Consider the following 141,792-nt stretch of genomic DNA (forward strand, 5'->3'; position numbering starts at 1 on the left):
TATTCTCCATCCCCAAATAATATTGAATTGCAAAGTAAATTATGGGCTATGCGAAAAAAAAAACATGAGGGGGCGCTCAGTTCTTTTTTTTTTCAACCAAAAGTAATTGAGAAAATCAGAACCAGAAACATCAGGTGTGATTGTGGTGGTACACATCACTTTCTTTAGTAAATCACGGTCTTTAGTGCACTCCTTGCAGCGTGTGGCATGCCAATGTAAGGTATAACGTTCCTCAACTCTCCACAAGTGGAAAATGAGGATGATTAAAGACAACTGGCACTGAAGCAGTAATTTCTATGCGAGCTTTATTTTTTTTGTAGATTTATAAGTAGAATTACCAGAAATGCAAACATATCATTTCTGCATTTAAAATAAAAGCTGCTGTATAATATTTTAGCAAAAGACTTCAAGAAACGTATTTTAGCCAAGAAATAAAATGCATTTACCGTGTCTGTACTTTCCGAGTGTGTGATTTTGGGTAAATTGGTGACATTGAAAACTAGGTATGGCGTTCTGGTATATTAATTTTATTGCTTTTTATGGCCATTTAACGCATGAAAAACAATATTAGATAATCTAAGTGTCTAGTGTCGAGTATTTATTTGCTTTCCCTTGAAAAATCCATGCCTTAACCAAAAGACGGCTCTCTTGGATTTTGGTGGCCATTTTGTATTTGGCGGCCATTTTGGATTAGAAATAAGATGTTTTGCAAGCTACTATGTCGATTTAATACCAGTTTTACATGTATCCATATGCAATAAATATTTCTAGATGCTTAACGTTACCAATTGTATTTGTGTAACTGTTTTGATGTGAGTTTTTGTTCAAAAGTAGCGGCCATCTTGGATTTGGCGGCCATTTTGGATTTCGATAGTCGAAAAAAGAGGTTGCCATGGTCGGATTCTCATGGAATTTGATTTGTGCACTAATTGGATGCATATAAACAGATTTAAGATGAGTTGGCTTTGTTACAAATTTTGTCGAACCTCTATAATAAAAAAAATCGTTTGTTTACATCGACTAAAAAGCACCTATAAACAATCGGAGGAAATAACACGAAGGAGTCGATACATAGAAACAAATATTTTCTCTTTCAGTCAAAGTCAAGCAAAAGACGCTATTAATTCTTGAGCCTCTGCTAAAAACAATGCCAGAATAGTATTACCAAAGTCAACCGCTGATCGCGAGTATCTTATCGTGGTGTCATGTTGTGCTTTGTCTAGCCGCTGGTATAACGCGGGCTCACTGGTTATGCGCCGGCTAGGTGCACGTGTGGTCAGGGTTTCCGGGAGGATTTTTGGCGTTAATTCGGATCTGGTGCCGGGATCAGGGTATTCATTTAGTCGCAGAGTGTGTCAAGAAGTAGACGATATGTCTGTAAGTAATGATTTAAACGCGCGCGATTTTTTTTTGGTTCGACTAATTTTTTATCCGTTTCTTCCTAATACTTGAGGGTTCACTTAGCCTTTTAAAGGCTATTTCCATTTGCCTTAGCATTATATTTTTATATTCAGTAACACTTTCTTTTTACCCAGGCAATCAGATTTCTGACAGCAATTTTTAAATGATAATAAAAAGGATAAATTTTCTAACAGTAATATGATGCAATGTACCTTATATGCAATATGTTGCAATTGATGACCTTATCACTGTCATGTCGTTATGTCAGTTCCTACATGCCTTCTCTCCCCACGCAAGACTTGCAATGGTACCCTGCGTTATTAATCAATGAAAATCGATAAATCGATGTCAATCAAGACAAACAGCTGATTAATATTGATTGATATTGGTAATTATATAATAATAATAATAATAATAATAATAATTTATTGATTTCTATATGATGATAAATTGATAGTCACAAGAAGATATTCCTTAATTAAATCAATTTAATTGATTTTTATCGGTTGTCATCGATTGACTACCCTAGCTTAGACATTATTTCAAAACATTCTCCAGGGCCAGCAAAGTGTTCATAAAATGTGAGTTCCTGTATCAAAAAATATGTTTATTGAATGACTGTCGTTGCCTTGTTGATAGTGGAGCCATGGTTTGTTGAACAGGTTTAAGTTTAATGTAACACAACAGAGATCATAGCAGGCCACTTGCTTCACTCATCTTGCCAGGCAAGCTCAGCTCAAATTATACGACCGTTTACTCTGATGCTTGTGTACAGGCTAGACAAATTATAAATGGCATGGATCCACAAAGGTCCATCAAAGGGAAAGGGGTGGGCCAGCGAAGCCTAGAAAAGGACCAGCAACATGTAACATTACAGCTGTTTCAAATTCTATAATCTCTGCTATATAATCAGAGAGGCTTATGTTCTGCTTGATGAAGTGTATAACTTGGCATTCTTATAATCCAACAATAAAATTTAATCGCAGCTCGAGCTCTGCTGACAACTTCACATTTTATTGCCGGCTACTGTTTGTCCGATGTTGAAAATGAATCATAGAGCTAATTTTGCTTTTATTCCTTTTAAATCTACACCTTTTTATAAGCAACTACCTACTTCAATACATTTTGATAGCCCTGCACTCCCCTAATAATTCTCAAATCCAGCAATTCTACCAGGAGCCTTGCAGTGAAACAGAAGCACAAAGTGTAGTTGAATAGGGAAACATTCAAACAAAATGTTGAATGAGTGGGATGAATGAGGTTGAATGAGCAAGCTTTGAACATCTCTAGCACAGAGCCTGAAATGAGCAAAGACCATTATCTAGGGGCTAGGTATGAATAAATGAATGTTTTTTTTTTTACATTGGCCGTAAATTTTAACTGGATTACAGTTATGGTAAGGTTTACTGACAAATTTACTGGTTACAAAACTTTCAACTAGCTTAGTGTTTGGTATCAGTCTCTTGACCCTCGTGATCAGGTAGAAAAAGATCAATAAACAGGGTCCAAGACAAAAGTGTCCATGAAAAATGTCCATGAGAAATTAAAACAAATGATCTGTTTAAATTTTATGTGTTCGCAAGAGACAGATTAGCCCAAGGATCAAGTGATTTTATTTTTTAAATGTTGAAAAGGAAATCCCCAGTATATACTTCAAGGAGTAATAAAAGGGCTAACACTCGGGCTAGAGAGGGCTTTAATATTCTGTGCCCAAAAAGAAAACAAATAAATCATGGTTAGAATCAAAGAGCATTCTTGCTTTAAAATACTAAAAAGAAATACTAAATAAAGAACCAGTGTTCATAATAGTATTCTCATATCCTTATTTCTCTTGCCTTTTAATTCCTAATTCTCTGTGTTCCAAGAGCCTTCTACATGCATGTAGCCATTGTAAGCAACATGAAGTATCTTTCAAACAAAATAAATTCCAATTTTGCAGGTTGAACGAAAGAGCACCGCCAAGGTTGACTTCTTGAAGGGCATTGAGACAGATGTCCAGCAGCAATGGGAGAAGATGAAGATCTTTGAGATTGATGCCCCAGATCCAGGAAGTGATGCTGCGAAGTGAGTTGCCTAATGCTGACCTCAAGAAGGCATACACAATGCCATAAAATCAAAGCTGAAATACTAATCTTGGCCATCAGTTTTCTTTGAATTTAATTCTGTGATAATTTTTTAAATTGTTTGGAGAAGGGGAAATAAAGTAGTCCACAATTTCTGTTGCTTTTGAATTCCCAGGACTCTGTGTTCCTATAACCATCCTACTTCTAGGAATTTAGATTATAGATAACACTGTGCTTTGTTTGTAGGATGATATATATAGTCGTGGAAAAGATGTACAGATGTACAAACAAGCTCAGTAATTTTCAGAACTACTCACATAATCATATATTTTACTTGTTTAACTTGCTTTTACAGGAAGGGAAAGTTCTTTTGCACTTTCCCCTACCCGTACATGAACGGCAAACTCCATTTGGGTCACACATTCACATTGGCCAAGGTTTGTTTTTAACTTATGTATGTAGCTGAAGGTTACCATTGACAGGAGCTTGTTAAATCTGCAATGTCTGTCTAAGGTATTCCAGTTTACTTCGGGTGGGCTGACAGAAACCTCATCCAACAAAAGACAAAAGAATCTAATAGAATCTGTACTATCTAACAGGCCATCGGCTGTAAATTATTAGTCACTTCCTTTAAGGAAATCATTGGATATTGTTATGTTATTGACTAAAAGTAAACTGGTGCTATTGCATACCTGTCAACCTCCGAAAATCTCAAGGCTTGAGATTTTTTGGGGGGAGGGGTGGGGTATATTCATTTTTGGGGGGAGGGGTGGGTTTAACCTTGCAGGCGTTTGCCTTATAGAAAGCGCTGGCAAACAAATCCACTTATAGATCTCACGAGGGTGTTAGATAAATTGTGCTACGCAAGGGAATTGTTGTTTCAAATATTTTAATAGAAAATAGGCAAAATGACGATTTTCTATGGAATAATTTTTCGGAAGCGATAAAAATCGCTTAAAAGTGGGAGATTTGGTGCTCACCGCGGGAGAGCGGGAGAAGGGCTCCAAAATCTTGAGACTCCCGCCTAATGCGGGAGAGTTGACAGGTATGCTATTGCTGCTTTAAGATACAATTTACATTAGAAGACTGAAGAAATCAGCAGCTTCAATCACTTAGAACACCAAGCTCCTTTTTGCACATCCTAGGACCTGCAGCAACCTTAACCGTATAGCATTAATGGGGTCACTTTTGTCATCATTGATTTTATTCTGAGTAAATGATAATATTACTGAGCTTTATCTCCAAGGAGATGTAGTTATGCACTCTGCTTGAGAACGATGAGACTTTTAATTCTTTTCTTTTTCTTTCATATTGCATCATCTTGTCTACCCAGGCTGAGGTAAGTCTACAAATTATCATACACATCAAATCAGTTTTCTTTGTTACTCTAAGTTGGAAAGGGAATTGATTCTCATAAAAGGTTTACTTACTAATCGTAAGCCTACCATCTTTTAAGTATAAGCCACCTACATCTTTTAAAAACAGTATACACGAGGTTGCATTTTTACTTTTGGTGGGGCCAAATACCTAATTTTAAATGTTGAGAAAAATCAGATTTTTTTTATAAACCCCCTCTCTATAAAGTACCCTTTTTCCAATAATCCCTTCTTTGAAGCAAAAAGAGCCTTTACAGTAACATCTGTGTGTTACTATATTTGACTTTTAATAAATCACTGGCTGTTCAAATGTTTCTACTCTACACTGGGAGGAGGGAGTGTCCACGGCAAAACCTAGTGTTTTTGAGGCGGGCCAAAGGTTAAGCTGAAATTACAGTACTCCTTTTGTTAATGCCTGGCTAAACTAGACGACATGTCAAGCGTGACATGTGACATGCCGCCTATTTCAGGCAGGCTTTTATGTTGAGATTTCTTGCCCATATTGAACGGGGGGGGGACTCTTCAGAAAAGTAGACGGGGGGGGGCACCACATCTTTTAGGGTATAAAAGATGCTGCCATCCCTTAGGGGATGTTTAATGTTTTTGTTAACGATTCTGCCATCTCTTAGGGTTCAAAATTCCTTCGACCACACCCAATTTTCTACCTCGTAGGGGTAAGAATTAATTCTGCTGACCTTGCCCAAAGTGCCCTCCCTTAGGATTAAAATTGATCTTAGCGATGATAACCCATCTTTTTTTATCGGAGTCCCCCCTGGATTGAAATTGACATGTTGCACACTTTATAGTTTGCTTCAGGCTTCCAGCGTCTCAAAGGCAAAAACACACTCTACCCTTTTGCATTCCACTGTACGGGAATGCCAATCAAGGTATGAATGTTTTAACAAGGAAAATTAGCTTGGCTTTGTCCTATGTAGAGCGTAGGGTTATGTAGAAGCTTGTTATTTCACTTCAAGACCATTACCTACTAACAGGGTTACTTAGACTCCATTAACTCTATCAGAAAAACTTCCACTTTGATCTTACCCCCAGGTTACATACATATGAAAAACACCTAAAACTGATCCGACAAATTTACAGTATCAACCATAAGGGAATGTGTAAAAGAACTGTCCTATTCGTTAGGCCTTTTGGGATTCTCTCTCTTGGCAGGTCTGTAGCCAGGATTTTGAGTGGGGCTGGGGGGTTGTTTACCCATTTAGTGGACCATTTTCTCTTAGTTAGCTCGTCCTAGCTAGCAGTGGTACTCAATTTGCTTTCATCAGAGTGTCGAGTAGGGAGGTTCTTCCTAACCCCCTACTGGCTACGGGCCTGCCTGGGATGTACTGTATTGTGTGACAGTGTGAACTTTTAAATATTAAAGTGTTAAAACTGTATTAGTTGGATGGATAATTGGTTGCTCTTATTTTTCACAAGGCATGTGCTGAGTGTTAATACTGTATTAGTTAGATAGATAATTGGTTGCTCTTATTTTTTAAGGCATGTGCTGATAAATTAAAGCGAGAAATGGAACAGTTTGGGAACCCGCCACGCTTCCCTGCTGTTGATGAGAACACTCAGGATAAAAAACAGGTAGAGCAGAGGCAGCAGAGACCTGTCTCTTTCCTTGCGTTGTTTGTATGAAGACAACAGATCAATCTCCATCTTGTTATACTGTATTGTATGTATATAAAGATGGCAGGGCATCTTGTGATGTCATGTTTGTTTTGAAGGGGCTTAGGATGGCATATGTAACCCCTCTCTCAAGCATGATTTTAATTTTCCCTGGGGTTTTACTGTGCAGATTGTGCTTTATTCTAGGTCTTGTCCGTGGCTTTTCAAACTCAGATATCTAATGTAGTAGATTTTCACTTAAAGGTCTGCATCTTTAAAGAAACACCATTGAAGTCTTATTAATACAATACTGTTTACAAGGATTTATCCTTGGTTTCATTTTGTTTTTATCTTATTATCTTTACCCCTATGTTTTAGATGAAAAGCAAAGTCCTTGCAAAAACTGGCAATGTTACCTATCAATGGCAAATTATGCAGTCTCTAGGGATTCCCCAAGAAGAGATTCCCAAGTAAGCAAGCAACTTTAATATCACAAGGAACACCTCTGAGCTATAAGTGATGGCCTGCAACTACATGTGTAAAAGACTGTTGCTTCCAAGATGGCAATGGCTTGTCCCACAGGAAGGGCTTTTCTGGCGACCAAAATTAAGAAAGGCCTCTGATCTTGACCTGTGACCACTATGCTCAATACTAAGAGATTATCAAATGTACACCAAACTCCCTGTATGATATATATAGATATTGTAAAGAAATATACTTTCACTAGTTTATCAGGAAATTCTTCCATGTGTGTTGAGCAAATAGGGTGAGTTCTGGAATGTAGGAGTATATCGCAGAATTAACCTAAATCGTTGCATATTTAAACTAAAATATAAAAAAAAGAACCCCACAAAAATGTCCCTGACTGGAGAAGACTTTGTATGTACAGTGGGAGGGGAGGCTTATTCTGGGAGGCCAGTTAACTGGCAGTGACTTTGATTTTTAATTTTTCTTGCTAGATTTGCTGAGACTGACTATTGGCTCAGCTATTTCCCACCACTTGCAAAAGAAGACTTGAAAAGCATGGGTCTCAAGGTAAGCTCATAGGATCCTGAGATTGATTGTGTGATCCTTTACAGATTTTCTTCTCTATCTAACTCTTCACTGCAAAAGATGGATAGCCTACTTGTTCTTTGCATACTCCAGCTCGCTCACCTTCATCCAAACTATCTAATGTGATTCCCAAAAATGCTTGGCAGCTAAACAGCATGACAAGTGTAGTGTGTGGTTTTCTTTGCGTAGACTGATTGGCGGCGTAGCTACATCACCACAGATGTCAACCCCTACTATGACTCATTTGTCAGATGGCATTTCTGGAACCTCAAGGAGCGTGGAAAAGTCAAGTTTGGTAAACGGTAGGTTTTGCCTTAAAGCTGGCCATGTCCGGGTTGACTGTATTTGATTTCAAAGATTCATCTATTATTAATAATGTCTTGAATGCTTGTAGGTACACAATCTTCTCCCCAGCAGATGATCAGCCATGCATGGACCATGACAGACAAAGTGGAGAGGTAATTCTTCCAAGAACATGATTTCTTTCAATTGGGTGGTGGTAAGGGGGAGGGGGAAGTGTCTGGAGATGGCATCATTGGTGTTTGAAGTGGTATGTTTTTTTTCTGATGATGCTTGTGATGATAACAACAATAACAAGGACAATGCTGATGGTGATGGAGACAATGATGACAGCGATGGCGATGGCTATGGTCATGACAATAGTGATGATGGCTGGTTAATCTTTGCTATGTTATCTCTAGGGTGTCGGTCCACAAGAGTACAATGTTATCAAGATGAAGGTGGTTCCACCTTTTAAAGAAAAACTCAGGTATTCGGTTATACCAGAACTATTTCTATCACATGCCAACTTGTAAGCTCAGCTGAGTAAGGGGAAATAGAATAGAAGAGTTGTTTTAAACATACTCTTATTATTTCAAATTTTATTTTAAGTATTTTAATATATTTTAAGTATTTAAAAGTACTTACAGAACATCAACTTAAGCATATAGTTTGAACACGAAAAATTAACTGTTGTATATTTTTCATTATTGCTATTATTATTATGATGATGAATAATGATGATGATGATGATGATAATGATGATGATGTCTGTTCGTCAGTGTTCTAGAAGGCAAGAATGTTTACCTTGTTGCTGCTACACTTAGACCAGAGACTATGTATGGACAAACCAACTGCTGGGTTAGACCTGATATGAAGGTACAGTACTTAGACCAGAGACTGTATGGACAAATCAACTGCTGGGTTAGACCAGATATAAAGGTACAGTACTTTGACCAGAGACTATGTATGGACAAACCAACTGCTGGGCTAGACCAGATGTAAAGGTACAGTACTTAGACCAGAGACTATGTATGAACAAACCAACTGCTGGGCTAGACCAGATATAAAGGTACAGTACTTAGACCAGAGACTATGTATGGACAAACCAACTGCTAGGTTAGACCAGATATAAAGGTACAGTACTTAGACCAGAGACTATATATGGACAAACCAACTGCTAGGTTAGACCAGATATAAAGGTACAGTACTTAGACCAGAGACTATGTATGGACAAACCAACTGCTAGGTTAGACCAGATATAAAGGTACAGTACTTTGACCAGAGACTATGTATGGACAAACCAACTGCTGGGCTAGACCAGATATAAAGGTACAGTACTTAGACCAGAGACTATATATGGACAAACCAACTGCTGGGCTAGACCAGATATGAAGGTAGCCAACTTATGTGAACAAATGTTGTACAGCAATGATATTAGACAACTGCCTTTGCATGCTTGCCTAGTGGTTGGTTGCCAAACCTTTTTTCCCTTATAACCTGTATTTCTATTGACCATGGAATATGAAAAAAATACTGTAGAATACATTAGCAGTATTTTTTAAATTGGAAAAAAATAAATTCAATTTGAATAGAAATTCTCCTAGTAAAACATCAAATCTGTATTATTAATCAAATCATGTGAAACTGCTGTAGAATTTTCATTAGTGAAATCTTTCGTAACTATGGGATTACCGTAAGTGATCGGATAAATGCCCCCTATATGAAGAATTCCTCCTATCCAATGAACGCCCCCTAAGCTTACGAGTTTGTATTAACCGCCCCTCTCCTACAAATGCCCCCCTCTATTGAATGCTCCCTCTGCTTCCGTCCTTCCCATCTTAAAAAGCAAATGACATATGAATCCTGGTAATATAAATCAAATTCAATTGCCTTCTTTCCTGATCTGAGCTTGGCTTCTACTGGGTAAGACCTGCTCAATGCCAAGAAACGTTTGCCACGTACGCTTTAATTTATTTACATGATCCTGACTGAGATTAGAACCCCACTGCACTTGGGTTTGTTATATTGTTAGAGTTTGTAAAGAAAGCCCCTCTCTGATTAGCGCCTCCTTTCTATTGAACGTCCCACCTCCCCCCTGGACCATTGAAATTCAATAAAACACCCCCCTGCATTTATTAGATCATTTACGGAAATCTCAAATATTTAACACATTTTATTAGTAAGATTTTTGTAACATTTTGTTGCAGTATATTGCATTTGAGACAAATGTTCCCAATGATGTGTACATCTGCACTCAGCGAGCTGCGAGGAACATGTCGTATCAGGGATTTACTGCAAAGGAAAGCCATGTGAACATACTTGCAAAGCTAACGGGCCAGGTAATAGTGCATCTATCAAAGGAACTAATGTATTGAATAGGGTTTCTGGGTTTATTCAGCCTTTTTTAGTTGTAAATAGTAATGTTTCTTTGTATGTTTTGTAGGATATCATGGGCATTGCTCTTGAAGCCCCTTTGACATCAAACAAAATTATTTACACACTACCTATGTTGACAATAAAAGAAGACAAAGGTATTTTTTACCATAATAGCTATGCTTATGCTGATCTGCTATTAAGACCTTGCTATTTTTTATGTTTGACTGTACTGAACAGACTGTAGAAACTGTTGACATGCTATTAGTGCCTCCTCCTGAAGATTTGCTATTTGTATGTCTTACTTAACTGTATTAGAAACTGGTATTATGACATCATCAGTACCATTATACGTACAACTGTATTGGGAACTGGTATTATGACATTACCAGTACTATTATACGTACAACTGTATTAGGAACTGGTATTATGACATCACCAGTACTATTATACGTACAACTGTATTAGGAACTGGTATTGTGACATCACCAGGACCATTATATGTACAACTGTATTAGGAACTGGTATTATGACATTACCAGGACCATTATATGTACAACTGCATTAAGAACTGGTATTATGACATCACCAGTACCATTATACGTACAACTGTATTAGGAACTGGTATTATGACATCACCAGTACTATTATACGTACAGCTGTATTAGGAACTGGTATTATGACATCACCAGTACCATTATACGTACAGCTGTATTAGGAACTGGTATTATGACATCACCAGTACCATTATACGTACAACTGTATTAGGAACTGGTATTGTGACATCACCAGTACCATTATACGTACAACTGTATTAGGAACTAGTATTATGACATCACCAGTACCATTATACGTACAACTGTATTAGGAACTGGTATTATGACATCACCAGTACCATTATACGTACAACTGTATTAGGAACTGGTATTATGACATTACCAGGACCATTATATGTACAACTACATTAAGAACTGGTATTATGACATCACCAGTACCATTATACGTACAACTGTATTAGGAACTGGTATTATGACATCACCAGTACCTATATGTACAACTGTATTAGGAACTGGTATTATGACATCACCAGTACCATTATACGTACAGCTGTATTAGGAACTGGTATTATGACATCACCAGGACCATTATACGTACAACTGTATTAGGAACTGGTATTGTGACATCATCAGTACTATTATACGTACAACTGTATTAGGAACTGGTATTATGACATCACCAGTACCATTATACGTACAACTGTATTAGGAACTGGTATTATGACATCACCAGTACCATTATACGTACAACTGTATTAGGAACTGGTATTATGACATCACCAGTACTATTATACGTACAACTGTATTAGGAACTGGTATTATGACATCACCAGTACCATTATACGTACAACTGTATTAAGAACTGGTATTATGACATCACCAGTACCATTATACGTACAACTGTATTAGGAACTGGTATTATGACATCACCAGTACCATTATACGTACAGCTGTATTAGGAACTGGTATTGTGACATCATCAGTACCATTATACGTACAACTGTATTAGGAACTGGTATTATGACATCACCAGTACCATTATACGTACAACTGTATTAGGAACTGGTATTATGACATCATCAGTACTATTATACGTACAGCTGTATTAGGAACTGGTATTATGACATCATCAGTACCATTATACGTACAGCTGTATTAGGAACTGGTATTATGACATCACCAGTACCTATACGTACAACTGTATTAGGAACTGGTATTGTGACATCACCAGTACCATTATATGTACAGCTGTATTAGGAACTGGTATTGTGACATCACCAGGACCATTATATGTACAACTGTATTAGGAACTGGTATTATGACATCACCAGTACCTATACGTACAACTGTATTAGGAACTGGTATTGTGACATCACCAGTACCATTATATGTACAACTGTATTAGGAACTGTTATTGTGACATCATCAGTACCATTATATGTACAACTGTATTAGGAACTGGTATTATGACATCACCAGTACCATTATACGTACAACTGTATTAGGAACTGGTATTATGACATCACCAGTACCATTATACGTACAACTGTATTAGGAACTGGTATTATGACATCACCAGTACCATTATACGTACAACTGTATTAGGAACTGGTATTATGACATCACCAGTACCATTATACGTACAACTGTATTAGGAACTGGTATTATGACATTACCAGGACCATTATATGTACAACTACATTAAGAACTGGTATTATGACATCACCAGTACCATTATACGTACAACTGTATTAGGAACTGGTATTATGACATCACCAGTACCATTATACGTACAACTGTATTAGGAACTGGTATTGTGACATCATCAGTACTATTATACGTACAACTGTATTAGGAACTGGTATTATGACATCACCAGTACCATTATACGTACAACTGTATTAGGAACTGGTATTATGACATCATCAGTACCATTATACGTACAACTGTATTAGGAACTGGTATTATGACATCACCAGTACTATTATACGTACAACTGTATTAGGAACTGGTATTATGACATCACCAGTACCATTATACGTACAACTGTATTAGGAACTGGTATTATGACATCACCAGTACCATTATACGTACAACTGTATTAGGAACTGGTATTATGACATCACCAGTACCATTATACGTACAACTGTATTAGGAACTGGTATTATGACATCACCAGTACCATTATACGTACAACTGTATTAGGAACTGGTATTATGACATCACCAGTACCATTATACGTACAACTGTATTAGGAACTGGTATTATGACATCACCAGTACCATTATACGTACAACTGTATTAGGAACTGGTATTATGACATCATCAGTACCATTATACGTACAACTGTATTAGGAACTGGTATTATGACATCACCAGTACCATTATACGTACAACTGTATTAGGAACTGGTATTATGACATCACCAGTACTATTATACGTACAACTGTATTAGGAACTGGTATTATGACATCACCAGTACCATTATACGTACAACTGTATTAAGAACTGGTATTATGACATCACCAGTACCATTATACGTACAACTGTATTAGGAACTGGTATTATGACATCACCAGTACCATTATACGTACAGCTGTATTAGGAACTGGTATTGTGACATCATCAGTACCATTATACGTACAACTGTATTAGGAACTGGTATTATGACATCACCAGTACCATTATACGTACAACTGTATTAGGAACTGGTATTATGACATCATCAGTACTATTATACGTACAGCTGTATTAGGAACTGGTATTATGACATCATCAGTACCATTATACGTACAGCTGTATTAGGAACTGGTATTATGACATCACCAGTACCTATACGTACAACTGTATTAGGAACTGGTATTGTGACATCACCAGTACCATTATATGTACAGCTGTATTAGGAACTGGTATTGTGACATCACCAGGACCATTATATGTACAACTGTATTAGGAACTGGTATTATGACATCACCAGTACCTATACGTACAACTGTATTAGGAACTGGTATTGTGACATCACCAGTACCATTATATGTACAACTGTATTAGGAACTGTTATTGTGACATCATCAGTACCATTATATGTACAACTGTATTAGGAACTGGTATTATGACATCACCAGTACCATTATACGTACAACTGTATTAGGAACTGGTATTATGACATCACCAGTACCATTATACGTACAACTGTATTAGGAACTGGTATTATGACATCACCAGTACCATTATACGTACAACTGTATTAGGAACTGGTATTATGACATCACCAGTACCATTATACGTACAACTGTATTAGGAACTGGTATTATGACATTACCAGGACCATTATATGTACAACTACATTAAGAACTGGTATTATGACATCACCAGTACCATTATACGTACAACTGTATTAGGAACTGGTATTATGACATCACCAGTACCATTATACGTACAACTGTATTAGGAACTGGTATTGTGACATCATCAGTACTATTATACGTACAACTGTATTAGGAACTGGTATTATGACATCACCAGTACCATTATACGTACAACTGTATTAGGAACTGGTATTATGACATCATCAGTACCATTATACGTACAACTGTATTAGGAACTGGTATTATGACATCACCAGTACTATTATACGTACAACTGTATTAGGAACTGGTATTATGACATCACCAGTACCATTATACGTACAACTGTATTAGGAACTGGTATTATGACATCACCAGTACCATTATACGTACAACTGTATTAGGAACTGGTATTATGACATCACCAGTACCATTATACGTACAACTGTATTAGGAACTGGTATTATGACATCACCAGTACCATTATACGTACAACTGTATTAGGAACTGGTATTATGACATCACCAGTACCATTATACGTACAACTGTATTAGGAACTGGTATTATGACATCACCAGTACCATTATACGTACAACTGTATTAGGAACTGGTATTATGACATCATCAGTACCATTATACGTACAACTGTATTAAGAACTGGTATTATGACATCACCAGTACCATTATACGTACAACTGTATTAGGAACTGGTATTATGACATCACCAGTACCATTATACGTACAACTGTATTAGGAACTGGTATTATGACATCACCAGTACCATTATACGTACAACTGTATTAGGAACTGGTATTATGACATCACCAGTACCATTATACGTACAACTGTATTAGGAACTGGTATTATGACATCACCAGTACCATTATACGTACAACTGTATTAGGAACTGGTATTATGACATCACCAGTACCATTATATGTACAACTACATTAAGAACTGGTATTATGACATCACCAGTACCATTATACGTACAACTGTATTAGGAACTGGTATTATGACATCACCAGTACCATTATACGTACAACTGTATTAGGAACTGGTATTGTGACATCATCAGTACTATTATACGTACAACTGTATTAGGAACTGGTATTATGACATCACCAGTACCATTATACGTACAACTGTATTAGGAACTGGTATTATGACATCATCAGTACCATTATACGTACAACTGTATTAGGAACTGGTATTATGACATCACCAGTACTATTATACGTACAACTGTATTAGGAACTGGTATTATGACATCACCAGTACCATTATACGTACAACTGTATTAAGAACTGGTATTATGACATCACCAGTACCATTATACGTACAACTGTATTAGGAACTGGTATTATGACATCACCAGTACCATTATACGTACAACTGTATTAGGAACTGGTATTATGACATCACCAGTACCATTATACGTACAACTGTATTAGGAACTGGTATTATGACATCACCAGTACTATTATACGTACAACTGTATTAGGAACTGGTATTATGACATCACCAGTACCATTATACGTACAACTGTATTAAGAACTGGTATTATGACATCACCAGTACCATTATACGTACAGCTGTATTAGGAACTGGTATTGTGACATCATCAGTACCATTATACGTACAACTGTATTAGGAACTGGTATTATGACATCACCAGTACCATTATACGTACAACTGTATTAGGAACTGGTATTATGACATCATCAGTACTATTATACGTACAGCTGTATTAGGAACTGGTATTATGACATCATCAGTACCATTATACGTACAGCTGTATTAGGAACTGGTATTATGACATCACCAGTACCTATACGTACAACTGTATTAGGAACTGGTATTATGACATCATCAGTACTATTATACGTACAACTGTATTAGGAACTGGTATTGTGACATCACCAGTACCATTATATGTACAACTGTATTAGGAACTGGTATTGTGACATCATCAGTACCATTATACGTACAACTGTATTAGGAACTGGTATTATGACATCACCAGTACCATTATACGTACAGCTGTATTAGGAACTGGTATTGTGACATCACCAGTACCATTATATGTACAACTGTATTAGGAACTGGTATTGTGACATCATCAGTACCATTATACGTACAACTGTATTAGGAACTGGTATTATGACATCATCAGTACTATTATACGTACAACTGTATTGGGAACTGGTATTGTGACATCACCAGGACCATTATACGTACAACTGTATTGGGAACTGGTATTATGACATCATCAGTACCATTATACGTACAACTGTATTGGGAACTGGTATTGTGACATCATCAGTACCATTATACGTACAACTGTATTAGGAACTGGTATTATGACATCATCAGTACCATTATACGTACAACTGTATTAGGAACTGGTATTATGACATCACCAGTACCATTATACATACAACTGTATTAGGAACTGGTATTATGACATCATCAGTACTATTATACGTACAACTGTATTGGGAACTGGTATTGTGACATCACCAGGACCATTATACGTACAACTGTATTGGGAACTGGTATTATGACATCATCAGTACCATTATACGTACAACTGTATTGGGAACTGGTATTGTGACATCATCAGTACCATTATACGTACAACTGTATTAGGAACTGGTATTATGACATCATCAGTACCATTATACGTACAACTGTATTAGGAACTGGTATTATGACATCACCAGTACCATTATACGTACAACTGTATTAGGAACTGGTATTGTGACATCATCAGTACCATTATACGTACAACTGTATTAGGAACTGGTATTATGACATCATCAGTACCATTATACGTACAACTGTATTAGGAACTGGTATTATGACATCATCAGTACCATTATACGTACAACTGTATTAGGAACTGGTATTATGACATCACCAGTACCATTATACGTACAACTGTATTAGGAACTGGTATTGTGACATCATCAGTACCATTATACGTACAACTGTATTAGGAACTGGTATTATGACATCAACAGTACCATTATACGTACAACTGTATTAAGAACTGGTATTGTGACATTACCAGGACCATTATATGTACAACTACATTAAGAACTGGTATTATGACATCACCAGTACTATTATACGTACAACTGTATTAGGAACTGGTATTATGACATCAACAGTACCATTATACGTACAACTGTATTAAGAACTGGTATTGTGACATTACCAGGACCATTATATGTACAACTACATTAAGAACTGGTATTATGACATCATCAGTACCATTATACGTACAACTGTATTAGGAACTGGTATTGTGACATCACCAGGACCATTATACGTACAACTGTATTAGGAACTGGTATTATGACATCACCAGTACCATTATACGTACAACTGTATTAGGAACTGGTATTATGACATCACCAGTACCTATACGTACAACTGTATTAGGAACTGGTATTATGACATCACCAGTACCATTATATGTACAACTACATTAAGAACTGGTATTATGACATCATCAGTACCATTATACGTACAACTGTATTAGGAACTGGTATTGTGACATCACCAGGACCATTATACGTACAACTGTATTAGGAACTGGTATTATGACATCACCAGTACCATTATACGTACAACTGTATTAGGAACTGGTATTATGACATCACCAGTACCTATACGTACAACTGTATTAGGAACTGGTATTATGACATCACCAGTACCATTATACGTACAGCTGTATTAGGAACTGGTATTATGACATCACCAGTACCATTATACGTACAACTGTATTGGGAACTGGTATTGTGACATCATCAGTACCATTATACGTACAACTGTATTAGGAACTGGTATTATGACATCACCAGTACCATTATACGTACAACTGTATTAGGAACTGGTATTATGACATCACCAGTACCATTATACGTACAACTGTATTAGGAACTGGTATTATGACATCATCAGGACCATTATACGTACAACTGTAATAGGAACTGGTATTATGACATCACCAGTACCATTATACGTACAACTGTATTAGGAACTGGTATTATGACATCATCAGTACTATTATACGTACAGCTGTATTAGGAACTGGTATTATGACATCATCAGTACCATTATACGTACAACTGTATTAGGAACTGGTATTGTGACATCACCAGGACCATTATACGTACAACTGTATTAGGAACTGGTATTATGACATCACCAGTACCATTATACGTACAACTGTATTGGGAACTGGTATTGTGACATCATCAGTACCATTATACGTACAACTGTATTAAGAACTGGTATTATGACATCACCAGTACCATTATACGTACAACTGTATTAGGAACTGGTATTATGACATCACCAGTACCATTATACGTACAACTGTATTAGGAACTGGTATTATGACATCATCAGTACCATTATACGTACAACTGTATTAAGAACTGGTATTATGACATCATCAGTACCATTATACGTACAACTGTATTAAGAACTGGTATTATGACATCACCAGTACCATTATACGTACAACTGTATTAGGAACTGGTATTGTGACATCATCAGTACCATATATACCATAAAGACTCGAAACTGTTGTCACATCAGTGATGCCATAACCATTTATATGTATGACTGTATCAGGAACTGGAATTGTCACGTCAGTGCCATCAGATGCGCCTGACGACTATGCAGCTCTGCGGGACATCCAGAAAAAGCCGGTATGCCCAATAACAACCATGACTTTTTTTAAAATACATAAACATGCAGAATACGAAACATATAAGAATGATGAAAATGATGTATAAATGACAGTAATTCAAGGAATAGTACTGACAAATCCTCTTCCTTGAAAGCCTTTGCTCCCCCATCCCTTATAGAAGGCCAATCACGCTGCCATTTTACCATCCTGCACAAGAACGACTCACTCAAAGCAACTGAGAAACTATCAATCAAATACCATAAGTAACATATCAGACTTCAATTGTGGATGGTTATTTTGACATTTTCTTTCAAAAAAACAGCTGTATTTTCAGTCCAGTAAAACAATAACAAATGAGTGGTTGATTGACATTATTTGATAAGCATAGTCTTGGTTGAGCTTTGGGAAAAAAGGATAAACTGGTTTTACAAACAAATTCTACTCAGTTTATTATTTTTGAAGTTTTATCTATTTATCTTGCATGGCATGGATGATTTGGTTTTGAGCCGCGAGGAGCCAAAAGATGATAAAACTGATATTCCTTTATTCCCTCCAACACTTTTTAGGACTTTCGTAAAAAGTATGGCATTACTGATGAAATGGCGCTCCCTTTCAACCCAATTCCCATAATCAACGTCCCTGGTTATGGAGATCTGTGTGCGGTGAAAGCCTGTGAAGACATGAAAATCAAGAGCCAGAATGACCGCGACCTGTTACTAGAGGCTAAAGAGTTATCCTACAAGAAAGGCTTCTATGAGGGGACCATGATTGTTGGAGAATTTGCTGGACAGAAAGTACAGGAGGTTAAAAAGCTTGTGCAGATGAAGATGCTACAAGCAGTGAGTATAACCATAAAATCTGAAAAAAATAAGATTTTTATATAAAATACATTTCTTGATTAATCATACAGCCAAATATGTTAGCAGACTCAGGAACTAAAAGCTGTCCACAATAGAACTATGTGCTAACAAGAATGAAAAATGTGTTTGATAAGTGTTTGATAAGGATGGAGTAAAAACAGGTTTTGAGGTGTCTGCAAGTGTTTAAAAAAGTGAGTTGACTGTATGCAGTTTCTTTTTGCAGGTTCAAGTAATTTGAGAATTTCAATTCAACTTTCAGATAACATAGTGATGTAATATGCTTTTGTTGATTAAACAAAATAATTTACACTGGCAGGGGAGGGTGTTGAGTCTAAGTAATGACATTTCTTTTTAGGGTGACGCTCGCATCTACATGGAGCCCGAGAAGCTGGTTATCTCGCGGTCTGGTGATGAGTGTGTGGTAGCTCTCTGTGATCAATGGTATTAATATTTAGCATTGTTCCACTAGTCATGAATTGTACACCATTGTTTCTTCTACTATCAAAGAGTTCCTGCACTTTTTATCTTTAGAATATGCACTATGGGTCATTTCATTTCCTAAGGCTTGTGAGGGTCTATAAGTTTTTGTTTACCAAAACAAGGGCCTTAAACAAAAAATGGATTAAATGGGGAAAAATAGAAAAATGCAAAAGTTGTACATATGTACAAAAGTTCATAACTTTACAGAGGTTGATTAACAGCTTCTACAGCTATTATACACAAAAAAATATTGTTCTTTAAAGTTAGATGTAATACTAGAGCTATGTATGAATGTATTTAAACAAAAAAAATGTTGTCGGAATTAGATGAGTAAGTTACTGTAGCAAACTTTTTTTATGTATTTATATACTTATTTTAATTTTTTTTATACTTGATGTTATTTCTGGTGGAAGTGAGATATGTAATGAGTATTCCTGTCACAGGTATCTAGACTACGGGGAGCCGGCTTGGAGAGCACAAGCCACTGAAGCACTATCTCAATGTAACACGTAAGTAAAATAATTGCCACTCAATAGAGAATACAGAAGATTGCTTTATTCATATATGATTTGTATATGGCTAGAATCTTTCCTAAATGTTGCTGTAAGTAAATTGATTCCTACTCAATAGAAAACATAGAGATTTGCTTCAATATAATATGTTGTGTATATTGCTAAAATCTATTCTAAATGTTATCATGGCAAAGTAAATACCACCTCATTGGTAATAGTTCAAGATGGCTTTGTCTTGATATAAGTTTAATGTTGTGTTTCATTATTCACACTCTCCATTAATAGGTTTTCAGAAGAGACACGAAGGAACTTTGTTGCAACCTTGGACTGGCTTCATGAGCATGCCTGCTCTAGGTCTTATGGCCTTGGTAAAGCAAAATTTTAAATGCTGTTTGAAAAAACTTTGTTTAAGATTGACAAATTCTCAAATATTTACTCTTTTATGATTCTAAGAACTGGCTTTCAGTTAAGTGTAACCATTCAACCACTGAAATGTCTGTACTGTATGACTTGCAGGCTGTTATACTTAGGCATCACATGGAACATTATACTTTTTGACAATCCTTTAATAATAAGAAATGACCCCCTTTGGGGGCTTGAAAGGGGGAGAGTGATTGCCCCCCCCCCCTCCTGTTCAAACCCCTTCCTCTCGGCGGCTGACTTGTGTATTCATTCAACCACCAAAATATGTGCTGTTTTAAGTTGCACACTGTTTCCAGGTACTCGTCTCCCCTGGGATGAGCAGTATCTGGTTGAATCTCTGTCTGACTCGACAATCTACAATGCATATTATACCGTGGCACACCTTCTCCAAGGGGGCGTGTTTGATGGCTCCGCTGGCAGTCCAGTTGGTATCATGTATGTATGTCTTAATGAACCTCACCTCTCCCCTTGCTCTGTGGCATTCCCACTGTCATATGTATCTACAGCAGCTACCACCTGTCTGTTAAAGGCAACCCCCCCTTAATCTTTTTGTTTGAGCTGGATGAGAACCCTGTCTTGTTTCATGGGTGCTCAGGGTTCACAAATTGGTCATAAACTCCATCTCACTTCTTTATTGCTGCAAAATAATTCTCAGTTTTAAATTCTAATTTCTCAGTTCTCAAAAGTGTCCTACTAGATGTCCCTGTGGGTCATTCCCCACTTAATGTCAAAGTTTCAATATAGTATATGAAAGTATCCAACTATGCCATATATGTAAAGGTAGTTTAATCTGTATGATTGTTACATTTTTGTCATTTTCAACAATCGCATTATTACAGGCCAGAGCAGATGACGAAAGCAGTGTGGGACTATGTGTTTTTCCATGATGCACCTCTCCCCCAGACAGAGATCTCCAAAGAAGTGTTAAGGTAAGTGATATATTTTCTATATATGGTTTAGGGACATAAGATGGATGGTTGAATAAGGTTAAGGGTGTAGATGGATAAGGGCAGGATGGGGGAGGGGGGGGGGAGTTGGGGTAGGATAGTCAAGGAAAGGTTCAGCAGTAAGGCCAGGATAGACCTAAGAATCACTGTTTTCTCCCAAATGTCCATATTCTAGCTCATATGCCTTTTACTCATTTCATGATTTAGAGAAAGTAAATGTTTAAAAAAATCTCTCATTAATATAAACTAATGTTATTATTATTATACAGTACTACTGTACTTTTATTAATTTCATCGCATTAAGCTTGTAACCGTCACCAATTACTGTCTGTGTCCCATTCACTTGAATTAAAGTTATTACAACTTTGATATTTTTTCAAAATAATATTGAATATAAATAATGTCAGTTATAAAAAAAGGCCAAGCTGAAAATGAGGTCAATCAGAGGGAAAAAGCTTTCAATTTTGGCCATTTCTAAGGCTCATGTATCACTCCTATCCAATAGCCATTTATAGTAGATATAAGTGTCATTTGCATAGCAATTTTCTTTGATCCCCCAAAACTGGGAAAAGTCATGAATTGGTGGATTTGTGTGATTACTGTGGAGTATTTCACACAGTTTACATATCCAGTCTTTAGGCCAAAGCCTCACCTCATATTTGGATCTCCATCTAAAATACTCATTATAAGCTGTATCATTAGAATTGAGGTAGTGAAGGTAATTAGCAAGGGTTTTCGGTCCAGGGAAGTCAAGGACGTCTATATAAGAGCCTGGAATAAGCAATTCCTTGTTATACACTCCAGCTATTAATATTGGTACCATGTTTGTTCTAATCAAAGTATGCCAATATTTCTCTGAAATATAATCCTGGCAATTGTAATTCTCAAAAGCAAGGTAGAATTTGTATTTCGAGTTGAGTTCAGATTTGCACACAGGCTCCCCCTTCGGACAACGGTTTGGTGTCCAGTAAAAGTATGGCCAGGCACAGTCACCAAAGACATGCACTGGAAAATACTTTGCCAGTTTCATAGCAACTTGGAGTCGCAGTTTGGGCCAACAGTTACTTACAAACCAGAGCGCGCCAACAGCCTTATCTTTGGCATAGTTCGTATCTTCTTTATTGATCTCATCCTTTGTCACATAATATCCATAAGGCACGAAAATAGTAGAGTTCCTCTTATAGGAAATGGTGATATCGATCATGTTATCTAAGGCCGCTACATCGTAATTATTACTCATTTTCACCGGATTTTCGTGCTCATACCAAACCCACTTTTGATCTTTCGGCTTGTATTTGAACAACTCGCCCGACGTTACCTCGTGTGGGGTCATTACACCGTGAAATATGACCGCGTCGCTCGCGCGGAAATTCCCCTTGGCAGTCGTAATTCTGCAGTTAGACACAGGGCAAATATTACCGCTAGTATCTTGCACTCCTTCTTCGTTGTCTTTGATTCCAGGCCAGGGGCTTGTAAACCACTGGGTGTACAACAAAATGAGTTTCGTCCTATTGTCTCCGAACTTTGTTGATACTCGTCTGTCGACACGTGTTCTATCGAAAGGAATTCGATCATTCGAAAGTTTTTGCAACAGCGCTCCAAAGAAAGTGCCCACACAGATTGTCGACAGGAATATATAAAAATACCTCTTTTTTCGCATCTCGCATTTCTTCTGTCTATCGCATGGCCATTCAAAAGCTCTCCCAGCCCTTTACTCAGACGAAGCGAATAAGACTTTTTTCGCTCTTTTTTGGCCTTTGCACCGCTATCGGAAAGCTCTACTTGCGAGTTCGTCTTCTATGGCGTGGAATTTGGAATGGAATCGTATCAGTGTTTGTTTGTTTTGATTGTTGTTTTTATCCTGGCAAAACTAGTAACATCTTTTGACCGCCATTTTTTTTTTGCTCACTCTTGTTCGTGTGCGGGAGACTGGGAGAGAGCAGGTGCAATTGACAGGTGAACCGTAAACTCTCGAGTTTAATTATGGGAACGGGTGATCTTGAAAACTTTTAGCTTGAATTCTTTTAAAAAGCAGTTTCCTACTAAACAGAACATATTTACAGTTGAAGCTCTCGTAAGCGACCACCTTGGGAACTGAGAATTGTGGTCGTTAACGGAGCTGGTCTCTTACGAGAGCTTGCTCTCATAAGCGACCACTGGGCGCCAAAAACTTGAACAATAGGTGTTGGTCGCTTACGGGAGCTTAATTAAAGTCGCATTGTCACCAGTTTACTTCCGGTCGATTACGCAACAATCTCCGATGATTTTTAACGGAAAACGCGAAAAATAGTTTAAAATATTGAAAGCAGTGTGTCTATTGCAAGTTTCTTCGAGGACGTTATTGATAATTTAGAGCGGATGGCCTGTTAAATATCTCGGATTCTAATAGATTCTTTTGTCTTTTAACGGTCGAGGTTTCCGTCGGACCTCCGGAAGTGAACTGGTGACAATGCGGCTTTAAAATGGAATCTAAAAGTTATCGTGATAATAACAACGCTGTAATATTTTGGTATTTTTAAAAATTAGGTATTTGACTTATCATGAGAGTGAGTTGTTTTATTTAATAGCAATTACTTCTACGCAAAGTTGCTCGTTATGCTCGTTTATGTCGACGAGGATAGTGGAAAGGGTCGTCAGCCGGCTCTCGTAGCATGCGTCTTGACCATCGGGCAGAATGGCTGGACATTTCCGTATGCCATAAATTAAAAGACAGAAATCACTGGCGCGTTACCTCATTAACTAGCCGGCGGGGGTCCAAATACAGAGAAAACGGCGAAATGGCTTTCAAGGCGCACGACTAAAACTGTCATAACTCACTAACGCTTTCGTTTTGAACAGCCTTTCACGGGAACCATATTAAGCAAGAGTAGATCTTTATACTGATATGCATTATATGTTGTTTGGTTGGAAAAACCATAGTTGGGCTTCTGAATATCGGCCATTTTCTCGTTAAATTTGTATTGGCAAGAAACTTCAGTTAGTGATTCCCGCAAAACGGAGCGGTTCTGAAATGCCTTTCACGGAATTCTGGTAGATAACGTTTGTTGCTTCAAATTGATACTTTTTGCGTAAAAATCGACCGAGAAAACACCCCTATGTCAGAATAAAAACCACAAAAGTTAATGAAAAACGTCAAAAAGTGCTAATTATGCACAGTTAGTTTACAAGTGCAGACCACTCTCCACACTCCCTTGGGATCCGACAGTCAACCATGCGAAGACCGCGCGTGAAATATCAGTCTTAGGTATTTGTCAGGATAATTTATATGAGTCGTGTTTTATTTTTTGATGCATTCGCATCATCACAATATATTTTAGACTTGCCGCTAGACACCTAGTTATTAGGTCGGTAATGTTTGAAGACCTATGGGAGCTCAAATCCCGAAGCAGTCATTAAGCTTAACCAATCACATTCAAACCAAGAAGTCATGAATATTTTATGAGAACTAGGCGCCATTTTTAATGATGTCCAGAAAACAATAGCCATTCTGCCCGATGGGGCGAATATTTAACGAAGTATTGCGAATATTATATCGTTTTAAAGCTGAATAAATTTAGAATACGACCATATATCTACATTTAGTGATTCGTTAATACATCGCGCCGCCAAAAATCCAAGATGGCGTCCATAACACGGGAAAGCGGGGTTTTCGTCGCGGAAACACCAACAAACGCCTACTAGTAGGCTAAGAAGTAATTAGAAGAAATTATAATAACGCTGTGTTTTGTCACCTCAGATTTGAAAACTCCCGGATAAACGAGCATCAGATTAGCTATGGGGATCCTGTGTCTTTAAAGGATTTGTGACACCTTTCGTGTTATGTCTATATTCGACGGAAAACAAACTTACCTTGTAACTCGCGATTCTTTTGAGATAAAAAGAAAATTCTTTTTGGAAATTGTAGTTTATTTGTTACCAAATCAATTCGGAATTTTAAAAAAAATTGGGTCAGATAGTGCTCCTGACCCTTTCCACTATCCTTAAGCTTTTCGTCATGAGAATATCTTCTGCGTCTACGACGATCGCATGGCGTCTTTTGTTAGCCGATTCTAAAGCGTGCAACAAACAAGTGGAAGGCTATTGTAACTGGATGAAGGATAAATCGTGGAGCTGGCAATGGACTAGAGATTTCTTGCATTTACACATTTTCTGGAGACAAAGAAATGGTTGAAATTGAAGTTAGAAAATTATGGAAATCTTTAATAGTTCTCTACTGGAAAGGCAGCTTTTGTGAAACATTACTCCGCTTTATATGTGATTTCAGCATGCTTTGGATATGATGTTTATCAGGTGTTGACTGATGTTGTAAAGCCAAAAATCATTGTGGTCGCTTACTAGAGCTTAAAAATAAAAGAAAATATCAGTTGGTGTTTTGAAATTGTGGTCGTTAACGGAGCTGGTCGCACCGATAAGTTGGTCGCTTACGAGAGCTTAGAATTACAGAGTTTGTGTGACAATTCAATCGGTGATTCGTGATCGTGGTCGATATCGGGGCTGGTCGCTTACGAGAGCTTAGAATTACAGAGTTTGTGTGACAATTCAATCGGTGATTCGTGATCGTGGTCGTTATCGGGGCTGGTCGCTTACGAGAGCTTAGAATTATAGAGTTTGTGTGACAATTCAATCGGTGATTCGTGATCGTGGTCGTTATCGGGGCTGGTCGCTTACGAGAGCTTAGAATTACAGAGTTTGTGTGACAATTCAATCGGTGATTCGTGATCGTGGTCGTTATCGGGGCTGGTCGCTTACGAGAGCTTAGAATTACAGAGTTTGTTTGACAATTCAATCGGTGATTCGTGATCGTGGTCGTTATCGGGGCTGGTCGCTTACGAGAGCTTAGAATTACAGAGTTTGTGTGACAATTCAATCGGTGATTCGTGATCGTGGTCGTTATCGGGGCTGGTCGCTTACGAGAGCTTAGAATTACAGAGTTTGTGTGACAATTCAATCGGTGATTCGTGATCGTGGTCGTTATCGGGGCTGGTCGCTTACGAGAGCTTAGAATTACAGAGTTTGTGTGACAATTCAATCGGTGATTCGTGATCGTGGTCGTTATCGGGGCTGGTCGCTTACGAGAGCTTAGAATTACAGAGTTTGTTTGACAATTCAATCGGTGATTCGTGATCGTGGTCGTTATCGGAGCTGGTCGCTTACGAGAGCTTAGAATTACAGAGTTTGTGTGACAATTCAATCGGTGATTCGTGATCGTGGTCGTTATCGGAGCTGGTCGCTTACGAGAGCTTAGAATTACAGAGTTTGTGTGACGATTCAATCGGTGATTCGTGATCGTGGTCGTTATCGGGGCTGGTCGCTTACGAGGGCTTAGAATTACAGAGTTTGTGTGACAATTCAATCGGTGATTCGTGATCGTGGTCGCTCAGAGAGCTTCGACTGTAGTTTGATTTTATATGTTTGAATTAATTCTCCATTTACTGTATGGTCGCTGGACCATTGAGAGAACCGATTCTCTTATCCCATAAGGTCGTGGGACGCGTTCAATGGCCGGAGTAAAAATAAAGGAAAGGCTGCGTTGTTAATGTAACTGATGTCGGCTATCCCATGCCCGTAGCCCGCACACCCAAACACATAAAATGGTAAATGGTACAGTTATAGTATGTATAGATGGAGTTTATATTTATATAGTATGTATAGATGGAGTATATAGATATAGTATATAGAAGGAGTTTATAGTTGTAGTATATAGATGGAGTGTATAGATATAATATGTATAGATTCCTTTGTACATGTTTTCGCGTGCCTTAAGTATTTCTTGACAATTCTAGTCGTTCCTGTAGACGTGCTATCCACACGAGCAACTTTTACTTGAGTTTTTCGTGCGATGAGCCAGTTATGCCTTAAAACAGCACATTATCACATGGCGAACTCGGTGTTCCAGTTTGTACAATGTGTGTTCACATTAATCATGGTGAATGCTGTGTTCCAATTTGTACAATCCGTGTTAACATTATCACATGGCGAACTCGGTGTTCCAGTTTGTACGATGTTTGTTCACATTATCACATGTCGAACTTTGTGTTCCAGTTTGTACGATGTTTGTTCACATTATCACATGGCGAACTTTGTGTTTCAATTTGTACAATGTGTGTTCACATTAACACATGGCGAACTTTTTGTCCAGTTTGTATAATGTGTGTTCACATGATCCCGCTATCAATTGTGTCCAATTGCGTGTTCGCATTCAGATCACGTGATCACTACATCAAAGAGGACTTGGCGTTAGAGGCGCGGTGCTCTAGTGACGTTGTCTGTGTCCTCGACTCGGGTTTTGGTGGGAAAAGAGCTTTCTTGAAGTCGTGCTTGCCCAGGATGTAAAGGACGGGGTTTGCTAACGAGGTAAAGAAGCGCGGGTAGTAAAAGAACACGTACTCGGCCCAGTGGGGCAGGTTGTAGAGCTGTATGATCTCGTTGAGTCCGTGCATGTAGTAGGGAAGCCAGCAAACAGCAAACACGATGACCATCACAAGGAAGATAATGGCAGACTTCCACTGAGCCTGGATGTTGAAGCTCTTGGATTTCTTCTCCTCGGGAATAAGGAGGCCAGCGGGACGGTTGACCTGAGATGATAGAAAAGCAATGAAGATAATAACAGTAGAAACAGCAAAACAATATTGATGGTGGTACGGGTGATACAAGCAACAACCGCACGACCTTTACATACCACAGTCGCAAGCAAACAACAATAACAAGCAAACAACAATAACAAGCAAATAACAATACCAAGCAAACAACAATACCAAGCACACACTAATAACAAGCAAACAACAATAACAATCAAACAATAACAATCGAACAACAATACCAAAACAAACAACAATACCAAGCAAACAACAATAACAAGCGAACAACAATAACAAACAAACAACAATAACAAGCACACAACAAAAATAATCAAACAACAAAGACAATCAAACAACAAAAACAAACAAACGACAATAACAATCAAACAACAATAACAAGCAAACAACAAACTAAGCACACAACAAAAACAGGCACAATCAAACAACAAAAACAAACAAACAAGCAAACAACAATAACAAGAGGTAGCTGGTAATATGTTCTCACCTTCTTGATCTGTTGCTCGTGGTAACGCACGATCATAAAGATTCGTATGTAAGAGAAGATAAGCAGAACGAAGGGTATGGCGAAGAACAGGGCGAGCGTGACGAGATGGTAGATGGCTTGCGCCTGCGCAGACCTGTCCTCCGCCGCCGCCTTCTGCTCCTCCGTCATGCTCTCGATGTTCTTCGGCCACCACGCGAACTGTATCAGCGCCATGAATAACGAGCAGGCCCAGATCAGCGCGGTACTGATGAGCGCGAAGGACTTGGTGATGATGGTGGTGTAACGGATGGCGTACACGATGGCGGCGTACCGATCAGCGGTGACCACCATTAGGTGAAGCACGGAGGAGATGGACGTGAATCGCCACGTGATGGGCGTGATGGTGCAGACCATGGCATCGTAGGTGCACGAGCACACAAGGTTGAGCGGGATGACGACGGCACCCGTGACCAGGTCAGACACGGCCAGACTGACCAGGAACGCGTTGGTCAGCGTCCTCAGTCGGCGGTTAAGCGCGACAAGGACCATGACCAGCAAATTGGCGATGACTATCAGCACGCTAAGGATGATGGGTAGTGTGTCAACCGCCGTGCTGAACCCGGGTGGAGCCATGTCTTTCATGCCTTCTTCATCTTTGTATCCTTCATCGGTCCAGTTCCAAACCTCGCTAATGTTCCCTTCCATCATGATGCGGCAATCCCTAAGATCCCGGCTACTTAGTGATGTGCTTATCACTAAACCTTACAAAAAGATCGACGATATTGCCCTTTTTTCCCGCCAGAAAGCGTAAAGTTCCCGGATGATCGAGTGCGCACCTAACAACGAATAACTTTTACTTTACTTTTCACTGAGCCCTTCTCGTGTTCAGAATTCACAATCTCTGGTTAATCCGGCGCGCGATCGGTTGAACTCTCTTGTCTAAAGGCGAGCTCTTACCGTTGTCAGAGTACAGCTGTTTTTGGATTTTTTAGCAGGTTCTACTCCAAATCATCAGTTACATTTGATTTCAACATTAGCTTGTTCCTTTTATGACTTCATCTGATCTCCAGTAGATCAAATTATGTCTTCATTTCCTTGCGTATTTATGAGTATTTTATCCCGAGCTATTAGATTACAACGTCTTTCATCAAGCGATGATATTGTTGCTTGGAAAGGTGTTTGGAATGGCTTCTCGCTATGTTCAATTTTTGCGCGAGTCTTCCTGTGTGATAGCTCTATCCGGACTGCTCATAGATGGCGGATATCCCTCGCAGCTATTTACTCAGCCATCTGCGCAAAACAAGATATGATTAAAGCCTGCTACCTTGTACTGTACTTGTTGGGTCGGCGTGATCTCGCCTTTGATCGGTCTGATCAAACCTCTTAGTATAAGCCGGATTTTGAATATATCCAAGAGAAACCAAAGTTCAACTTAGCTGTTGAATACGCTGATTATATTTAAGCCTTATCCTGTAGACAACTCGAGGGAATTAATTAAAGTATCTGTGAAGTGCTTTGACCTCGTTGACTGCAAAGGAAAATACCAAACACTAGAACAAGAAGGGTAACATCAGTTATCAGTTAGGGATGAAAGTAACTCATATAGGTACCTCTGGGAATATCTAGACAGGAATGCGATAGCGCTCTACGGCTTGCAAAACCTCTCTATAATCACGCTACTTCCGCAGTCCAATATCTGATGGATGTTTTTCAGACAGCTGTTCTAAGAATTCACATTCCCTATCGGCAGAAAAATACCGCATATTGACCACTCTATGTTTATGCGATCACATCACAACACACCATCGAAAATGCGTAATTTGTCAATTAGCGTGAAAAACCCCGAGTTCAAACAGCCTTGAGCGTTGCCTTTTTAAGCGAATGATTCGCCCTTTAGCCGGCTATCTTTGCTCTCATTTTCCATATGGAACATGTTGGATTATGCTGGACTATCAGTTGACAGGCCCCTCCTATTCTATTACTGATATTTGCTCTCGAACTTTCCTTTATCTCAGTGCTACTTATTTCTATTTTATTTTTTATTTCTTCAGCGAAATTTCCTTTCCTTTTATTTGTTTTGTGTTTTTTTTTTAGCTTGTGTTCGTGTTTTGTGCACTTTTCTCTCCTGACCGGAGTTTCTCGCCTTGGTGTGATGGGCGCAAATGATAACATGTGACTTCTAGCGCTTTCCAAATGTCTCGTCGAGATTCTTACCTTAGCATACTGTGATTTATGCATTAACTGGTTTAAGAGTATGCTAAGGAGCACCACCAGCTTTTGTTAATTTTTCAGAGAGTATTTCAGAAAAGATAATTCCAACCATGTAAGTGGACATATAAATGGACTTACGTATCATTTTATAGATATATATTTTTTCCTATATTTTTTACCATGGAAATTGTTTTTTTTTCTTACAAAACGGTTATTACTGTAAAAGCCGCATTATTGGTTCCTTATATTCCATGATTACCATTTTTACCCGATTTTGTACTAGCACAGACGAGTACTTTTTCATCTGACAGTAATTCAAAAATGCTAGAATTCCCATTCTTTCATTTCTACTACTTTTTTACTTGCCTCACATTTATCTAGATAAACAGCTTTCCACTTGGTTCACAAAGGACGGAGGATTTAGCATCTTATTCTTGGGAGAATTCACGCAGGTATTATTTTTATTCTCACTAGATTTTTCCAGTGTTTTCTATTTAAAATTTGCCCCTGCTACGAGACATAATCTATTTTGCATTTAATACGCGCCATTATTTACATTTATTTTACATCCCTAGTAGATTCATTCAGGATAGACTATCGTACGGTCCCCCTGCTGCGGAGTGTCAGGCTGACTATACTGTTAGTACATTCCTTTCACAGCCTCAGGCTTCCCAGATAGCAGATCTCCTTGTACGTGTTTCATTGTTTGCTTCAGATGGCATAGCGCGCGTTACAGAATGACAATAGAAGCGTGAAAACACATCCTGGTTCGTTTCCTTATTCGATTATCTCTCTTTCCAGTTCATTTTCTTGTATTTGCCTCTAACGATCACGTTCTAGCGGTTTCTATTCTTTGATTTCCCGTCAAATTAATCTAACCCTAATATGCTTTTTTATCATCGATCTTCAAAAGTTTATGTGCAACTAAACCAAGAATAGACAACAAGCCCTAACGAGTGAGTTCAGTGAGCCCAAACAAGTCAACACTGTTAATAGCCCAGTGAACCCCAAACGAGTTGACACTGTTAATAATTCAGTGAGCCCAAACAAGTCAACACTGTTAATAGTTCAGTGAGCCCCAGACGAGTTGACACTGTTAATAGTTCAGTGAGCCCAAACGAGGCAACGCTGTTAATAGTTCAGTGAGCCCAAACGAGGCAACGCTGTTAATAGTTCAGTGAGTCCAAACGAGGCAACGCTGTTAATAGTTCAGTGAGCCCCAAACGAGTCAGCGCTGTTAATAGTTCAGTGAGCCCCAGACGAGTTGACACTGTTAATAGTTCAGTGAGCCCAAACGAGGCAACGCTGTTAATAGTTCAGTGAGCCCAAACGAGGCAACGCTGTTAATAGTTCAGTGAGTCCAAACGAGTCAACGCTGCTAATAGTTCAGTGAGTCCAAACGAGTCAGCGCTGTTAATAGTTCAGTGAGTCCAAACGAGGCAACGCTGTTAATAGTTCAGTGAGCCCAAACGAGTCAACGCTGTTAATAGTTCAGTTATCCCAAACGAGTCAACGCTGTTAATAGTCTCAGTGAGCCCCAGACGAGTTGACACTGTTAATAGTTCAGTGAGCCCAAACGAGGCAACGCTGTTAATAGTTCAGTGAGTCCAAACGAGTCAACGCTGCTAATAGTTCAGTGAGCCCAAACGAGTCAACGCTGTTAATAGTTCAGTGAGTCCAAACGAGCCAACGCTGTTAATAGTTCAGTGAGCCCCAAACGAGTCAACGCTGTTTATAGTTCAGTGAGCTCAAACGAGCCAACGCTGTTAATAGTTCGGAGGCCCACCAGTCTTTTCACAGGTAGCCTAGGCTCTGTCAATGAGTAATTTGAACCGACCGGCTCATTGACCGTTAATAGAGAGAACATAGATTTTACTGCACGTTTGAGATCTGTACAGATCTGCGTTTGGCTGAGCAAGACTGTATTTGGTCCCTTGACACTTTTGCGACTTCCTTGTTGAGATGTCATCGAGATGCACCGGGTGTGTTGCTTATGGCGCGAGCAAGGCGAAAAGCAAACCAACGAATATCGGAAAGGCGGGAAGCAAACGACAAATATCAGCCGCAATATCGACTAACCGGATCAGTCTGGCAATGAATGTCCAAGCACCAACAGTGTTCGAACGATTTATCTCTAGATTTTAATGTTACTTTAAAATTGTCTGTGTACGGATATTGCTTTTATCACATTTTTGTTAATAAATCCTAGTGTTTGGTGACTAACGAGCCAAGAGGGATTGTTTCATTTTATTTCATTAGTAGAACTGCGGTCTCTTTAGATAGTAGTCTAGCGCATTAGACGCCGTCTTATGATACTGCCGTAGATACTAGCGACATTAAGGATGCTTTCTGCCGTAAGTTACTATAGTGACGATAGTCAAGGTATTAATCCCACATGTCTTATGGAGTACTTTGCCACGTCTGGTCCTTAAGGGTATTTTTAATAACCCTTTCATTCTAATGGGACGATCCAAGTTTGCCTTAAAGAGTCCTAGTGACATTAAGTACGGTTCACGAGCAATACATCTTCTAATTGAGACCGATTAGGAAACACAAAAGACTCTAACTTCGTTTGATTGCGGTAACCCTTTGCAAATAGAGTGAATCTTTTTTTTTTTCCTTGTGAGGCATTCAAACAGTCGCGACATGTTTACTAATAAAGCTGCTAAATCAAAGCGGTTTCCCGACGCTTGAAAGTGTGTCGTTGCTAATGAGTCGTGTGTTTGTAATTGTCGTGTGAGCCTCCTTTACTTATTCTTCCGCCGCCTGTTTGAAAACGCTTATTCGACTCTTACCACCTCGGACTATTCCGCAATAAAGGGAATTGAGTGGAGATGTGATTCGACGGTCGATATCTCTGTCTAAGTTTGAGTTCCTGAGTTTCGAAAACTGTTTGTTCACTTCTCTTACTGTGTCTTGATGTGACGTTTCCAAGGAGTACGCCCATATTCCGTATTTTCTTAGCTTATCAATCACCTTTATTGTGCACTTTAATAAATGAATATCGGTTAAGGGAGGCTATTGCGTAAATTAGAGTTTTACGAGATTTTCAAGCCCAAACGGTGAAGTGTTTTGCATTTTTTTGCTTGTGAATCGTGCTACAAGAGCAATAAAATGAAAGACTTCATAGGTCTTATATTGAGAAAAGTGCATCGTCATATATCAAAATAATCAAACCCAGTCTTATATTGAGAAAATCCTATTCTAATCCGTTAAAGCGGAGGTTTCTCGAATTTCATGGTGACTGATAGATTCTGCGATATAAGAACGACCTTCCCGCGCTTTGACAGCTAGCTTTAAATTGAATAATGGTTTCCTTTTATGAGGGAGTGAAACGAGGACGTGTCAGCTTTGGTTTCCGTGAACCCTCTGTTAGAATACAGTCCTCTTCTTGGTGGGCGTGGACATGGAGAGACCCCGGATGAGAAACCCCGAATGAGAACGACTGAAAGGGACTTGACGAAGAGATATGAGCGATTGAACAGGCTTCACAAAGAGATGTATGCAATCGAACATACTCAAACTGTTCAATGTTTAGCATAACAAAGGGCCTAGCCTCTTTTGCCTCAGCAGCCTCATGGTTGCCTGCGGGGGGATAATGTGTAGTGGAAATCGAGGTCTCGCCATGACAACAATTAGATAGAGCACCTAGCTTTTAAAGAAATATCATCAATTTGCTTCTTCCTGGATGCATTATGGTTGATTGCGTGTTTGTTGGCTGAGATCGGTTCACTGCTGCCTTCAAGTGAGCCCACGCTATTGGCATTTTATCCTTAACAAGGAGGAGCGTTTCTGTGTTTTTGTACCTTTCGATGTTTTCATGTCTTTTGATGGAATTTGAGGTGGTCGAAGCTGTACCTTTCAGTATTTTCGTGTCCTTTGAATAAATTCTACGAACCTTATAGCCTTTTTTCGACAGTAGGATCTTGATCTGGGTTTTAATTAATATATATATATATATATATATATATATATATATATTAATAAATATATATATATATATATTTATTTATTTCTCTCTTTTATCCATCCGAACTTGTTTTTTTTTTTTACTTCTCCGCAAAATAAAAAAACAAAATGCCAAAAAGTTGCTTATAGTGGCGCAAGTCCTGTAAGAATCTACTCGAAGTATAAAAAACTTTCGTTAGCGGTTCATCCGACTGTTGAATCAGTGTGAAACAACAACAGTTATTTCTTACCTTCAATGACTTCTGCATATTTCTTATCATTAAAGGATTCGCGTCATTTCTTTCCTTCAAAGACTTCTACTTATTTTTTATCATCAAATGTTTCCTCGAAGCGAAAGTTGTTTGAAATATTTAGCGAAGGTTGTATGGAAGATTCGCATCCATTGAAACGGCGAGGGTGTTTAATACCCTGCAATACGTTTAACCGCTTTGACGTAGCTTGTTGTCCTAAGTATGGGAAACAAGTAGTACGGGTTAACCTAATGGAGGCCCTCGAGCACGCTCATAATACGAACGCTCGAACATCATGTCACGCCTCTAAAACCTATTAAACTTATCGCTTTAAAAAAACAGGCTTTCCACAAATCTTCCTATGCGTTTTCGCAACAAGCTCAGTCCCTGCGACCATTTTTCTTTGCTCTTTAAGAAGCAAGTACAGGGCGCGCATGGAGAAACTAGAGAAATCGAATAAAAAATCGAAACACCTTTGAAAACCGCAAGCTTACATTTGCCAGCTAGACTTCTTCTAATAACGATACGCAGATACTAATGTTTTCCTTTCTTATCGACACTGACTTTTTTGGATTCTATTTTCAGAAAAAAAGTTAAATGAAATATTAGTTAAATGAAAAAGTTGAAATTTTAATATGAGAAAATTAAATGCTTTGTGTTTCGTTTAAGACCGTCTAGTGCACATCTATCTCAATTACTTTTTTCCTTTCTTTCGTTTGAAAGCATTAATTTGATCGACCGCTAAAAAAATCTGCCATTATCTTTAATAGAATTCCCGGGATGACGGAAATTACTAGCCGCGAAATAGAAAAATAGGAAAGGAAAGCGGAATGCAGAAGTCACTAAGGAAATATCGTTTAAAAAATCATGTGTGAAACCAATGTTTAGCGGGGAACAAAGTGGAAGAAAGTAAACCCTTACCTAGTAATGAAGCGATTGTCAGGAAAAAACACTCTTCGCGTTTAGGAACAGACACCTTTGAACGGCATGGGGAGGCCACCCGTAAACTGCAAGGAAAAGACAAGCAGAAGTAGAAATCGGCAGGAGCTGCTCGAGTGACGGCTGACAAGGTTCTTTAATCCCTGATTCGAGAGCTACTTAGTTCAGACGTTTTGTACGTCGATTATCCCACTTCCACCTCCTCGTGCGAGGCTTTTATCTCCTGCCGTAAGGTCTCACGAGGATCATGGAGTCGCGTGTTATCACATGCTGAGGGCTCAAAGTGGAGTTTTACAATATGCTTCAAGACGTTTTAGATAAAACTTGATCTTATAGCGTTGAATCGACCGTTACGCTTTTATAGCGTCTCGAAGTCTAGGACTACTAATGATTTTTTGTCTTGTGTCTCGATTCTTTGTATTGGGCTCTGAGGACTAGAGTGAACGCCTATTTGCCGCTTACTTGTCAAGTAATAACTGCTGTTACATAGCTAACATACCTAACCTAGCTATCTGTAACCTAACTATAACCTTTCTCGCTACTGTAGGATTAGATTTTGAGAAATCATCAAAGTGGACATCTATAATAGCGCTTTCCTCCAAAACATATTTAGCTTTTGCCTTGCCAATTCTTTTTACATAATCTAGCTATAAGGGTTGCGCTGTAGAGTTCCCTACGATGTCTATCGTCTAAGTATTTCTTTCTTCTAGCTTTTCTGTCACATGCCGATCTTGTTTTTCTATGACCAATCACATGTCTTATACTCTACCTTGCCCGTGCTTACGCGCACCTTAGACCCCCTGCAGAAGTTTTCACAAACGTCGATCTAGCAGTCAACTCCAGGAGCATTCCAAAAAATTGCTTGGGGGGGGGGGAGGGGATCATAGGTGCCATATGGAAAAAGGTGCAGTCATGGGTCTCATATGAAAAAAGGTGCAGTCATGGGTGTCATATGAAACAGGTGTAGTCATGGGTTTCATATGGAAAAAGGTGCAGTCATGGGTGTCATATGAAAAAGGTGCAGTCATGGGTGTCATATGAAAAAGGTGTAGTCATGGGTGTCATATGAAAAAGGTGTAGTCATGAGTGTCATATGGAAAAAGGTAGTCATGGGTGTCATGGAAAAAGGTGTAGTCATGGGTGTCATATGAAAAAGGTGCAGTCATGGGTGTCATATGGAAAAAGGAGCAGTCATGGTGTCATATGAAAAAGGTGTAGTCATGGGTGTCATATGGAAAAAGGTGTAGTCATGGGTGTCATATGAAAAAGGTGCAGTCATGGGTGTCATATGGAAAAAGGTGCAGTCATGGGTGTCATATGGAAAAAGGTGTAGTCATGGGTGTCATATGGAAAAAGGTGTAGTCATGGGTGTCATATGAAAAAGGAGCAGTCATGGGTGTCATATGAAAAAGGTGCAGTCATGGGTGTCATATGAAAAAGGAGCAGTCATGGGTGTCATATGAAAAAGGTGCAGTCATGGGTGTCATATGGAAAAAGGTGTAGTCATGGGTGTCATATGGAAAAAGGTGTAGTCATGGGTGTCATATGAAAAAGGTGCAGTCATGGATGTCATATGGAAAAAGGTGTAGTCATGGGTGTCATATGAAAAAGGTGCAGTCATGGGTGTCATATGAAAAAGGTGTAGTCATGGGTGTCATATGGAAAAAGTGCAGTCATGGGTGTCATATGGAAAAAGGTGTAGTCATGGGTGTCATATGAAAAAGGTGCAGTCATGGGTGTCATATGAAAAAGGTGCAGTCATGGATGTCATATGAAAAAGGTGTAGTCATGGGTGTCATATGGAAAAAGGTGTAGTCATGGGTGTCATATGAAAAAGGTGCAGTCATGGATGTCATATGGAAAAAGGTGCAGTCATGGGTGTCATATGAAAAAGGTGCAGTCATGGATGTCATATGGAAAAGGTGCAGTCATGGGTGTCATATGGAAAAAGGTGAAGTCATGGGTGTCATATGAAAAAGGTGCAGTCATGGGTGTCATATGAAAAAGGTGAAGTCATGGGTGTCATATGGAAAAAGGTGTAGTCATGGGTGTCATATGAAAAAGGTGCAGTCATGGGTGTCATATGAAAAAGGTGCAGTCATGGGTGTCATATGAAAAAGGTGCAGTCATGGGTGTCATATGAAAAAGGTGCAGTCATGGGTGTCATATGAAAAAGGTGAAGTCATGGGTGTCATATGAAAAAGGTGCAGTCATGGATGTCATACGAAAAAGGAGCAGTCATGGGTGTCATATGAAAAAGGTGCAGTCATGGGTGTCATATGAAAAAGGTGAAGTCATGGGTGTCATATGAAAAAGGTGCAGTCATGGATGTCATATGAAAAAGGAGCAGTCATGGGTGTCATATGAAAAAGGTGCAGTCATGGGTGTCATATGAAAAAGGTGCAGTCATGGGTGTCATATGAAAAAGGTGCAGTCATGGGTGTCATATGAAAAAGGTGCAGTCATAGGTGTCATATGAAAAAGGTGCAGTCATGGGTGTCATATGAAAAAGGTGCAGTCATGGGTGTCATATGAAAAAGGTGCAGTCATGGGTGTCATATGGAAAAGGTGCAGTCATGGATGTCATATGAAAAAGGTGCAGTCATGGATGTCATATGAAAAAGGTGCAGTCATGGATGTCATATGGAAAAAGGTGCAGTCATGGGTGTCATATGAAAAAGGTGCAGTCATGGGTGTCATATGAAAAAGGTGTAGTCATGGGTGTCATATGGAAAAAGGAGCAGTCATGGGTGTCATATGAAAAAGGTGCAGTCATGGGTGTCATATGGAAAAAGGTGCAGTCATGGGTGTCATATGGAAAAAGGTGCAGTCATGGGTGTCATATGAAAAAGGTGCAGTCATGGATGTCATATGAAAAAGGTGCAGTCATGGATGTCATATGGAAAAAGGTGTAGTCATGGGTGTCATATGGAAAAAGGTGCAGTCATGGGTGTCATATGAAACAGGTGCAGTCATGGGTGTAATATGAAACAGGTGCAGTCATGGATGTCATATGAAAAAGGTGCAGTCATGGGTGTCATATGAAACAGGTGCAGTCATGGGCGTCATATGGGAATGTCCTAGGTGTCATATCGAAAAAGGACGATATCCTTCAATAGGAAATGGCCAAGAGGCACCCTCCCCTCTCCCCCCCCCCCCCCCCCCCCCCCCCCCCCCATCTTGTAAAAGCTTGCAAAGGAAACGCTTACGGGATGTTGAACGATTAGACCTCGTTAAGTGCGCCATTGTTATTTGTTATTAAGTATTAAGGTACAGATTATTGTTGTCCAATTCATTTTTGTTTTATTTCTTTTAGACTATCAACTTTAGATGCCAGTTTTGAATTTTTACTCTATTATTTTTTCCTTTTTAATTTTCTTTAACAAGTTTTCTTCTAGCCGCGAGCCACCACAGATGTTGTTTTTCTCGTTGTCTTCTCACGAGATAGTTTGTCTCCCTCGCCTATTTCACTGGTTTAATTTAAGCGCATTCCAGTAGCATCATATATCACAAGACCCCGCTATTAGACTATTGCAAAAAGAGTTGTTGCGTTTGTAATTATACTGGTTTAACTTGAGCATCAACCTTTCGCTGATTGTGGGTTGTGTTTTGTGGTCTGTCGAGTACTCTAGTTTCTGATCCTTGTTAGACAATACTTCCACAATGTCTCGCATGCTTTATGTCGTATTTGCTTTAATCTTTATCTTTAAGCTTTAATCTTTATCTTTGCCTGTTGTGTATGTGTTTTCTTCGCGTACTTACAAGCCTCCAGTGTTGTCCTGTCGTCCATCGATGTTCACTACACTTGCTTCTGTCTCGTTTTGTACTCGCTGAGACACAGTAAATGTCAACCCGTCATAGACCAATCAGAGCACGCGATTCACTCGAAAAACTCCCGCTGTTCATTGCCCCTCTCATTTCGACAATTCTATTCAGTCATTTCAAAATTAACTGACAGCTGTCATTTCGTGTAGTTGTCTGGATTATCTTAATTTGCGTTGCATTTTCAAATGGAGATTATAGAAAATTCTTTCTTATAACATATCGCATTGGATTTTCTTCTACGAAAAGGTGTTAATTGGGCGGAATAGCCGCCCGCTTGCCTATCCCTTTTTCTATTATTTCCAGTAGACTTCGATTAACCAACGTGAAAGCTCGAGAAAACGATTTTCTCACCACGAAGCATACTAAATCTCTTTTCCTAGAATAATGTATGGTAAAACCATATGTTTGAATCTTAAGAATACATTTTCCGATCTTTTCGACTAAACGCCTCAAGATATTTAAGCCGTTAACTCCATACTCCCGCATTTTGCGGTTACACTATAACAAACTGAGTTGAGTGTTAACAGATGCAAATTAAGAAGGAAATATGCAGTCCAAATTCGCTGCTTTTTTCTTTTAGCCATAAGTAAAAAATGTTAAAACTCGAAAAAGTAATGCAGGTAGAAGTAGTAGTTTATTTGCGACGTTATGGAGTCTTTAAAAGTCACACCTTTTTAATGAGCACATGTTTAGCGAATTTAACCTTTTGGATGATATTTTAAGCCTTTTAAATGATATTTTTAGCCATTTAAATCTATTTTTACATTACATACCTAAATATATCTGATAATATTTGAATATAAACTAATATATAAACTAAATATAAGCATAATGTACGGTAATGTTAGGTAAGAATCGATAGAAATATCCAGGATACTTTATTTTTATTTCATTTCTTATTGTATTTAACTCCACTCGGATTTTTTCAGAATATTGAAATTGATGATATCAGAATATTCTTTAATATGCTTTATGCTTGCAAAGTATTTATCTACAGCAGCATCGCTGGTCTTATTTATTATTGTTACTACTCGAAGTGTGTCCTGAGCGGGAGTCTGGGTGACTGGCTTGTGTTTGTAAAGGAAATGTAAAGTCGATCTCACTAGTTTGTATAGATAGCCACACCGCTACGAAATTATCGCAAACGTCAATACTCACTCGACTCGAGTCCGTGCAGGCGCCCCTCTGTCTATAAGAGCTAAGAGATCAACGAGGCAAATGAAAAGGGAGTGAAAAACTCTCTTTCGTAGACAGAGTACTTTTTTATTCCCTATAAAGTACATACCGGAAATCGAAGTTTCGTTTTTGTTCTTCAGTAATAATCCAAGTGATATAGTAATTTTAAATAAAAACGTTTGTTTTTAGGATTTTGCGCGGTGTACCTAAGAAAGCCCAGCTGTGTGATCTTTTACAGAAGACTTCCGTCTCACTTTAAATTATCTGCGATCGGCTAAAACGTGATTTTGTAAGACGATCGTGTTTTGATAATCAAAAAGTAAATTGTAATCTCCATATCTACCTGCTCTTAACTACAATATAGCCATATAGCTTCTGTGTTTACTTGCACGACCACACCCTCGCCGGATCACTCGCTCGATCATTTACTCGCCGGATTACTAACTCGTTCGATCATTTACTCGCTGGATCACTCACTCGTTCGATCATTTACTCGCTGGATCACTCACTCGCTCGATCATTTACTCGCCGGATCACTCACTCGCTCGATCATTTACTTGCCGGATCACTCACTCGCTCGATCATTTACTCGCTGGATCACTCACTCGCTCGATCATTCACTCGCCGGATCACTCACTCACTCGATCATTCACTCGCCGGATCACTCACTCGCTCGATCATTTACTCGCTGGATCACTCACTCGCTCTATCATTTACTCGCTGGATCACTCACTCGCTCGATCATTTACTCGCCGGATCACTCACTCGCTCGATCATTTACTCGCTAGATCACTAACTCGCTCGATCATTTACTCGCCGGATCACTAACTCGCTCGATCATTTACTCGCCGGATCACTCACTCGCTCGATCATTTACTCACTGGATCACTCACTCACTCGATCATTCACTCGCCGGATCACTCACTCGCTCGATCATTTACTCGCTGGATCACTCACTCGCTCGATCATTTACTCGCTGGATCACTCACTCGCTCGATCATTTACTCGCCGGATCACTCACTCGCTCGATCATTTACTCGCTAGATCACTAACTCGCTCGATCATTTACTCGCCGGATCACTAACTCGCTCGATCATTTACTCGCCGGATCACTCACTCGCTCGATCATTTACTCACTGGATCACTCACTCGCTCGATCATTTACTCGCTGGATCACTAACTCGCTTGATCATTTACTCGCTGGATCACTCATTCGCTCGATCATTTACACGCTGGATCACTCACTCGCTCGATCATTTACTCGCTGGATCACTCACTCGCTCGATCATTTACTCGCTGGATCACTCACTCGCTCGATCATTTACTCGCTGGATCAATTACTCGCTCGATCATTCACTCGCTGGATCACTCACTCGCTCGATCATTCACTCGCTGGATCACTCACTCGCTCGATCATTTACTCGCTGGATCACTCACTCGCTCGATCATTCACTCAGCGGATCACTCACTCGCTCGATCATTTACTCGCTGGATCACTCACTCGCTCGATCATTTACTCGCTGGATCACTCACTCGCTCGATCATTTACTCGCCGGATCACTCACTCGCTCGATCATTTACTCGCTTAAAAGTACCTTATCGTCCATGTCTTATCATCCTTGCCGTCGCTGTTCTGTTTTTGTATGTTACTAAATGTGATATATTATGTTTCAGCAAACTTCGCCAGGAGTTCCAGTACTGGTACCCGGTCGATCTTCGTGTGTCCGGGAAAGACCTGGTGCCCAATCACCTGACCTACTATCTGTATAATCACTGTGCTATTTGGCCCAACGAGAAAAGCAAGTGAGTTCCACTAAGCTCCTCTCCCCTCCCCTGACAAACAAGAAAAAACAAGTGAGTTCCACTAAGCTTCCCTCCCCTCCCTGATTTCCTAACACCGCCGATAACTCTCCTAACACGAACTAGCTCCATGTTCTTGGGGATTTATCATTTTTGTTTTTCTCGGCTGCGTGCCCGTCGTTTGATTTCCGCTATTATTTTACTCCATCTCCTATATTCCAAAATTTTTTGGCGCCTTTTATTAATAATTTTTGTGAAAAGCATTTTTTTTTTCCAAATGCGGTCAATCTCATTTGAAACCAATCTGTTGCTATTATTTTTAGTGTCGGGTCTGATTAACAACGCTACAGCAGTGTAATCTAAATTTATTTCCAGCGTTTCCAGTGATGTATAAGGGAATTATCAAATGTTTCGGCCTAATATAATCTTTCTACTTTTCCTCACAACAGCTCAAAAAAGTAATGACAAAGATGTGTTATTTTATGATAGAGAATATTTCTCATTTTGAGTACGATTAACGGAGCAAATGATCACAATACGAAGGAAAAGATCATTATATGAACTCCTGATGCCTTTACTGCTAGTTGATATTCTTGGAAGAATTTACAGTTTGGTCAGATGTTGAATTAAAGTGATTAGATAAGTTTTAAGACGGCGTTATGATGCCTTGTTTCTCATTTTTATCTCCAGGTGCTATTTTTAATTTCGAATTCAAATAATATCCCAACAGCGCGGTTAATATACTTCTTGCCTTGATTCTTATCTGTTCGCCTGACGAAAACAATCAATATCAAAAAAGTCTGCCAGCAGGAGAGGGGGACTAAACTCTACTCGACATTCATATGTGATTGATGGGGTTACCCTCAGAATCGGTTGTTTTAATTTATTTTTAATTTCATTTTTTTTAAGTTTAGAATTTGTCAGTAAAATCTGTCAGATTCCTTATGCTTTAACCCGCCTTATTATCAGTTCCAATGAAAAAAAGATGATTTAGGTGCAGTTAACCAGAAGATATCACGTCTTTACTACTCGATCTAGAAAAAGGATCATTCCAGCTTCATAGATGAGTATTAAACCGTTGCTCAGATGGACAACTGCTTGTCCGTCACAACAAACAACCTTACTGAGCGTCAATTGAATTCTTAAAATTCATATTTTTACTCTTTTTTTTAGTTTCTCTACTCTAGGTTTTCTCTTTCTACCCCAACTTATACAAATAAAATTTAGACCCTCTGACTTGATGGATCCGACCTTGCCGGTCAGATACACCCGTGTTCGCTGTAACTAGGCTACTTGCGCATGTGATAAAAATGATTAACACATTCTTACCCTAGAAGGTCCAGTGCGCCGCTTGCAGCTATTTGTTCTGTGATATGCTTCCAACGTAATATACCTTTTTTAATAAATAAGCGAGTTCAGATGATGGTCTGTTGAGTCTATCACCGCTATTGTCCTCACTTGTCTTTTAGCATATGAATAGAACCATTTAATGGCGGCAAGTGGGTATAGGTTCATGAGAAGTCTGCGTTAGTTAATTGTGATATTAATATAGTCCGTGTAATGAGAAAGGCACAGTGTCTCCTAGGGAAGGAAATCGCAGAGATAAAGAACTTTAATTGCACCCTCTTAAATCATAGAAGTCTGAGAGTTGAATACGCGTGACTTAATCAGACATCAAGTATCGTACGCAACTCGATTAATCTGATCGGAAACTCGTTTCTCCGATATATCTTGTGTTTCTTATAGGTGGCTTTGTAGCGGTGCGTGTTCACTTCGAGAAGATGCCGGCTTAATACGGAGGATGGTTGGCCACCAATTAATAAACTGAGAGAAAATAAAACAAGTCATATCCCTATAATACCCAACATGCTATGCGTCTTCCATAGAAGTTTGTTTTGCACTTGTGTCACGTTCACCGTAATTTCGAGATGAAAAGTCATCAACGTTAGTTTTAATTGTTTATTAAAAAGAGGAATTAGTCTTCAACTGTGTACAGTTAATGTAATGTGAATTCTAGAAGGTTCCCGTTGCGACACTTCCTATCATGAATGCGTGGGTTTAAAATCGAAAATCGAAAAGAGAATAGCGAAATTGTGTTTTTTTGTAAGGGTGCAATACTAGACATTTCATGCAATCATTACAACATTCATAATATCTCGACCACAGTACCCCCTTGCCGATTGAAGCGTCTATAAACACCTCTGATGCTGTTCCCCCCCTTACCGATAAAGCAGATAAACAACTCTGATTCTACGTCATCCCACTACCGATAGAAGCATAAATAAACAATACTGATTCGCCGTTTTGCTCCTTGCCGATAAAGCATAGATAAACATCTCTCATTCGCCGTGTACGTCATATTTTTAGATGGCCAAAAGGAGTTCGCGCCAATGGACATCTACTGCTCAACTCAGAAAAGGTATTTTAAAGCCGCATTGTCACCAGTTTGCTTCCGGTCGATTACGTAACAATCTCCAATGATTTTTAACGAAAAGCGCGAAAAATATTTCAAAATATTGAAAGAAGTGTGTCTATTGGAAGTTTCTTTGAGGATGTGTTTGATAATTAAGAGCGGATGGCCTGTTAAATATCTCAGATTCTAATAGATTCTTTTGTCTTTTAACGGCTGAGGTTTCCGTCAAACCTGGTGACAATGCAGCTTCAATGATCCAGTTCCCCTCTTGGTCCATGATGGCTTGCTAGACCTTTAGTGTAGCGTCATTTTACTTCATCGGGCTTTACTTTAGCTGGGGAGGTGTTAGGAGGTGTCTTTTTTAATGGCAACCAGTTAGAGGCGTACGGAGATGGAATAGGTGTTAGGGGGACGGGAAAGTTGCTTTGGGGCCATGTAAGGGGCAGTCACATTCAGCTGTTTATCTGACCTGCTTACCTTGCAAGATGCATATGAAGGATAGATAGCTCAGCTCCACCAACGGCCCCACCTAGGGTCAAATACTTGATAGAACGAAAGTGAAAAGGCCGGCGAGTATAACTGAGTGGTACAAGTACAACGGATTTCAATTAACATTGCTGTTGTTGGTAGATGTCCAAGTCGACTGGCAACTTCCTGACCCTTCGCCAGGCGATTAACAAGTTCTCCGCTGATGGTGAGTTTAGTTTTATAAACAAGCACCTCCATGTCCGTACCCGTGCGTACATTTATTTCCATACCCCCACCTTCCGTTTAGACCCTCAGCTTGTAGGTATATTTCCCCATGCTTTATCGTCTTGTATTTATGGCCCCTCTCCCCACCTCTCTAAGTCCCGTCGTCTTGTAGGTATGGCCCCTCTCCCCACCCCTCTAAGTTCCGTTGTCTTGTAGGTATGGCCCCTCTCCCCACCCCTCTAAGTTCCCTCGTCTTGTAGGTATGGCCCCTCTCCCCACCCCTCTAAGTTCCCTCGTCTTGTAGGTATGGCCCCTCTCCCCACCCCTCTAAGTTCCGTCGTCTTGTAGGTATGGCCCCTCTCCCCACCCCTCTAAGTTCCGTCGTCTTGTAGGTATGGCCCCTCTCCCCACCCCTCTAAGTTTCCTTGTCTTGTAGGTATGGCCCCTCTCCCCACCCCTCTAAGTTCTGTTGTCTTGTAGGTATGGGCCCTCTCCCCACCCCTCTAAGTTTCCTCGTCTTGTAGGTATGGCCCCTCTCCCCACCCCTCTAAGTTCCCTCGTCTTGTAGGTATGGCCCCTCTCCCCACCCCTCTAAGTTCCGTCGTCTTGTATGTATGGCCCCTCTCCCCACCCCTCTAAGTTCCGTCGTCTTGTAGCTATGGCCCCTCTCCCCACCCCTCTAAGTTCCGTTGTCTTGTAGGTATGGCCCCTCTCCCCACCCCTCTAAGTTCCCTCGTCTTGTAGGTATGGCCCCTCTCCCCACCCCTCTAAGTTTCCTCGTCTTGTAGGTATGGCCCCTCTCCCCACCCCTCTAAGTTCCCTCGTCTTGTAGGTATGGCCCCTCTCCCCACCCCTCTAAGTTCTGTTGTCTTGTAGGTATAAGCCCTCTCCCCACCCCTCTAAGTTTCCTCGTCTTGTAGGTATGGTCCCTCTCCTCACCCCCACTAAGTTCCGTCATCTTGTAGGTATGGCCCCTCTCCCCACCCCTCTAAGTTCCGTTGTCTTGTAGGTATGGCCCCTCTCCCCACCCCTCTAAGTTCCGTTGTCTTGTAGGTATGGCCCCTCTCCCCACCCCTCTAAGTTCCGTTGTCTTGTAGGTATGGCCCCTCTCCCCACCCCTCTAAGTTCCGTCGTCTTGTAGGTATGGCCCCTCTCCCCACCCCTCTAAGTTCCGTCGTCTTGTAGGTATGGCCCCTCTCCCCACCCCTCTAAGTTCCGTCGTCTTGTAGGTATGGCCCCTCTCCCCACCCCTCTAAGTTCCCTCGTCTTGTAGGTATGGTCCCTCTCCCCACCCCTCTAAGTTTCCTCGTCTTGTAGGTATGGCCCCTCTCCCCACCCCTCTAAGTTCCCTCGTCTTGTAGGTATGGCCCCTCTCCCCACCCCTCTAAGTTCTGTTGTCTTGTAGGTATGGGCCCTCTCCCCACCCCTCTAAGTTGCCTCGTCTTGTAGGTATGGTCCCTCTCCTCACCCCCACTAAGTTCCGTCGTCTTGTAGGTATGGCCCCTCTCCCCACCCCTCTAAGTTCCGTTGTCTTGTAGGTATGGGCCCTCTCCCCACCCCTCTAAGTTCCCTCGTCTTGTAGGTGTGGTCCCTCTCCCCAACCCCTCTAAGTTCCGTCGTCTTGTAGAAATGGCCGCTCTTCCCAACCCCTCTGAGTTACCTCCCTCTCGTAGGTATGCGGCTGGCACTTGCAGACGCCGGTGACACTCTTGAAGATGCGAACTTCGTGGAGAAAATGGCGGATGCTGGGATTCTCAGACTGTACACCTTCCACGAATGGATAAGGGTAGGACTCGCGAATGGATAAGGGTAGGACTCGCGAATGGATAAGGGTAGGACTCACGAGTGGATAAGGATAGATCTCACGATAGGATAAGGGTAGGACTCACGAATGGATAACGGTAGGACTCACGAATGGATAAGGGTAGGACTCACGAATGGATAAGGGTAGGACTCACGAATGGATAATGGTAGGGCTCACGAATGGATAAGGGTAGGACTCGCGAATGGATAAGGGTAGGACTCGCGGATGGATAAGGGTAGGACTCACGAATGGATAAGGGTAGGACTCACGAATCGATAAGGGTAGGACTCACGAATGGATAAGGGTAGGACTCACGAATCGATAAGGGTAGATCTCACGATAGGATAAGGGTAGGACTCGCGAATGGATAAGGGTAGGGCTCACGAATGGAAAAGGGTAGGACTCACGAGTGGATAAGGATAGATCTCACGATAGGATAAGGGTAGGACTCACGAATGGATAATGGTAGGGCTCACGAATGGATAAGGGTAGGACTCGCGAATGGATAAGGGTAGGACTCGCGGATGGATAAGGGTAGGACTCACGAATGGATAAGGGTAGGACTCACGAATCGATAAGGGTAGGACTCGCGAATGGATAAGGGTAGGACTCACGAGTGGATAAGGATAGATCTCACGATAGGATAAGGGTAGGACTCGCGAATGGATAAGGGTAGGACTCGCGAATGGATAAGGGTAGGACTCACGAGTGGATAAGGGTAGGACTCACGAATGGATAATGGTAGGGCTCACGAATGGATAAGGGTAGGACTCGCGAATGGATAAGGGTAGGACTCGCGGATGGATAAGGGTAGGACTCACGAATGGATAAGGGTAGGACTCACGAATCGATAAGGGTAGGACTCACGAATGGATAAGGATAGATCTCACGATAGGATAAGGGTAGGACTCGCGAATGGATAAGGGTAGGACTCGCGAATGGATAAGGGTAGGACTCACGAGTGGATAAGGATAGATCTCACGATAGGATAAGGGTAGGACTCACGAATGGATAAGGGTAGGACTCACGAATGGATAATGGTAGGGCTCACGAATGGATAAGGGTAGGACTCGCGAATGGATAAGGGTAGGACTCACGAATGGATAATGGTAGGGCTCACGAATGGATAAGGGTAGGACTCGCGAATGGATAAGGGTAGGACTCGCGGATGGATAAGGGTAGGACTCACGAATGGATAAGGGTAGGACTCACGAATCGATAAGGGTAGGACTCGCGAATGGATAAGGGTAGGACTCACGAGTGGATAAGGATAGATCTCACGATAGGATAAGGGTAGGACTCGCGAATGGATAAGGGTAGGGCTCACGAATGGAAAAGGGTAGGACTCACGAGTGGATAAGGATAGATCTCACGATAGGATAAGGGTAGGACTCACGAATGGATAATGGTAGGGCTCACGAATGGATAAGGGTAGGACTCGCGAATGGATAAGGGTAGGACTCACGGATGGATAAGGGTAGGACTCACGAATGGATAAGGGTAGGACTCACGAATCGACAAGGGTAGGACTCGCGAATGGATAAGGGTAGGACTCACGAGTGGATAAGGATAGATCTCACGATAGGATAAGGGTAGGACTCGCGAATGGATAAGGGTAGGACTCGCGAATGGATAAGGGTAGGACTCACGAGTGGATAAGGGTAGGACTCACGAATGGATAATGGTAGGGCTCACGAATGGATAAGGGTAGGACTCGCGAATGGATAAGGGTAGGACTCGCGGATGGATAAGGGTAGGACTCACGAATGGATAAGGGTAGGACTCACGAATCGATAAGGGTAGGACTCACGAATGGATAAGGATAGATCTCACGATAGGATAAGGGTAGGACTCGCGAATGGATAAGGGTAGGACTCGCGAATGGATAAGGGTAGGACTCACGAATGGATAATGGTAGGGCTCACGAATGGATAAGGGTAGGACTCGCGAATGGATAAGGGTAGGACTGGCGGATGGATAAGGGTAGGACTCACGATAAGGGTAGGACTCACGAATCGATAAGGGTAGGACTCACGAATGGATAAGGATAGATCTCACGATAGGATAAGGGTAGGACTCGCGAATGGATAAGGGTAGGACTCGCGAATGGATAAGGGTAGGACTCACGAATGGATAATGGTAGGGCTCACGAATGGATAAGGGTAGGACTCGCGAATGGATAAGGGTAGGACTGGCGGATGGATAAGGGTAGGACTCACGAATGGATAAGGGTAGGACTTACGAATCGATAAGGGTAGGACTCGCGAATGGATAAGGGTAGGACTCGCGGATGGATAAGGGTAGGACTCACGAATGGATAAGGTAGGGCTTACGAGTGGATAAGGATAGATCTCACGATAGGATAAGGGTAGGACTCACGAATGGATAAGGGTAGGACTCACGAATGGATAATGGTAGGGCTCACGAATGGATAAGGGTAGGACTCGCGAATGGATAAGGGTAGGACTCGCGGATGGATAAGGGTAGGACTCACGAATGGATAAGGGTAGGACTCACGAATGGATAAGGGTAGGACTCGCGAATGGATAAGGGTAGGACTCGCGAATGGATAAGGTAGGGCTTAAGGTAGGATTTATTAAATTCACAACTGAGATTAAAATCTCGTTTGCATAGGGTTTCATAGCCTACAAAACTATACGTTTCGCTAGTCGGCTTGACGGATTTTAATGTGATAATGTTTTTATTTGGCTTTGCAGGAAATGATCGCCTCCAAAGACCAGCTGCGGACAGGACCAAAGACTTCATATGAGGATAGGGTGTTCGAAAGGTCTGCCCCGTCCCATTTACCCGTCCCAACTCTTGTGACCCCACCCTACCCCCCCCTACCAAGTGCGCCTCTGTCTTAATAAGCTCTGCTCATATTTCTCTCTATGCTGCTCAACTCAAGAACCGCGCCATATGTATACCATGTGTAAACATGACTAAATACTCAGACACCGGAATGTTGAAACTAGAATACTTTTAGTTGTATGAGCAAAACGAGCGATATAATTCGGATAGTTTTTTCTGTGTGAGATAAAAGTATTCGCGTGTCTTGCGTGTGTTCCACGGAGCTACCTAGGCTCAAGTGATTTGAATCCCTCCGCAGTGAGATCAATCAGGCGATTCGTCAGACAGAGTTAAACTACGAGCAGATGACGTACCGTGACGCGGTCAAGACAGGCTTCTACGAGCTCCAAGCGTCACGTGACAAGTACCGAGAGATGTGCCTCAACGGAATGCACCGCGACCTAGTGTTCCGGTTTATAGAGGTAATGGCATAGACCCTGTCCTGAATGGCGTGGACCCCGTGTTAATAGAAGTAATGATATAGACTTTGCCCTAAGCGGCGAGGACCGCGTGCTCAGGTTTATAGTAGTAATGACATAGACCCTGAATGGCGAGGACCGCGTGTTAATAGAAGTAATGATATAGAACATGCCCTGAATGGCGTGGACCCCGTGTTAATAGAAGTAATGATATATACCCTGCCCTGAATGGCGTGGACCTCGTGTTAATAGAAGTAATGCCCTGCCCTGAATGGCGAGGACCGCATGTTAATAGAAGTAATGACATATACCCTGCCCTGAATGGCGTGGACCGCGTGTTAATAGAAGTAATGACATAGACCCTGACCTGAATGGCGTGGACCCCGTGTTAATAGAAGTAACGCCCTGCCCTGAATGGCGAAGACCGCGTGTTCACGTTTATATAGGTAATAGAACCACGTAGGTATAGACCACGACCTCTTGTTCAGCTTTTTCTGTAGAGATATGATAACATGCGCCTTGCGATGGTATGATTTCCTATTACCCCCCCCCACCCCTTCGCTCTTCATTGTCTTCTTGCTGTCATAGGTACATCCCCCCCACCCCTTCGCTCTTCTTGCTGTCATAGGTACATCCCCCCCACCCCTTCGCTCTTCATTGTCTTCTTGCTGTCATAGGTACATCCCCCCCACCCCTTCGCTCTTCATTCTCTTCATGCTGTCATAGGTACATCCCCCCACCCCTTCGCTCTTCATTCTCTTCATGCCGTCATAGGTACATCCCCCCCACCCCTTCGCTCTTCATTCTCTTCTTGCTGTCATAGGTACATCCCCCCCACCCCTTCGCTCTTCATTGTCTTCTTGCTGTCATAGGTACAGACCCTTCTGCTTTCACCGATCTGTCCCCATCTTTGTGAGGACATTTGGAAAGTCATCGGAAAGGTGGGAGTTTTCTCATATTTTAATTGACTTTGATTTTTGTGTATCTTCGAGTCTACGTAAAGAACTTTAGACAAACCATTAGACAAACTATAACACGGCCCCTGTAAGACAGGAGTCTTCCGTCTAATTATAGTAGTTACTCTGCATTTTATTCAACTAAATCATGGGCTGAAAAAGTGTGTTTTCCAATGGTGATGGACAGCACTTTTTTGGGGATCAAATTGGTTACAAGGAATCAGAATAAATAAAGTGCAGTCATTGAAAAAAAAAAATTGATGGTACCGCAGTCAACACAATCAGATACAACCCCTGATATGATTGTTGTCATTTTGCTGGGCAATAATTCCTTTTGTTTATTGGTTGAAAAAGAGCGGCAGCATTCTGAATGCTGATTGGCCCGTAGCTGGTGACGTAGATGAGACTTTACTCAAGTCTGCTGTGTACCTGACGAGCAGCACTCACGAGTTCCGCCTTCGCATCAAGAACCTTCTCGCGCCCAAGGGCAAAAAGGTACGACTGTCACGCAATACACAAAAAACCGTCACACAACACGCAATACATGCCATCTTATGTCACGCAGTACATAACAAACCGTCACACAATACATGCTATCTAATGTCACGCAATACACAAGAAACCGTCACACAACACACAATAAATGCTATCAAATGTCAAGCAAGAAGTATGGCCCTCGATCAAACCATGTGACTCAGAGTATAGTTCTGCCGACCGAGAGCATAAACAATGAAATAGTGTATCCAGATGGCCAGTGTTAGTAGTACAGTTAGTACTACAAATAGTCCGTTGTATTTTATCAGAACAATAAACGTATTAATATTTGTTGATTTATCACTAGATACAGCACTGTTAGCATTGCGGCGGGCGCGATATATACCATATAACTAATGTTATATTTTTGATACTCGAGTGGTATGGTATATTTTTCAATATTTTAATCGTTCACTTCTTTTTGCGATATTGGATTCTTTTGTACGAATTTAAGTAAACATCTTGGCTCGGTATAAAGATGGTGTTTATTTATTTTATTAGCAAAAGGACGCACCGCCTCCCGCTAAACCCACCCTTGGTCTGGTATACGTCGCCAGTTCGTTCCCTCCTTGGCAACACGTCACCTTGACAACACTCAAGCAGCTTTACCATAGCAACGGTGGGGCGTTTCCTGATAACCGCATCATTATGAATTCTCTGAAAGACGCTGCCGAGGTCAAGAAGTACACGAAGAAACTGATGCCCTTCGTGCAGTATGTCAGGGTAAGTGCGTCACGCTCTTCACCGTGACAATTTAACCAATCAGGGCTCAGTATGTCAGGGTGCGTGCGTCACGCCCTTCACCGTGATGGTTTAACCAATCGGGGTTCAGTTGGTCAGGGTAAGCTTGCACTTGTGTTATGTGACATAAAAAGGTTTAGCCAATCAGGGAATAGCGCGCTGTAAAGCTAGCTTAGTAGTATTAAAGTCTTTTGGTACCTACTACTGCCCCCTCCCCCCAGGGAAACCAGTTTGCCACTTCCAATAAAGTTTAGGTTCCGCTATACTCTCCCTGTGTGGCTTTCGATGACTTAATCGTGGTGTGATTGGGCTGTGGAAATTCAGAGCTTATTTCAGAGAGAAAAGTGGACTTGCTATATTCATGTTTGTCGTGTTTTGTTCAGTGTGCTCTGAAGGTTTAAAGCTTATTTCAGAGAGAGAAAAGTGGACTTGCTGTATTTATGTTTGTCGTGTTTTGTTCATTGTGCTCTGAAGGTTTAAAGCTTGTTTTAGAGAGAGAAAAGTGGACTTGCTATATTTATATTTGTAGTGTTTTGTTCAGTCTGCTCTGAAGGTTTAAAGCTTTTTTTAGAGAGAGAAAAGTGGACTTGCTATATTTATATTTGTAGTGTTTTGTTCAGTGTGCTCTGAAGGTTTAAAGCTTGTTTTAGAGAGAGAAAAGTGGACTTGCTATATTTATATTTGTAGTGTTTTGTTCAGTGTGCTCTGAAGGTTTAAAGCTTGTTTTAGAGAGAGAAAAGTGGACTTGCTACATTTGTATGTGACGTGTTTTGTTTGTAGAGTAATGTGGAGCGGGACGGACCATCTGCGATGGACACGACGGTACCGTTCAACGAGCTGGAAGTTCTGAGGGAGAATGAAGGTTATCTCAAGAAAGCACTCGATGTAAGCATCGCAACGAAACACTCCACTAATAGAACAGAAAGCCTGTCACACAACGCACTCTAAGGGAGTAAAAGCCTGTCCGACAACGCACTCTAAGGGGGTCAAAACGCCTGTCAGACAACACACTCAAAGGGAGTCAAAACGCCTGTCAGACAACACACTCAAAGGGAGTCAAAACGCCTGTCACACAACACACTCAAAGGGAGTCAAAACGCCTGTCACACAACACACTCAAAGGGAGTCAAAACGCCTGTCAGACAACACACTCAAAGGGAGTCAAAACGCCTGTCAGACAACACACTCAAAGGGAGTCAAAACGCCTGTCACACAACACACTCAAAGGGAGTCAAAACGCCTGTCACACAACACACTCAAAGGGAGTCAAAACGCCTGTCCGACAACACACTCAAAGGGAGTCAAAAAGCCTGCCACACTATGCAATAAAAGGGACGCAAACAAACCGAACTGTCACACAACGAACTCAAGGGGAGACAACAAAAGCTGTCATTCACTTCACTAATGGTTGAAAAAGCTTGTCACAGAACGCACGAAAATGGAGACAATGCACAGAATTAAAATGGAGCCATATTTAAACCGTTTGATTTCCCGATAAGTCTCTTGGCATGGCACTCGTTCCCTAATATTAGCTTGATGTTCTTGCCGCTTGAATGTTGATACTGCGGTTATTTATAAACCAACAATCAACCTGTCATTTGATGTTGCGTTTATTTAATTGAATTTTTGTGGTTGTTTATTAGCTGGTTCACTTGGAGATTAAGCCATCGAGCGAGGGAGATGCAAAGGTCCAGGAAGAATGTGCACCAGGCAAACCCTTCACGGTGTTCTCAGCGCAGTCGATGGTGAGTGACACAAACACAAGACCGTACAGCGCACCCACCGTGAGTATTCCATGGTGGCGTGACCATAACATGTCCACGGCGTGACAGTCCCTTGTCCACGTGACCAACAATACAAAGCGTGGTCTTGTGACCACAGCGTGACTGTTCAGTGACGACACCGTCACGCCTGACCAGACTGTTACCATTACAGTGACTAGACAGTGTTTGTGTCGTGATTAGACAGTGTCCGTTGCGTGACCAGAAAGTGATCTTTGCGTGACCAGAAAATGACCGTTGCGTTACCAGAAAGTGACAATGCTATCACCTTAGCTTGATCTTACCTCGACTTTTCTCTCCTTAGGTCAATGGTCACGTGACTCAAAGCAAAGCCCCTATACCTGCCGACAAGCCGACCGTGCCCTCCCCGGTGTGTCGGTTTGTAAACGTGCAGTTAGTGGGCGTGTCCCCAGCCTGTGGGTCCCGGGGACAGTGCGCTACCGTGCTGTTGGAGAATCCCCGGGGCGAGTTCATTCTCTCACGTGATCAGCTTCTGCACCAGGTACGTATGGTTGAAGGTTTTGAACAATTGTTAGTAACCAGTAGTATGGAAAGCATTTCTACGTATGGGCATAGGTTTTTCTGTATACTATTAAGAAGGGGCTTGTAGGATATTGAGTTTCACGCAGCCTGTTTCAGATCATGTGTATTCTGTCTAAGGATTAATAGTGTTGATAGCATAATGAGTCTCGCACCCTTTGTTCCAGGTCAAGTGTGTATTCGGCCTTAGTGTTGATAGCATAATGAGTCTCGCACCCTTTGTTCCAGGTCAAGTGTGTATTCGGCCTTAGTGTTGATAGCATAATGAGTCTCGCACCCTTTTTTCCAGGTCAAGTGTGTATTCGGCCTTAGTGTTGATAACATATTGAGTCTCGCACCATTTGTTCCAGGTCAAGTGTGTATTCGGCCTTAGGGTTGATAACATATTGAGTCTCGCACCATTTGTTCCAGGTCAAGTGTGTATTCGGCCTTAGTGTTGATAGCATAATGAGTCTCGCATCCTTTGTTCCCAGGTCAAGTGTGTATTCGGCCTTAGGGACAGGAAGCTTGTCTTGTGCGAATCGTCCAAGTGCGACTCAGGTACTCGAGTTATTTCTGGCTCCAATGTACTGTTTGATTGACTTGGTTGTGAGTGCATTGTTAATTGTGTAAAGATTGAGTTGTCTTAAGTGACGGCTGATTTATTTGTTTTTCGGGTTTTTGCAGATCTTGGCGTGCTTGATGTCACCAAACTGCATGGCAAGACCATATACGCATGCGTTAAGAAATAGCTCAACCAGGCCTTTTCCTCTGACCTGGAGTGAACTGGCTAGCCGCGTGTTTTCACCATCGCCGCCCGTTTCCTCGTCGCCCGTGTCTGTCCATATGTATTCCTAGAGGTCATCGGTCGTTATGGTTACCTAGGTTCCAATGGGGTCGTTCTAGCACTTTCGTGTTTATTTGCACTGCTTTGAGGCAATTGACGAGCAAGAACCTGTAGCAAGATGCTTTAACAGCACATAAGCACAACCAATACAGTAGAGCTAGTATACGAGTCACTTAAAATAAGGCATCCATATATCCCTTCGACCTCCTGACTCGGCTCTAGCAAATAGTCACATACAAGAAAGAATTCATGTATTTTATGGTGTCGATAAAATAATAATATAAAATAATAAGGCTTTGGTTATATTTGTAGTCTACCCGCGGACCTAAGCGTTATCCATTTTCTCGCCACCGTGTGACAATCAATCACCAGCCAAATCATGTCAAAACACGGTACAGCAAATCACGCAAGATGTTAGCGAAAATGACACAGTTTGCAAGGTTATGTTTTTATCATATTGTATAGTATACTGAAACGAGCCTCCTACGCAGGCATCTCTATTTGCAAGACAACACAAGAAAACAGCAAGACAGCAAAGCACGCCGACCGAACCCGAAAGAGCGCGCGCGGAACGGGGAGGGACGGGCGGAAAATGTCTCGCCACAGGAACCCCGCTAGCAAAAAGCTGTTTAGCTGTTTTTAGCGAATGAAAAAGCGGTTTAGACGCCTGCGGAGGAGGCTATACTGAAACAATTCCTTTGCAGGAGTTTTGTTAAATAGTATTTTCCTCGCGCCTTGATTGGCTCAGTTTCGTGAGCAATTTGAGGAGACCGTAGTCTCGCACGTGACCCTACGCACGTGACCCTACGCACTGTAAGTGAGACTGGCAGTGGATTATGGGATGGCGTCCGGGCGCGAATGGGGCTTAGTCTGGTGACACACCATGTCAATTATCGAACTTTGTTGTTCTGATATTTCTTTTCCTTTCTGAATTTAGTTTTCTTTTTTTGAAGGCAACCACATCGGCATCACTACTTGTACCCATGCGAAGGACCGGGGTTTGCTTTTCTCGGAATTTCTTTTCAGTTTTCTTAGCTGTTTCCTCAGGATCTTCGGAATCTTCTGTTTGTTCCTGGTCTTCTTTGACTGTATCACTGCAAGAAAACCACAAAAAGATAATAAGCAAGGCATCACACACAATCAAAATATTCAGTGGTGTCATCATAGGGGGTGGAGTGGAAAGAAACCAGCCTCAGGAAAAATCAGTGGCTTGGGTCCTCAAAACATCTGAAGTTTTGGGGGATTTCACAGACCAGGAATGGGTTTCTTTTGGTTGTTAGTTTTTCAGGTCTATTTCTGGAGAATAATCAGATGACATGTACACAACAATGATCACAGTGCATATAGGCATAACTGTTTTTTTTTCTTAGAGTTATTTAGGACTTGTCGACTTGTCTGCAAATTTATATTGGTATGTGGACTGGTACAAAAAAGTCCGGCTACCTAGATCAATTGTGGGTGAATCCTCGAAAGGCTTTCGCGTTACGGGGGCCGTGGAGTTTAAGACCGTAGTCTAAGCAAGTCAGTTGTGTAATATTGCCAACAGCCACACCCGCCACAATTGCAAATAAATCTGCTTTGATACCTAGTCCTTTATGGGAGATTGTGGCTCTGACTTAAAAGTCTATAAGCGGTTTCTCCTTTCTATAAGAGACTATAGGTTCATTAAAGATTCTAGCCGTATGAGGCTGAGATCCGTGATAAGTTGCCAGTTTTTTATAAGAATCTTCAGAAGATTCTGTTTAGCCGGGTGGAACCTCATGACAAAATTTTTTTAGATTCGTTTATTAGATGCCATGTTTGCCTCAAAACGCATTTTGCCTGTCCGTGAATTCAACACTCGCCGTTATGTATGTTGTGAAATCGCGTAACCGTATCTAGAATAAGTTGCGGATTTCGGCTTAGAAGGTGGCAAGTGAGGAATTTGTTCTCAACGGACCTAGGCCATCTTCCTAGACACACCCTTCTTATAACTAAGAGGGTGGCAAGAGGAGAGAATGCGTGTACTGAAAAGTTTCAGTAAGCTATGGACATCAAAGATATTTAAATCAATGAATCTTTCGCCCTTTTATAGACTTCTGATGAAGTAAATAAAGTGCGTAGTGTCTTTGAGATTACACTTTTGCTTGAGCGTCATATGCCGCAGAAATGGATCTACGGAGGACGATATACGCTAGACGTGGTTTATGAGGTGACAAAAACCTTAGGTGACATATATGTCTTTGTGGTGGGATTTGTCGTTCTTTAATGTTTCACATCTATAGGAGCGTTGCTCGACCTGACATAAGCGCTTTCTTTGTGCATGTAAAGTTTCTTAGAGTTATTTAGGACATATCTGCAGTGCAGCTCACTCCTGTTTTAATAGATTTCTTAAAATCAAACAGGAAGATTTGAGGCTGCCGAGAATCGCCACTGTAACTCGTAGAATTCAAAGTGCACTTTGGCTAAATCTGGCTTTTTCTGAGAGAGGGCTCGCTCATCTCGTCTAAGGTGCCTTTCGATGTCATCGTTTGATGAAAAATCGGCGGGCGGTTATAGCGTTTACAAGACCGGTTTCGGACTCTTAATGAAGAGACCTTCGTCAGTTGTTTTTCGCTAGGTTGCTAATGAGGACTTCGTAAAGTATGCTCGATTAGCGGATTGAGACATGAAGTCACGGGCCCGTTTATATATCAGAGGTCGGACGAATCTTTAATTGAAGTGACTAGTCGGTGATTGGCTATCTAGCGTTTTACACTATTTCGATCCGCGTCATTTTAAGGTAGGCTATGTTTTGAAAACAAAAGGCCTATTGTCGGTGACACGGTCGCGTTGTAGCGCTATTGTTAAACCATAGGTTTCTTTTGGTTGTTAGTTTTTCAGGTCTATTTCTGGAGAATAATCAGATGACATGTACACAACAATGATCACAGTGCATATAGGCATAACTGTTTTTTTTTTTCCAAAAACACCTTTTACCACTGTTAGTTTTTTTTTTTTTTTTTAATGTTACCTCTGAGGAGTTGTCTGTGGAGGCTCTATGACTCGTACTGTCGTCCAGGAGCCGTAAGGTGAGGGTTTGGCTACTGTAGGCTCTTTGCTTGATGCTTCACCTTCTAAATCCTGCGTAGACATAATTACTATGAGTGTCCAGCAACTAATTCAGTTACCCTGGACCTATCACAAATTGGTCATCTAAATTTAGTAAAACAATATAATTGACATGTGTTGTTGATATATGTACGTTACCTGACTTTTAGATACTGCATCTTTTTTTCCCCCACTTGAATCATTGCTAGAAAAAAAATGCACATTATATCTGTGTACTATACTAAAACCATATGATATTACATCTGCATGAGTTTATAATACTAAACTCAAGGAATTGTTATGACTTACCTTTCTTCTGGCTGTAAGCAATTTGGCACTTCCCACTGGGAAGCTGAAAAAAAGCTAGGTAACAATAATACTTTATAGTACACCATCTTTGCCCACCCCTATCCTGGCTACAAGAGGCTCCAAGCTTCACTTGTTTGCTCAGTTATTATTTGTTCGTTCTGCAACGAGTGAAGCTTGTTTCCTCTGGTATCCGGAGTATCCGCCTGCCCCTAGCTTAGCGTTAAGCTCTACTTGCACCTACATCCAGCTATCTGTCAGCGTGACAGATACAGTACATTCTGCCTGTGAACTGTAGTAGTAATAATATCCTGCAGTGACACATAACCTGTGTTTGTGAAGTGTTGTGACACATACCTTGTGTCTGTGAATTGTAGTAGTAATAATATCCTGCAGTGACACATAACCTGTGTTTTTGAAGTGTTGTGACACATACCTTGTGTCTGTGAATTGTAGTAGTAATAATATCCTGCAGTGACAAATAACCTGTGTTTTGTGAAGTGTTGTGACACATACCTTGTGTCTGTGAATTGTAGTAGTAATAATATCCTGCAGTGACACATAACCTGTGTTTGTGAAGTGTTGTGACACATACCTTGTGTCTGTGAATTGTAGTAGTAATAATATCCTGCAGTGACACATAACCTGTGTTTGTGAAGTGATGTGACACATACCTTGTGTCTGTGAATTGTAGTAGTAATAATACCCTGCAGTGACACATAACCTGTGTTTTTGAAGTGTTGTGACACATACCTTGTGTCTGTGAATTGTAGTAGTAATAATATCCTGCAGTGACACATAACCTGTGTTTTTGAAGTGTTGTGACACATACCTTGTGTCTGTGAATTGTAGTAGTAATAATATCCCTCAGGTGACTGACTGACAGCCCAGGAGTGGGTGCAATGCACCACTGGCTGAGATCCATTGTATACTATTGAACAGCCTAGGCATAAAAATACTACCATTTACAAATGAATGTCTACTTACAAAAAGTATCTTCATCATAACATGATTATAATACCCAAACAAACACAACTCACTAGAACTACTAGAAGATGCTGGGGGGCCATGAGATGCTGGGGGGTCATGAGATGCTGGGGGGTCATGAGATGCTGGGGGGTCATGAGATGCTGGGGGGCCATGAGATGCTGGTTCCCTATTGACGGCACCCCTGACGTCAAACTGAGGCCGTTTCTCAGATTGATGATCAGGTTTTGCCTTCGATGGTTTCTCCTCCTCTGTATCTTCTATTCCAAGATCTTTCTTATAGGCTGCAAGTGCTGCCTGGGTGAGAAAATAGCAATTGTGATATGTATTCAACTATGCAGTACTACAGCATGATATTGTTACTACTGCTATCATATTAAACAGAAAATAATTTGGCTATAAACAAGACAGTGGCTGCACAGCCTGGGACATACAAATGAAAATGTCTGTCATGTAGGTTGGGGTTTCAGTACTCTAGACTCCATATGCCTGACACATGCAAGATAATTTTCAAAATACACGAAAAGCTCATCTTTGAGAACAACAATTTACTAGTACTACAATAAACACCTAGACAAAGTTGTAAAAAGCTAGCCAATTAGTATGCTAGGATTGCATTTTACAATTTACATGAGCTTTAAAGGTGTGGAATAGTTCCATCACGTTCTGATGCATGCTGTCCATCCTCTATATTTCCCTGTCCTAACCATAAGAGCCTATATGTGAAATGAACTCACAGCTTCTATGGCGGCCATATCATGCTGGAATTCTTGATCCTTCTTGAGAGATTGTATTCCTTTCTTGCGGACCTATAGTGAACATGAAGCACCTTATCTATAACAGTTACCAAGAAGCCACATGTGAATTTGACAAAGATTGTGATATAGTAATTTAGAGTACATAAGACAAGAGTAATACTTACAGCTGTGATCTTGAGTTGGACATTTTCTTGATGCTTTTTCCCTCTTTCATGAAATTCAACACTCTGGAATATTCAGAACATGAATAACAGAAAAATAATCATTCTTAATAAGTGAAATGAAGCGCAATAAGAAGAAAACGTCAGAGCAATTTCTAAAGTAGACGGTTTCCCTTACTGGTTTATTGTCCGTTATCCAACATTTGCAGAAATCACAAAATTTCTTGGGCTGTGATTTCCAGTATTCAGCCCTACAATAATACGGAAATACCACCATATCAACATTTACATTTAAGATCATTGAATTTATTGAGAAAATCTACTCACATGTTGAATTGAGCTGTTTCAAAATGGCGCTGGTATTATCCTCGACCCAGTCTCCTACTTACCATAGGGCTCCCAATCTCTTATTTCGTTTCCTCAAAATACCATATGCATGTTGTTAGCGAAATTAATTATTTTGCAATAATTGCATTAATTTGAAAAATGTTTATTTCAGAAATATCGCAATTTCAACCTCTCTAAAAAAGTGCTTAATTAAGTTTCTTCTGCAAACTGAACGAATGTATTCAAGAGAGCATAAGTACAATAAAACCCGCGTGAAAGAACCTAGTGATCTAAAACCTATAGGCTCATATGATGGGTTACTCTAAAAATGAAACAAATTAAGGGGCTTTAAAATATAAATTTGCTAAACATTTTGCTGGTCCATTAAGATAAGGTTACAGATACAACATTCATATAGTAGGATATCTCTATAGCAAAATGACTAAGTATTCAGTGACAATCCGGTATTATGAATCCTACTACTGATTGTAAGTAACTTGGAAAAAAAAATAAGAACCTAATCTAAGAACCTATTTTGCCTCAATTGTTAGTAAGTAGCCCAAAAGTATAAGAACCTGTTTTGCCAAACTTGAAAAAAAATTTACACGCGCGTTTTTACTGTATCATACATAATCAAAAAGCAAAACAAAAAGAGAGTCAGACAACTTGAGATATTTTTTTTGTAATTATTCCATGTTTAAAGATGTTCACAAGCCTGCAACGACACGCCCTCAGTCCAAACCAGGGCCGTAGCAAGGGGGTGGGGCACAGGGCCGTAGCAAGGGGGTGGGGCACAGGGCCGTAGCAAGGGGGTGGGGCACAGGGCCGTAGGAAGGGGGTGGGGCACAGGGCCGTAGCAAGGGGGTGGGGCACAGGGCCGTAGCAAGGGGGTGGGGCACAGGGCCGTAGCAAGGGGGTGGGGCACAGGGCCGTAGCAAGGGGGTGGGGCACAGGGCCGTAGCAAGGGGGTGGGGCACAGGGCCGTAGCAAGGGGGTGGGGCACAGGGCCGTAGCAAGGGGGTGGGGCACTACTTATACCGAAATGGCCAGTAAGGGAATGGTTGTGCCCCCAATACTTTTTGTATGTTATGGTACCCCCCGTATGGTGCCACTCTCCCCCCCCCCCCCCCCCCCGATATTTCGAGGCCTGCTACAGCTCTGCAAACAGCAACTCGCTTGCTGAGCAAACAGCGCCACCTAGTTTTATCTGTCAGGTAGTCTACGCTTGACACTATTCACTGTTAGCACAACCTGACAACTACAAGATATTGTTGTGCGCCTGTTTCGCCGCACATCTGCTGTGTAAATGTGGCTTATTTATACACCTTCCCGACTTTTGAGTGACATCCTTTGATTGACAAAACACCTCTCCATGCACCTGTGAATACAGAGCTTGCGGTGGAACATTTAAGAAATCGTGAACTGTGCGGTGACTCATTCGGTGACTCATTTGAAGATGAAGTCGTTGCTACTGCTAGCCGTTCTAGGCTGCGCCCTGTCTGTCACTGCGTCCGAGTACGTTCGCGGGTGCTACTACACCAACTGGTCCCAGTACAGACCTAAGGGGGGCACCTTCTGGCCCGAGGATATCGACCCATTCCTGTGCACACATATCCTTTTCTCGTTTGCAAAAGTCAATCAGACCACACACAAGCTAGACATCTACGAGGAAAATGACCATGAGCTTTACCAGCGAATCAACGCGTTGAAGAAGATCAACCCGAAACTCAAGACCCAGATAGCCGTGGGGGGCTGGGTTCATGAAGAGAAGAACAGTCCTTTCTCAAAGATGGTCGCGACGAAAGAAAAGCGTTCGATCTTCGTCAAATCTTGCATAGATGTCCTGAGGAAGTTTGGGTTTGACGGACTGGATCTGGACTGGGAATACCCCGGAATGCGCGGAGGATCTCCTAAGAGCGACAAGGGAAGATTCACTTTACTTTGCCGTGAGCTGAGAGAGGCGTTTGAGGCTGAGGCGAAGGCATCAGGCAAAGAGCGCATGCTCTTGACAGCAGCAGTTGCTGCGGGACTCTGGACCATCAAGGGCGCCTATGATATCGCCGATATCGCTGAACCGCTGGACTGGATTAATCTAATGACGTATGACCTCCACGGCACGTGGGAATACAAGACCGGACACCACACTGCCATGGGTCCGGACGGGGACAAGTTGACGCTGCCATTCGCAATTTGGTACTGGATGAACAATAGAGACACATGGGAAAAACCTGGAATCAGGAAGGGAATGCCGGCTAACAAGATCGTGCTTGGCCTGGCCACTTATGGGCGTGCATTCGGTCTGTCGAGCCCTGCAACAAACGGACTGGACTCCGCCCGAGATTACCAATACACGCCCAAGGGCAAGTACACCGTCGCCGAGGGATTCCTCGCCTACTACGAGATCTGCAAGAGGGGACTCACCGTAGTCCACAAGAACAAAGCCAACGCACCGTATGGTTACAAGGGCAAGGACTGGATCGGCTTTGACGACCCAAATAGTCTCGTTTACAAGATCGACAACGTGGTGAAGAAGAACCAGCTACGTGGTGTCATGTTCTGGGCCATCGATCTGGACGACTTTAGCGGTGAGCACTGCGGACAAGGAAAATACCCTCTGATTAGCGCAGTCAAGAATTACCTGACCGACGGGGTACAGCCCACTTTCCCACCAGCCACCGCCCCTCCACAGACCCTCCCACCTGCTACAGACCCCCCCAGCGCTACTACAGCCGCACCCATCCCTCCGTCACCAGGCACCACCCAGGACCCCCCACCCGTCACCACAGCCGCCCCACGCCCACCAACTACTGCCCCGGGGGGAGGGGGCACAAGTGGGAATTGCGTCGCTACTGGAGCATGGGCTGGCCATGCTAAGATGGATGCGTGGTGTGCGAGCAACTGCGCCCTTGGGAATTGCCCGTCGACGCACTGCAAGTGTCATTGAATCCTTGTGCAAAAAAAATGTGCAAGGAATAGCCCAATAATGTGTATGTAGAACAGGCGTTAATATACAATAAAATGTCTTTTATTTACTAAATGATGTATCGAATTTGTTATTTTAGCGTTGTATCAGATTTTTAAACTTAAAATACATTCCCTCCGCTATCCACACAATTTCCATTTTTATGCATTACATTATTTAACTCTTTTAAATTACAGTGTTGTGTTGTGTAAACAGCTTGAAGTTCTCTGGTCATACGATAATTCCTGAATAAGTTTGGGTGGAAATTCTCGATATAAACAGGTCTAAGACCATAGAAAAAGCAAAAACGGACTCCCAAATATGATATGTAATGTCCAGTTTTCAAAATAAAATTGTTTGATATGGTAACAGTTCATAAACGCTTTGACATTTGAATACTCTCGCTTCACTGACAGAAGAGCAAAATGTTGTTAGCCGGCTGCCGGCTCACATCTGGGCTTATTCTTGTAGAAAATTTCTTTTTCATGTTATTTTGGGGCACAATATAATGGTAATTTCCGAGTTTCCCGCGTTTACGCGCGTCCAAACTTTGAAAATATTCACATTATCTTATATTGCTTACTTTGTGATTTAAAAAGTCAACCGGAGATTGTGTCCGGTATTTTCCATCAACTTAACACCCACTTAGCATGATATGCGTCTTACCATCCCAGGGGGTATTTTAGTTGATTTTCTTTTTTCTTTTTTTAAGAGCACTAGAAAGTGAAATAATTAGCCAATAAAGAGCCATCGTTTTTTCAAAGCCAAAAACATAATGCATTTTCTCTTGTTTGATAAGATCTTGTTTGATTAATCGTTATTTATGTGCACGTTCATAAAATAAAACACATCCGCTAAGAAAGGACCCCTCAAACGGTTCCTATATATCCAAGTTAGTTATGGTCTGTTCAAACGATAAAATGCGTCAATTTAGTTTACAAAGGGGATACTTTGCAAAAGAAACCTTTCATCTTCGCAATTATCCAATATTCTTAGCCAAAAGTCTGGCCTGAGCTTCCAAATCCATCTGTGCACATTGTCAAAGCATTTTCTGTCAAGACGTCTCCAGGGACGACTTGCTACCGCAACAGATGCGCACAGCTGTCAGAAAACTCTACGATCTTGTGCAAACAAACGATTCCTCTAAACGCCAGTTACTCTTCCCTTCTGTTCAAACATACGACCTCCCCAAACGCCAAAAACGCCCACCTTGTGCAAAGACACAATCCCTCGAAACGCCAGTAACATTTCCCTTCTGTGCAAACACACGATCCCCTTAAAGAGTGCCATGCACATCTATTCACCAGCCTTTACCTCCCAACACTAGCTTGATCATGGCACGAGTTTTGGCTATCTTGATACTTTGCTTCGTCCCTTTCGCCCTGTCAGAATATGTGAGGGTGTGCTACTACACCAACTGGTCCCAGTACAGACCCAAGGGGGGCACCTTCTGGCCTGAGGATATCGACCCTCATCTCTGCACCCATGTCATCCATTCGTTTTCCAAGGTCAACTTAACTACCCATGTGATGGAAAAATACGAAAAGAACGACTTTGACTTGTATAAGAGGATCAACGCCCTGAAGAAGATCAACCCAAAACTCAAGACCCAGATAGCCGTGGGGGGCTGGACGCACGAAGAGAAAAACAGCCCCTTCTCCAAAATGGTCGCGACGAAAGAGAAGCGTGCGATCTTCATCAAGTCGGCCATAGAAACTCTGAGAACGCACGGCTTTGACGGATTGGATTTGGACTGGGAATACCCCGGAATGCGCGGAGGATCTCCTAAGAGCGACAAGGGAAGATTCACTCTTTTGTGCCAGGAGTTGAGAGATGCGTTCGAGGCTGAGGCGAAGGCAACCGGGAAGGAGCGCCTTCTTCTGACAGCCGCCGTGGCGGCGGGACTCTGGACGATCAAGGACGCCTATGACATAGAGGGGATTTCTAAACCACTAGACTGGATAAACGTCATGACATACGACCTCCACGGCACGTGGGAACCCAAGACCGGACACCACACGGCCATGGGCCCTGACGGAGACAAGCTCACGCTGCCATTCGCCATTTGGTACTGGATGAACAATAGGGACACCTGGGAAAAGCCAGGAATCAGGAACGGAATGCCGGCTAACAAGATCGTGCTCGGATTGGGAACGTACGGTCGAGCGTTCGGTCTTGAAAGCGCAGGAAACAATGGACTTGATGCGGCCCGGAACTACGCCTATACACCCGAGGGAAAGTACACCGGTGCCAAGGGATTCCTAGCTTACTTTGAGATCTGCAAGATGGGTCTAACGGTGGTGGAGAATAACAAGGCAAAGGCTCCTTATGGCTACAAAGGGCAAGACTGGGTCGGATTCGACAACCCTAAGAGTCTGATTTACAAGATCGACAACGTGGTGAAGAAGAACCAGCTACGTGGTGTCATGTTCTGGGCCATCGATCTGGACGACTTTAGCGGTGAGCACTGCGGACAAGGAAAATACCCACTGATGAGCGCAGTCAAGAATTACCTGACAAACGGGGTACGGCCCACTTTCCCACCAGCCACCGCCCCTCCACAGACCCTCCCCCCTGCTACAGACCCCCCCAGCGCTACTACGGTAGCCCCCACCACTGGGGGCGGTGGGGGTGGTGGATCCGGAGGATGCAAGGCTACGGGCGCTTGGGCAGGGGACGCGAACATGGACCAATGGTGTAAGGACAATTGTGCTGTTGGGTACTGCCCCACCAGCATGTGTGTCTGCTAGAGAACCCAGGGGGTCCCTCATCCGGATCCCCAGGGGGTCCCTCATCCTGATCCCCAGGGGGTACCCTTCTAACCATATGAGCCAAGAGCCTAATTACTGATAAGCACAGCCAGCTGATGAAGAAAAATGAGGCCCTTTTTTGGGACCAGAAAAAGTGATTAAGAATTGAAATTAAAATCATCAACTATAAACCAGTATACGTTGTAGTTGCTCTAAATATATCTAGGATGTTCTATTTTACTTTGCTTTATTACACCAATCCATCATCACCCCTCCCCCCACCTCTTGTGTAGAGATGAGCAAGAGTAGACGAATTATACCCCTTTTAGAAATATACAACAACATACAACGCATTTAAATAACTTCGGGTATGATAGTGCGACACTTGAGAATATACGAGCGAGCTTGTAACAGTTTAAGCGTCAGAGAGTATATAATCGCGCTTTAAACACGTTGAGCGTCATTTGAGTAGCTTGAGATAAACCACACAGAAGATGATGGTAATAAAGCCAGCTACGATAGCGGCGAGGGTCCAGATCTTGGCGCACTTGGAGAAAGTTGTCGCCCTCTCGTAATCCCGTCTTTTGCAGCTGAGGATCACCTAAAGTAAAGAGTGGCTTGAGTAACACATACACGCTTGAGTAACACATACACGCTCAGTAACACATACACGCTTGAGTAACACATACACGCTTGAGTAACACATACACGCTTGAGTAACACATACACGCTTGAGTAACACATATACGCTTGAGTAACACATACACGCTTGAGTAACACATACACGCTTGAGTAAAACATACACGCTCGAGTAACACATACACGCTTGAGTAACACATACACGCTTGAGTAACACATACACGCTTGAGTAACACATACACGCTAGTAACACATACACGCTTGAGTAAAACATACACGCTTGAGTAACACATACACGCTTGAGTAACACATACACGCTTGAGTAACACATACACGCTTGAGTAACACATACACGCTTGAGTATCACTTACACGCTTGAGTAACACATACACGCTTGAGTAACACATACACGCTTGCGTAACACATACACGCTTGAGTAACACATACAGGCTTGAGTAACACTTAGACGCTTAGTAACACATACACGCTTAGTAACACATACACGCTTAGTAACACATACACGCTTGCGCAACACTTACACGCTTAGTAACACATACACGCTTAGTAACACATACTCGTTTAGTAACACATACACGCTTAGTAACACATACACGCTTAGTAACACATACACGCTTGCGTAACACATACACGCTTGGGTGCATTATACCTTGATGCTGAATGTGACCGCCACCACGCCTAACACAGGGCAGCAGATCATGGTGGACAAGATGGCGGGACCGAAGTAATCATCCGGCTCATTCATGGTGAACCCACGGCTCGGGTGATTCTACACATGGAATGCATAACGAGTAACATTTAAGGTGATGGTAATACGAAACGCATCAGGATAGCTTTAAAGCTTCAGGTAAGCCCAGAACACAGCGCGTTACAAAGCACAAGGCAGCCCTTTTATCAAGCCAATGAACGTGTCAAGCATTTTATCGCTGTCCTTTGTCTTTCAAGTTACCGTGTTACCAATAGTTACTGTCGATGAGGTCATATCGTTCTCGACAGCCAGGGCCATGTGGCTTGTTTTGCCAGCTCTCATTGGTCCAACCACCTGGTATTTGACGTACACTCCTGGGTCTGATTGACAGCTATGCGATCCCATGATGCTCCAATCCGTGTTCCGAGAGTCGAGAGTACTGTACAGCAACGAAGACTCTCCTAAAGAGTAACCACAGGGTTACCGTCAGCTTTACCAAAAGCAAGCCAGGAGAAACCACAGGGCTACCCTCAGCCTTACCATACAGGGCTAACGTCATGCTGACGGGTGGCGCATTGTAGGTTTAAGGGGGAATTTCACTATTATTTACATCGAGTAAAGTATATTTTAAAAGTACAACCATTACTAAACAAAATAGTCAACTCGGGAGAGGAAATATAGCTTTACAATGCATTACGGGTAGGGATAACTCTTTTTGACGCCAAGTGTCTTCCTAATCACCGGTGAAAAAGGAGATTTTGTTTTTAATGGTGACATGGCGATGAAGCGTTGCCTTGAGGACTTCATGCTGATTGTCGAAGTGGAATACTTGAAAACCGATTGATTACCGCAGGTTTACCGGTCTCAAAACTTTACCATGTTTGGCACTTTTTAGTGTTATGTCAATTGTGAGATGCTTCCTTATAATTATCTACAAGTTTGACAAGGATTTGATTAAACAACACATTTTAGAGAGTAAGATAAAATGATATTCACTCGATTATATTTGGTTTAGGAAATAGATATTTGCTCCTGATGGGGGGATATAATACAAGATTATAAAATGAAATACATTAACTGAAATACGAACGAGTAATTAATGAGGGATTTCTACGCCTAATTGAAATTCTACTGCGTCCATTTAAAAGTTGACATCAAAATCTTTAGATTTGGCAGATTCTACGAAGCATGCATTAGAGGGTGGCTTTTTCAGGTTATTTGTAAACTAAAGTCATCTCTTTATCTTCTTGCTCAACAGTTAAATCCGCAAGTTTCATTAAAGTCTCCGTATACTTACCATTGGAGCTTGTTTCCCGATAAAGGGATCTACAAAAATAAGGGTATTAATAGCAAATTAAATGCTTGTGTTGTAGATTTGTAAATTTGTAAATTTGTATTTTAGCTGACATCTAAAAAGCTCGGCTAGTATTGGCTCCTCAGTCCATGAGATCTATATTAACAGATCACGTTTACAGTAAGAAACATAGAATTTGAAAATCTATGTATTATCTTCTTTTCGAATTGAAAAAAAAAACTAGCATTATTCGGCAAATTACCCCAAGTAATGCTTCGCTTTTGTGTTGTTAAAACATTTTATTTTTGAACGACGTTTCGACCGAAACATAAATGATTGTAAAACGTTGGGGCAAATCTCCCATGTTAAGAATAGTTTTAGAATTGTACGAGAAAGCACTTTTAAGGGTTTCCGTTCTTGCGGTTTGTGGAATATTTTTGCGTTAACACGGTTTGCCTTTAGTAAGTCTGAATAAAACACTTGAAATCGACTTTAAAATAGAATCTGAAATCGAATTTAAATACTTACTGGTGTTTTGCGTTTTCCAGCGGGTGAACTTCCATTGCGCAACCCTTTTGCTGCTTGTGTATGCTCGCGTAGACCCTTGATGATAAAGCCCTTGTGCTAAGACGAGTTTCTCCCTGCGATTGATTATGTGTCTAATTCTATTACCCGTATCTTGGTGATCGATGTTATTGGTGATATCGAGTTTGTGTGAACTGGCCACTTATCGTAAGCTTTAACACTCCTCCCCTCTTAAATACACAGAAATAATCGCGAATAATCTAGTATGCGTAGAGAACTTTACAGCATTCACAACTATTATCTGAAATTAAGATTAATACCCGCCCCCCATGTAATAAAAAAGACAGGCAGTAAAATATATGATGTTTGAAATCGCTTTAATTAAAATTTATTATTTTTAGCGCAGGTGTCTGGGAGAGCTTGATACAATAAAGAGATAATAGAATTAGCAAAAAATAGTATTCATTCAATCTGTGACACCATGAGCTCGTCGGAAAGGCATCGCGGGAGTTGTAGAGAAAATGGGGAAGCCAGTTGGAGTTAATCACAAGGAAATGCTCATAAGACACGCAATCAAAAACTAAACCAACTAAATAAAGGGTAAGAAGTATGACATAACTATATAATGTCGCTATATCTTCATCTCTAATGCCTCTGTCATGGCGGACTCATTTCGCGCGAATTATTTTTTGCGCATCACGTACATCTATCCTGTTTGCGCCCCCTCCCCCGTTACTAGGGTACAAATAACAATTTTTAGCAAATACAAGATTGATTTTTTAATTGAAGCGCACCATACATTGGGGAACAGCACAGTGTTCCCGATTTCCTGTTCTCGATTTATACATAACGGTAGATTTATACATTTAACCGCGCGTTTAAGTAAAAACACACACACACACAAATGCGCTCGGAATGGTGGGGAGGACCCCCCTTGCCCTCACCGTCTGCCGCCCCTACATGGGCTTTTTACACTGCTGTTTTTTTGTCGGTGCATGACTGGCCGGGTAATTTTTGGGCGGAGGTTTGTACGTCCACTCATCCCTAGCTACGTGCCTGGGACACAAGAAAAACTTTTGATTAATATCTGAGGCAAAGCGGGTGTGTTGACAGGAATCTCGATTCTACGAGGAATTTCATTAAGGATAGTCGGGTACCTGTGTTTCATTGTTAGACGCGGTAAAATATTCATGAGCAGGTTAAGCAAAACTAGTTTGCATGCAGAAATACTAGAAATACAGTTGAAGAATGTCCGCCTCCTAGATAATTGCTCAAATATACCCCGATTCTAAACGCAAACGAAACTTTGAATCAATTTTGGACATTCGCACCAGGTTCCCTCTGCTGCTAAGGGCGAGGAACGCCTGCATAATACGAGACGCCGCTGTCCCGTTGTAAAAGGTGGTGGCCAGATCGAACAGACCATCGCCATGTCTAACGAGCTACGCCTGCCATTCTGCGGTAAGTTTTAGATTCAATAGATTAAACAGCACTAGCTAGTGGATTTTCGTGTGTAGGCTGTTATTTTTGCTCAAAATGCGACCAATATGGCAACGATTTGTGAACAATAACATTATATTTTTATTTAAAAAATATGCACAGATCCTGTTTCAAAACAATCTCTGTTTTACTCCAGAATAACTTATACTTGATGGAAATTAATACAGAGAGAATTTAAATAAACAAGGAAAAGTAATCGTTTAAACGTTTCGATCGAATGCAAAAACACATGTTTGTCTCGTGTTTTACGCGCGATGAGAGCTGATGCTTATGTCTGCTTTAAATTCAGTTTCCATTTTAAGTTGAATATTTTAACTTTATTGTGAGATTTTTCGGGTAAATTTTACTGAGTTATAATTGGAATTTGTGCTTGATTCCAAAAGGAATATATTTTCTTAAAATGGAGATATGGAGATCCTGATAAACAAATCCACATGACGCCAAAGTACTGCATGAATAATATTTGTGACATTCGCTGTCCCAGCACAGGCTTACCAACCTCACAGTCAGTCTCCAGTCAATCCCAGTAACTAGCTCGAATATTTTCACGATTGATCACCTCCTGTAATTGTCCTATAATTGTCTTATATCCTGGAATAAAGGTCACAATAAACTCTCATTGCTGTGTGATGTGTATTTATTCAGAATAACCGGTATTTCTAACGTTTGAGCAGTTGAGGGCTCCGCGTTACTATATAGAAGTAAAGGCAGGCAGGCTTCGGAGACATGCGATCAGATCAAGCGGCCAGAATTTGGAGTACGAGTAAAATCTTGAAAATCAACCACCACAGTGCGGTTGAATATAAATATTTCCATGTCCCCAGCAATTTTCGGCCTCCCAAACAAAGTCTTTCTACCAGTAAAGGCTAAGTTTTTACACATATTGGCAACCCAGAGACAATAGAGGAATCCGTGGATGCAACATTCGAATTCAATTTGACAGCGTGGCTTGAATAAACCAATCAGCGCGTCGCTTTACCGACAGCATGCATCTGGTGACAATTAGCGTTGCATCCACGGATTCCTCTATCGTCTCTGGGTTGCCGATATGTGTAAAAACTTAGCCTTTTCTGGTAGAAAGAGTTTGTTTGGGAGGACGAAAATCGCTGGGGACATGGAGATATTTATATTCTACCGCACTGTGGTGGTTGATTTTCGAGATTTTACTCGTACTCCAAATTCTGGCCGCTTGATCTGATCGCATGTCTCTGAAGCCTGCCTGCCTTTACTTCTTTTCATAGGTATCTAGTAACGCGGAGCCCTCAACTGCTCAAACGCTAGAAATACCGGTTAGTCTGAATAAATACACATCACAAAGCAATGAGAGTTTATTGTGACCTTTATTCTAGGATATAAGACAATTATAGAACAATTACAGGAGGTGATCAATCGTGAAAATATTCGAGCTAGTTACTGGGATTGACTGTAGACTGACTGTGAGGTTGGTAAGCCTGTGGTCCCAGATTGTACATTCTGTTATTTAAGTGTTCCCATCTCTCACCAAACCATAGTCGCTATTATGCTGTTTTATCTAAGCTGTTGAAATGCTTATGGCAATAAGAGAGATGCTATAGGTCATTATATATGCATATTTTTTGATTTCTCTAGAGGTTGAATGGGTGTGATAGTCTGTCATAGTACAGTCACCAGGCTGAACATCCTTATAAAATAAGGTTCTTATGAAACAAAAAGAGTGTATGTAAAAATTTTGGCCCCTCGTTTAAGTCAATAATTTTTCAACCAAACACTGAAGTTTCTTAATTTGATATTGGCCAATAAGTAAATTATTTCATTCTAAGAATTTTAAATTATCAGACTTTGAAATAATTTATAGCTTGTAGGTAGTTGGTGTAGCATTGAATCACAGATCATTGCGGAATTGGGAAAAAATGTTAAACACCCCCTAAAGGATAGCAGTTGGTCCAATTTTTTTACCTTAAATAAAAGATAGGATAATCACCCCTGTCTACTTTGCTGGAGAGTCCCCCCCCCCCCCCCCCCCCCCCCCCCCGGGCATTTCAAACAAAAATGGTTAAAGCACACAGTAACTAGCATTAGATGAGATTGGCACTAAATAAAGACAATACCGCTTTCACTGATCAAAATTAGCTTGGCCATTCTTCAATTATCAATGTTGAAACAACACAATTTCACACTATTAGTGCATTTTTCCTATCAAGTATTAGCAAATTGTATGTGTTTGACATGGTTATCTATTAGACAAACACTACCTCAGATAGTATATTTTATTACATTGTATTTTTATCTTACTTTTCTTTTTTTGCAGGTCTCATTGCCTTTTTACTTGTTGCTTGTACTAAAGGTAGGGTTTTTAAATGCACCCTTTTTTTCCTCAGGGCAAACACTGTATGTTTTGTTTCGTTGAAACACCTGAAAAAAAACCTGGGTTTTTAAAAGTGGGTTACTAATGCTGGTTAAAATTTGGGGTGTTTCAAAACCCTTGGACATTTCCCTGTATTTGTTATTTTTTTTTGTTTTCATTAAAAATATTGTAGAAATATAAAGATACTGCAAATGTGGAAAGTCTCAGATTTATTTCTCCTTCCCTGCCCAAGATTAAACCACTGTCTTGGGGTGCGTGGGTTGCACAGATGGCAGGGCACCACTCTCTGTAGTGCCTTAGCCTCACACCACCGCGTTCTAGACTGGTTTCCAGGTGCAAGCGTGAAAAAAGCTTGCCGTTTCTCTAGTTCATTCTTACAGGTGATTCAGGTTTCATCAGTTTTCCCCCCCTCTCCTCCCCCTTCACAAAAAAACAACAATTTCGACCCTAAGCTATGTTATGTTCAGACATAAGTCTATTCTCCCATCTCGACTTTGACATTGCACATTTCAGCACCCCACCATCAAGTAGAGTACCTACTTAAATTAATTTTTTCATTTATTTTCATTGCTACACATCTTATGACTGTAACTATTATTTGTCTTTAATTGTAGGTGCTGATGTTTGTAACAATGACACTGTGGCGACAAACCAAATAACACTGAACATTGGAGAGTTGGGCAAAGTTATTAGAAGCCCTGGAGAAGGGATTCCGCAGCACTATCGTGCAACGTGTGGTTGGCAAGTTACAGGCCCTGCGCACTCAGTCATATATATACGAGTGTTCCAATTCAAATGGTCTGTGTACACAAGTGGGGATGATTGTGATAAAGAAAATTTTAAAGTATTTGACGGATCTGATACCAGTGCACCTCTCATTGTTAATTACTGCAAAAATAAGCTACCTCCAAAATCTGTAATTTCTTTGTATTCCACTGGCCCAAGCCTACGAGTCCAGCTAAAGACTTCTGAAAATCCTGTCAATACGTCATTTATTTTCATTGTTGAGGCTCTCAAGGCTGATGGTGAGTACCCTTTTACCAAAGTGTCAAGTTGGGAAGGACCATGAGGGATCACGAGGCGGTAGACTCAAGTAGGGCGGAGTCCTGAAGGGGCTGAGTCAAGTAGGGCGGAGTTGTGAAGGGGTGGAGTCAAGTAGGCGGAGTTGTGAAGGGGTGGAGTCAAGTAGGGTGGAGTCCTGAAGGGGCTGAGTCAAGTAGGGCGGAGTTGTGAAGGGGTGGAGTCAAGTAGGGCGGAGGCGTGAAGGGGTGGAGTCAAGTAGGGCGGAGGTGTGAAGGGGTGAAGTCAAGTAGGGTGGAATCGTGATGGGGTGGAGTCAAGTAGGGTGGAGTCGTGAAGGGGTGCAATCAAGTAGGGTGGAGTCATTAAGGGGTGGAGTCAAGTAGGGTGGAGTTGTGAAGGGGTGGAGTCAAGTAGGGTGGAATCGTGAAGGGGTGGAGTCAAGTAGGGTGGAATTGTGAAGGGGTGGAGTCAAGTAGGGTGGAGTTGTGAAGGGGTGGAGTCAAGTAGGGTGGAATCGTGAAGGGGTGAAGTCAAGTAGGGTGGAGTCATATGGGGGCTGGTCCAAGTGTGCTAGAGATATGTACAAGACATAGATTCACCTACAGATCGGCCAAACCTGCCAACTGGAAAAGCCAGCTTTCTGTTGGTGGTGATTTATTGTTGCAGTTAGCCAATATATTCCAAATGAAATATGTTTCAGATTGTGGGAAACAGGAAAACTTTATCTTTAATCAACTACTGCCTTACCCTTCAAATATATTTCATTTACTGAAGTTGAGCAGGCTTCGTTGGCAGGCTCTTTGTAATCTCAAGTATGTTATGTTTTTGTAATCTCAAGTATGTTATGTTTGAGTCTCTAGAGGGGACCACTGTCTCTATTTCGGGGGGGAGCCAGGCCTCTTAGCATGCTACCCCCCCCCCACCAGATCATTCACTCTTGATACAGGCCTCTTAGCATGCTACCCCCCCCCCCCCCCCCACCAGATCATTCACTCTTGATACAGGCCTCTTAGCATGCTACCCCCCCCCCCCACCAGATCATTCAATCTTGATACAGGCCTCTTAGCATGCTACCCCCCCCCCCCACCAGATCATTCACTCTTGATACAGGCCTCTTAGCATGCTACCCCCCCCCCCCCCACCAGATCATTCACTCTTGATAAAGGCCTCTTAGCTACCGCATCCCCCCCCCCACCAGATCATTCACTCTTGAAACAGGCCTCTTAGCATGCTACCCCCCCCCCCCCCCCACCAGATCATTCACTCTTGATAAAGGCCTCTTAGCATGCTACCCCCCCCCCCCCCCCACCAGATCATTCACTCTTGATACAGTACAGCGTTCTTTATTTATTTTCAGTCTGCAAAAATAATGATATTCGGAACCTACCAGAAGCCAGTAGAACTCTTGCCAACTTTTCCAGTCCTTACTTCTCTCAGCTTAAAAACTACCCTCGCAACTCACACTGCAGCTGGAAATTAACAGCACCAGCAGGGAATCTGATCAAATTGACATTCAAGGAGGTCAAGGTTCGCTGCGACAGTGGTGTCAATGTCTACGATGATGCTATTGGGTCGGATGAGAACATGGTAGTGTCCCTCTGTCGCTATAATAGCCTGGAGCAGCGCACATTCTACTCCACAGGTCAAACCCTGTTTGTCACTTTCAAGAGTAGCGATAGCTTTGACACTGATGAGGGGTTCTTAGCATTCTATCAAGCGATCAGTCCAGGTCAGTACCCAGCATTCTATCAAGCGATCAGTCCAGGTCAGTACCCAGCATTCTATCAAGCCATAAGTCCAGGTCAGTACCCAGCATTCTATCAAGCGATCAGTCCAGGTCAGTACCCAGCATTCTATCAAGCGATAAGTCCAGGTCAGTACCCAGCATTCTATCAAGCGATCAGTCCAGGTCAGTACCCAGCGTTCTATCAAGCGATCAGTCCAGGTCAGTACCCAGCATTCTATCAAGCGATCAGTCCAGGTCAGTACCCAGCATTCTATCAAGCGATCAGTCCAGGTCAGTACCCAGCATTCTATCAAGCGATCAGTCCAGGTAAGTACCCAGCATTCTATCAAGCGATCAGTCCAGGTCAGTACCCAGCATTCTATCAAGCGATAAGTCCAGGTAAGTACCCAGCATTCTATCAAGCGACGAGTCCAGGTCAGTACCCAGCATTCTATCAAACCATAAGTCCAGGTCAGTACCCAGCATTCTATCAAACCATAAGTCCAGGTCAGTACCCAGCATTCTATCAAGCGATTAGTCCAGGTCAGTACCCAATATTCTATCAAACCATAAGTCCAGGTCAGTACCCAGCATTCTATCAAGCGACGAGTCCAGGTAAGTACCCAGCATTCTATCAAGCGACGAGTCCAGGTCAGTACCCAGCATTCTATCAAGCGATTAGTCCAGGTCAGTACCCAGCATTCTATCAAACCATAAGTCCAGGTCAGTACCCAGCATTCTATCAAGCGATAAGTCCAGGTCAGTACCCAGCATTCTATCAAACCATAAGTCCAGGTCAGTACCCAGCATTCTATCAAACCATAAGTCCAGGTCAGTACCCAGCATTCTATCAAGCGACGAGTCCAGGTCAGTACCCAGCATTCTATCAAACCATAAGTCCAGGTCAGTACCCAGCATTCTATCAAGGGATAAGTCCAGGTCAGTACCCAGCATTCTATCAAGCGATCAGTCCAGGTCAGTACCCAGCATTCTATCAAGCGATAAGTCCAGGTCAGTACCCAGCATTCTATCAAGCGATCAGTCCAGGTCAGTACCCAGCATTCTATCAAGGGATAAGTCCAGGTCAGTACCCAGCATTCTATCAAGGGATAAGTCCAGGTCAGTACCCAGCATTCTATCAAGTGACGAGTCCAGGTAAGTACCCAGCATTCTATCAAGCGATCAGTCCAGGTCAGTACCCAGCATTCTATCAAACCATAAGTCCAGGTCAGTACCCAGCATTCTATCAAGCGACGAGTCCAGGTCAGTACCCATCATTCTATCAAGCGACGAGTCCAGGTCAGTACCCAGCATTCTATCAAGCGATAAGTCCAGGTTAGTACCCAGCATTCTATCAAACCATAAGTCCAGGTGAGTACCCAACATTCTATCAAGCGACAAGTCCAGGTCAGTACTCAGCATTTTATCAAGCGATAAGTCCAGGTCAGTACCCAGCATTCTATCAAGCGATAAGTCCAGGTCAGTCTCTAGTATTCTATCAAGCGATAAGTCCAGGTCAGTCTCTAGTATTCTATCAAGCGATAAGTCCAGGTCAGTCTCTAGCATTTGCCTAATGGTTTACCCAATTTTGTATTTCCAGAGGGACTTCTATTAAGTGGTTTATATTTTTTATGGTATGATATGGACCGTAAGAGAGCACTGACATGAGAGAGTACCTACCTTTGGCATTCATTCATCGTTTGATATATTTGAATTATTTTCATTTCAGGCGTATCTTGTTCATCAAGTAACTCTGAAGACTCTAATAAGAACATAATCCTTGCTTCAAAAAGTGGAACCATCACATCTCCTGGCTTCCCCTCATCTATCCCTAATAGCCCTCTTGAGTGCATTTGGAAGGTGTCTGCCCCAGCTGGTCAGGTGATCCGCTTTGATATGGATTCTGTTGATATTGACTATTTAAAAACATGTCCAACAAAACTACAAGTGGTTACCGGGGGTTATGGGAATCTCTATGACTTGGAAGAGCTAAGGTGTCAGAAAGTGCCATCATTTGTGACTTCGTCAGATGGGAGGAATGCATGGGTCCGGTACGAGCAGGATGCAGATGTGACCAAAGAGCCGCGACCAGCAGGATTCAGTGTGAGCTACACGTCATTGCCTCTCAGTGAGTACAGTATTCCATCTGCTGTAACAGAGTATTGACTACTGCCACTCCAACACCAACTTTCATCAACTTTCAACTCTCGTTTTCATGCTGTATTCAATGTGAATGAGGGTGAAAGAATCATTTGCATTCAATAGCATTAGATATGGGAACTTACAGTTTTAAATGTTAAAACATTTGCCTTAAAGCTAAATACCTGCTTTAAACAAAGGCCAGCATTACAATAACATTAGAATTACTGTTTTTTAGTTAGTATGTGTCAGTGTCTATATCAAAGAATGTATGGAAATTATGCAGTTTATTATCTATTTTCTTCTTATTTGGTTTCTACTACAATAACAGATGTTTCTTCACAGCTAAGTCTGGCAGCTGTGGAAATGACAGCACAATTGAGCTCCAAGGAGAGGGTGCATCATTTCGTAGTCCCAACTATCCTGAAAGAAGCCCTTCTAACATGAGATGTCGCTGGAAGATCATTGCACCAGATGGCATGATTATCCAGTTGAGGTTTCGCTCATCCTGGAAGTCCAAATGCAACAACGAATGGTTTAAAATCTATGATGGCGACTCTACCTCTAGCCCTGAGCTTAAAAAGGTCTGCTATATAGGACGGCTGAAACTCTACTCTACAAGTAATAAAATGTTAGTAGAACAACTTACTCGTGAGGACACCAAGGTCCATGGCTTTGTTGCTACCTTCACTGCAGTCAGAGCAGCACCAAAGTCATATGCCTGTCCTAGCATTCCGAAGCCAGGAGAGATGAAGGGTAAGATAGCAAGCCCAGAGTGGCCCCTCCCATACCCCAATCTTAGTCACTGTCGGATAAGTATAGAGGTTCCATTTGGCCATCAAGTAAAGCTGACCTTCACTGCATTTAGTCTTGAGGACAGTCAAGGATGCAAAAAGGATTCTGTTAGGGTAAGTTTGGAAACATTTTTTTTCCTATAACCGTAATTGCTCATTTTAGCTCTTAGTTTAAAAAAATCGCCCTAATTCTTGTGTCCACTCTGTAGAGAACCTTGAAAATTTCTCTTTCATATAATCTGGTGTTAAGTCATTTCAGTGATTTAGGCTAAGTTCAAAGTCGTATTATCCAAGAGCCGTATTTAATGCAATTGCATGCAAATGAAGATGGAACAATTGACTCGATTCATTTGCATGCATTTGCATTGAATACGGCTCATGGATAATACAACGTTTGAACTTAGCCTTAAACACCATGAGGCATTTCATTCGTTTTACTCCGGGAAGAAATGGGATGCCCTAATGCAGGGCTTTAAGCTAATTTTAGTTCCTCTCTTTTTATTGAACAACGAAACACATACTGGACTATTTGTTGGAGAAGTTAGTGTTTAATTTCCTTCATGTTTAATTCCTTGAATTAAATTAGTTTTTATGATTAGGGCTGAAGTAAAAAAAAATTAAAATAAGCGCTACCCGTTCCAGTAAGTGCCCTACATACTTTGATATGAGAGAATTTGTTAAGCGTATGACCTCTCTATGTATGTCTTTCTTCAGGTAGAAGGGCGGGATAAAAACTTCTACTGGACCACGCTTGGTTTCCTATGCGGAAATCGTACCACTCCTTTCTCTCTCAAGTCAACCGATAATGAGATGATAGTCTGGTTTTCGTCTGACCTGACGGGACGGTCTGCAGGCTTTGAGGCTGAATATGAAGCAGTGCGTGATAGTAAGTACCACAAAAAGTACTCCTACCTTAATATTCAGGTCACTATATCTTATGCCCCAAATTAACCCCCAAACAAGCAACTTCCAAAATGCGCCCCAGCGACGAACAAGAGACAAATAATTTATTAGAATCCACCTATTTAACAGGCCATCCGCTATAAATTATAAGTCACATCCTCAAAAAAACTAACAATAGGCACACTGCTTTTACGATTTAAAATATTTTTTTGCGTTTTTCATCAAAGATTGTTACGTAATCAACCGGGAGTAAACTAGTGTCAATGCTGCTTTGACCCTTTGAAATCAACTAAAAAAGTTTTATCATTTTTGTAGCCTCATTTGGTAACTGCACTGAACAGGGAAAGGACAACATTATCCCAGTCACCTCCACTGAGGCAGGATCTATTAGCTCCCCTCGCTTCCCTTTGCCCTTCCCCACCAACATGAGGTGTACATGGGTGATCAGAGCCCCACCCGGAAAACACCTGCGACTCGCATTCAGTGACTTTGAACTTGGATTCTGCAAAGATAACAGTGTAAGTAAGCTTGCAATAACAAGCACACCACCTGAATGCCATCCCTCAGTATACAGTACCTATAAGACAGGTTATAAGTACACTTATTACTTATTTACCCCGATTTATCCTGGATTTGTGCGAGGTATTGTTTCTCTCTTCCAGTCCCACTTTTGATTCACTAGCAGCTTACTATCAATTCACACTACTAACACCCAGCCTCACGTCTATGAACTTGGCCACCACTAACACCCAGCCTCACGTCTATGAACTTGACCACTGCTAACCCGCAGCCTCACGTCTATGCATTTGACCACTGCTAACCCGCAGCCTCATGTCTATGCATTTGACCACCGCTAACACCCAGACTCACGTCTATGAACTTGACCACCGCTAACACCCAGCCTCACGTCTATGAACTTGACCACCGCTAACACCTAGCTTCACGTCTATGAACTTGACCACCGCTAACACCCAGCCTCACGTCTATGAACTTGACCACCGCTAACACCTAGCTTCACGTCTATGAACTTGACCACCGCTAACCAGCAGCCTCACGTCTATGAACTTGACCACCGCTAACACCCAGCCTCACGTCTATGAACTTGACCACCGCTAACACCTAGCTTCACGTCTATGAACTTGACCACCGCTAACACCCAGCCTCACGTCTATGAACTTGACCACCGCTAACACCCAGCCTCACGTCTATGAACTTGACCACCTCTAACACCCAGCCTCACGTCTATGAACTTGACCACCACTAACCCGCAGCCTCACGTCTATGAACTTGACCACTGCTAACACCCAGCCTCACGTCTATGAACTTGACCACTGCTAACACCCAGCCTCACGTCTATGAACTTGACCACCGCTAACACCCAGCCTCACGTCTATGCAATTGACCACCACTAACACCCAGCCTCACGTCCATGCATTTGACCACCGCTAACCCCCAGCCTCACGTCTATGAACTTGACCACCGCTAACACTCAGACTCACGTCTATGAACTTGACCACCGCTAACACTCAGACTCACGTCTATGAACTTGACCACCGCTAACACCCAGCCTCACGTCTATGAACTTGACCACCGCTAACACCCAGCCTCACGTCTATAAACTTGACCACCTCTAACACCCAGCCTCACGTCTATGAACTTGACCACCGCTAACACCAAGCCTCACGTCCATGCATTTGACCACCGCTAACCCCCAGCCTCACGTCTATGAACTTGACCACCGCTAACACTCAGACTCACGTCTATGAACTTGACCACCGCTAACACTCAGACTCACGTCTATGAACATGACCACCGCTAACACCCAGCCTCACGTCTATGAACTTGACCACCGCTAACACCCAGCCTCACGTCTATAAACTTGACCACCTCTAACACCCAGCCTCACGTCTATGAACTTGACCACCGCTAACACCAAGCCTCACGTCCATGCATTTGACCACCGCTAACCCCCAGCCTCACGTCTATGAACTTGACCACCGCTAACACTCAGACTCACGTCTATGAACTTGACCACCGCTAACACTCAGACTCACGTCTATGAACTTGACCACCGCTAACACCCAGCCTCACGTCTATGAACTTGACCACCACTAACCCGCAGCCTCACGTCTATGAACTTGACCACTGCTAACACCCAGCCTCACGTCTATGAACTTGACCACTGCTAACACCCAGCCTCACGTCTATGAACTTGACCACCGCTAACACCCAGCCTCACGTCTATGCAATTGACCACCACTAACACCCAGCCTCACGTCCATGCATTTGACCACCGCTAACCCCCAGCCTCACGTCTATGAACTTGACCACCGCTAACACTCAGACTCACGTCTATGAACTTGACCACCGCTAACACTCAGACTCACGTCTATGAACTTGACCACCGCTAACACCCAGCCTCACGTCTATGAACTTGACCACCGCTAACACCCAGCCTCACGTCTATAAACTTGACCACCTCTAACACCCAGCCTCACGTCTATGAACTTGACCACCGCTAACACCAAGCCTCACGTCCATGCATTTGACCACCGCTAACCCCCAGCCTCACGTCTATGAACTTGACCACCGCTAACACTCAGACTCACGTCTATGAACTTGACCACCGCTAACACTCAGACTCACGTCTATGAACATGACCACCGCTAACACCCAGCCTCACGTCTATGAACTTGACCACCGCTAACACCCAGCCTCACGTCTATAAACTTGACCACCTCTAACACCCAGCCTCACGTCTATGAACTTGACCACCGCTAACACCAAGCCTCACGTCCATGCATTTGACCACCGCTAACCCCCAGCCTCACGTCTATGAACTTGACCACCGCTAACACTCAGACTCACGTCTATGAACTTGACCACCGCTAACACTCAGACTCACGTCTATGAACTTGACCACCGCTAACACCCAGCCTCACGTCTATGAACTTGACCACCGCTAACACCCAGCCTCACGTCTATGAACTTGACCACCGCTAACACCCAGCCTCACGTCTATGAACTTGACCACCGCTAACCCACAGCCTCACGTCTATGAACTTGACCACTGCTAACACACAGCCACACGTCTATGAACTTGACCACCACTAACCCGCAGCCTCACGTCTATGAACTTGACCACCGCTAACCCCCAGCCTCACGTCACATTGTTTCTAACTTTGATTGATAAGTTTGATAAATCTGAGGCCGGCCATGTGCCATTGTGTCTTGTTTTGATTGTTAGTATGTCTTAGTCGCAATGGTGTTCACTTGCCACGCTCGTGCACTGAGAAAACTGTAGCGCGCCTCGTTAAAGCATGGTTTCAAGCCACAGCCTGGTGATAATGGTTGTTTTCTGTTTGATAATGGTTGTTTTCTGTTTGATAATGGTTGTTTACTGTTTGATAATGGTTGTTTTCTGTTTGATAATGGTTGTTTTCTGTTTGATAATGGTTGTTTTCTGCAGGTGGTGATCCGTGACGGGGACTCGAATGGAAGGCTGTTGGGGGAATTCTGCAGTAGAGACCAACCTCCGGTCTTCTTCTCCACTTCTCGTGATCTTTGGGTCAACTTCCAGTCGAGTCCTGGATCCAACCCTTTCAGAGGCTTTAAGGCACATTACGAAGTAGTATCTAAATGTAAGTACATTAACTTTACTTATACTGCAAAAATGGAACTAGTCATTCACCAAGTTTTTTTTTTTTTACACAACAAGACCTAACAGTGAACACCAGTGTTAAAAGTACAAAGATCTGACAAGGGAAGGTTTGGCCAGACAATCAAAATGTTAGTTATCTGACCAGGAAGAGGCACATCTTCATGGACATTGTTTCAGTCTTTTGCGCTAAATAGCGTTTTCTGGTATAATGTCTTTGCGCTATTATGATGTTTTTTTTTGTATAATCTATTTAGTTCCCTCACGCTAAGAAAGCGTTTTGGAATAGATATTTAACTCGATTAGTGCCTATGACTTACTCCAAACATCTTTTCTCGTATAGTACCTTTGACTGCATCGTGTAACGACGCACAACGTGTTACCAAGATTAAGGGCGAGACGGGCACGTTAGCCAGTTACGAGTACCCTCTGCATTACCAGAACAACGTTGAGTGTGTTTGGATCTTAACCTCTGGAAGCAGCAAGGTTATCAAGTAAGAATCTGAGGGTTATCACGTAAGACAATATAAAGGCCATCTTTTGAGAGAATGTCGTCCCGACACATTACAACACATGACAACAAACATAACAAGCTCAACACTACAACTTTCGCGTCAGCGGGTTCTCTACAAAATCTCGAGATCTCAGTTACCGAGAACAAGAATACCGCTCATTCCCATACTGCTCCCTGCTCCCAGACCGGACTACGCTTATGCATGCTTGAAGATCCAGCGTACTTTGCGGGCGCTCCCATAACCTTTGGGAGCGCCCGCAGTGTACGCTGGATCTTCGAGAATGACGCTTATGCTGTATGTACTTTTCCAGGTTGACATTTGACACGTTTGACCTGGAGTCGAGCGCTAGCTGTACCGCTGATTATGTTGAAGTTCGTGATGGCAACTTTGTTGGTGACGTCATCGGTAGATACTGCGGCCAGGGGGGGCCTGGGACCGTGACATCCAGTGAATCCTCCATGTACATCAAGTTCCATAGCAACGGCAACGTCACGGCGACGGGTTTCATGGCTACATACACCAGCGCTTGTGAGTTTGCGAACATACTGAATTATGTCAGTGCACTTACCCAGTAAAATGAGCCAGAGCAAAAAGAGCGGGATTCTAACCGGTTCCAACTGGTAAAACTGCGGTGTCCAGCCTTTGCAGGAGACACTAAAGATCGTAGGGAGGGGGGGGGGGGGGCTTTATTTTCTTTTCTCTTCCACCCTATTCATGTGGATGTTTTTTTTTACAGGGTCCACCCGAACAATTGTATTGATTGCTGTATTCAGCTGTGCGGGAGTAATTGGCTTAATAGCCGTGCTTGTTGCGTGTTTGAAATACAAGCCGTGCTCATCTACTGATTCAGACGAGACTGGTGCAGATGTTCCTCTCAACGACAAGGAGTGAAGGCCTTCTTGCTATCACAAGCCATTCCATCTGACGACAAGGGGTGACCTTGCTAGCACAGTACATTCCACACAAAAGTTTCGGGTATTGAATTCGCCAATCAAAATAGAAAATCTTACGCGCTGCGTGTAGTGGAAACGATGTGAAGTCCCCTCGCGATTTCGTAATTTCCATTTTTAATTTATTCAGTGAATTAGCTTATTAACAATTCTTGGTTCATCTAATTGCAATTAATACCCTTAGAAATTAGGCAGCGGATGAAAAAGAGTGGTTTTCATTAACCCGTTGAACAAAGTGTAATAGGGAGGAATGAGACTCGTACCCAGTCGTTATTTGCTGTTGCGGGGACATCCACAGGAACCCTGAAGAGGAGACGGAATTCCGACCACGAAACTGCATCCTGACCGTTATGCACCGTGCGCTTATCCAACCTCTCCAAAATGCATTGCGCGGCGTCTGGGTACGAGACGGGCAGGAAACGCGAGATAATGGAATTAGATGGCAAAAAGTGTAATACGCTAATGTGTAGTTCGCGGGTTAATGAAAATCACTCTTAGCTTACTCAGGCACTCAATTCTGTGGGCCACGGATCTCAAATGCAAACCAAGACTGTTTTTCTAATTTATAAAAGACATTTATTTACGTTTGGGGTCTGAAATGTGGAAAGCCCATTTAATGGCCCGGCCCGGGACTTTGTTCAATGCAACTGATCTATTGGGACTTGTAAAAGACACAAACCAAAACCAGCGGCGTAGCCATGATTTTTAACATGGGGGGGGGGGGCGAAAGGGACTTTCAAGGCGGTTTTGTCATTATTTTAGATTGTCTTATACACTTACTGCATTTTTGGCTGCTAAAGGGGGCCGAGCCCCCTAGGCCACCCCCTGGCTACGCCCCTGAAAACAACAAGTTTGGGTTTTCAATTTATTACTATCACGTCTAATTTGATCAGGTGTTATATAGGTGACTACAATTAATATATTACAAGAAAACTTTTTACAAAGAGCGTATAATAGATCTCTGATCAAATCTTAGATAGCAGTTTTTTTGCACTATTTCACAAGAGAAAAATCGCTGGTGTGAAATAAAGAATAAAAAAAATACATTATTGTCTTTAAAAACTGTAGTACCTGTAGGAGAGTTCGGGTGCCAGAAAGAAGAGAAATGTTTATAACGTATACACTTTAGATTTCTCTTTCCTCCAGCTCTCCTTTACTCAGCCTTCTGCCTCTATTAAACCCTGGTCCCCTTACTTGAGGATAAACATAAGATGAAACCTAAACACAAAACCAGCGACTTACTCTTATGATAATTAAATTCTCTGTTATGTATCCCAGACTACTCCCTCGTTATTGCAATTTACAAAATTGACAGTTAGCTTCAGTTATCCGTAATCACAATGGGTATAGTAAGAAACCTGGTACCAGCACCCACACATGTTCAGTATTATGAGAATTCATGTTTTACAATCTCCAATGTGACTCCTTTTTGTGAAAAAAGTGAACTTGGTATTCATCCGTGGTATGGCTAATCAATGGTTGAGGGGATCTAAGGGGGAAGCACAATATAACAAGTACCATAACACCAACTCTGGTTTTAGTGGTGGTTACATAGTGCCAACCGGTTCAAAGGGGGCAACCTATAGTAAGTGCTAGCTTCAGCATGACCTGGGCCCAGGCCTCCTCTGTAATAAGCTTGAGTCAATAAGGAGTCCTGAGCACGAGAGAGGGCCTGGGCCCAAGTACTTGACTAGAGAGGGACTGGGCCCAAGTACTGAACTAGAGAGGGCCTGGGCCCAAGTACTGGACTAGAACAGTCTAAATTCAATACGCTGCCACAAAGTAAATTCTAAATTCAAGGTTCACACACTCCTGATCAAGAAGTCCTTAACCTCTAGGCGTTTTTTTTTCCCTGGCAGCCTTCTAGGTCCCACCGCCCAGCAGGGGATCCTGTGCCAATCACGCACCAGCTCAGAGGAAAAATCTCTTTTCCTGTGAATCAAGGACTGCATATTGAATACAAACTAAATTAACAGTCACTATAGCTACTCTAGACTCTACTGACAGTAATCATGGCTACTCTGGACTCTACTGACAGTAATCATGGCTACTCTGGACTTTATTGACAGTAATCATGGCTACTCTGGACTTTATTGACAGTTACCAAAACTACTCTATGTTATTTTGAATTTGAGAAGACAACCCACATAAATAGACAAATCAAAGTAAGCTTTTCAGTAATAGTCCATAAGAAAAAAACATGCAAATCTTCTGTAATATATATTCTTGCCTCTTTAAATCTTGCTTTGTTTATTGGAATTTTGATGTTATTCTATTTTATTTTGTGAATTACCATTATATTATTTTCAATCAAATTTAATACCCAAGAACAAAATTGGTATTAGATCAGGCACTCCCCGTAAACACAACACGAAACATCACATGAAAAAATGACAAGAAAAGATCACACGACAGGGAGCCCATCTCTCTACTCTCCACAGGAGAGAAATGAGTCGTTCAAGTCTTGAACATAACAACTTAGGAAAATTACTCTTTCAAGACTATGATGCAAAATGGTCACACAAATGTGAAACATACACCCATGCGACACATACACCACAAACATCACATGTTCATAATAACATCACATCTCATGGTACCACAATAACTACAACACGAACAACACATCACATCAAGAGACTGTGAAGTTAAAACGAATACGATGAGAAACCAAAATTTGACATGGACATGAATGATAAAGAAAATATGCAAAAAATCATAATAACAGGACCCCCTAAAATAACTTCTCCCCAACACAAATATGTACCCACCCCCTATCCCCTGCTTAAAGCATCATGGGATATCATGTGTACAGTCAATGATGCGCAAAGCATCATCGGATATCATACATGCAGTCCATGGTGTGCAAAGCATCATCGGATATCATACATGCAGTCCATGGTGTGCAAAGCATCATCGGATATCATACATGCAGTCCATTGTGTGCAAAGCATCATCGGATATCATACATGCAAACCATGGTGTGCAAAGCATCATGAGATATCATACATGCAGTCCATGGTGTGCAAAGCATCATGGTATCCCTATCTGCTGACAGCCAAGTCCTCAGGCTTATCACTGAGAAGCTGTGGGCTCTTATTTCTCAACTCGCTCAGCTCATCTGCTGGGGAGTCTCTAGCCAGGGAGTCCGCCTCATCGTCTGTCAAATCGTGACTGCCGATGTGCTCAAAGCTGTTATCGGTGTCCGTGTGGTCACTGGGTTCCCTTGGCGAAAGAGGTGTAAGCTGTGCACTAGGTGTGGCCATGGGGGTTCGCTCCTGCTTCAGCTTGTCATTCTCCTTAGTGAGTGACCGTATGAGACCAAGTAGCTCAGTAGTGTTCATTTGCATTGTGTGAATCGTGCCCTCAAGACTGGAAATAGTACTGCGAGCGCAGGTGAGCTGTTCTGACACCTCTTGTAAGTGCTTGCTCAGCACCTTGTTCTCCTGCTCAAGCTTCTTGGCTCGCTGGTGCTCAAATTCTTCCACGGAAGCTAGGCTAAGGTCCTCCTCTCTCAGCACATTGTACTCGATGACATAGGACTCGAGCTCCTTGCAGATATCCATATCAAGGACTTGTGCTACCAGAGAGTCCATGTGTGCAAACGCATATGGGGGCACATGGGTCTTGATGTAGTCGACAGCACACTCAAAACCGTCACACTCCATGATGCCCTCCTTACAACGACTCAAGAGCAACAACATCACCTGCCAAGCACAAAAATTATCATTAACAATAACAGAAAACATCACACTCTTTGATGCCCTTCTTATAGCAGCTCAACAACAACACCTTCCATGTCACCATCATTTACAATAACATCAGAAAACATCACACTCTGTGATGCCCTCCTTACAACAGCTCAACAACAACACCTTCCATGTCACCATCATCTTCATCATTATTTACAAAAACACTAAAAAATATCACACCCGATGATGCCCTCCTTACAGAGGCTCAACAACATCAACATCAACATCACCTGCCAAGTCATCATCATGAACAATAACACCAATAACCACAACTAAACCATTAGTAGCGGCACCATCGTCACCAGCAAAAGCATTCAACAAGTAGGACATCATTAATTTAACAAATGACAACTAACAAACATGTTTTAATCTTACCTTGAAACAGACAGTGATTCCTTGTAAGAAGATCATATCTGCAAGTGAATATAATATAAATCATTGGGCAAATCATCCATCAGACAAATCAAGCAAAATGTGTTTTAAACTTCCTCAAGGATTGTTTTTCAAAAGCTATGCTTTTAAGTACAATGCTGTGTTTTCAATGTAAACAATAACAAACAAGTGGCTGTTTACCCTATGACGACGAGAAAATCAACCCATATGATTGTGAAAACGTTTCTATTACATTTGAGCATGACTTGGATAAATGGACAAATAGGCGGATTGACTTACCCATAACCCTGACAACAAAGCCAACAGGGAACTGTGAAGCAAACAGTGTCAGGAACCAGGCCGCTGCGTAAAGGGTGGGAGTTATGTCCAGCTCTTCCAGAAACTCATAGAGTGGTGTGTGATAGTCATGAAGCAGCCGAGAGAGCACATAAAACTGGATCTGCAGACAATGGAGAATTGTGAGGAAATGGTTCAATGAAGGGAGACATGTAAGGAAATGGTTCAATGAAGGGAGACATGTAAGGAAATGGTTCAATGAAGGGAGACATGTAAGAAAATGGTTCAATGAAGGGAGAAATGAAAGAAGTGCTTCAGTGAAGAGAGACATGCAAAGAAATGGTTCAGAGAAGGGAGACATGCAAAGGAATGGTTCAATAAAAGGAAGAAACATAAAGAAATGACTCAATGGAAGGGAGAAATGAAAGAAATGGTTCAGCGAAGGGAGACATGCAAAGGAATGGTTCAATGAAAGGAAGAAACATAAAGAAATGACTCAATGGAAGGGAGAAATGAAAGAAATGGTTCAGTGAAGAGAGACATGCAAAGGAATGGTTCAATAAAAGAAAGAAACATAAAGAAATGACTCAATGGAAGAGAGAAATGAAAGTGGTTCAGTGAAGAGAGACATGCAAAGAAATGGTTCAATGAAAGAAAGAAACAAAAAAAATGTTCAATGGAGGAATAAAACGTAAAGAAATGGTTCAGTGAAGGAAGAAACATAAAAAAGGTTAAATGGAAAGGAGAAACGTAAAGAAATGGTTCAGTGAAGGAAGAAACATAAAGAAAGTGTTAAATGGAAGGGATAAACGTAAAGAAAAGGTTCAATGAAAGGGAGAAACGTAAAGAAATGGTTAAATGAAAGAGAGAAATGAAAGAAATGGTCAAATGGAAGGAAGAAACGTAAAGAAACAGTTAAATGGGGGGGAGAAACGTAAAGAAATGGTTAAATGGAAGGGGAAACTGTAAAGAAATGGTTAATTGGAAGAGAAAAAAGTAAAGAAATGGTTAAATGAAAGGGAGAAACATAAAGAAATGGTTCAATGGAAGGGAGACTTGTAAAGAAATAGTTAAATGAAAGGGAAAAACGTGAAGAAATGGTTAAATGGAAGGAAGACTTGTAAAAAAAAGGGAAATGGAAGGGAGACTTGGAATGGTTCAGAAAGGCAAAAGACAGAAATGGTTATGACTTATACATCGTACCTGCAGCTCTGTCATGTCTGACTTGTACAGCTTCCTCAGGTCGAGAGCAAACAGAAGGTGCCGCATGACATCAAATGCCTTCGCCTCCTCCATGTGCATGAGCAGTATACCAGCCACAAAGCTGAGTCCTTGACAGTAGCCCACATCAGTATCAAGCACGGAGTAGGCCTTCAACAGATTGAACAGCGACAGCTGGCCTGGGCCAAACTGAGAAGTGAAGTATGGGTGGCGAGGGAAGGTCCGTCCTGTTCAGATGATAACACGGTAGGAACACACCTAACTTATATAAGCACAGCTGCATGTAATCAACATTCTGTAGCAAGGGATAATATTTAAAAAAAATTGGATAAAAAGGCCTGTATCTAGCAAAGGACTAATACAACAACAACAACAACAACAACAACTATAATTAGACTAGAATGAAATGTGCATAAAAGCCTAGTTCACATACAAACTGTAACTGACAAATGATTCTAACTAACAAACTGCAGCTAGTGGTAAAAAACAAGCCTTTTTTAAGACAAGTTGTTATAAAGGCTTGTCTAATATCTCAACTACAAAGAGGCAAACAAAATAAGTTCACAAACCTACAAGTATTATACTTGTAAGTTATTAAACATGTTACTAACAGATGTGAAAACTTGTTTTATATTCAGTAAGTTCATTGAAGTAGCTACTCACCAAGGTCGATAAAAATGGAGTGCTGGTGGTTGCACGAACCGTCCCGCATCTCCTCATAGGATCCTGCCTTCCAGAAAGCATCTTTACTGGCTGGAGAACGGACACTGTACTGCTTAGCAAGGAACTCCCAGATCTCACCTCTCTTGTCTTTTGGCACCCCTAAAACATAACAATGTTGATAAAGCAAACATAAAAACACACTGCATTCACATCAAAACATGTTTTGCTAATTCATGAATCCAAACTGTTCTGTTAATGTTGTATATGTACAGTTTGAAGATAAAACACTTTTACAATGACAGCCATCGTTGATGTTTAAAGAATGTTTCACCTACCAGCTTTCACAGCATCCCTGAGAACACACATCTCGACCTGGACATCCCATGGGCGTGACAACAGCTGGTCCCACTTGGCAGCTGCTGTCTGGTGGCAGACAGACCCCTCATCATAAGAAAGCTTCAGTCTCTTCAGCAGTTTAGACCTCTGGAAATCTAGTGAATGACAAATAGAGTTGGTTGGGTGGACCCACATGGAATACAATGAGTAATGACTAATCTCTCAAACACACACCATCCAGTGTTTGGTTCTCTCTCTCCATTCTGTTCAGAAGAATCTGCTCCATAATGGCTTTCCGCCAAAGCGCCCTCAATTCCTGACTAGAACGTTTTCTTCCTGTCACATCAGACCATGTCAACTCACCTAGACAGCCACAAAAAAAGTAGATATTACCAAGTAAAACAGAATTTGAATTAATTTTATTACTTTCTGTGGCACTTACTTTGAGGTGAGATGGAATTCCTCTTTGAAGGAGTAACAACACTATGGAATATGTTCTGAAAAGAAAACAAAACCATCACATGGTACAATGTTTAAAGGGTCTTTTTTTATCATAGTGCATTTGGAATCCCTGATGAAACACGAAGCCCAAGTTTTTTTAAATGGCTTCTCAAAGTATTCACCAATTTTGCCCTAATTGGAAAAATCGGCATGAACGGACTCAAAACTGCTTACAAACTATTGAGCAAACAATGCCGAGAAGTTTGTGTCCAATCACAACCTGTTTTTTCTCATGGGAAATACAATTAGTACATTTTGTTATTTGTTTTGCGACGCAAGATAATTCATTCTGCAAGAGAAGCTTAAGCTATGGCCAAAGGTTTTGCGGCAAACCATTTTCGTTCTCCCAAATGCGGAGAGGACGAAAAGACATTGGTTAGAGCCAGCATCCCAAAGTCTACAATGTACAGGTTAGCAAAGTCTACAATGTACAGGTTAGCAAAGTCTACAATGTACAGGTTAGCAAAGTCTACAATGTACAGGTTAGCAAAGTCTACAATCTTCTAGGGCCAGAAAGTTAACTTTCTAAGAAGGAAGAAGCGGTCAATAGTTTGGAGTCAGATTGTTATAAAGAAGACCAAGGTTTCAGTTCAATTTTACACTCGGCATCATTTTCAAATTGTGAGGTTAACATAATTGTAAATGAAAAAAGTAGGACTACCTATTGTTTCCTAGGCTTGATTTGGTTTCCTTGATTTAACCAATCACCCAATTGTATGATTAAAATTAAGATAAATAACGTTGTCATTGATGATATTGTTCTATATGGGTCACATGCATGGATCTTGATATCCAATAACCCAGATGAACATTACTAGTGGTTTGGATCACATATCCAAATCACTAGTGATGCTCATCTGGGTTTTCATTGGGTATCAAGACATGTGACCCATATCCTCTCCACTCATTGGCTAATGCACACATGAATAATTAATGAGTTTGAGAAATATCAAAAAAAGCAACATTTTGTCTACTATTTGGGGCATTGGCAACTGCATACTTTTCGTCTGTGCAGATCAAATGTTCATGGATGCACTTTACCTGTCTGTAAGAGTGTCGCCGGCTAAGTCTCTTATGCACGTGATTATGTGGCTTTGTGGGTGTGGCTGGTGGCGATGATGAGTTGCCGCTAAGTGCTTCATCTGGCAGGCTCTCGGTCGATCTGTTTCGCGAAAACTTGGTTTGTACAGTGAGGCTCTCGCTAGATTTATTTCTGGGTAACCTGGCTTGTGCTAGGGATTGTGCCTGGAGCATTCTCTGCTGATGTACAGGCATTGAGTCAAGCACTCGCTGTGGGATGACAGCCTCTCCAATAGGTGTCAAGGAGGGTGTGGGACTGGTGGTTATTGTGTCTAGGGTGTGGCTACGTCTCCTGGTTGCTGGCGATGGCTTGGTTTCGTCAGACTGTAGAGCAAGCAAATGAAGATAGTTATGTCAATTAATGTACTTGAAAAAAGTGATAGAAACAAAAAGCCCAAACTGTCGTGCTCTTGTACCAGAAGAATTAATACAATACACCAAAAACTGGAATTCGACTCTTTAATAAGACAGACACTGCCCTGGAGAAGTCTTATTAAAGACAAAAATTTGGCAGAGTCGAATTCCAGTTTTTAAAAAAAGTGATAAATGGACAAAACTACTCTTAACATACTCAACCTGCACATTTAAGTATTGTTTACAATTTCAAAAAATGAGTTTCTTTTTATCAAGCTAACATTTAAAAGATGATGCAAAGCAATGACACAATTAATTTTGTTTTTTCACACTTATGGTAACTTGAGCCTTAGCCATGTTGAGATGTTTCTAGTTAATAGGGAATTTAATAACATGTCAAACACACAGGAATTGGTTCAAACAAACATTCTGATCACTAAGAGATCAAAGCAGATGTGAACTATCTACATCTGTCACAAATAAAGAAACTTACACTTGATCTCTCATCATCAAAACTCTCTTGCTTTATGGCAGACCTGGAGCGGCCCTAAAGACCATACACAAAGTTGGCCCCATAATTCAATGAAACAACTACACAGGGGCATGTCTAGAGATAAATGCAGGGCGGAGGATTACTTCAATGACCACGGATCAATTAAGCTCAAATTTTCATCCTTAGATCTGATAATAGGTCAGTAGATCCATCTATAAAATTTTTGTATCCAAACACACACATAAAATTAATGAATGGGTCAAGAGGAGTTGAACTTATCTGGTCATATGAGCAGGGTAGGGTCCGGACCCCTTTGACCCCCCCCCCCCCCCCCCCCTGGACACATGCCTGGTACAAAAACGACCGGCACACTTGCTGGATTGGTTATTTCTAGGATCTTTTTATTTAACCATTATATAAAATGACAAAAGCAGTTTGTAGGAAGTACTCTCTGGTACAAAAAAAATATTAATGTAAAACTTCAATACATACCCTTTTGCTACGGAAGTTCTCAAGAGATGAAGTCAAAGATTTCTTTGCTTTTTGTAATATACCAGTTCTCACACTATCCTTTGCTTGAATCTGAAGGAAAACAAACATGTACCCTGAGTATTTATTCTAACCTATTCAGTGGCAAGAACTTAAGGGGCCCTTGTCAACCCAGGAAAGTACGAAGTATGAAAAAGCATCCATTTCCATCAGCTGATTTGAGACAGCTATTTTTTATAACAAATTGGCAGATAGTGTATAAAAAATTTTTCTTAGATCAATATTTCAAAATCTCTAAAATCTAATTTTGAATGAACATAATAACAAAGGTGTGGCACTTTAAGATAATTACCTGTGTAGATGGTATATGTGAATGAGAGCGCTGGCGCTTCTCGTATAGTGACCGCAGGACACCCATTATAACATCAACATCTTCACTGAGCTCTGTTATTTCTGTGCCATGAGTTTCAGCCTAAATTAAAAAAAACCCACATCTAAGTACAAGTAACCTATAAACAAAAATAATTAATCGCCTTTAATTTGTCCTGACCCTCAGTTGAAAGAAACAAGTCAATCAATGTCAAGCCTCAGGGATGGGGGCGGGGTGAGGGGGGGATGGGGGGTTAGGGTCAATCTAAGACAGAATTTTCCACCCTGGGGTAGAAACACTTTATTTCAAATACTGACCTCTGAACTGCTTTGCTTTGATAGGTGCATAGGCAGACAGACAGAGACAGAAACATACTGAATGAGCTTGGGTAAAATAAGAAAGGGTACATACTTTGTACTTGTCTGTGAACTGATTCATCTCCATGTCAGAGAGAGTAGTCAGGTGCTTCTTAAGAGTCTCATGTTGCTGTTGGACTTGGAGATCTGGGCATGAAAACAAAGTTTAGTGTACAGATCTGGACAGGACAATGTATTTACTGGTATACACTGACTATTACTGACTAGTTATCTCTTGTATAATTTAGTTAACTCATAATATTAACAATTATACCATTCCCATTGAGGTGGATAGTAGCAATTTTGTTTTCGGAAACACTTGCTTGAAACACAATGGCTGTTACACTTGCCAGTTTACTTGATTTTGGGGCACAGGAAAATATCCACCTCCTAGGAGGTGTATATTGCATTTCATCCCAAGGTTTCCCAAACAATCAAATCGCTTGTTCTTGCAAGGTTCCCGGGTTTTATATACTAAAATCTTTTATTTTGATTCATAGATGATTACAAGCAACAACCACTCACTTTCAAGCTGTGTACAGAGCTGGTGCAGATGATGCAATGGACACAGTTCACAGACTTTAGTGGAACCCGCTGCCTGCCAGGCCGCATGGAAAGCCTCCTTTAGCGACCGCATCACACTGTCAACCTGGTTATCACAGGTGCAACAGTTTATGTCAATGTGACGATACATTAATGAATAAATAGTAGAGAGTAGGGTTAGGACATATTTCTTACCAATGATTCAGATTCTCCTTTAAAAACAAAGCAGACATATTGAGAGGAACACTGCTCACGGCATATGAACCCAAAGTGGTCTGCATTCTTTGTTCCCTAGGATATTAAGCCAAAAAATAGCATTGTTATAATTATAGTTATTTTGCCATGTTATAATAATGTCTGGTCACAATCATGTATAGAAATGTGTACACAAAACTTTACCTAGTAAAATGTCAACTAATCATCAAACAAGCTAAGGAAGCACTTAAAGCCTGTAAAACATGCAGGACAAAATCAAATACTGACCTGCTGGCAAAATGAGATTTCCCTTAGCTTCTTCTCAAGGAGTAACCCGCTGCTAGAGGTACTTATCACCGAGACATGCTGTGAGGTGATCCGAAGCAGAACACTCCTGTTGGCGGCAGGAGTATTGTAGGCTTTATTAGCATTCCTGGTATGATCACTATCACATCTCTCCTTGGTAGGAAGTGCAAACAACTTCTTATCCCCATCACTAGCAGAGCGAGGACGCTGAACATCTGAGGGTTGTAAGGGTTCATCATCTTTATCTGCTGTATTTGTAATTTTCTCCTCATCTACAGTGGTGACTCTTACAGTATTTTTGTGAGCTGCTTTGTAAAGTTCAGGTGGTGGTTGTCTTTTTGGAACACTGCTACTCATTGTTCTGGATAATGGTGGTCGTTTTGGGTTATTTAATTCTTCCTCCAGTTCTTTCCTACGGTTCAAGTTTCTAAATTTGCTGACTGAGTCATCTATCAGGGTAGGCGGAGCCTGGCGATGGGAAACGTTTACTCTACCAATATAACACAGAGGGTAGCTGACCATAATGTGCTCTTCGCTTGGGACACTGTTGACAGGCTGGTTTCCTGAATAGTTTGCAGATATTTTCCTCTTTGGCTTGTTGTTTGCTGGGTCGCAAGCCATGTCACAGTTTTCCCTCAAACAATGGATAAATCCTGGAACCTAAAAACACAACAATAACTCTTACAACAACAACAAAAACAAAAAAAATAATCCTAGCACTAAACACAACAATAACATATCACCCTAGAAACAACTGGTCAGTAGTTTTGTTAATTCTTTTCTATAGCTGATGCTAAGTCAACTTGAAAATAGAATAAATTATAAATGGTCAATTAATTAATCTGATAAGAATTTGAATCATCCCATAACAAACTCAAATGTAAATAAATAGGCGGCTATACATTACTTAAAGATAGAACTACAATTTGCAACTAGTTTGGTGAGACAAGACTAATGATGATAAATATCAATATTTGTAAGGGATTGTATACTAGGAATGGCATACTTTCAAGATAATGGTTGGTTTTATGAGAATGAGATGCAGAAGATTCTATTTCAGGTAAACCATTATCCTTGGTGTGAAAAAAAATGGGACACATATGTACAAGGCTTCCAGGGCTGTATTGTTGAATAGGAAAAACAAGAAGCTAGATACATTTATTAAGAACTTCTCTAATAAGTGATCCCCAGAAAGCCCAGCTGAGCAGGTCATTGTTTTTTCTATATATCTTTTGCTGGTTTTAAATTGTTAGTTGGGTTTGAGTGAAAGCAAATCGTAAAAGTAAGCTCCTTTGAAAAATCATTATACCTGATCATTTTAGGAGTTAACCATAATTAATTAAAATTGTACAACTGATTGTTTACCAGGAAAGCTCAACTCAAATAAAGATGCAAATAAAGTTGTATTTCTTTCTCTGAGAGGGGGCTCTGTTTAACAACAAAAGGTGCTTTAGCAATGGAAATCAATATGGTTTATTTCAAGATTTGTTATGGAGCAAACCAACACAATGACTAACGATTTGCATAAATTAAACTAAAAAATATGATGAAGATAGGTCCATAATTTTGTAAAAAAGACACTTTAATGTTCCTCATTTGTAAAACATATATTTAATCAGGCCTGCTTCGAGATCTGCTACTTACGATCTCAGGAAACACTGTCAAAGGAAAGATTACATCTATTTATAACACAACAAAGTCAAATTAATTCTTTAGTGTCAAATTTAGACATGTTCCTTCCTAAAGAAAATAATACATCATCCTAAAAGCTTTTTCACGTTGCCTTTATCTACAGTAAACTGGCTAAACGAAGTCGCAACTAGACTTCGGTCGTTTTTTGGCTTCCTCAATGACAATTCTTCAAAGAGACCAGCGAGAAACATTAGATGGAATATACTTAGGTTTTATATTGTTTTGCCCGACGGCTATTTATTACAGCTGCCAAGAGAAGGACCAAAACTTAAAATAAAAGGATTTTAATACCACTTTGATAATAAAATTCGGAAATGTAAAAATTGAAGGGTTATTTGCAAAACATCTAGAAGAAATGAAAAAGATTACATATACGGGTAAGATCGGAGGTTTTTTTTAAAGATATCAACATGTCAAAATGACAATAATAAAATTATTTAGCATAGACTTGTTTCAGTAAGATTTCAGCTTAGAATAAGCCATACTCACCGAGTTCGGATCGGCCGCCTCAAATGCATAGCAAAAGCATGAGCAGGAGTTTTCGTTAGATTTCACAAGATACGCAAAACATTTTTTGTCGTACGACCTCGCACACCGTGTTATGTTCTGAACGCCATGTTGAAATGCTGCACTGCCATTTTCGTCCGTGTTTACCGCGGTGACAGTGGCCGCCTCGACGCACAAGTACACACTTTGGCGCTCTTTCCTTCGCCTTATCTCGGATATAACCCATGGTAGCATATGCTGAGTGTATCTTCTGTCCACGACGGCAAAGCCAAGGTAGACAAAATGAAATCTTTGAGCTTTAATTGGAAGATCTCCGCCATTTATAATACCACTCTGACTTTCTACAAGTTTAGCAGCTTCGATTTCTTCAGTTGCAGTGGTCATTGAGCGATGTCTGGCTTCCATTGGCTCACTCTCTTCAAAACTCCCGAGCCCACTGTCCAGGGACAAGTTCTTGGAGTTTTTCGAGGTGGTTTTCATGGGTAACCTTTCCTCCTGCACCTCCATGTGTGTCACACGAGGCCCCAGCAAGAGCGCTTATCTCACCTCGACCCAATCTCCCACCTATATCCTCCTCCTATTGTAATTTTTCACTCTGTATTCTCGTATTTCTTGTCTGTCCCAGTCTGAAATTATCCCATAAGCGCCAGCCGCGTAGAGATCTTATTTGGTTCTAGACAAAAGTACATTAGAGTTAGTGCTTTTTTATGTATCTTGCGATAAAAAGGCCACCCCTTGTTTTGGTCGTCCTGTGGTGGTGGTCTTGGCCCTCCTCCAAGGTCAATGTTTTCGAAAACATGTTCCAGGGTCACGTAACAGCCATTAGCAAAATCAAAAGTTGGCAGGTTTGTAAAGTGAGCCATGCAAATCTCTAAGGTTTTTATTATGTTTACGGGCTTTCAATTTCGTTATGGAGGTGATACCCTTTTAATGTGCACACTTTGTTATTTTGACGTTCACTACACTAATTGAAATGGAACGCAAAAAGGACAGGAAAAATACTTATAATTAAAAGTGAACAATCTGTTAAAGATTCCAGATTATGGTTGCAAATGTTACAAGTGTAGTATTATTGAGAATCATAATTGTTTGTTCAATAAAGCTCCTGTTCAAAGAGCAGAAAGATAGAAAGATAGCCGAACAGTCTACTAAAATGCCATGATAAATGACAATTCACTTGATAACGTTTTTGAAATAAAGGTGTGTACCGACCGAATCTCCAAGGTGAAATATTTTCGGTTTGTCTTTGGAACCCTAACAAAAAGCAAAATCAAAACATAAGTATTCGAAGGATTCTAGGAGATCATCAAAATATAATCAAGTCAAAAAGCGGCAGACAATTTTTTTTTCTCTTTTTCATCACAACTACAATTATCACTTTTATACTTGGTGTGAAAAACATCGAAAAAAATCATTTTTACCTAATAAATACAATATCGATGAAGCTTCTGGATAAAAGCAAATGCACAATGTGATGATGTAAGAAGACAAGATATTTATTTTACAACCATACTCACCGCACGAATAGCAATCCGTAGCCAATAGAATTCTGTATCTTTACATGAAGAGCGTTGGAGTTGCGACCTCGTATTTCAGCACAACAAGTACTGTGATTTTATATTATGCACCAGGGTTTATATCAGGTCGGGAAATCCCCGTATGCACATGCTGCGCGTGACGATGTCACGGTGTAACACAATCTCCATGTTTTGGTTTAGTACTGCCTTTGAGGTAGGCATACATGTTTTTAAAGAAAATGCAGTTTATTCTTGGAAGAATCCCTACCAAAGCTGCACCTCCTGTAAGGTGAGTGTAAAGTGTAGACATAGGAGTAGCTTTTGCGGTTGATGTGTTAATAAGAACCTTTGATCGCGTGATGTTTTATAGTAGACGACAACAAGCTGTGCAGTGCATGAGACATGAACCCCAGGATTTCCCTTCATATTTATCCAGTTGTGGAAATTGCCTAGTACTATGGGCTGAAAATGCTACATCATTTGTAAACATAGAACACGCATCAATTGCCTTTTAACAAAGACGGATTTTGTTCTTCCTTCGCCCGTACTAGCATGGCAATTGCAGATAATTTATTGATGTACTGTTTGTATTTACATGTGGAGTAAAAATTATAGGAAAGACGAAAGTGTGGATATTTGAAGGGGTGTCTCAAATAACCTGGTTGGCCAATAGCAGAGCGTCCCTCTAGACCAGTTAGCCGTCACGTCACGTGACCAAGCTTTTCGGTTTGAGCAAGATGTCGGCTCGTCCTCTCTGTTGTAGTCTTTTGGTCATGTTTACATGAAAATTCCTGGGTTAGTCTGCTACTTCCTGACGTTTTTTAGTCGTCAATACTTTACTTCAATATAGGACTGATCGAGTAAGTCCAGTTTTCCATCCTGAAAGATTGTTAAGGTGAGTTAAAGCGAGACTTTTCCGCCACAGAGTTGAACGAAGACTGAGTCTTAGCTCTCTCTGGTTGGAAATAGTCATCGTTTACAGCTCAACAAGACGCAGCAATAATGTATTTGATGTATTTTTATTAAGTTTGATGAAACTGAATTTTATACAGATCGCTATTATCGTTTTTATGTCAAATGGCATGTCATTTGGCGTGAACTTTTTAGGTGAAATAAGATAATATATATTTTGTTCTTGGGCTGAACAACTTGTCTGTAATAGCTTCTATCATTTTCTTTTTTTGTGTGTTGTTCAGTGCCTCATATGTAAAAGAAGAAAACTCTGTGAACATAGGATATGTTTCTAAATTGTTCTATACTGGTGCCAAAATAGGGTAATTGAATTAGCAAAACATTTTCGAAAACTTACTTTACCACAGCCGGTATTTATAGAACAATTTGCTTTTGAAAAAGACATCCCGAGTTTTGTTAGTTGTTGTAGTGCTACATATCAGTTGGAACCTGAACTAGTCACGATTGCCCACATCTTATTTGAAATGCATTCCTAAAAATATACAATAATGTTTTCTGTTTAGAAAATACGTGTTGATATAAACGCTTGCACGCTTTCAGCATTATTCTTCGACTATTGTGATACTGGAGCAGTTTTAATTATCTTATTGTTATACTAGTCCAGAAATTTTAGACTGTATTAAAAATAATCTGCCCTTAGGACTAAAGAAAAAAATGTTGTTGCTATGCAATGGTAGCAATTTAAGAAGCTAGAAGAAATGCTTTTCTTCAAGTGATGACCACACTACCTGCAAGGATTGTGGTTTGGCCACTTGCATTTGAAAATATAGTTTCATTGAAAATCAGATAATCTGCAAAGTGTTTGTTCTGCAGAGTTGATTTAGGAGTTATATCCTGTTTGTTTATTTGTATATTCTTCCAATAGACTTCCTAATTCCCTCATCAATAAGGTGAACTCACTTGACTATACAGTGCTTATGATTAAACTGTGCTTTTATCTTGCAGTATGGGACAGACTTTATCAGAGCCGGTTACCACTAAGGAGACGTCATCATGCAGCAACAAGAGCTACAAACTTGCATCATCCTGTATGCAAGGCTGGCGCATAAACATGGAGGATGCACACACAGAGATCTTATCTCTCAAGGAAGACAAAAATACCGCATTTCTTGGTGTATATGATGGGCACGGTGGTGAGTGATCAGCAACTATGACATGACCGTCACAAATAACCTTATCAAGACCTTTAGTTGCCGAAAATAATTAATCCATTGTTTATTTTTTTTTTCGTTTTTTTTTTTTTCATTAGTTTCTTTCTTACTGAGGTTTGCTTGAGTTGGCATAACAAATAAAAATACCAAATACTCGATAGTTTCTGATCTTACAGAAGCTCTTCTGAATACTCAATAACATCTCTTTCTCCAGGGGCCCGTGTAGCACAGTATGTTGGGCAGAATCTACAAAAGAAAATAGCCTCCCAGCCGGCGTGGGGTATGTTGTTATGATGATTGATGATGATAATAATAAAATAACTAGAAGTTAGTAATAGAAGAGAAAAGGCTGCGGCAGTGATATACAGTTGCTTCAGTGTTGTTCCAATGCTACATGGTATACATGCAGCCATCTAAGCTTGAAAGTAGAAAGTAGCTAAATAAGTTTACCTTTAGGCGTTTGTTTTTTGTTTTTTGTTTTGCTATCAAGATTCGAATAGCTGGCGCAATCTTAGATTTTATTTGGGATTGTTGAACAAAGATGGCGGCAGCTTATCATAACAATGAACATAAGGTAGGCTAATTGTTAGAGGGTTTGGCAATATATTAGTATTTATTATTTTTACGAGATAGGAATTTAAATGTAGGAATTTGATTTTTTTTTTTGTCATATCCATTTCCTCCTCGTCCTATTTGGTCAGTTTTAAAAACAACAAAACAGTCTGGAGTTATATGAACAAAACCATTTAATAATCTGTTTTGATTGTTTTACAGTTTTTCTGTCAAGGTGTTTTTTCACCTTTTAGCATCACTTCGGTTTGCTTAAACTTGTTGCATGCTCTTCAGCAATTAGGCGTTGGGTCATTGTTTTGAACTGATAAGTTTTCCCAAACACCCTTTAGTCCATAGCCAAGTGAGCTAGAGTATTAAGGCATTCAGTTAGGATGCTCGTTGTTCGCTATGCTTGTTTAGTGCCCAATTTTGTCGAGATCTCCTAAGACTGCGGAAGATGTGACCATGGCACGTGTGCTGGTATGAATGGTACGCTAAATAGTCATAGGCTCATAAGTCGGCAAAATCAGCCTGAAACTGTTATTAAATTCTCCTTCAACACTCTTGGAAAGCTATGGTAACTCGTCCCAAGTAACTGGCGAATGAACATTTTTCTGATCTTACCAAATTTTGCTCTAAAAATCTTTCTTGTGCACTCCTCTTGCTGACTTATTGTCAAAACATGGCACAATGTTCAATTGTTCGTCTGTCAAAATTTGTAAACCTGAAGTTTAGTTCTAGTCTCTCGCTGCCTCATTTTTCAAATTGAGGCTGTAGGACACAAACCCAAACCAAAATCCAACCAGATAACCACATATATTCTGCCGCGGATGCTCGTGAATGGAAAAGGAATAGAGTTTTAAAAAACGATGTTCAGATAAGTGTGCTGCTCCTGCGTCACAGTAATAATGTGACGATAGGAATAGCAAGAGAAATAATAAAATTGATAAAAATAATGTAAATCTATTTCTTTCAATTAATCTATTTTATGTTTGTTTTTTTCCGTTCCAGCGAAGGGCAACGTCATTGAAGCTCTCAAGAAGGGTTTTCTCTCCTGTGATACAGATATGTTAAAAGGTGAATAATTGTACTATTTTCTATCTTGTGATCTAAGCCGGCATTACATCAACTCTTTCAACTTATCTTTTCATGGGATGGTGATCCTAATAACAATCAATAGCTTACTGCTCTGGCTGGTCTTTACTTCACTGTTCCTCAGTGCACCTTGAAATACCGTCTGAGAAGAGTAACAGCCCTTCAGCTTTGTTAGAACTGGTGCTGATTCCCTTCTGTATTTGCTTATTATTTTTATCAGATGAACAGATGAAAGATGAAGTAGCTGGCACAACGGCAGTAGTTGTTGTTATAAAGAACAATAAATTATATTGTGTAAGTTAATTTTTGTGTTGGTTTGTCTGTCTCTCTGAACTGTCTGTCTGCCTTTGTTGTCTGCATGTTCTGTCTGTCCCTTACCCTAGCCGTCTGTTTGTCTCACCATCTGTCTGTTGTTCTGTCTGTCCCTTACCCTAGCCATCTGTTTGTCTCACCTTCAGTCTGTTGTTCTGTCTGTCCCTTACCCTAGCCGTCTGTTTGTCTCACCTTCAGTCTGTTGTTCTGTCTGTCCCTTACCCTAGCCGTCTGTTTGTCTCACCATCTGTCTGTTGTTCTGTCTGTCCCTTACCCTAGCCGTCTGTTTGTCTCACCTTCAGTCTGTTGTTCTGTCTGTCCCTTACCCTAGCCGTCTGTTTGTCTCACCATCTGTCTGTTGTTCTGTCTGTCCCTTACCCTAGCCGTCTGTTTGTCTCACCATCTGTCTGTTGTTCTGTCTGTCCCTTACCCTAGCCGTCTGTTTGTCTCACCATCTCTCTGTTGTTCTGTCTGTCCCTTACCCTAGCCGTCTGTTTGTCTCACCTTCAGTCTGTTGTTCTGTCTGTCCCTTACCCTAGCCGTCTGTTTGTCTCACCATCTGTCTGTTGTTCTGTCTGTCCCTTACCCTAGCCGTCTGTTTGTCTCACCATCTGTCTGTTGTTCTGTCTGTCCCTTACCCTAGCCGTCTGTTTGTCTCACCTTCAGTCTGTTGTTCTGTCTGTCCCTTACCCTAGCCGTCTGTTTGTCTCACCATCTGTCTGTTGTTCTGTCTGTCCCTTACCCTAGCCGTCTGTTTGTCTCACCATCTGTCTGTTGTTCTGTCTGTCCCTTACCCTAGCCGTCTGTTTGTCTCACCATCTGTCTGTTGTTCTGTCTGTCCCTTACCCTAGCCGTCTGTTTGTCTCACCATCTGTCTGTTGTTCTGTCTGTCCCTTACCCTAGCCGTCTGTTTGTCTCACCATCTGTCTGTTGTTCTGTCTGTCCCTTACCCTAGCCGTCTGTTTGTCTCACCATCTGTCTGTTGTTCTGTCTGTCCCTTACCCTAGCTGTCTGTTTGTCTCACCATCTGTCTGTTGTTCTGTCTGTCCCTTACCCTAGCCGTCTGTTTGTCTCACCTTCAGTCTGTTGTTCTGTCTGTCCCTTACCCTAGCCGTCTGTTTGTCTCACCATCTGTCTGTTGTTCTGTCTGTCCCTTACCCTAGCCGTCTGTTTGTCTCACCATCTGTCTGTTGTTCTGTCTGTCCCTTACCCTAGCCGTCTGTTTGTCTCACCTTCAGTCTGTTGTTCTGTCTGTCCCTTACCCTAGCCGTCTGTTTGTCTCACCATCTGTCTGTTGTTCTGTCTGTCCCTTACCCTAGCCGTCTGTTTGTCTCACCATCTGTCTGTTGTTCTGTCTGTCCCTTACCCTAGCCGTCTGTTTGTCTCACCTTCAGTCTGTTGTTCTGTCTGTCCCTTACCCTAGCCGTCTGTTTGTCTCACCATCTGTCTGTTGTTCTGTCTGTCCCTTACCCTAGCCGTCTGTTTGTCTCACCATCTGTCTGTTGTTCTGTCTGTCACTTACCCTAGCCATCTGTTTGTCTCACCTTCAGTCTGTTGTTCTGTCTGTCCCTTACCCTAGCCGTCTGTTTGTCTCACCATCTGTCTGTTGTTCTGTCTGTCCCTTACCCTAGCCGTCTGTTTGTCTCACCTTCAGTCTGTTGTTCTGTCTGTCCCTTACCCTAGCCGTCTGTTTGTCTCACCTTCAGTCTGTTGTCCTGTCTGTCCCTTACCCTAGCCATCTGTTTGTCTCACCATCTGTCTGTTGTTCTGTCTGTCCCTTACCCTAGCCGTCTGTTTGTCTCACCATCTGTCTGTTGTTCTGTCTGTCCCTTACCCTAGCCGTCTGTTTGTCTCACCTTCAGTCTGTTGTTCTGTCTGTCCCTTACCCTAGCCGTCTGTTTGTCTCACCATCTGTCTGTTGTTCTGTGTGTCCCTTACCCTAGCCGTCTGTTTGTCTCACCATCTGTCTGTTGTTCTGTGTGTCCCTTACCCTAGCCGTCTGTTTGTCTCACCATCTGTCTGTTGTTCTGTCTGTCCCTTACCCTAGCCGTCTGTTTGTCTCACCATCTGTCTGTTGTTCTGTCTGTCCCTTACCCTAGCCGTCTGTTTGTCTCACCTTCAGTCTGTTGTTCTGTCTGTCCCTTACCCTAGCCATCTGTTTGTCTCACCTTCAGTCTGTTGTTCTGTCTGTCCCTTACCCTAGCCGTCTGTTTGTCTCACCATCTGTCTGTTGTTCTGTCTGTCCCTTACCCTAGCCGTCTGTTTGTCTCACCTTCAGTCTGTTGTTCTGTCTGTCCCTTACCCTAGTCGTCTGTTTGTCTCACCTTCAGTCTGTTGTTCTGTCTGTCCCTTACCCTAGCCGCCTGTTTGTCTCACCATCTGTCTGTTGTTCTGTCTGTCCCTTACCCTAGCCATCTGTTTGTCTCACCATCTGTCTGTTGTTCTGTCTGTCCCTTACCCTAGCCGTCTGTTTGTCTCACCATCTGTCTGTTGTTCTGTCTGTCCCTTACCCTAGCCGTCTGTTTGTCTCACCATCTGTCTGTTGTTCTGTCTGTCCCTTACCCTAGCCGTCTGTTTGTCTCACCATCTGTCTGTTGTTCTGTCTGTCCCTTACCCTAGCCATCTGTTTGTCTCACCTTCAGTCTGTTGTCCTGTCTGTCCCTTACCCTAGCCGTCTGTTTGTCTCACCATCTGTCTGTTGTTCTGTCTGTCCCTTACCCTAGCCGTCTGTTTGTCTCACCATCTGTCTGTTGTTCTGTCTGTCCCTTACCCTAGCCGTCTGTTTGTCTCACCATCTGTCTGTTGTTCTGTCTGTCCCTTACCCTAGCCATCTGTTTGTCTCACCATCTGTCTGTTGTTCTGTCTGTCCCTTACCCTAGCCGTCTGTTTATCTCACCATCTGTCTGTTGTTCTGTCTGTCCCTTACCCTAGCCGTCTGTTTGTCTCACCATCTGTCTGTTGTTCTGTCTGTCCCTTACCCTAGCCGTCTGTTTGTCTCACCATCTGTCTGTTGTTCTGTCTGTCCCTTACCCTAGCCATCTGTTTGTCTCACCTTCAGTCTGTTGTCCTGTCTGTCCCTTACCCTAGCCGTCTGTTTGTCTCACCATCTGTCTGTTGTTCTGTCTGTCCCTTACCCTAGCCGTCTGTTTGTCTCACCATCTGTCTGTTGTTCTGTCTGTCCCTTACCCTAGCCGTCTGTTTGTCTCACCTTCTGTCTGTTGTTCTGTCTGTCCCTTACCCTAGCCGTCTGTTTGTCTCACCATCTGTCTGTTGTTCTGTCTGTCCCTTACCCTAGCCGTCTGTTTGTCTCACCATCTGTCTGTTGTTCTGTCTGTCCCTTACCCTAGCCGTCTGTTTGTCTCACCATCTGTCTGTTGTTCTGTCTGTCCCTTACCCTAGCCATCTGTTTGTCTCACCATCTGTCTGTTGTTCTGTCTGTCCCTTACCCTAGCCGTCTGTTTATCTCACCATCTGTCTGTTGTTCTGTCTGTCCCTTACCCTAGCCGTCTGTTTGTCTCACCATCTGTCTGTTGTTCTGTCTGTCCCTTACCCTAGCCGTCTGTTTGTCTCACCATCTGTCTGTTGTTCTGTCTGTCCCTTACCCTAGCCATCTGTTTGTCTCACCTTCAGTCTGTTGTCCTGTCTGTCCCTTACCCTAGCCGTCTGTTTGTCTCACCATCTGTCTGTTGTTCTGTCTGTCCCTTACCCTAGCCGTCTGTTTGTCTCACCATCTGTCTGTTGTTCTGTCTGTCCCTTACCCTAGCCGTCTGTTTGTCTCACCTTCTGTCTGTTGTTCTGTCTGTCCCTTACCCTAGCCGTCTGTTTGTCTCACCTTCAGTCTGTTGTTCTGTCCGTCCCTTACCCTAGCCGTCTGTTTGTCTCACCTTCAGTCTGTTGTTCTGTCTGTCCCTTACCCTAGCCGTCTGTTTGTCTCACCATCTGTCTGTTGTTCTGTCTGTCCCTTACCCTAGCCGTCTGTTTGTCTCACCATCTGTCTGTTGTTCTGTCTGTCCCTTACCCTAGCCGTCTGTTTGTCTCACCATCTGTCTGTTGTTCTGTCTGTCCCTTACCCTAGCTGTCTGTTTGTCTCACCTTCAGTCTGTTGTTCTGTCTGTCCCTTACCCTAGCCGTCTGTTTGTCTCACCATCTGTCTGTTGTTCTGTCTGTCCCTTACCCTAGCCGTCTGTTTGTCTCACCTTCAGTCTGTTGTTCTGTCTGTCCCTTACCCTAGCCGTCTGTTTGTCTCACCATCTGTCTGTTGTTCTGTCTGTCCCTTACCCTAGCCGTCTGTTTGTCTCACCTTCAGTCTGTTGTTCTGTCTGTCCCTTACCCTAGCCGTCTGTTTGTCTCACCATCTGTCTGTTGTTCTGTCTGTCCCTTACCCTAGCCGTCTGTTTGTCTCACCATCTGTCTGTTGTTCTGTCTGTCCCTTACCCTAGCCGTCTGTTTGTCTCACCATCTGTCTGTTGTTCTGTCTGTCCCTTACCCTAGCCGTCTGTTTGTCTCACCTTCAGTCTGTTGTTCTGTCTGTCCCTTACCCTAGCCGTCTGTTTGTCTCACCTTCAGTCTGTTGTTCTGTCTGTCCCTTACCCTAGCCGTCTGTTTGTCTCACCTTCAGTCTGTTGTTCTGTCTGTCCCTTACCCTAGCCGTCTGTTTGTCTCACCATCTGTCTGTTGTTCTGTCTGTCCCTTACCCTAGCCGTCTGTTTGTCTCACCTTCAGTCTGTTGTTCTGTCTGTCCCTTACCCTAGCCGTCTGTTTGTCTCACCTTCAGTCTGTTGTTCTGTCTGTCCCTTACCCTAGCCGTCTGTTTGTCTCACCTTCAGTCTGTTGTTCTGTCTGTCCCTTACCCTAGCCGTCTGTTTGTCTCACCATCTGTCTGTTGTTCTGTCTGTCCCTTACCCTAGCCATCTGTTTGTCTCACCATCTGTCTGTTGTCCTGTCTGTCCCTTACCCTAGCCGTCTGTTTGTCTCACCTTCAGTCTGTTGTTCTGTCTGTCCCTTACCCTAGCTGTCTGTTTGTCTCACCTTCAGTCTGTTGTTCTGTCTGTCCCTTACCCTAGCCGTCTGTTTGTCTCACCTTCAGTCTGTTGTTCTGTCTGTCCCTTACCCTAGCCGTCTGTTTGTCTCACCTTCAGTCTGTTGTTCTGTCTGTCCTTTACCCTAGCCGTCTGTTTGTCTCACCATCTGTCTGTTGTTCTGTCTGTCCCTTACCCTAGCCATCTGTTTGTCTCACCATCTGTCTGTTGTTCTGTCTGTCCCTTACCCTAGCCGTCTGTTTGTCTCACCATCTGTCTGTTGTTCTGTCTGTCCCTTACCCTAGCCGTCTGTTTGTCTCACCTTCAGTCTGTTGTTCTGTCTGTCCCTTACCCTAGCTGTCTGTTTGTCTCACCTTCAGTCTGTTGTTCTGTCTGTCCCTTACCCTAGCCGTCTGTTTGTCTCACCATCTGTCTGTTGTTCTGTCTGTCCCTTACCCTAGCCGTCTGTTTGTCTCACCTTCAGTCTGTTGTTCTGTCTGTCCCTTACCCTAGCCGTCTGTTTGTCTCACCTTCAGTCTGTTGTTCTGTCTGTCCCTTACCCTAGCCGTCTGTTTGTCTCACCATCTGTCTGTTGTTCTGTCTGTCCCTTACCCTAGCCGTCTGTTTGTCTCACCATCTGTCTGTTGTTCTGTCTGTCCCTTACCCTAGCCGTCTGTTTGTCTCACCTTCAGTCTGTTGTTCTGTCTGTCCCTTACCCTAGCTGTCTGTTTGTCTCACCATCTGTCTGTTGTTCTGTCTGTCCCTTACCCTAGCCGTCTGTTTGTCTCACCTTCAGTCTGTTGTTCTGTCCGTCCCTTACCCTAGCCGTCTGTTTGTCTCACCTTCAGTCTGTTGTTCTGTCTGTCCCTTACCCTAGCCGTCTGTTTGTCTCACCATCTGTCTGTTGTTCTGTGTGTCCCTTACCCTAGCCGTCTGTTTGTCTCACCATCTGTCTGTTGTTCTGTCTGTCCCTTACCCTAGCCGTCTGTTTGTCTCACCATCTGTCTGTTGTTCTGTCTGTCCCTTACCCTAGCCGTCTGTTTGTCTCACCATCTGTCTGTTGTTCTGTCTGTCCCTTACCCTAGCCGTCTGTTTGTCTCACCATCTGTCTGTTGTTCTGTCTGTCCCTTACCCTAGCCGTCTGTTTGTCTCACCTTCAGTCTGTTGTTCTGTCTGTCCCTTACCCTAGCCGTCTGTTTGTCTCACCTTCAGTCTGTTGTTCTGTCTGTCCCTTACCCTAGCCGTCTGTTTGTCTCACCATCTGTCTGTTGTTCTGTCTGTCCCTTACCCTAGCCGTCTGTTTGTCTCACCATCTGTCTGTTGTTCTGTCTGTCCCTTACCCTAGCCGTCTGTTTGTCTCACCATCTGTCTGTTGTTCTGTCTGTCCCTTACCCTAGCCGTCTGTTTGTCTCACCATCTGTCTGTTGTTCTGTCTGTCCCTTACCCTAGCCGTCTGTTTGTCTCACCTTCAGTCTGTTGTTCTGTCTGTCCCTTACCCTAGCCGTCTGTTTGTCTCACCTTCAGTCTGTTGTTCTGTCTGTCCCTTACCCTAGCCGTCTGTTTGTCTCACCATCTGTCTGTTGTTCTGTCTGTCCCTTACCCTAGCCGTCTGTTTGTCTCACCATCTGTCTGTTGTTCTGTCTGTCCCTTACCCTAGCCGTCTGTTTGTCTCACCTTCAGTCTGTTGTTCTGTCTGTCCCTTACCCTAGCTGTCTGTTTGTCTCACCATCTGTCTGTTGTTCTGTCTGTCCCTTACCCTAGCCGTCTGTTTGTCTCACCTTCAGTCTGTTGTTCTGTCTGTCCCTTACCCTAGCCGTCTGTTTGTCTCACCTTCAGTCTGTTGTTCTGTCTGTCCCTTACCCTAGCCGTCTGTTTGTCTCACCTTCAGTCTGTTGTTCTGTCTGTCCCTTACCCTAGCCATCTGTTTGTCTCACCATCTGTCTGTTGTTCTGTCTGTCCCTTACCCTAGCCGTCTGTTTGTCTCACCATCTGTCTGTTGTTCTGTCTGTCCCTTACCCTAGCCGTCTGTTTGTCTCACCTTCAGTCTGTTGTTCTGTCTGTCCCTTACCCTAGCCGTCTGTTTGTCTCACCATCTGTCTGTTGTTCTGTCTGTCCCTTACCCTAGCCGTCTGTTTGTCTCACCTTCAGTCTGTTGTTCTGTCTGTCCCTTACCCTAGCCGTCTGTTTGTCTCACCTTCAGTCTGTTGTTCTGTCTGTCTCACCATATGGGCAATTTCTTCATAGGCAAATGTTGGAGACTCAAGAGCTATAGCCTGTAAGAAAGGACTTGTAGAACAGTTATCCTTTGACCATAAACCAAGTAATGAAGGTGAGGAAAGAGAATCAATCAATTATAGATATCTATTTTTTGATTTCACAGTATGAGCAGTTTTTTTGTTACAGACGTTACATTTGGAACACATTTTTCAATTTTCGTCTTGTCATATCTTCATTGCATGTTTTTTTTTTAAGTTTAGGCTATATCAACTTTAGATACCCATGTTAAAAAAAAGTAAACCTATATTCTCTGATTTTTAAATTTTAGTTTTTTAGCGTTACAGACGTTACATCAGAAAAACTGCTTTTGTCAAAAACTTTTTTAAATTGAACACAGAAAAGCCATAAGCTTGCCAATATAACCATTAACTCACTATGCTACTGCATGATTAGAGCTGAAGGTAACATATACTTCATCCTGTTTGTAGAGGAAACAAGAAGAATTATTGCTGCTGGTGGATGGGTGGAGTTTAACAGAGTAAATGGTAAATGCTTTTTTTCATATATTTGATGCTTTCACCAGTCCCTGCTTCTGATCTCCCTCTGTAACATTTATTATAATAAATCATATTCAAATGTTCCTAGGCACCTAATTCTGAGAATGATTGCCTCTTTAAAATGATTTCAGGAAACTTAGCCCTTTCAAGAGCTCTTGGAGATTTTTGTTTCAAGAAGAATGACAAAAAGCCCCCAGAGGAACAAATAGTTACAGGTAGTATGGGTATTTATTCAACATGCATGCCTGGGGAAATGATACAAAGAGTTAATCCATCGTAAACAACACCAGCTTTGTCAAATCTTTGTACACTACCTTGTTACATTAAATACAAGAGAGAGAAAAAAGTATCCAGCATGATGTGAGAATAGCAAACCATTGCTAGGCACAAACCATCATTGGGCTAATGCCATCCATAGGCTCAAACCATTGCTGGCTCAAGCTATTGCTAGTCTAAAACCATTGCTGGCTCAAACTATTGCTCGTCTAAAACCATTGCTGGCTCAAACTATTGCTCGTCTAAAACCATTGCTGGCTCAAACCGTTGCTTGTCTTTTCAGCAATGCCAGATGTAATTGTCAAAGACCTCACCCCAGATCATGAGTTCCTGGTTTTAGCATGTGATGGTGAGTTAATAATGTAACAGTGAGTTATTTATGACCATTTGATTTTAGCATGTGATTGTTAGTTATGTGTGACCATTTCACAACTCACATGTCACAGGTGCTTTTCCAGGATTGGCAGAGGGGGTGCGCAGTCAAAAGAAATTACCCACTTTTTGGGTTACATCCTGTGCACACATCCTGTGTACCCCCTGTGTCGCGCCTGTGTACCCCCTGTGTCGCGCCTGTGTACCCCCTGTGTCGCGCCTGTGTACCCCCTGTATACCCCCTGTGTCGCGCCTGTGTACCCCCTGTGTCGCGCCTGTGTACCCCCTGTGTCGCGCCTGTATACCCCCTGTGTCGCGCCTGTATACCCCCTGTGTAGCGCCTGTGTACCCCCTGTGTCGCGCCTGTGTACCCCCTGTGTCGCGCCTGTGTACCCCCTGTGTCGCGCCTGTATACCCCCTGTGTCGCGCCTGTGTACCCCCTGTGTCGCGCCTGTGTACCCCCTGTGTCGCGCCTGTATACCCCCTGTGTCGCGCCTGTGTCGCGCCTGTGTACCCCCTGTATACCCCCTGTGTACCCCCTGTGTCGCGCCTGTATACCCCCTGTGTCGCGCCTGTGTCGCGCCTGTGTACCCCCTGTGTCGCGCCTGTGTACCCCCTGTGTCGCGCCTGTGTACCCCCTGTGTCGCGCCTGTGTACCCCCTGTGTCGTGCCTGTGTACCCCCTGTGTCGCGCCTGTGTACCCCCTGTGTTGCGCCTGTGTCATTATCATCAGTTTGAGTGCTGCATTTTCTTTCTATGAAAGAAAGATATTCCAATCAGCTACTTTGGGCTCACATAGAACATTCTCATTGAATAATATACAGTAAGAGATTTGTTATAGATTCATAGCTTATCATGTTGTCTGCCTTTCAGGAATATGGGATGTGTTGTCCAATCAGGAAGTAGTAGACTTCATCAGATCACGCTTAGCACAGCGAATGGAGCTTGAACAGGTTGGTATGGCAAATGATAATATCAATGCCTTGTGCTAGGGTGCTGTGTGGTAATTCGGCTTGTTCCCAGGATTTATGTTAACACTGTGCTGCAGACCTGCTTATAATGCAATTGATGAAATAATGTAACAGTCATGTTAGGATGTCTCTGATATCATATCTGTCGGTGATATCACACATTAACCTTGCATGTACATGTTGTGGTTTGAAATGTGGCATGGTTTGAATTTTTTTCAAACTGGTTTGAATTTTTCAAACTAGCTCATTTTTGGATACCTAGCATTCTAAAAGGGATTTTATTTTTGGGGAGTCATTAATAAAACAGGGGCTTGGATTTTTTGGGGGTTGGGAGGTGTAACTAAAAGAACTAGATAAAAGATTATGCAAATATCCCCTTTTCAAACCAGTTTCAACAATTTCAAACCAAGAAGCATTTCAAACCACAACATACATATCCATCCAACTAATGTTTCCATCTTTTTGTTTATACATGCCCCACCATTGGTTCCAACTTCGTTCCATCCAAATTATAAAAAGTGGCATTCCGCGTATAAGACGCACCCTAATTTTGAAGGTCATTTTGGGGTGAAAAAAGAGCAGCTTATGCGTGGGTAAATACGGTACCCTCAAAAGTAAAAGTATTTCAAGTCTCCTTAAGAACACTCTATAAATATTTATCCCCTTAGAGCTCCTCCCATTGTCCTTATACTCCATTAATATATTCACCTCATGCTTAGATCTGTGAGGAGCTGTTAACCCGTTGCTTGGCGCCAGACTGTCAGATGGGCGGTCTTGGCTGTGATAACATGACCGTCATCATCCTAACCTTCCTCAATGGTGGGACTTACGAAGAGCTGTGTGATCGATGTTTACAGCCAAGTGATGCACGGCAACAAAACGGGAACCAGAGTGGGGGGTTTTACTCATAAATTACTGTTTCCTATAAGAGTTTTAGGCTTCTTTCAGTCCCCTCCACATCTGCTGTGACCGCAAATAATAATGAAGTCGCAAGTAGCCCTTGCGTGGTATAGCCAATAATAGAAAATGTGGAGGAGACTGGGTTGTATGGTTGTTTCCTTGTATTTGAACTTTTTTTAAATTCCTGTGTTTAGTCTTTCTTGGAGACCCAGGCCAAAGACGGATTTTTGAGCATTGTGTCGAGTGGCCTGTAGATAGATTTGTTTTATTTCATCCTTGCTTTAAAAAAAATTATCATGCATTATCCCGTATGGTGGCGACTTGCACTAAGATACCATGTAACCATCTGAACGGTAAGCTCATGCTAAAATAAACACAGAAAAAATGATTTTAGCCGTCACATTAGAGAGTGGCGAAAAAATTACAGCTTCCAATGAAAATAAGCCCTTTCTAGCATAAAAACTTCTAGCTGATTCGTAAGCGCTGAATAAGATTTTATTTTGTTGTTATTTTGCCGCCAGAAGTCTAGAAGATTACCACCCAAAAACTCCATGATTTCTTAGTGCAGATCGCCCATTCATGGCCTTACTCTCAGCTTTTTTTACTGAGCACCTCCCGACCCAGGTTGTGCTAATTCTTGGAATTCCCTGATGTCTTCAGCAGCTATGGACAGATTTAGTAGTATTTTTCAATTCTTCTTGTTTTGACCATTAGTATACCAGGAAGCAAGTGGTGAGGTCATAGCCAGCTATGTTTGAAGAAATTTTACTGCAGACAATGATTACACCAAGAATTTCCAATCCATACAGTGGTACCTCTCACGGCCATACTCGCTAAAACAAGTCCACTAAATGGAGGTTGGCTGCTAGGCCCAAAGGCAGACTTTTATGAAAAGCAAATTTTCGGACTTTGTGTTGTGGCTGCTGAAAAGGGTTGTTTGCTTTATAGAGGTACCACTGAATAACAATTTCACAAAACTTTATTTAAAACATATCATGGTTAGGGACACATACCTGAATAATGGGGAAAAAAAGATTTGTATCTTTGTCTGAAGGTATGCTGACTATCCCTTACGGCTATACACACAGGCTCCCCTTCCCGGGTGCATTGCAATGTCTTTCTAATCATTGCAATAATCCACATTTCGAGACATCTTTGCGACCTTCGTATAGCACTTTGAATATACAAATATACATGTAACCAGCCACTTAAACGTAAAGAACGCGGCCAAATTTGCTGCCATAGCAATGCATCGTGGGAAGGGGGACATGACCCCGGTATGTTACTGGGTTAGTACGTTTCCCTAACTGAAAGCCTATATGAAGTACTGTCCTTGGGGTCACGTGGTAATATCGCCTTTCCATGGCCCATGACAGGTTTGCACCAAAGGAATGTAAAATAGTCATAATGTCAGTGGACTTTTTACTGCGTCTATCTCTGTCCTTGTTTTGTATGTGTGTGGATATTTGTGTATATATAGTAGTGACAAATATAGAATGAAAGGACAAGACGTGGAAACAAGTAGCAAGTAAAACACGAAGTTCGCATACCATGGCCGCCATCTTGGATAACGTGATCCGTAGGGGGAGGGGGAGAAAAAATGCGCGGTGAAGGGGGAGGGGGAGAGTGGCTTATTAGATTTTTTTCGACTCTCAGACGGGGCCCTATTCGGGGGGAGGTGCTTATTGATGCAAAGAATTCGCAGTCCATCAGTTATATGAAAAATCACTAGTATCGATTTCGAGGCGACGGCAAAGGGAACGCGTTGATGTACAAACTCGCAATGGCAAAGTACCTACCTGCGAGAGTCTCAAGATTTTGGACCCCTTCTCCCGCAAAATACGAACTCGCAAAAACAAAATACAAACTAGCAAAAGCAAAGTACGAACCCGCTAAAGCAAAATACGAACTCGTGACTGTTGTTTGCAAAACATGGAAATCCGAAACCGAATAGCGGCTTCCGTATTGCCGCTCATCTATGAGTCACGCGGCGGGGAGCGTTGTGTGACTTCGACACGAGCGGTTACTAAGGCTAAAGATATACCAACCAGGCATTCTTTGAGGCGACAAAACCTCGTGCAACCTGTTTGACTACAGCGAAAAATCCTCACAAACTAAGTGGTGTGATTTATTGTCGTAATTGATTGAAGCCCTATGCAACCAACGCCTGCATTGTTGGCCAAAGTAGCCCACTGGCCTGGCAAACATTTCCTTTGTATTCAGGGCGATGCAGGACAATGTTGGCGTCGATTACATGGGGCTTAGACGTTTCTTTAGATCGTCGCAAACCAGGGGACGTATTGTATATACATCTTTTTAGCAGAATTTCTTACGTTTTGTCAATGACGTACCATTGTCTATTGGTTCCTAAGGTATTTCCTCGTCCTATACATATACTACTTTAGTCTGTTAGTTGTCCGGAGTCCGTAAGACTGCGCTCAATGTTAAGTACACGTTACTGTTAGCTGTTACTGTTAGCGAGAAATCTCGGTAAGTACGTCATATATACGGAAGGAGTATAGCACCCTGCCTACCATAGGCCTCAGATTCGTGGCAGTAGAGAGACATTCCAGACGATGGTAGAACGGTAAGTTGCTGGATAGCATGGCTACAGAACAAGGTCTCTTGAGGCTCTCGTTCACGGCCTTCCCGAATGTTATACGCTTCTGTTATCACAAGCCGAACGACTGCTAATCTATTTACCCGAATGTACCTCGATCGTTATCGGCATGTGGTCGGAGTTAGCTATTGCTGTACAGCCAATTAACGGAGCATTCCGAACATTCTCCGGCGGCGCACCCAAGCCGCAAATAAACATCGGTCAAGTATCGTGTGGCCGATTGACGTCAATGCGGTCATTCGAAACGTTTCGGCGCATTCCGATCGAACTCGTAATGCTTTCGCCGCATCGAACCGAAGCCGAAAATGTCTCGGCGTGGCGTTTTTCACGTGTTATTTCTCTTCGGTATGTCGATCACAATAACGAAAATATGTAAACATTTGGACGCTTCTGTCAACAAAATAAAGCTACTTTGTGTCTTTCACATGTAATTATCGATGCGGCAGGGATGACGAAACAAGTTTCCAATCTCTCCTTTTCATACTCTACTTCAAAACAAAATAGCCCTGCCAAGCTAATTGTCGTACTAGTTATATACCTATTTTATTTATCTGTTCCATCCTACTGTCGATACTGTAAGGATTAAGATGTGCGATGTAAGCTCCTAGCGATAAATGTGAGTTCGCTGCGCGTTTAGTTTCCCTCCGTTAACACTCCCTGACGGCGCATCTATCTCGCTCCAGGGATGACTTACACCCTGTCTGCTAAAAACAACTCTCGTCGTGCGTTTTTGCTCTTTGTTGATCTTGGGTCGGTGCTCTCTTGTTATGTATGGTTTTGGCTTGTTCTTGTTCCGTGGTAGAGGATGCCCAAAACACCCTTCAGAAATGTAAGAATCATAGAACCAATCGAAACCACATCTCTTATATAAACATATCCAAATTTTGCGATTATCTTTTGCCAGTGTATCGCCTTTTTATCTTCTGGTTTCAGATAATACACGATCCGATTTTAATCATACACCTACCACCCGTAAGAGATCTCGAACCTACATGAGCAAGCAAGGAAAGATATATGGAGATGTATATTTCTTGGAACTTTATCCGTATCTCGCAGCGGAAGCAGATCTCGGAAGACCAAGAAGGCCCGCATGTAAACAAGGATAATGAGTCAGCGTTAATAAGCTTGTGTCCTCTGTACTACTATAAGGAGAAAATGAGTCAGCATCGCTTAGCTTGTGCTCTATTTATTCCTAGTTTTTCGACTCTCTGGTAGAGTGCTCGATCTAGCGCGATTACAGGATGATCTAAGCATCACCCGTCACTTCCTGTCGTAACAGGCAACCGGTATCATCCGGAACAACGACCGGAAGTGGCTTACGACCGGAAATGGGCTTGAGCGTGGATATCCTGCGGAGCTCTCGCTAGCACGCTAACATCTCGACGGGATGCGCGGGTATTTTGCGGTATTTTGCGGTCTGCCGCACTTCGCTTCCTTAGTGATCGGGCACGCACTCTCTTGGGTTACTAGAAGGTAACAGTTGCGGCAGAATTGTGTTCCGCTATTGTTGGCTTGTCGAGGCTTGGTAGAGATATATTCCTATGTCCCTTCTGCATATGATGAGGTCTATAAATGTCAAGAGAGTATTACCTGTCCCAACAATGTGTTACAATGTAAAATGAATTTTAAATAGGGTGACCATCAAATAAATGCCAGACCTACACAACCATTTTATGATTGAAATAAATACGCAACTACGCTTTTGATTTATTCGGTAATAATACAATGTGGTGTTTCTTTGTAGACGACCTTCAATGGTCAACTCATCTTGAATGGTTTCCCGCATGGTTAGCCAAAACAACAAACGAAACTATTTTTGTCTCAAGCGTTAAAAGATAATGCTATTCATAGCTCATGAACAAACCTACCCATTCTTTGGAAATCTGTCTGCATCCCAATTATTAATTACAATATAGTATAATCTTCGATAATTCTAACCGGTGCTTAGTGTCTGCAGGTGACCTTTTGTAATCTCTTTACCAATCTAAACTCTACTTATTTTAAGAGGATCTATTTAGACGTCGAGTCCACCCACGAACACAATCCGATACACTTCGACAGCTCGGGCTTTGATCTGTCGGCTCTCCGATAGCAGGCGCCGCACCTTCGCTGATAAGTCAGTCAAGCGATTGAAATCCGATGAACACCGATCAGTTTCGCCCTGCAGGGTTCGCTGCTCGGCCATGACCGGAATTCTTGTAACGGCAAGGGTCAAGAGATTATCACTGAAAAGTGATCGCCATTTTCTAAATACTTCCGAGCGATGAAAATAAACTACCCAGCCGTGTGTGTGGAAATTTATGGAAGTCAGCGCATGAACAATTTAATTGTTCGAAACTTGTTTTCTGTTTTTTTTTTTGTTTAACCACAAGCATCACCTAGAGTCTAGAACATAGAAGTCCTCCGATACTCGCAAATGCTTTGCATTCACGAGTTAAAATATAAAAAAAATTGTTCTGAAATATTAATAGAAAGAAGATAATAGAAAAGAAGATGTTTACTGTTAAAAAGCCTGAAGGCGTTATCTACCGTAGCAATTGAGTCAGTGTAATATTACCCCTGATTCCGGAGCAATCACCAAAGTATTTGACAATATCCCAGACATCTCAACTAAAAGTGCCTTGTGGAGCAACGCTCTGTCACTGACAAATAAATAATTCCTGTTTTACTATCAATATTTTTATTTTACTGGTAAACGCCCTATTTACGCTAGAGTTTGCTTAGTCCGCGAGAGTTGCCAAATATTTGTCTCTGAGGACTATATATGCCATCGCCCAAGGGTAAAAGATGCTCTTTTACTGTTTTATAAAAGCCAAAATGTTGGTTGGTGGGATTCTACAACAAACCAAACTTTTTTTTCAATAGCAATACAATGGATTTTGTTTTCATCCCATTGTATAGTTGCTTGGCATAAACGTCCGATATTTTCTAATCCAATAGCCGTACTGTCAGGTTGGAATAAATGTTTCAATAGCCTGTTCGTAGCAAGTTTGTCTTAAATAAATACTCCCTATACACATGTATATGTAGCTTACGCTAGTAATACATGTGTATAGGGAGTATTTATTTAAGACAAACTTGCTACGAACAGGCTATTGAAACATTTATTCCAACCTGACAGTACGGCTATTGGATTAGAAAATATCGGACGTTTATGCCAAGCAACTATACAATGGGATGAAAACAAAATCCATCTACATCGTCCCTCTACTGTCGATGTAGACAAAAAAGTTTTCCAGTGTTTTTTTCTTCTTTTTTTAGATCCGGGTTTATAAACAACATACTATTTGCTGGCTCTTAGACGCGATTGTTTACGATTTTTTGTGTTTCAGCGGTTTTAGTGCAGTTGTTTTTGTCGTATGCTAATTAGCATGTGACCTTAGCTAAAGCCGAAAATAGATCGAAGCCGATAATAATACGAAGATTAACGATCACCGCCCGATTACTCCCGATATGGGCATGTTTGCTCGGTAAGAACAATAGACAATCGTTCGGGGACAAAGTTAAACAAATGGCATAAAGATTCGAAAAGTTTTCAAATTATCCATTGTTTATTAATGCTTTAACCACCTAGAAATGCGTTAAGAGTGCAAAACAGTGACCAAATTGCTATAATTGAATGCGTGCGATGACTCTACGAAGTCCATCGGAATTCAGCCGAACGTTCCAGGCCGGAAATCGCTGTCACCGACATATCATCTCGGATTTCAATCGGCTGTTCATAATTTTCTCGGGAAAATCAACAGAGCTGAACAGTTGATCACTCATCAAATAGCCATCTACATATCAATAAAGACTGGCCAATCAGATCAGAACAATCTGACCTTTGGGGTCATTGACGTCACTAATAGCAAATAATCGATTCTGATTGGCTATTGGGAGTTAAGTATCAGGGTCTGCGCCGTGTCAAATAAACAATAGCATTTTATCACATCCACCCCAATTGGCCATATTTGGGCAACGGTTGCTCATTACCAGTTTGCTCGAAGAGATATAAGCTCAGTGGAGCGATGTCCTAGGTTAGTCGATCAAGCGAGTAGACTCAGAAAGAATCGAAAAATATACCCAAATCAGTCAAATAAGCGTGGGACGCTTTGAATTCTATCGCTTAAGGATTATTTAATTGGATGTAAGGATATGGCGTTAGCTGTTCCAGTAATACAGAACGCGCGCGCCGTGTTAGAAGACGAACTCGGGTGTAGTACAAGCCATGATAACCAACCGCTCACTTCTACTGTCCTAACTATGACTAGAGCGGCTACTACAGCTTCTACAAACTTACTAAATGTCCCCGGAACAGAAGAGTGGCAACAGGTGAGACTCATTTATTATTTACGATAAATCACGCATTCCGATACGGACGCTTTGCGTATTATAACTCTTGTTTACTCGTTCATATTGTAACGCGTCTAAAGAGTCTAGTATTTTTTGTCTCAGCATTTGTCTCTTACTGTCCACAGCTGTGGCTTCAAATGAATGATGAAGTGTTTTTAGTATTTCTTTATTAGATGTTAGATAAGTTCACCAAGGTTTACAAAGAAAAATAACGATGTGGGTTTAGCCCGCTACATTTTCACACATTTATTGATAGACTCAATGGATAGAAATTGTTTGGAACGCTTTTACTCTTGACACGGTTTTATCAATTAAAGTTATGTCTCTCTTTAGTAAAAGTTTCTTGAGATTAGAGGGATAACATATTGCAGTGCTTGGGATTTCGCGCTCAAATGCTTACGTGGTAGTTTTCACAATGGCGACTGATCAGTCTCTTGTTATTGTAATGTTGACTCGATGTTGTACTATCTGCTAATGTTCGATTCTCTGTGATTTCAGACGAGATGGGAGATGGATAAATACCTCTGTTGTGCTCAACCTTCGCCTATCATGCCAGCGATCGCAAATTTGAGAAAAAGAAAATTCAGACGCGAAAGTGCCAACGTTGTCAACGATTTTTTCACTTTTGACGACGATGACGACTCTGCTTCGGCATTATTCTCCGATAAGGACTTGGTGTCCGATAAAGTATTTATAACTGACAATTCTACAAGCTATCCTATGACTTTTGTCAGTGAATCGTCGACAGTGTCCTTCGTTAACCGGACATTAAATCCGAACGTTGTGTCAGTGAGTGTGCCACAGCTCAAAGTTATCCCTCCTCCAAGCGACTACACAGTTATATTCCCTCCTACTCCGCCGAATTCGAATCCTGGGTCACCGGAACAAACGGCGCAAATTCTCCTCTCTCACCCGCTTGGTCCACCTCCACCGTACAGACCTCAAGCTATCCCGTTAGGTAGTAACCGACGAAACTCGCCTGAGCTTGCGAGACGAAGAATACATCACTGCGACCATCCAGGATGCAAGAAGGTATACACTAAGTCATCGCATTTGAAGGCTCACATTCGAACACATACCGGAGAAAAGCCATATAAGTGCAACTGGGAGGGTTGCGAATGGAGGTTTGCTCGATCTGACGAGCTAACCAGACATTTCAGGAAACATACTGGGGCCAAACCATTCAAATGTCAGCACTGTGATCGCGCCTTCGCCAGATCTGATCATTTAGCACTGCACATGAAGAGACACCAGCCACAGCACTAAAATGGCTTTCAACGACAAACTCTCTTCAACTGCGAAATGGCCTCCTGAACAGTGAGCTGGGTTTTAAATGCATTGTAATTTTTTTTATTGCCGCTCTTAGATGGGGTACCGTGCACTTTCTAAGTGTTGTGTTGGCTTGTGTTGTTTACAGAATGTGACACTGAGGACAAATGGACGTATATTTGTCAGAAGGAAAAGTAACTTCGAATTATTGCGTTAAATGAACTTGTATTTATTCCGGGCTACGGAAAAAAATCAATTTTCATGAGAATTTAATCGCCGGGACTTGGCGTGTTTGTTGTGACCCTGAGCGAAAGACCCTTTTGCTCTATTGGTTTTCTAAAAAAATGGAGAGACATTGTTAGATGCGTTGTAAATAGTTGTTCAAGTTAATAAATAGAACAAAATAGGATTCAGTTTTTGAAAAAAAATATACAAGAAAAGGACAAAAAGAAAAGATGTATTTTATGTTATGGTAAGCTAGATCCTTTATTGAATGATATTTAAAAGACACTATTTTATTTGTAAAATAGGTTTATGAAAAAAATTAAAGAACAAACCGTTTTCAATAAGGTGGAATGTGTTCGTTTTGCAATAGCACGAAGCCCTCGATTACCCTAGCCCATGGTGAGTGGATTATTTCATCAACTCCCACGTAAAAAGAAGTAAACAAGCGGCCTCTTGAACACTGCTAACAATCATCTTTCACTTGAACATTATAAGTAGGGGGTTGTAGGGCAATGGCACGAAATACTTGCACAAAAATTAAAACAGGACGTTTCTCTTGGCTAAAGGTTTATTGTGATTCACTCTTGGCAAATGATGCAAGTTTTTCTGTTTATGTCAAAATGTTCGTGCCAGCATTGAGATTTAACTTTACAAACGAGGGTAACGTTACCTAAAAGCAATTATTGAATTAGTGGTTTCAATAGTTGACCCCATCCCAAACGTCATTGTCAAAGTCGAAACTATCCAAGATCGTGATAATAGCCATACATTCTTCACCAGTATTTATTAAGACAGCATGATGCAATTCTCTACAACGTAAGGTAGTTGTTAATAGATCATTTCATTCTAAACTGACGTATCTTTTTTATCGAACCTTCCACTGGATGGACCTTTTTCAAGCCAATAAATAAAACTTATGAGAACAGAATTGTCAAAGTCGCGCCGTGTCGTGACTGCTGTAAGAGATTTCTGTCAGTAGAATTTGTTATTTGTGAAGCATCCTTAACCAGTATCCTATCGTGTGAAAGAAACATTTTAAAAAAATTAGGACAACATACCCAAATAAAAAATAAAACTAAAATCTCTCGTAAAAACAATTCTTTGCATGTGGTCCGGAGTGTGAAATGAAGCTAGGATGGTAAAAAGCAGCACGTAGCAGACACTTAAAAACAATATAATCACCACAGGAATCGTCTGTAGCTCCAACTGACTTTTATACACTTTATTCATATTGAATATTCTATTTAATAATGATATAGTGCTAATAAACAACATATGCGAATACCATAGCATGATAATATAATAGAGCACACGCTCATTTGATCATGCTGGCGGCACAGATAAGATTATTTGATAAATGAACTGATACCGCGAAAAATAGATCAGCGTGTACATGCTCTGTTCAGTTTTTAGCCAAATTTTCATCATTGTTAAGTAACTGTGTTTGGCAAAGTACTCTAAAACGAATTAAATATTGGCCGTGATTTCATACAGGCAATGTTATTTTTGATTGGTAATGTATCGACCCCGTGTGTCAGTCATGGCAGTCATACGTATTATCGTAACGGTTACAATGGCAGTCATACGTATTATCGTAACGGTTACAATGGCAGTCATACGTATTATCGTAACGGTTACAATGACAGTCATACGTATTATCGTAACGGTTACAATGGCAGTCATACGTATTATCGTAACGGTTTACTCATTGTCCGTCATGACAGTCATACGTGTTATGGCAACGGTAACAGCTTAACTTATTGAACAGCACTTGTTTACTGTGGTCGCTCTCGTTTGGATGTTTATGGTTACAGAGAAACTAGTTTCCCGGAAACTCTCATCAGCGGAATAAAATAAATCACCGTCGTCGTTACCCTACAAAAACAGCTCAAGCTGAAACCGAGACATTTCCGTCACAGCTGTTTGGCCGATTTACACTCGACTTGCTTCCGACACGTTTCACTGACGCAATTTCCGAAACATTTGTTGCCGCGATACACTTTAACACTCCGCTTCTACTTACAGAGTGAAACATTACGAACTTTGTCCGAGTGATTCGTCATTTCCGGACTTCAAGTTTCGAATGGTCACGAGCAAGCAACGGGTAATTGCGAGTGAGTTGGCGTGCTATCTCCCACGGCTAGGCTGATACGGGACTCAACTACTTCAAGTTGAAAAAACGTTTTTTTTTTTACCTTTCTAGTCTCGTGATCTCGTTAGGAGGGAAGCGTGACCGACAAAAAGGACGGCTGCGCGGGAGACTAATACCTACCCCGTGCCATATTGCATTTTTAGAAGCATTCAAGTCCCCCCCCTCCATATTTAATCGTGCGCGCGAACAGTCCCCGACGCGCTAAACTGCGAATCATCGTGACAAATAGAAATACTTTCCCCGATGCATAACCATTCGCTAATTCACGCTTCCTCTTCACGCTTCACGCTTCCCACTTCCTCTTTCTCTTAAAAAAATATATAATTGATAGAAAAATGAAAAAAAAAATCTATAAACGAGTATAACAGAAAAATACCCCCAGAGTCTGCGCTTAATCTTGGGTTAGATTCTCCGAAAATTCTTTGTTATTATTTTAAAATTTTATAGAATTTTAAAATTTTATAGATAAAAACATACTAGTAAACAAAATTTCGGGGCGAGAAAGCAATCCGACAACTCGCCCCGACATTTGGTTTACTAGTATAACGATAACTATACTATTAAATGAAATTACGGGGCGTAAAGCAAAAACGACAACTCGCCCCGAGATTTGGTTTACTAGTACTAAGTAATGATAATACCTATAAATTACGGGGCGTAAAGCAAAAACGACAACTCGCCCCGAGATTTGGTTTACTAGTACTAAGTAATGATAATACCTATAAATTACGGGGCGTAAAGCAAAAACGACAACTCGCCCCGAGATTTGGTTTACTAGTAGTAAGTAATCATAATACCTATAAATTACGGGGCGTAAAGCAAAAACGACAACTCGCCCCGAGATTTGGTTTACTAGTAGTAAGTAATTATAATACCGAGAAATTACGGGGCGTAAAGCAAAAACGACAACTCGCCCCGAGATTTGGTTTACTAGTAGTAAGTAATTATAATACTTATAAATTACGGGGCGTAAAGCAAAAACGACAACTCGCCCCGAGATTTGGTTTACTAGTAGTAAGTAGTTATAATACTTATAAATTACTGGGCGTAAAGCAAAAACGACAACTCGCCCCGAGATTTGGTTTACTAGTACCAAGAAATTACTGGGCATAAAGCAAAAATGACAACCCGCCCCGAGATTTGGTTTACTAGTAGTAAGTAATCATAATACCTATAAATTACGGGGCGTAAAGCAAAAACGACAACACGCCCCGAGATTTGGCTCCTGTCTGGGCCTCCCTTCCTGAGTACCTTGCAGAGCTTATCGAAACAGTGCAACGAAAAGCTATTCGAATAATCTACCCTTGCCTTAGCTATGAATCAGGGCTCAAAGTAGCAAAAATGGACTCACTTACAGTCCGCAGAGCAGAACTGTGCCGTCGATTCATGGCCAAAGCAAGATGCACTGAGCCTATAAAATATATAATACAATCTGGGACTGAGGTCGCCCATGGTTATTCGCTAAGGGGGGGTTGCAGCCGTGTGGATAAATCAGTTGGTGTAACTGAAAGGTATAATAACTTTATCACAATTCGTTTCCAGTAGTTATGCTAGTATATATTTATACATTGTTAAGTGTAGTGTGCATCGGCCGACATACTGTAATTTAGCTTATGCTACAAATTATGAATAAACTATTATTATTATTATTATTATTATTACTAGTAATAAGAAAACAGAAAATTCTGCAAGTTATCGGCAGAAAGCAAAGTGTTTCTATTAATGGCGAAGTGGAGAAGGGGGGATAGAGCAAATCAAATTATAAGCTGACCATCTCCTGTCATTTAACTTTTTGTATGAAGAAGCAGGCCCGTACCCAGGATTTTTCTTGGGGGGGAGGGAGGGAGAGAGTTTTCTGATAAAAATCTAACCACCTCCGAAAGAACAAAAAGGGACTTTTTTATGCCTTTGCAGTATCTACACGGGACGTTTATTGCCAGATTTGGCTAATACCAGAGTGATCTAGCTTATAATTTTGAGTTTTGTCTACAAATAGCACGACTACTGAGAACCAAAAGTAGACTTCCGGCTGTTATAGGGGGATGCGTTCGCACCCCCTGCAACCCCCCCCCCCCCCCCACCACCACCACCACCACCCCCCTGGATACGGTTCTGGGTCCGTAGAAACATTTTAAAAAGAAGCCCCGATCCCAGCACTTGTCGCATGCCTGGGTGTGTGTCGGCGACGAGATCAGCTCAAAGAGAAGGTGAACTGTCAATCAATCATGTCTCATACCAACATCATATCATTGGCCGTAACTAGGCAAGTTTTCGAACAATGGAATCAAGCGTTGTTTCACTCCCTTCTTATTTTATATAGAACCTAAATACGAAGTTAGGTTCGGAGAGGGCTCGGACCTAAAGAGGCTATGGTTACACAGTACCGTTCAATTGTTTCGAGTGAAAACAACGATCCCTAGGGTTTTTAGACAAGAGAAATAGAAATGGAACGAGAGGAAACTAAAAAGGGTTTCGCTAACTCAAAAGACAGGAGACCTTTCGGATTATAAGGTTAGAAATATTTTATTAGCCGAGTTCATTATTCAACATAAATTGGGGATTCATTTTTGTTTATTTTATAGAGAAATCGCTGACAAAGTATCCTAATTCCCGTGAATAAACCAAACCTCGGGGCGTGTTGTCGTTTTTCCTTTACACACTGTAATTTCTTGGTACTAGTAAACCAAATCTCGGGGCAAGTTATCGTTTTTGCTTTACGCCCCATTATTTCTCGGTATTATAATTACTTATTACTAGTAAACCAAATCTCGGGGCGAGTTGTCGTTTTTGCTTTACGCCCCGTAATTTTTACGGTATTATAATTACTTATTACTAGTAAACCAAATTTAGAGGCGAGTTGTCGTTTTTGCTTTACGCCCCGTAATTTATAAGTATTATAAATACTTACTACTAGTAAACCAAATCTCGGGGCGTGTTGTCGTTTTTGCTTTACGCCCCGTAATTTATAAGTATTATAATTACTTAGTACTAGTAAACCAAATCTCGGGGCGTGTTGTCGTTTTTGCTTTACGCCCCGTAATTTCTCGGTATTATGATTACTTACTACTAGTAAACCAAATCTCGGGGCGTGTTGTCGTTTTTGCTTTACGCCCCGTAATTTATAGGTATTATGATTACTTACTACTAGTAAACCAAATCTCGGGGCGTGTTGTCGTTTTTGCTTTACGCCCCGTAATTTATAGGTATTATGATTACTTACTACTAGTAAACCAAATCTCGGGGCGGGTTGTCGTTTTTGCTTTACGCCCCGTAATTTATAGGTATTATGATTACTTACTACTAGTAAACCAAATCTCGGGACGAGTTGTCGTTTTTGCTTTACGCCCCGTAATTTATAGGTATTATGATTACTTACTACTAGTAAACCAAATCTCGGGGCGAGTTGTCGTTTTTGCTTTACGCCCCGTAATTTATAGGTATTATGATTACTTACTACTAGTAAACCAAATCTCGGGGCGAGTTGTCGTTTTTGCTTTACGCCCAGTAATTTATAAGTATCATAATAACTTACTACTAGTAAACCAAATCTCGGGGCGTGTTGTCGTTTTTGCTTTACGCCCCGTAATTTATAAGTATCATAATAACTTACTACTAGTAAACCAAATCTCGGGGCGTGTTGTCGTTTTTGCTTTACGCCCCGTAATTTATAAGTATCATAATAACTTACTACTAGTAAACCAAATCTCGGGGCGTGTTGTCGTTTTTGCTTTACGCCCCGTAATTTATAAGTATCATAATAACTTACTACTAGTAAACCAAATCTCGGGGCGTGTTGTCGTTTTTGCTTTACGCCCCGTAATTTATAAGTATCATAATAACTTACTACTAGTAAACCAAATCTCGGAGCGAGTTGTCGTTTTTGCTTTACGCCCCGTAATTTCTCGGTATTATAATTACTTAGTACTAGTAAACCAAATCTCGGGGCGAGTTGTCGTTTTTGCTTTACGCCCCGTAATTTCTCGGTATTATAATTACTTAGTACTAGTAAACCAAATTTTGGGGCGAGTTGTCGTTTTTGCTTTACGCCCCGTAATTTCCCGGTATTATAATTACTTACTAGTAAACCAAATCTCGGGGCGAGTTGTCGTTTTTGCTTTACGCCCCGTAATTTATAAGTATCATAATAACTTACTACTAGTAAACCAAATCTCGGGGCGAGTTGTCGTTTTTGCTTAACGCCCAGTAATTTCATTTAATAGTATAGTTATTGTTATACTAGTAAACCAAATGTCGGGGCGAGTTGTCGGATTGCTTTCTCGCCCCGAAATTTTGTTTACTAGTATGTTTTTATCTATAAAATTTTAAAATTCTATAAAATTTTAAAATAATACCACTAAACTTTCTCGCCTTCAATTTCATTTACTAGTACTAGTAAGTTAATTTGCTAAGTTAGCTAATATATGAATTCCCATAACTCTTTGAGGGCGGGTATTCTGCTCCGTATAATCTAGAAAGACTACAGACCAGTTGTAGAAAAACTAGATGGTCTGCTTAGGCGTGGTGTAGACAAACAGAGTAGCTGCGCTGTTTCGAGCGTTAGCCCTTCGTCTGTTCGTCGGAGATTTGTCTGCACTTGACAAATCATAAATACTTTATAAGGATTTGTAAAATCCACTAGGGAGTGGATCATAACAAAGTCTGAACCATTTGCAACCAGACCAAAAACGACAAACATAAAGAGTTACATGTGTGAAATCAGGTAAGGATAAGAGTGGACCAAAACAAGTCCTGGAACCCCGACAAATTGTTAACCTCTAATGCAACCAAAGAAAACGGTCCAAAGTCCTAACAAAAATAATAACAAAAAAACTAACCTCATTTGCGTGAGATGACTTCATGGACAAGAAGTAAACAGCTAACAACAAAAACAAAGTACTTTTCTTATCCTATTACTACCCAGTCAAACACTTTAGCTAAAAGGTATTGCATTACATAAGGTCATAACGACTGTTAAGGAGGGGGGGGGGGGGGGGGTGGGCGTTAAGGAGACTACTTTTTGTCATCTGGAAAAAAAAACTAAAGTATCATAGGCAAGCCTCTCTACCAGAGAGCCACGAACCGGTGACGACGACCAGTCGTTTGGTTGCCAAGCATATGTTGCCCAAGGTACAATTATGTACAATATACTGAAAAAATGAAGGCGGATAAATATAATCAGACAAAGTTATTGGTGTAATGGCTGCTACACAGGGTAATAGACATATCTTCCGGTATGTCCATGATGGCTAGGGAAATTAGTCATGGTATTTGAAGATTCCTTAATAAGAAATTACCCCCTTTATGCAGCCAAGGGGGGAGGCGCGCACCCTGCGCACCCCCCCCCCCCCCCGTGTACCCGCCTGACTAGCTGTCACACCAGATTAGAAAGAATCTTCTTGTTGCGGGAATTAGTGTATCTACCAAAGATACCAGTCAATTATTGTGGTTTGCATTGAACAAGGGGAGCCTATGTAGCGCTCATATAGGTGGCCGTGTCCCCAATTTGAACAAATGACCATAAGGGGCATGACTGTGCTCCTGAGTAAGTACGCAGCTGCTTTGTCTCCTATTATCTTTGTTCTACAAAGGAGTTCTTTTGTCTCTATTCTTCTCGTTTTTTGTGTCGAGGTGCGGATATTGTTCATTTGCCCAATCAAATTGCAGCTTGTAAGAGTTGCGTACTGACCCGTGCTCCTCCATTCTTAGTATCCTGTCTTGCCTGTTACGGCCTGTAATATGTCTACCAGCAGTGGTTGCTTGGCAACTGACCAAGGGGAGAGGATAATTTATTGGGCAGGTTTTTTTTTACTCTTCAACGGCCCACAGGGTACCCAACAATTCTAGCATGTTTAGATCCCTGCTCTTCAGAGAACCACAGGGTACCCAACAATTCTAGCATAATGAGATCAAAGAAAAATTACTTCTTTCAATATACAATTCAAATATCACCCATATTCTAAAAAGTAAATTAAATATCTTATCAACCTCACTCTCAAGCTTTTGATTGTAAAGAATATGATATCAATTGAAACAAGGTGGCATTTATCCTACTGTGTACATTCTGCAAGACCAAATCTTATCAACTAGAACATCTAGGCTATAGGCACAGCTATAGTGGTATGCCAAGAGTGAGCTGAGAATATCTACTCAAGCAACTGTATACAAAGAAATGCTATGTAATATATGGTCAGAGTGTTAACTAAAGCATATTTAAGTATAAAAGGACCAGCCAACAAGTACTTGGTAGTGGTTTTCATTAACCTGTGAAATAAAGTGATAGTCAAAGCGTAATAGTCAGAAAAACACAAGAGAACCATGGAATTGGATCACAATAAAGCGTAATAGACTAAAGTGTAGCTCACAGGTTAATAAAAATCACTTTAAACAAAGGGTGAAATATTCTTACTATCACTTCGTTGTTTTCAGTTCTTAATTCCTTTTTATTTAGATATGATCCTTCAATAATTGATATTTTCTTAGCTGTGGATAAGTAATACATAAATCACTGGAACTAAATAAAAAGTGAAAATCACTACCATAACCTGTCAAAGCACTTCCATTTGCACAATCAGCTATGAACTACATTGGGGAACAGTCTAGCAGGAATTACAAAATGTGCCACTTAGGCAGTCTAGATGCTGATCTTCCCATCAAACAGCGTCTAAACTAGGCCTTTCATTTCTATAACACTTGCTACAGCGTAATCCATTTACATGATTAGAAAACCTGGTATTGAAAGCCCTTTAACCCCAATGTACATGGACTGCGCCTCTCAAATACAGCCCAGACAAAACAGCTTCTTTTCTTAAAGATCTTGCTATTTTTTTTCAGGAAAACAAATATTGAATAAACACTTCAAAATACATTCTAACAAGTTAAGCAACAACCTGAAATTGCTTTAAAAGGAGCAATTCAAAGTTGAATTTTCATGTTGTCTTGCAGGTTTTGCAAGACATGGCCCATTAGTTACACATTACTCCTGCAAATCCCTGAAATACAGCCTTCATTTACCCTTCATTTCCCTGACAAATACTCTTTAGTATGTGAAGCTTTAAAAACAATTAATTAGCTATATTTGTATGCACATTTTTGGGAAAAACCCTAGCCTTTACAGTGGAGAAATTAATATGTGCCTGGTCACCATAACTATAAGAATGAAATTGCTGTAAATACCCACCTAGGCTTCTTAGCTTTTTGGTCCCACAGGGGTCTTAACTAGGTCTTATTAGAAGCTGGAGACTTATTTTATAGTTACTAATGAGAGCTAATTTATAAAACAGTAGCAAGTGAATACCAGTAAGACTTTCAGTGGTTTTAGCATTCATGACTAGAAAGGATTTGGTTGCATGGCTGTAAATGTCAGGCTTGTAATCACCCATGTGCTTGTGGCTTAGGAAACAGGGCAATTAATTGAAACTAGGTGCTTTAGAAACAAGCATTTTCTTTAATGTTTGGTGATAAAATGAGCATTTGCTATAGTTAAAAGCTTGGTGATTAATCCATGTTCTAAGTAAATGGGTAGTCTCCCCTGTAACCGTTCATGATTAGTCACGCTAGTCGGCACTAGAACAGCTGCAAGAGAGACTAGTAAAAGGCCTGTCAGTGTGAGGTTCAGGGATGTAAGAAGAGCCACAGTGTCTCCCTGCAACCTTATTAATGTGCAGTAATGGTAACTAAATAGAAAGAACACCTCCCAACTTTATGCATAAAAGGCTGATTTTAAACTCATCCACGGCAATTGAATAATTCTGGATAAAAATAATAGAAAATCAGACAAAAGTATTTAGCCCTTTGAGAGTGGAGAGGCATTCTTTGCATTATTATAGGTGCTATTAATTGGCATACTAAGTAGGGTAAAAAAGCTGAATATTACAATTCCCCTCTGCAAGCCCACGGGTGCCACACCCTTATGAGGGCACCCGTGTTATTGTCACACTTTTACAGTACCCCCCCTGTACAAAGCCACACCCGTAGCCATCAGGGACTCGTGCTATATACAGTGGAAATAGTTTTCCCTATTTAAAACAAAAATTAAAGTTGCACAGCATAAAGAGGGCTCATTGCTTAAGGTAAGCTGTATTGTCAGCTGTCTTGAGATAACTCCATATGTTAGTGCACCAGGCACCTGAGGCAGGGCCGGCTGGTGCTGTGCCCCAAGCAGAGTGTCCTGGGTGCATCACACCCTCAGCAACTATGAGCTGCAGCATTCCTCAGGATTATTCAGTGACGCTTCATGTGTAGTGACAAGTGATCAGAGCGTGAGAAACAGCGATCACAGTGCACACACTTAAAAGGCTTTGCACCCGTGTGTTTGCGATAGTGTCTAGTGAGTTCATCTGACCGAGCGAATCTCCAACTGCACCCCTCCCATGAGCACTTGTATGGCTTTTCTCCGGTATGTGTTCTTCTGTGTGCTTTGAGGTGCGAGCTCTTTGTGTAGACCTTAGTACAGCCTTCATAGTCGCACTTATGGATTCTCCTTCTTTTCATGCCATCAGACTTCAATCTGAAAAACCATAAAAAAATGTCACCTTCCCAGAAGTAAAATCAATAGTTCATACATCCCAAAATGAAAACTTTGAACCATAAGATATGTAGCTTAAATTTCATAGTTGGATACTCCTTCTTTTTATGACATCGGACAAAACCATAAAAGATGTCACCTTCCCAGAAGTTAAATCAATAGTTCTTACACCCCAAAATGCCAAAGGATGAAAAGTGTGAACCAATAGATAGCTTAAATTCTATTACTTATAGATTTCTACATTTCATTTTTCAAGTCTCATGTTCAACAGAACAAAGAACTAAACCATTTTCAAATACATAGATATGCATTTTTCTTATTTATCATTACTTAACGTCTACAAAGTCTAGATAAAAAAGAAGTCTGGAAAAAATGATAGACCACCCAAATATCAACCAGGCTTTAGACCTCTAATCTAGGCAAACTTTTCTAGGCCACACAAATCCATGGCATGAATTGCCCAATAGACAATAAAAACTTACTCTGAGGACCGTCGAGCATCTTTAACCATTGTGGGACTATCACCACTGCAAAATATGTAAAAAATGTATGTTAACCCATTGACTCCTGGCTATTTTTGAGCTGAATTTACAAAAAACAGACTGAAAACAGATACCTCCCCCCCTATTCTGAGTTTTATACAGCCCGTCAAAGTCAAACACAGCTGCACCTAGTCTGCAGTATCAAAGCTTTCCAACAGTGCTTTGCAGCCCCACTTTTAATCCCTCTTCGTTGTGCTGAAGCCAGCACAAGTTGATGGTTGCTTGTATTTTTCATAAAAAAAAAGCTATAAGCATATTAGAAGAGTGTCTCAGGACATCATGAAGTCTATTGGGGCATAATTAAGTGCTTTGCTTATGGATATTTGCAAGCAAAGGTGGATTCATGATGATTTTTTCTTGTTTGGCTCTGCCTGGATGAGAAAATAATTTTCTGATGAACCACCACAGCTCTCCTAAATGCTGTCTTTTCTGTGACCAAATTGATTCCAAAATTGTTTACACTGCTATTCTGGGTCTGTATGACCTGGAATTGATTTGTTTGGCTTCGGGGTGAAAAGACTTATAAAAATCCATCTGACTTTGGGGAGAGGAGTGTTGACTGGCCATCCCCTCGTGAATTTTTCCCTGGATCTCCCAGGATGCTTTGCAATTTGTAAAGGCATCTTCGTGGTTTTACAAGCCTTCAAGGAGTGGACATTGTGTTTTGAGGCCATGGAAATGAACCTGGAGGATCAGAATAAAGGTATCTATTTGTGTCTTGAGCTGTTTGCTGATCTCTCTCCCTTGTGTGGTATTTTGAGCGTTTTATTGAGAGGGGTGATTCTGCTTTTCTTTCCTTGTTCGATTTCAAATTTGTCAAAGAACCTGTGCTATTATTTGGCTTAAGAGTAGTTGCCAACACCTTGGTTGGATGCATATCTTCAAGACCATTTATCCCTTAGACTGATGCCTGAGTATCTTCATCTTGTTGTGTTTAGTTTGCATTTATGAATTTTTTGGGTTGTGGGTACTTCCCAAAGCCGGTACAGGCCGGTTGAGGGGTCAATGTGTTTATTATCAGGAGCAGAAATCAAAATCATACAAGCACTTAAGTTAGATTTTGTTATACCAAAACCTAGCCTGGTAAATCAGATCTGTAACCTTTAATAAGCAGTCCAGACAAAGACTCTAAAGCGCACGTATGCTCAAAAACAATGATGCCAATAATTTTCATAATTATTATGTAATAATGTTACATACTCGTCAGAAAGCATGTGTGGTGATAGTGCAGGTTGGTAGGGATCCTCGTGAGGTAACATGTACTCTTCTTTTATATGGTCCCCAGGGGATACAATAACAGTTGTCGGACTTTCTGCACCATTGCATCGGCTTCCTCCATATCGAGTAGGTGACTCAGACTGCTGTGAGAAGAAAGAAACCATCCTTTTTATACCTTGGTAAAACACTTGAGAACTGAAAATGGGACATTTATTGAAGCTCCCTTATGCAGGGCTATTCTGCATCAATATTACAAAATCAAACAAACATATCAAAAATTGAACAAATATAAAAAAGAAAAAGGAAAAAAATATTACAAGGAAAATAATATCTATTTACAATGTGCTTCAATTCCTGCAACTTGTTTTATCATAGGTAGCCCAGGCTCACAGCGAGGGTAGGTTTATTACAGAGTTTGTATGAGCGTACAGAGTTTGTATAAGTGAAATATGTTGAAATATGCTGATTTGAAAATAAAACAGTAGCTTGAAGTTGCTGCTACTCAGGAATTTTTCCGTCGCCTTCTGTATATAGAATAGACAAGGTTGTAAACTCCGACAACCGCCAAATTCCAAAGTGCTCAACAAATCCACCGATCCTTTCAAAATCCAGACTCGCATCGCAAAAAAAACCTCGCAGAATCATAGCACACATATTTATCTTTACAACCATACCTTTTAATCGTCTATTCGTCCCCGTTTTGCCATTTGAGCGGCAAGAATCTTTCTTTTGAATTTGAAAATATTTGTGATAGCGACGCTCGATGGGCTGTTCGTGGAGTAAAAGACAATACACGCCATGCCAAATTCTACCAGCCGGGGTAGGGTGCTTCGCAACGTCAAGCTACTGTTTTATTTTCAAATCAGCATATTTATTTCAACGAGATTTGTTCGCTCATACAAACTCTGTAATAAACCTACACTCGCTGTGAGCCTGGGCTGCCTGTGGTTTTATCACACTTTTTTAACAGTCTTGTCTCTTTGATGTTCTTGAATTTGTCTGGAATAGAGTTATATAACTTTGCGCCACACAAAGTGAAGGATCGCTGTCCTGTTTTTAATCTACATTTTGGTCGATCTAGAGACAGCTGATTTCTAGTCCTGCTTCCGGAGACATTGAATAAGGGAACTTTAACAGAAAATCACAACATGACAGCCAATGGGTTGCAATTTTGGACAAAATTGCCTACTGTAATCCCATCTTATTTGGTATAGTATGACCCTTTGGTCTCCATAACATCTATTGAATTCCTTCCTAGAAGAGGGTAAGACGTTAAGTTCAATAGAAATACTTACAGCTTGACCGAATTCTAACAGATGTGCCTAGAAGAGAAATATGATCAAAATTAGTAAAAACAAACAACCATTAGTTTTATTTTAGAATTACAATTAGAAAATTGCAAAATATAATTAGGAGTTGATACCCTCACTGAATTTGACATGAAATGAAATTATGAATGAAATTAATTCTAACTAGCACTTGTTGACTTTGATTTTCAACACAGTAAAGTACTGCTCCAAGAACACTGTCTTAATAAGGATATTTTGTCAGGAATAGCTGTTTTGAGTGCTTAATGCACATCTCTCAATGTCATTGTATTACTGTGGTTTCTATATATGGTCATGTGTTCTGACAATAAACCATCTTTCATGTTGTGTTAAGTCAAAAGCTCCATTAAAGGTTGAACTACAGATTTATTATCACCCACACAAATCAACCAAGAATCACCTTGTAGTCTTCATCATCTGCTGGGACCACTCTGATGACAGTGGTTCTTTGCACATGGCCATCAGGGTCAAGCTGAGAGAAAATTCAACAAATACTCACTTTACTTCCCCGACAATATAGGGGTACTAGGAAAAACAGGAGATGAATAAAAATATATAGGATCAAATACCTGGATAACATGAGGTTGTGAATAACAATTCTGTAAGGCATCTCTTGAGCTAAAAAAAAAACACATAACAATCTAAACTATCCCAGTAATATTAGGGTTATTAAGACTGCATAAGGTAATAAGACTACACAGTTAAACGCAGTTAAACAGGCTTCACATTTCTAAAATACTGTTATGTATTAAGAATGACCCACCCTAGAACTAAGGAACACAAGCTTCTAGTAAGCTCACATATGTTCAACAAGTCAAATTCGGAGCCGAGAGACAGAAAGATACTACCCTGTCTCGACCTGGAATCAAACTGGTTTCAGCCGAGGAGAGAGGCCCCATACACTGACGTGCTAACAAAGTGGACCACCTATAATTGGAGTAAATCAATTCACTAACAAAGAATCACAAGGTATTATGCCATTGTTGGTATCTCTCAGGGTTTAAAACTGCTGTTGAATATACCAATTTTACCTTCATTTTAGGATACATTTCATCTTATCAACAATCAAATTTGACTTTTTAGGTTATTTTCCCCTGAAGCAGTTAATGTCTAAATAACGTAACGTCTTGAAAAAAAAAACTGGATTTAGGAAACACAAGAGAGGAGAAGATTAGCTTAAAGCAAAAAAAAAAAAAAAAACAGCTGTTATATACAAAAAAGGTATATCTACTTCTACATCACACTGAACCATAACAGCAAGTTAAAAGAAGTGAAATGTCATGCACTCCATTTTGTTAGATGTATCAATCATGGGATGGAAATGCTGTGTATGTATGCCAATGAGTTCTGTATTTGAGTTAAGCTTTAACAGTTTATTTAAGGTGTGGTCATGGTGAAGTATTGATGAGCAGATGCCATGTTCACTGATAACATTAACTTAACTGCCCCCTAACAGGGTAGACAGAACATACAGAAATTAATCAAATGGGAATAACTTAACCCTGATTTGACCTCTTTTATAGAATTCAGTAAAAATTACATATTCAAAAAATTTGTGTAGGATTTGCATATTGTTAATCCTTGCTCATCACACTAATCAATCAGAATTTCAAAAGGCCTCACTCTGATCCTTGAAGATTTGCATAGAATATTTCATCAGAAGCTTTTCATCTTGACAATAGTTCACTAGAGTTCCTATCACATGTCCTACATAACTGAAGGATGAAACTTCTATCCAACTGAATACATTGAAAAAAAATTCATTTGCTGTAATTTTCAAACTAAGGGCTTTTATCTGGGTCCCTTTTCCTCCCCTTGAGAAGTGTAAAATATAAAACATGGCATGTTAAAAGTATCAGTGATTTTTCCATAAGATGAATTAGTTTTGAACTTGATTTTGTAGAATATAAAATTACACATTATAGTATGTAAAAATCGTTAAAGTACTTTTAATCTTAAATTGGGTTGGACCACAACATACACACAAGAACATGAATCAGGTGTGGTCTGAGATAGGTGGAGCGCTTTTGATTACGAAATAGCAAAATAATCAGCTTCAAGCCACATGTGTATTTCACTACCATGTTAAGTTCCAATAAATTCGGATAACTTGAAAAATACACCATGGTTATTTAATAAAAAAAGTGTATCTAGCTTTACATAATTCATTCATACGTAAGCATCATGTACAAGGCGGAGAGTGTTGGGACAGTAATATTTGCAGGAAGATTCTAAAAACCTTATTTTTTTAGAATACCCTCTAGCCAGAAGGGAGGAGCGAACTTCCCTTTTGAAGAACCAAGTAAAGAAAAAAAAACCCAGCCCGTACAAACTAGGCAATAAACCAAACAAGTGTAGAAAAAAAGTAAAATGCCAAGTAAAATTATAAAATCCGTGTGTTTCTTTAGCGTTTTAATAGTACAGGAAGTTCGGGTATTGGCACAGAGAAACACGGACTGGTCGCTTCTGACCTGAAGAATTCGTAGCATTCACAAAAGCCTAAACCCCGAGACTCTACAAACATCACGAGCTTATTCCAACGGAGACTTTATCTAGAATAATGGCTATGACAGAAACCCAGTGGAAGCATCAAATATCTATGTATTATTCGAGTGGACCCCAAAATGTGTGTTCCTTTGGGAAGTAAGCTTCGCCCACGCCGGCGGACCAAGTCAGCAGAAATACAAGTAATAATACCCAAGCGTTCAGTTCCGTGTAACGATTACGAAGTCAAGCCATTCCACAAATGTCACTATCTCGATATCTCAAACATTTGAGCTAAACTGTTAGTATTATTTGGTTATTATTGATATTTAACGAAGTTACTTGTACAGCCCTAACATATGATGGGGGCAAACGATGCCTCCTTCGAATTGTCAAAGGCGACCGACGGAACGGAAAATATGAGAACAAAGATGCTTGAAAATTTTCGGGTCTTAGATATACAATACTATAATCATTTGGAAAATATGAATGGTGTACTAGCATTAAAGACTAGTCAACTAAATGGGATCGTGTCCGAACGGGAAAGCGTCCGCAATACTGACTGGCGTTACAACAACAAGCGTGCATGGAGAGACTCGGGCCACTCGGAGCGCCATTAGAATACGAAATTTTTATCTCGAACAAACGGTTCATAGCCATGGGACCCGGCAAAAATCCCTAAGGATACCAATACTAACCATGAAATTTGACTGCAAGCTTCGCACGTGGCAGTTTCCTCTGCAAAATAAGGTTCAATCATGAAATAACTTGAGAATCGAACGGTGGCGGCCATTATTTACGGGTACAACAAACCAAGAACGGCTCTTCTGAATAATATTCCTTGTATATTCTAACCTTCT

General features: G+C 41.3%; 12 protein-coding genes across 19 annotated transcripts in view; 6 read left to right on the forward strand and 6 right to left on the reverse strand.

The window, feature by feature from the left end:
* The first annotated feature begins 1,237 nt into the window (after positions 1 to 1,237).
* LOC5512164 (leucine--tRNA ligase, cytoplasmic) lies at positions 1,238 to 57,051 on the forward strand. Of its 3 annotated transcripts, XM_048733365.1 has the most exons (35): positions 1,238 to 1,377; positions 3,341 to 3,465; positions 3,820 to 3,901; positions 4,798 to 4,803; positions 5,647 to 5,727; positions 6,338 to 6,430; positions 6,830 to 6,921; positions 7,411 to 7,486; positions 7,694 to 7,806; positions 7,899 to 7,962; positions 8,206 to 8,273; positions 8,566 to 8,662; positions 9,994 to 10,125; positions 10,230 to 10,317; positions 18,714 to 18,790; positions 19,338 to 19,610; positions 19,987 to 20,072; positions 20,555 to 20,620; positions 20,909 to 20,991; positions 21,343 to 21,481; positions 21,886 to 21,975; positions 43,080 to 43,208; positions 45,573 to 45,624; positions 46,249 to 46,312; positions 47,985 to 48,097; positions 50,833 to 50,903; positions 51,225 to 51,387; positions 52,257 to 52,325; positions 52,695 to 52,835; positions 53,376 to 53,597; positions 54,396 to 54,500; positions 55,259 to 55,360; positions 55,701 to 55,898; positions 56,410 to 56,476; positions 56,603 to 57,051. In XM_048733365.1, exons 1-35 carry the CDS (start codon positions 1,252 to 1,254, stop codon positions 56,665 to 56,667), a joined length of 3,618 nt encoding a protein of 1,205 aa, XP_048589322.1. In that variant the 5' UTR covers positions 1,238 to 1,251; the 3' UTR covers positions 56,668 to 57,051. The 3 variants fall into 3 exon arrangements, with proteins under 3 accessions (XP_048589322.1, XP_048589324.1, XP_048589323.1); XM_048733367.1 differs by lacking the exons at positions 56,410 to 56,476; positions 56,603 to 57,051 and adding an exon at positions 56,287 to 56,403; XM_048733366.1 differs by lacking the exons at positions 56,410 to 56,476; positions 56,603 to 57,051 and adding an exon at positions 56,104 to 56,202.
* LOC5512165 (glycoprotein 3-alpha-L-fucosyltransferase A) lies at positions 22,246 to 23,911 on the reverse strand. The gene has a single exon (XM_001632492.3). It carries the CDS (start codon positions 23,651 to 23,653, stop codon positions 22,475 to 22,477), a length of 1,179 nt encoding a protein of 392 aa, XP_001632542.3. The 5' UTR covers positions 23,654 to 23,911; the 3' UTR covers positions 22,246 to 22,474.
* Positions 27,664 to 36,562, reverse strand: LOC5512166 (histamine H2 receptor). Of its 3 annotated transcripts, none has more exons than XM_032381545.2 (3): positions 36,387 to 36,562; positions 29,077 to 30,345; positions 27,664 to 28,568 (listed from the first exon to the last, which is right to left on the reverse strand). In XM_032381545.2, the coding sequence occupies exons 2-3, from the start codon at positions 29,761 to 29,763 to the stop codon at positions 28,209 to 28,211; spliced, it is 1,047 nt and encodes a 348-aa protein (XP_032237436.1). In that variant the 5' UTR covers positions 29,764 to 30,345; positions 36,387 to 36,562; the 3' UTR covers positions 27,664 to 28,208. The 3 variants fall into 3 exon arrangements, with proteins under 3 accessions (XP_032237436.1, XP_032237434.1, XP_032237435.1); XM_032381543.2 differs by having other exon boundaries at positions 35,466 to 36,562; XM_032381544.2 differs by lacking the exon at positions 36,387 to 36,562 and adding an exon at positions 30,666 to 35,170.
* LOC5512192 (WW domain-binding protein 4) lies at positions 56,999 to 62,436 on the reverse strand. Its single transcript, XM_048733368.1, has 10 exons — positions 62,371 to 62,436; positions 62,222 to 62,294; positions 62,047 to 62,109; positions 61,862 to 61,933; positions 61,178 to 61,421; positions 60,970 to 61,080; positions 60,141 to 60,183; positions 59,991 to 60,036; positions 59,755 to 59,864; positions 56,999 to 57,856 (listed from the first exon to the last, which is right to left on the reverse strand). Coding segments are annotated over exons 1-10 (972 nt in total). The 5' UTR covers positions 62,373 to 62,436; the 3' UTR covers positions 56,999 to 57,648.
* Positions 62,437 to 63,821: 1,385 nt separating this feature from the next.
* LOC5512168 (chitinase-3-like protein 1) lies at positions 63,822 to 65,407 on the forward strand. Its single transcript, XM_032381575.2, has one exon. The coding sequence runs from the start codon at positions 63,827 to 63,829 to the stop codon at positions 65,312 to 65,314; it is 1,488 nt and encodes a 495-aa protein (XP_032237466.2). The 5' UTR covers positions 63,822 to 63,826; the 3' UTR covers positions 65,315 to 65,407.
* A 1,236-nt stretch (positions 65,408 to 66,643) lies between these two features.
* LOC5512193 (chitinase-3-like protein 1) lies at positions 66,644 to 68,273 on the forward strand. The gene has a single exon (XM_048733605.1). It carries the CDS (start codon positions 66,667 to 66,669, stop codon positions 68,080 to 68,082), a length of 1,416 nt encoding a protein of 471 aa, XP_048589562.1. The 5' UTR covers positions 66,644 to 66,666; the 3' UTR covers positions 68,083 to 68,273.
* An 8-nt stretch (positions 68,274 to 68,281) lies between these two features.
* LOC116618161 lies at positions 68,282 to 71,560 on the reverse strand. Its single transcript, XM_032381578.2, has 5 exons — positions 71,250 to 71,560; positions 70,725 to 70,753; positions 69,689 to 69,888; positions 69,389 to 69,508; positions 68,282 to 68,683 (listed from the first exon to the last, which is right to left on the reverse strand). Exons 1-5 carry the CDS (start codon positions 71,282 to 71,284, stop codon positions 68,543 to 68,545), a joined length of 525 nt encoding a protein of 174 aa, XP_032237469.2. The 5' UTR covers positions 71,285 to 71,560; the 3' UTR covers positions 68,282 to 68,542.
* Positions 71,561 to 72,461: 901 nt separating this feature from the next.
* On the forward strand, positions 72,462 to 86,845 carry LOC5512195 (cubilin). Its single transcript, XM_032381582.2, has 12 exons — positions 72,462 to 72,707; positions 75,034 to 75,069; positions 75,705 to 76,115; positions 77,471 to 77,842; positions 79,569 to 79,967; positions 80,324 to 80,886; positions 81,487 to 81,658; positions 81,991 to 82,193; positions 85,145 to 85,316; positions 85,677 to 85,827; positions 86,159 to 86,376; positions 86,585 to 86,845. Exons 1-12 carry the CDS (start codon positions 72,677 to 72,679, stop codon positions 86,737 to 86,739), a joined length of 2,883 nt encoding a protein of 960 aa, XP_032237473.2. The 5' UTR covers positions 72,462 to 72,676; the 3' UTR covers positions 86,740 to 86,845.
* Positions 86,846 to 88,839: 1,994 nt separating this feature from the next.
* On the reverse strand, positions 88,840 to 101,959 carry LOC5512169 (TBC1 domain family member 1). Of its 2 annotated transcripts, XM_032381579.2 has the most exons (18): positions 101,843 to 101,959; positions 100,308 to 100,998; positions 98,109 to 98,786; positions 97,821 to 97,916; positions 97,608 to 97,731; positions 97,138 to 97,229; positions 96,709 to 96,828; positions 96,360 to 96,449; positions 95,868 to 95,921; positions 94,982 to 95,344; positions 93,882 to 93,936; positions 93,674 to 93,802; positions 93,439 to 93,594; positions 93,104 to 93,262; positions 92,423 to 92,667; positions 91,223 to 91,382; positions 90,926 to 90,963; positions 88,840 to 90,505 (listed from the first exon to the last, which is right to left on the reverse strand). In XM_032381579.2, exons 2-18 carry the CDS (start codon positions 100,830 to 100,832, stop codon positions 89,843 to 89,845), a joined length of 3,747 nt encoding a protein of 1,248 aa, XP_032237470.2. In that variant the 5' UTR covers positions 100,833 to 100,998; positions 101,843 to 101,959; the 3' UTR covers positions 88,840 to 89,842. The 2 variants fall into 2 exon arrangements, with proteins under 2 accessions (XP_032237470.2, XP_001632545.3); XM_001632495.3 differs by lacking the exon at positions 95,868 to 95,921.
* Positions 101,960 to 102,545: 586 nt separating this feature from the next.
* On the forward strand, positions 102,546 to 117,784 carry LOC5512196 (probable protein phosphatase 2C T23F11.1). Of its 2 annotated transcripts, none has more exons than XM_048733900.1 (11): positions 102,546 to 102,737; positions 103,760 to 103,947; positions 104,180 to 104,245; positions 105,529 to 105,594; positions 105,833 to 105,906; positions 113,187 to 113,271; positions 113,648 to 113,704; positions 113,848 to 113,931; positions 114,276 to 114,341; positions 115,238 to 115,317; positions 116,055 to 117,784. In XM_048733900.1, the coding sequence occupies exons 2-11, from the start codon at positions 103,761 to 103,763 to the stop codon at positions 116,244 to 116,246; spliced, it is 957 nt and encodes a 318-aa protein (XP_048589857.1). In that variant the 5' UTR covers positions 102,546 to 102,737; position 103,760; the 3' UTR covers positions 116,247 to 117,784. The 2 variants fall into 2 exon arrangements, with proteins under 2 accessions (XP_048589857.1, XP_048589858.1); XM_048733901.1 differs by having other exon boundaries at positions 102,546 to 102,702.
* A 5,058-nt stretch (positions 117,785 to 122,842) lies between these two features.
* LOC5512197 (Krueppel-like factor 5) lies at positions 122,843 to 125,025 on the forward strand. The gene is made up of 2 exons (XM_032381586.2): positions 122,843 to 123,169; positions 123,689 to 125,025. Exons 1-2 carry the CDS (start codon positions 122,993 to 122,995, stop codon positions 124,454 to 124,456), a joined length of 945 nt encoding a protein of 314 aa, XP_032237477.1. The 5' UTR covers positions 122,843 to 122,992; the 3' UTR covers positions 124,457 to 125,025.
* An 8,230-nt stretch (positions 125,026 to 133,255) lies between these two features.
* Positions 133,256 to 141,792, reverse strand: part of LOC5512170 (Krueppel-like factor 3) — an 8,690-nt gene continuing 153 nt past the window's right edge. The window contains exons 1-8 of one of the 2 annotated variants that reach the window (XM_032381563.2): positions 141,788 to 141,792; positions 141,631 to 141,670; positions 139,018 to 139,066; positions 138,849 to 138,920; positions 138,416 to 138,442; positions 137,103 to 137,260; positions 135,843 to 135,887; positions 133,256 to 135,342 (exon numbers count right to left, since the gene is read on the reverse strand). The exon at positions 141,788 to 141,792 is cut by the window's right edge and continues 153 nt beyond it. In XM_032381563.2, coding sequence (XP_032237454.1) covers positions 135,057 to 135,342; positions 135,843 to 135,887; positions 137,103 to 137,260; positions 138,416 to 138,442; positions 138,849 to 138,920; positions 139,018 to 139,066; positions 141,631 to 141,670; positions 141,788 to 141,792 — 682 coding nt within the window. In that variant the 3' untranslated portion in view covers positions 133,256 to 135,056. Of the gene's footprint in view, positions 135,343 to 135,842; positions 135,888 to 137,102; positions 137,264 to 138,415; positions 138,443 to 138,848; positions 138,921 to 139,017; positions 139,067 to 141,630; positions 141,671 to 141,787 lie in introns of both variants that reach the window. The other variant, XM_032381562.2, reaches the window with a different exon arrangement.

Source organism: Nematostella vectensis, chromosome 10 (genome assembly GCF_932526225.1).
Source record: "Nematostella vectensis chromosome 10, jaNemVect1.1, whole genome shotgun sequence".
NCBI lineage: Eukaryota > Metazoa > Cnidaria > Anthozoa > Actiniaria > Edwardsiidae > Nematostella > Nematostella vectensis.

What these genes read in the sequence shown, in the direction of transcription:
- LOC116618161 (XM_032381578.2), bottom strand. Translation starts at nt 71,284, where the DNA reads ATGGAAGTTCACCCGCTGGAAAACGCAAAACACCA. An exon ending in TCGGGAAACAAGCTCCAATG is followed by an intron (nt 69,889 to 70,724) that starts GTAAGTATACGG and finishes GTTACTCTTTAG; the next exon opens with GAGAGTCTTCGTTGCTGTAC. An exon ending in CGGTCACATTCAGCATCAAG is followed by an intron (nt 68,684 to 69,388) that starts GTATAATGCACC and finishes TCTTTACTTTAG; the next exon opens with GTGATCCTCAGCTGCAAAAG.
- LOC5512197 (XM_032381586.2), top strand. Translation starts at nt 122,993, where the DNA reads ATGGCGTTAGCTGTTCCAGTAATACAGAACGCGCGCGCCGTGTTAGAA. An exon ending in GAACAGAAGAGTGGCAACAG is followed by an intron (nt 123,170 to 123,688) that starts GTGAGACTCATT and finishes CTGTGATTTCAG; the next exon opens with ACGAGATGGGAGATGGATAA.
- LOC5512192 (XM_048733368.1), bottom strand. An exon ending in TCCAACTCAAGATCACAGCT is followed by an intron (nt 61,934 to 62,046) that starts GTAAGTATTACT and finishes TGTTCACTATAG; the next exon opens with GTCCGCAAGAAAGGAATACA. An exon ending in ATATGGCCGCCATAGAAGCT is followed by an intron (nt 61,422 to 61,861) that starts GTGAGTTCATTT and finishes TTTCTCACCCAG; the next exon opens with GCAGCACTTGCAGCCTATAA.
- LOC5512168 (XM_032381575.2), top strand. Translation starts at nt 63,827, where the DNA reads ATGAAGTCGTTGCTACTGCTAGCCGTTCTAGGCTGCGCCCTGTCTGTC.
- LOC5512169 (XM_032381579.2), bottom strand. Translation starts at nt 100,832, where the DNA reads ATGGAGGTGCAGGAGGAAAGGTTACCCATGAAAACCACCTCGAAAAAC. An exon ending in AGAGAACCAAACACTGGATG is followed by an intron (nt 93,595 to 93,673) that starts GTGTGTGTTTGA and finishes GTCATTCACTAG; the next exon opens with ATTTCCAGAGGTCTAAACTG. An exon ending in CAGGGATGCTGTGAAAGCTG is followed by an intron (nt 93,263 to 93,438) that starts GTAGGTGAAACA and finishes GTTATGTTTTAG; the next exon opens with GGGTGCCAAAAGACAAGAGA.
- LOC5512165 (XM_001632492.3), bottom strand. Translation starts at nt 23,653, where the DNA reads ATGCGAAAAAAGAGGTATTTTTATATATTCCTGTCGACAATCTGTGTG.
- LOC5512193 (XM_048733605.1), top strand. Translation starts at nt 66,667, where the DNA reads ATGGCACGAGTTTTGGCTATCTTGATACTTTGCTTCGTCCCTTTCGCC.
- LOC5512195 (XM_032381582.2), top strand. Translation starts at nt 72,677, where the DNA reads ATGTCTAACGAGCTACGCCTGCCATTCTGCG. An exon ending in GCTACGCCTGCCATTCTGCG is followed by an intron (nt 72,708 to 75,033) that starts GTAAGTTTTAGA and finishes CTTTTTTTGCAG; the next exon opens with GTCTCATTGCCTTTTTACTT. An exon ending in CTACACGTCATTGCCTCTCA is followed by an intron (nt 79,968 to 80,323) that starts GTGAGTACAGTA and finishes GTTTCTTCACAG; the next exon opens with CTAAGTCTGGCAGCTGTGGA.
- LOC5512196 (XM_048733900.1), top strand. Translation starts at nt 103,761, where the DNA reads ATGGGACAGACTTTATCAGAGCCGGTTACCACTAAGGAGACGTCATCA. An exon ending in AGCCTCCCAGCCGGCGTGGG is followed by an intron (nt 104,246 to 105,528) that starts GTATGTTGTTAT and finishes TTTCCGTTCCAG; the next exon opens with CGAAGGGCAACGTCATTGAA. An exon ending in AGCGAATGGAGCTTGAACAG is followed by an intron (nt 115,318 to 116,054) that starts GTTGGTATGGCA and finishes CCTCATGCTTAG; the next exon opens with ATCTGTGAGGAGCTGTTAAC.
- LOC5512166 (XM_032381545.2), bottom strand. Translation starts at nt 29,763, where the DNA reads ATGATGGAAGGGAACATTAGCGAGGTTTGGAACTGGACCGATGAAGGA. An exon ending in ACGAGCAACAGATCAAGAAG is followed by an intron (nt 28,569 to 29,076) that starts GTGAGAACATAT and finishes CTATCATCTCAG; the next exon opens with GTCAACCGTCCCGCTGGCCT.
- LOC5512164 (XM_048733365.1), top strand. Translation starts at nt 1,252, where the DNA reads ATGCGCCGGCTAGGTGCACGTGTGGTCAGGGTTTCCGGGAGGATTTTT. An exon ending in CCTTTTAAAGAAAAACTCAG is followed by an intron (nt 8,274 to 8,565) that starts GTATTCGGTTAT and finishes TCTGTTCGTCAG; the next exon opens with TGTTCTAGAAGGCAAGAATG. An exon ending in ATCGTCCAAGTGCGACTCAG is followed by an intron (nt 56,477 to 56,602) that starts GTACTCGAGTTA and finishes GGGTTTTTGCAG; the next exon opens with ATCTTGGCGTGCTTGATGTC.